Source organism: Dermacentor andersoni, chromosome 11, assembly GCF_023375885.2.
Source record: "Dermacentor andersoni chromosome 11, qqDerAnde1_hic_scaffold, whole genome shotgun sequence".
In the NCBI taxonomy this organism is placed as follows: Eukaryota; Metazoa; Arthropoda; class Arachnida; order Ixodida; family Ixodidae; genus Dermacentor; species Dermacentor andersoni.
Genome location: NC_092824.1, coordinates 73,012,518 through 73,156,696, shown reverse-complemented (window position 1 = coordinate 73,156,696; position 144,179 = coordinate 73,012,518). Strand labels below are relative to the sequence as shown.

Genomic DNA, 144,179 nt, shown 5'->3' with positions numbered 1-144,179 from the left:
ACCTTATATTTCCCGAGGGATCAGTTATAGCGCGCAAAGAAACTTCACGTCTCCTCATCGATTTCTTAAGAGAGACTGGTTTGATGGACATATGGTGAAACCCTTCAGCGGTATTGTGCGAGACGCTCAGGCGGAGCAATTGCCGGCCTTGTTCGCCAGGCTAAACCCGCCTGTTGCTACAATTCACCACCACCACCACCACCACCATCGATTACTGATAGCGGCGACAGCATTTGTGTAGAGGCGGAATGCACAAAATGTTCATGTACTTATATTTATAGGTTAAAGAGTCAAAGTTTGTTAAGGTAACAGAGTTTGTGAAGTTTCATCCGGATCCCTGCGCCAGTGTGTCGCTCCATCCCCAGTGCTACTTTGGGACTTGTGCCGCTATTTTATAAATTTTTTCTCGCTTGGTTTAGCTATATCTTTCGCGTATTTAGCGACAAATAGTTCTACTTATAGCGACGGGTGGCATGCTTTTGTGAAAAATCAATCGGCGACACTTCAGCGACTTCGAAGTGAAGAAGCTGCAGTGAAGCTGGCCTTCTACAACCGGTTATTACCGGTTTAAACGGTTTGATAGAGCGGGTTAATACGTGTTTCTACTACAGGTTGGACTTTCAATATGTCTCGAGTGCATCGCACTATACAGAAACATTCTTGAGGTTCAAAGAACGCAAAGAGCGGCAGCCCTTTAATCCGAAAGGTTAACCGAATGAGGGTTGCAATCGTTTATATAGCTTACCTGAACTTAAGGCATCTCTCGCTTCGTGCAACAACTCAGTGCCAGGTGACGATGGGGTTATGTATAACATGATTACATACCTACATCCTGAAGCAATGAAAACCCTCCTGTCTGTTTTCAATACCATATGTTCATCCCGATACTTAAACTAGGCAAAGACGCGTCCTTAGCCAGCAGCTACCGGCAAATAGCGCTAACAAGTTGTCTGTGCAAACTCTAAAAAATGATAAAGCGGCACCTAATCAGTTTCTTAGAAAAAAGCAAAGTACTGCACACCTTCCAGTGTGCATTTAGACGAAGTAGGTCGATAACAGGCCACCTTGCTCGCATCGAGGCAAAGCTCAGGGACGCGTTTATGCGTAAGGAGATTTTGCTTTCTGTATTCTTGATTTAGAGAAACATATGACACGACATGGCGCTTCGAGATTCCTCGAGATCTTTCCGCAATGGGAATCCGTCGAAAATTGTTAAACACAGTCGAAACCTACTTGTCTAACCACACGTTTCTTGTCAGAATGGGCAATGCTTTATCTAGAACATTCACCCAGGAGACCACCGTGCCTCAAAGGGGTGTGCATAGTTGCGTATTTTTTGTTGTAACGGTGAACTCCCTATATAAAGTCTTTCAACGCACCAAGTTTTATTCTGTGTATGCAGATGATGTGGAAATATGTTTCCAGTCATATAACATTGCTATCTGCGAACTACAGATGCAGCTTGCATTAAACAAATTGTCTAAATGGGCGGATGTAATTGGGTTGAAAATAAAAGACTAGAAAAGTGCGTGTATACTCTTTTCAAACAAAATGGGCATGACACCAGTGCCAACTCTCACGATAAATCGAGATGAACTATCTGTGAGCAATAAACACAAATTCCTTGGAATAATTCTAGACTCGAAGCTTAACTTAATCCTCCTACCTACAAAAATACGGCAAAATGTCTGAAAATGACGAACCATTAAAAAATTGTGTCGCGCACAACAAGGGGCAGGGATCAAGAAAGCCTCCCGAACTTATACAGGAGCCTTGACCGCTCTCGCCTTGACGAAGAAGCTATAATCTATCATTCCGCGACGCCAAGCGCTCAAAAATCCTACGCTCTGTGCACCATCTAGATATCTGTCTAGCGACAAGTGCGTTCAAGATAAACCTTATAAAAAGCCTCTATGTAGAGCCAAACAAGTGGTCACTGCGTCTACAGAGGTCATATTGCAGCTTCACAAAGTATCCGAAAGTAAACTCGAATCCTTAACATCGTTGTTACACCACTGTAAACAATTTGTCCAGTGCCAAACTTCTTAATAATCGGCCTCCAATCAGGGAGCCCTTCTATTTGCGTGCCAGGAACTTCAGTGAAGAAATGCGCGTCTCACTTCTAGAACACCATCTAATGCTTCCAGAGAAGCTGTCACCGCCGTGGCAGTGGCAGCTCGTGGAAAGTCACGTGTCGTTTGTTGGAGTCAGTAAACGTGCTCCTGAGATGCACATTCGAAGACAATTCCTTGCACTTCGGTCGAAGTACTGTTGCTCAGAGTTTTATTTGGATGCATCAGTCACAAGCCCGCATGTCTTATGCAGCAGTTAGTCCGTCCTTTCCGGAGTCTGGCATTCTGCATGCGCAAACAAGTACCTTTGCGGCAGAAGCCTATGTATTATTACTGGCGGTGATATACATCGAACAAATAAAACTAGAAAATGCAATATTTGCCGATTCTCTAAGTGTTACCAAAGCTTTAGTATGGCTACAAATACCCTCTTGTGCTCTGGTCATGAATTCAATCAACATGTCATAATATGCTGGGTGCCCCGCTCAGAGGAATTGAGGGTAATGGGCTCGCCGACGAAATCGCCACATCCGCAGCAACGAAAGATTTCAACATTTCTATAGCTGTCTCTGCCGTAGATTTTAAACCTTTCATTCGAAAAAAAAAATTAAGAGTCGCAAAATTGCCGAGTGACGTGCCGCTCGGAGCTGTTTGCGTGCATTTGCAGGCTTTTTTCGCGTTCGAAAAAAACACTTTTTTGTAGCATACGTAAAGTAAGAGAAAGTTGTACCCGAAGTTTTGCATGTTGGTCTAATAATTTCTGATTTATGCCTTTAATCTAATTATAGTAATTGAGAAGTTTATAAATAATTAACTAAGGTTAATTATCAAATTAGGCAGATTGAAAAAAGAACTGAGTATTCTCCAAGCGACGGCAAACGACATTATCTTTCTTCTGTTCAGCTACGTGACATTTGCATATTTTTAAACTCTGGCTAAAGTTAGCTGGGACACCCAGTTTACCCTTAAGCAATACGTTAATATATACCGAATAGAAGTAGTTATTCATTTCGTAAATATTTATTATTTTACTTTCTTATGCTTTAACATGACCATCGACTTCATATGCCAATTCAAGTGGCACTTATTCATCGGATAGGGCATATTGTATTGTTGGTAATAATATATTACTTGCGTAGGTAACAGCACCACCGAGGTAGTATTTAGTTAGAACTAAGTGATTTTTTCTAGCTTCAGCAGGTAGTCAAAGATACTAACCATCCCTTTACTACCTCCACTTACTGAAAGGGTAGGGCTTTTTGGAAGCAGTGTTGTGCTAGGATTTGGTTAGGGAATATGACGATCACATTTTTAAGAGTGTTTGCGGCTGTAGCCCAAGTGACCAACGGTTGCCTAGCTGTGACACGTGTCTAAGACTTCGTCCCAAGAAAATGCAAAAATAATGAATCGGTGCCTGCTTCGACTAGGTGAAACACACTTTTTATTGAGGATATCGCTGAAAAAGCAGGACCAAGGCGACTCTTTCACGAACAATCTCGGAACTGTGCTTTTTCCTCCTTTTGTGTAACCAATACCGGCAACAACTCTGCCTCGCCTTCTTGCTTGCGTGACATGGCCACACTATTCACAACCCCTAGAACGGCCGCGCTCCGGCCCTATTTTGCAGTGGTCTCAACGAGACACCAAGAGAGGCGCTTGGCGGTGGTATGCCGCTTTCCAGATTTGCTCAATGATCGAGTCACGACAGGAGCCGTTCGGATGGACCTTTTAAATTAGTCAGCCATTAAAGCGAAGAAACTCCTCCGCCTTATTTCTTGCAGACATTTATTTGGGACCGCCGTTGCACTTCCACAAACTTTTGAGAAGTTGGCACTGAAAAGCGAAAAATCGCAGTAGATGCGCGGAAAAGGTCTTCGTTCTAGTGTTTGCGCCGATTGTCGGCTAAGCCAACGGAAGAATAAATTCCTGAGCTTCGGAGACGAAATCAAGGAATTTGCTAGCGTCACTTGTGACCTATCACAATAGCATTCTTTAGAAGTCTGCGTTACCCGAGTTTAAGTTAGTTCGGCGACCTTTGATTAATTTTAATGTTCTCCACACAGCTGTACGTCTTTGCAAAGGTACTACCGTTAGCCTTTGCGCACGGCAGACTTAAAGGCCAATACGCAGGTTGAGCTCCTGCATCTGAGGAGGAGAGGAGGCGAAATACACGTACTCAGTTCACAGAGGCTTCGCATAGGTGGTGATTACATTTGCTCGATTTATTTTTTATATTAAACACTTTCAAAATCACAAAGAAAGGGTTGCTTGGCTTAACCGTATGTTATGGATGCTTTATTTGTTCTAGGGTGCAATTTTACATGACTGATGGTTCAGAAACGACCATGTTGCAACACCGCAGTAGGCGTCGAGGGGAACCTCCAGTTACTAAATAATGGCAATTTCAAATATTGTTGGCAGAAATCGCGTGGATGTTAGCGTTTGTGTAAACATGGAGTACCATTTTTTTGCTCGTCCTTTCTTGAGTAATTAGCCGAGATAAATTATTAACCTTTTAAATATAGCTTGAAACGTTCAGACCTCAATAGGAAAGTTGTGGAGCTTCACAAATATTCCCCAGCCCAGGTACTTCCAACGAGATAGACTTTAGGTGACCGTTTTTATTGGGGAAAAACGAAAGCTCGCGGAGTTCAGGAAATACCACGTGACAGTACGCTCTGCGCCCGAATGCGCCGCGATTACAGCGTTCTAATCAGTGATTTGTAAAAACGAGAAAAAGCTTCAACCTGTGCTCGGCTCTCACATTACCGGCAGCGGCTGGCGACAGCGCTCCGAAAAAGCGCTTCGTCAGCAGCCGCTCGCGCCTGTCACCGAAGAACACGCTGCCATCATCATCATCATCATCCTGGTTACGCCCACTGCAGGGCAAAAGTCTCTCCCATACTTCGCCAACTACCCCGGTCATGTACTAATTGTGGCCAAGTCGTCCCTGCAAACTTCTTAATCTCATCCGTCCACCTAATTTTCAGCCGCTCCCTGCTACGCTTCCCTTCCTTTGGAATCCACTCCGTAGCCCTAATGACCATCGGTTATCTTCCCTCCTCATTACATGTCCTGCCCATGCCCATTTCTTTTTCTTGATTTCAATTCAGATGTCATTACCTCGCGTTTGTTCCCTCACCCAATCTGCCCTTTTCTTATCGTAACACGCGGTCATCAGCCGTTTATTCCGATATGACGAGAAGAGCAATTTTTTTCCAGCGTTCAAGCCGATGCGGAATAAAAATATTACACACAAAAGATGCATCATGCATCTGGAACATATGCGAGAGAGAGCATCATTGGTTACAATGATGCTATTCTTCCAAGCTGTGCCAGTGGCTGGATGCATGTGAGCTCGACTGTCTGTTACGGTCGTGCCACGCAATCGTTTCGAAGAATTTGTTTGCATAGCCTAAAGCATGCCGCGCTCAAGCGAGCAGAAGGCTAATATGGTCTCACCCTTGGGAGCGGCACGGGCCGACAAGAGGAAAGCTGACAAAATATGCCGAAATTCGCAATGTGGGGGAAGGCTAAGTGCCAACCCAATTGTGAGGAGTGCCTTGACGCTGAAAGAAACAGGAAGCTTCAAGAAGATGCGCCACAGAAAGGGGACCATCAGTGAAGAGGCTGAAGGAGACATTTTGGCTTTCATGACTGCAAACCCTCAATCCAGCGCGCGTAATGTGAGTGGTGAGGTCGGCATTTCAACGTCTTCAGTGTCAAGAGTTTTTAGGAAGGCTGAAATGCATCCGTATCACCTCCAACTGCATCAAAAGCTACAATAAAGAGACTTTTGCGGGGGCTTGATTTCTCACATTGGATCCTTGTCAACAGCGACGAAATACCGGATTTTGTTCACAAAGTGCTCTGGACAGATGACGCAACCTTCTCCAGAAATTCTCAAGTTAACATCCATAATGCGCATTACTGGAGCGTTACGAACCCGCATTGGGTGGCGCAGACCAGACACCAGTACCAATGGTCATTCAGTGTATGGTGGGGTATCTTTAATGGAATAATAATTGGCCCCATATTTTTTACCTCATGCTCACTGCTCAGTGGTACGTGAACGACATGTTGGAAGGCCCAGTCGAAAATTTTCGCTGTGATGGTCCTCTTGAGTTTTTAAAGTGAAATGGGTATCAACATCACGGTGCACCAGCTCACAGCAGCAGCCTTGCCTGAGCGTGGCTTGACGAAGCCTTCAAGTGCCAGTGGGTCGGGTGGCATGGACCAGTGGCATAGCCTGCAAGGTCACAGGACTTGACACCTACTGACTTCTTCTTAAGGGGACATGTAAAAGACCGAGTTTACCGCAAAACCTACAACTACACCAGAAGCACTAAAGGCAGGCATTGCTGAGGCCTGCAACGATACACCATTTTGCGTCATCAAAAAAGCTACATCGGATGGGCTAAAAAGGTGCCAATACTGCATTATCGCAGAGGGCGACTTGTTTGAACACATTCTCTAGACAGATTATGACAGCGAATAAATCTCTACAACCCTCATCCATAAAAAGAGCCATCTGTGTGAAACTTTTGCACGACGTGGAAAAGACACGTAACTAATATGAAATTACAAATTATCTGCCGACAAAGATTGGACAGGAAGTTAAAAAGCAAAGTTCCTTGTCAGTTTACAATTTTTTCTTTTGTGACAAGCAGCGTAATTCACACAACGTTATCAAGTTTCTTATAATGTGGGTTTGCTTGTTGGGGTCTTGTTCCCAAATTCGGACTCCTGAGCTTGTCATTTTTCGTCCGCATGCATTCTGCTAGCGTGAGTCCAACTATCACCGCAGAAACGGAACCCACGCAATATTTCAACTGCCGCCCGAACCGACTGGCGTTTATTTCGGAACCAAGCACAACGCGAAGCTCTGTCGTGGACAGCACGACAGAGCTTCGCGACAGAGCTTCGACAGCACGACAACGTGAAGCGAGCGATGTTTTTTACAAAGCATGGTGGAGACCGCTGTAATCGTGGCGCATTCGGGCGCACAGAGCAGGCTGTCACGTCGTAGTTTCTAATCTGCGCGGGCTTTCGTTCTTCTCGAATACAAACGGCCACGCTTTGTCTATCTCGTTGGAAGTGCCTGGGTTGGGCAATATTTGTGGAGCTGCACAACTCCCGTTTGACGCATGAACGTTTGAAGCTACATTTAAAAAGTGCATTTATCTCGGCTAATCACTCAAAAAAGGACGAGCAATAAATCGTACCTTAAGTTTAGATAAACGCTAACGTCCAGGTGATTTTTTTCCTCAAGAACGCATGCTTTTTTTGCAAAACCTTGGTCTATGTTAGCTGGGACACCCTATATATATATATATATATATATATATATATATATATATATATATATATATATATATATATATATATATATATGAATTGCAAAGTTTCAATGGCATTTTTTTTTGTCATACTTTTTTCACCCTTTTAGATTAATTCGGAAGGAACTGATAATTCTGAAATAACACTACGTTTAATGCTCTACAGAGCGTCAATGAGGAATTACCATAGGCTTTCACCACATGCATTCTAATTTGCCCACACATTATTGCTGGCATGCCTAACATAGAAGAGTCATAAACTTGAGAAGACGTGCGGTGCTCATCTGGGGTCACAGAACGAGTACTGAGACGTCTAATAACAGTATTCGCCGCCATTCGGAGCTGTTTCTAACATTGCTGTTGCTTAGGAAAAGTCAGGACCCATTCCACCCTGTGAGGGTGGTTGGACTGCGAAGGTGTGGGGGGCCACCACATACGATATGACGACTGCATCACATTTATCGTGACCAAGTGCTGGGGTATAAAAAAGCCCCGACATTATTGAGGGGCGGTTATTTATACAGATCGCGCAGGAGAGGGATAGTGCATTTCTCTTTGCATGAGTATCGTATACAGCTTTAGGCGGGTACTGCGCATGTGGCCTGTCGCTGATATGATACATCCTCCCTCTTTTGGAACAAACAATAAAAGCACAACGGTAAATGGAAGTTCCAAGCAAAGAAACATAAATGCACATTCAATACGAAGAAATACATTCAAGAAACATTACATGGAATTTCGAAGTACAAAAACATTATAGCACACGATAACACAAGACAGCTGCTGAAAGTTCGTGTCATATTCCAAACGCCGTGGGGGCACATGTCTTTGCCATCGACGTAACCCCGGAGCGCTAGACATCTCATCATTCAACGTCACTGGTAGTTGATGCGGCGATGGGGCTGTCTTCAAGTGCGGTGTCGCAGTCGTCTCCACTGTCGACCAAAGGCTCAGGCCGAAATGTCTCTTTTGTACGTAGCAAGGGTTTTCGGTTGCGGCGCAGAAGTTTCCCGTCTTCTATGACGACGTTGTAGGACCTGGGCTGCACACAGTGCTGTAGGTCACGTGTCTTTGTTTCCGAGGAACTTTTCTTCACGTGCACTGGGTCTCCTTGACTCAGCGGCAGTAGCAGCTGCCTGTTGTCTCTTGTCTGGTGATGCTTGGCAATGTGTAAGCGGGGACTACCTTGGAAGTCTGGTAGATTTGTTCGTAGTCTCCTTGCGGACCCTGAAGAATCTCTGGTGGTGCAGCAGTGCCTTGCAACGGGGTTGTCCTGTAAGCGAGCAAACCCCACCAAAAATCTTGATCTGTTTCGGCAGTTTTCCTTAATATACGCTTCACCACTTGCACTCCCTTTTCTGCAAGGCCATTTGACTGAATAGCCGGGGCTAGAAGTGATATGCTGGAAATCGTTCTCTCGCGCCAACGCGGCAAACTGTTTGCTTGAGAAGAACGGCCCATTTGTCTGAACAAACCTCCATAGGTATTTCGCACTTTCCGAATATAGCGCTAGTTGTTTCAATGACAGTGCTCGCCATTGCATGTTTTAGTTCCACCACAGGAAAGTTGGACAGCGCGTCGTATACGCAGAGATAAGACCTGGCGCCGTAGTAGAAAATGTCGGTGCCAATTTGGCACCAAACTTGGTCAGGCACTGGGCGCATATTCAATGGCTCAAGTGCCTGAGTGTATGCGTATTTTTTGCAGACTGCGCATTTCTGAACAAAGGCTTCAATATCGGTATTCATTCCCGACCAGAATATCACGCCCCGTGCCCTCGACTTGCATTTGGTTAGGCCCGAGTGGCCTTCACCAATTTTTCCCAACACTTCCCGCTCATACTGGCGGTAAATACAACCTTGCACTCCTTCCACAAAACGCCCTGCACTTGCGACAGCTCGGCAATAAATGGCTTCAGCGGGCCATCGACCGGTTCACCTTTGCTCAGGCTTTTGTTCACCCCGTTTAGATAGCGATCCTTTGTTGTCTGAGCAACCAATCGCGTTAGTCTCCTGGCTAACGCGAGATGAGGTGACACTCACGGCATGTACTTCAGCGTGATCGCTGTCTATGTCGACCTTGCCGCAGTTGATTGAAGCCCGGGATAGCATATCAGCCAGGAAGAGGTGCTTCACTAGAACAAAAATAATTTCCATGTCATAACGGAGAAATCACATGAAGCGCTGCGGCCTTGGCGGCATGTTCCCGATTGCTTTCTTGGGTATAGCAATCAAGGGCGGGTGGTCGGTGTCAACGATAACTTTACGTCCATATGTGAAGTGATTGAATCTTCCGCAGCCCTACACAATAGCCATAATTTCTAGATCGGAGAATATCGCTCCTGGGCTTCCGTAAGCGCTTTAGACGCATATGCAACAGGTTTTCACGTGCTGTCGTGACACTGCAGTAAAGCTGCACCTAATCCGTTGTTTGACGCATCGCACGAGACTTTGGTTTCCTTCTGTGGATCGAAGAACGACAGCAGGGGTTGCGTGCTCATGCAGTGGCGCAGCTGCTTTCAGTCTTTAGCGTTGTTCGCTGTCCATTCAAATATTGTGCCCTGCTTTAGTAAACCTCGAAGTAGTGTTGTCTTCTGTGCCAAAGGCGGCAGAAATTTGCCGAAGTAGTTGACCACGCCGAGCATCCTTTTCACCGCTTACTTGTCCTTAGGATCTGGCATTTGTGCCGTACATTGTATCAACGAGTTACTTGGTCTGACTCCTTCATTGCTGATTACGTAACCAGGAAATATATCTGCTCTACGCCAATCGTGCACTTGGCCGCGTAGAAATTCAGTCCCGCGCGTTCTGCCAAATCTGGCGTTGACCATAGTCAATCATCGTGCTTTTTAGCCGACCTGCCCCAGACTAGCACGTAGTCGACTTATACTATAACACCATTCAGACATTCGAAGATTTCCTCTAGAATATTTTGAAAAACTTCTGATGCTGAGGGAATGCGAAAAAGTAACCTCAAAAAAGCGGTAACATCCGAAAGGCGTTAGAAATGTGCAAATTTTTGAGGTTTCTTCGTCCAAGGGTGTCTGATGGAAGCAAGCGTTTGCATCGAGGGGCGTAAAAAAAACTGCTGCTACCGCTAGTTCTGCCTCTATGTCTGCTCGCATCGGCATCTGTTGATACACCCATTAATCTTCCTAGGGTTCATGCAAACACGAAGTTTTCCATCCTTTTTGCGCACCGTAACCACAGGGCTTACCCAGTGTGTGGGGCCCGTTTCCTTGACGATGATGCCTCCCTGTTCTATGCACTGCAGCTCTTCGCGCAGTGGCTCCGGCAGTGCTAGTTGCACCCGTCGCGCTCTCGGCACCACCGGTACTGCGTCGTCACGGAGAAGTATGTAGTAGTGACGCTGGACGCAAACCTTCCGGCTGAAAATATGGCAGAATTGATCTTTAACTTTTCCTGATGTTCCTTGCGCCACGCTGTGTACTCGTCGGGAAAACCGCTGGAAGCGCTCACACGCCTGTAGGCCCAGCATTGCTTGGCCTTTCCGCACGATGAAAAATTGGAGGACGGCGTTGTGCCCGTTTAGCCGCACTTGTGCTGTTATTGGTGCACTATGTTGGATTTCGCTCCCGCTGGAGGACAGTAGTACTGCGCGGCTGGGCTTCAATGGTGGTTTGGGCATCAGCTTGTTGATCACACTGAGGTGAAGAATATTGACTTGTGAACCGGTGTGGTCTTTCAGGCCGACTGTCGTGTTGACAACTTTTGCTTGTGCAAGCCAGTCACGATCGCTAGCCGTGCTATTCACAGCCACGTCAAGCATATCGAATTCTTCTCCTGCACCGGTGAGCTCGTCGACTTGATTCTTTGCATTAACCAGACATCAAAGTGCTTTCTTCGCTGACATTTGTAACAGGTCCGCCCGTATGCAGGACAGCTCCGTGGTGCGTTCTCCATGGTTCGTGCATTTTTGTTTAGCCATTTTTATTTTCGTGTATTTGAATCTTTTGCATGTGCCGCAAGCTCAGTTTGTGCTTTCATTCTGTCTATGAAAGCAACTTACCAGGCAGAGTCATATGCGTGGCAGTGCCTAGTACAGAGCGGTCATAGTCGTGCAACATTGAAATTTCTGCAATAACTCCACGCTTCTACGCCCTATATATCCTGATGAGCACCTGTATGGTTTGAAAAAATATCCCTGTCGTGGCATAATAAACTGTCTCAAACGCTACCATTCCTGCTCAGATGAAGAAAATAGCTGCCCGGCTACGCCTATCTGAAGCCCGCGCGTGAGTCTAAATTTAGCTCCATTTGAGTCATATGTCAACAGTGCCAACTGCGTATGTGACACTTGCATGATAGATTATTTGTTACTCTTGTCCACGCAACAGTACCAGCGTAAAGAGGATGACATCCATTCACGCATTAGAAAGGGCACTAGAACGCTAAGGAAAGACCTATGGTTTAATTTTGAATTGTGCTCGCTCTCATGTACGTAGTGGACCAGCTATGGTCAAATATTTTATCGCGAATGGGCCTCCCTCCGTCTTGCACGAGTCTCTTCGCGCCGTTTCTGGATTCCGCATGTCGAACGCTGGTCTCCATAGACGAGCAAGCGTGGAATTTCTCCAAAAAGTTGTAGGCTTCATAACTTCTGATAACAACTGCTTCGGGATTAATATTCTAGATATACTGGGGTTGAGTGAGCGCTCGCAAGAGCGGCCACTCCCGCTCAGATTGGGAAATGTACTGCCAAGCTACACCTATCTGCACGCTTAGTAATTTCACTCCTATTGCCGTCATTCGTGAAGTGACAACAACGTCATCTGTGCACGGAACTCACGCATATTTGAGCAATTCTGCCTGAACTCTGAACAACGATAAGAAAACAAGGCACATGGGTAGTCGCGTTGAAATTACATAAGCGGTAATCCGATACCGTCTATTTATTACATGCCGTTAAGCCAAGCACCCCCATCCTAATGATTTCGAAAATTTTTAATCTAAAAAATTCATCCTGGGAATTAATTCACCGCATGCTTGAAGCCTGTGCGAACTGACTACGTGTATTTTGCATTCTCTCTTTCTCCCGTGCATGATTTCAACCGCGGTGTTGGCCTGTGAGTCTGCCGTGTGCAAAGGGCAAGGAGAATAGTTTGCAAAGACGTACAGCTGTGCGGAGGACAACATATCAAAATATCAAAGGTAGAAGTAAGAAATTATACTCAGGCAACACAGAATATCACGGAATGCTACCGTTATAGGTCACAAATGACGCTAGAAAATTCCTTGAACGATTTCGTCTCCGAAGCTCTAGACTTCATCGTTTCGTCGCCTCAGCGGAGAATTAACTCAAATCAATGAATCAATCAACAAATCAATCAACTTTATTTCATATTTGTGCGTCTTACAAAAGCAGAAAAAAAATGTTTGTACAGGCACAAAAAACTACAGCAAACTAGTTTGACGAAGTTCCTGCCCATGTCTTGCATAGAGGATAACAAGCCAATCGCAAATCATACAATGATCCTAATGAATACTGCTGAGCAACGCATATAGAAATGTAGTGATATACATTCCTATAAGGGACATTACATCAAAGGAACACATTCATGATAGATTTATTTCGCATACACAGTATATGAGTACATAGTGAAACGCGTAATAACGTTAAACTTAAATACATTCGTACAAACAATGTATTTAAGGAATTATTTAATAAACGTGTATTACGTGTTTTAGGCTCCAACATATGGGAATATTAGTTGAACAATAGATAAAAATAAGTGCGACATTTCAGATGTAAAACTGGGCATAATGAATTTATGTTCAGAATAAGAAACCACTCAAACTCTTTCCTAGCAATGCTGCACAAATCAATTCCTTGGCCATGCAGCTGTCTTAAATAAATCGGCATACAGTGTTCTAGTCTATTTAATCGATGGCTTGTGCCTGAGAAAGGTATTACCCATTGGTTTTTGTTCCTAATATTATATTGGTATGTCTGAGGTTTTCTGAGATCACATAACATTAGGAAAAGTCTATTGTTACATTTCAAACTGTTCTTATATTTGATAGTAAGGTTAAACTGGAAAATCTGTTGCAGAGGAAGCACGTTCAGCGTGGCAAACAGCTCGGCCGTGTGCACGTCATAAGAAGCATTTACAATGTGGCGAATGGCCTTCATTTGTAATAAAATGAGTTTCTTTATGTTCCTCTTTGATGTGTTTCCCCATACAAGGTTACAATAATATATATAAGGGGCAAACATAGAATTGTAAAGAAGCAATTTAACCTTGGGTGAAAGTACTTGCTGAAGTTTACAAAATATACCACAGGCCTTTGCCAAACATTTTGCCACATGATCGAAATTTGTGCTACTCATGCTGATTAAAAATCACACCAAATGTCTTAACCTCCAGTCCATGTTCAACATTTCCTGATCATAAGTATAGACTGAGGCTACGATTTACTAGGTTTTACACAGGTGTAAACAAAAGGGCTTTAGTATTGAAAGCTTGAATTTCTAAACAATTTATGCTAGTCGATTGTAATAATGTTTGTAATGTAATATTCACTAAGCAAGTTAGTTCGTCAAGGTTAGTTGGAAACAGAGGGCAGTGTCATCTGCATACACGAGGCACTCGGCACGTTTATTGAGCCTGGTTATGTCATTTACGTAAATATTAAATAGGTGAGACCCCAATATGCTTTCCTGTGCAACTTCCGAAGTTGTTTCTAACAAAGAGGAATGATTTCTATCAATTACAACGCATTGCTTTCTATATCTTGAGTACGAGTTTAACAGTTGAATTGAAACAGCACCAAAACCATAATGTTCAAGTTTAACGGCTAATAGACTAATGCTTTTGGGAAATCAGCATATATGCCCAAGGTCACAAGTTTATTTTCGAGACCATTAAAAATAAGGACTGCGATTAACGGACTTAGATGGGTTAGTTATAACCGTGTTCCGTTAACAATAAGTTCTTTCTGAGTTAATAACGTTAGTTCGGTTGACATACTGAGGAGAAAACCAAAGTGCTGTGGAGATAGTAAAAAGCGTTTTTTCAGAAAAACATAAAACTCGTTAGCTTAATTTTTTTTCTGAACCTTTAGGGACGACAGGTAATATAAATATCGGCCTCTACTTTGAAACACGATTCCTGTCAAATTCTAGAGCGAAGCATTTTTTCGCCAATCTACTGCGGTTTTTGATCCTTCAGTGCCAACTTATTAAAAGTTGGCTGACCTATAACGGCGGTCACAAATAAAGGCCTACAAGAAATAAAAAGGAGGAGCTTGTTTTACGCTAACAGCAAACACCGCGTACCATGGGCGTTGTAATCTATATTTGATTAATATTACGCAAGTAGGTGTCTGATTAGATTAGTGAGGCTAATATTTATTTACCTTACATTTTTGATCAGGCATGTATGGAAATATTGTGGAGGTTGTCATGCATAGATCGATAACAGCGCTCGCTGGAACCATGGCCATAAGGGGTTTTGTTTTGTGAGAAAATAAAAAAAGCAACAAGTATGCTTTAAATATAAAATTTAAAATGCGGTAATCCTTCTTGGATTACGTCAATCTCAAAAGTGAACCTCGCGAAATACGGCTATGGCTTCTAGCACTGGGAACGAGTGATCGAGCTGCCTCTCAGCGCATCGGCAGTCTTTGGCACACATCTGTGGTCGTTATCAAAGGTTTTTTGACTTGAAACCTCCTCAAGGTGCATGGTGTATTTGATGAGTAGGTTTACGTTTAATACCACTGAACATCGCAAGACAGCGTACTCGTTTTCAGCCAGTACTTTATCATCATTATTTCACGAGCTCTCTAGCTCTCTTCTTTGTCCGAAGAAATGAACTGCGGTCATTTGTAGACATGATTCAGAAAGCTTTATTTATATATGAGGAAAAGTGTTGAAAATTGTGCACAATAAACAAAATGACGTCACCATTTTAATAATCAAGCCTAGCATGGCCAACGCATATCAGTACGCCCTAGCTGTTATTCGCGTAAATGCCTCCTTGAGTGCTTCATTTAGGTGCAACATTTAGTTTCACCTGCCAGTAGCTATAAATGTTTTATCCGAACCAAATCAAGCGCTCGCCCATGTAATGGGCTTGTTGCACAAGTGTATTCAGTTTAAAGGAAAAATAGTAATCCGCTTCCTTATAGAATAGGTTCTGTTTAACTGATTCCTCGAAAGACGACCTTAATGCCGTCGTGGATATATTCTAGTGCGCTCCTTGTCGCGCTGCTACATTGGCTTTTTTTAAACTTGTTCACGTTGAGGCAAGCTTTAGTTCTTCGAGGGTCCAATTTTACATGCACGGTAGCACAATGTATATATATATATATCAAAACGTTTATTTAAAAGAAAAAAAAATGCAGAAAGCGAGTGGGTGGAGCCCCTAGTCCAGGGCCCCACTGGCTTGAGCGGTCCGCCGTGCCTGGTCGAGGAGCGCCAGTTGCATCTCCCGATCCTCACTGGCGAGCCAAGTCTCCCACTGCTCTCTTCCGGAAAGTTTGCCGGCTATTTTTGGTGTATTAATTTTGGGTGGCTTGTTCTGGCAGTCCCACGTGATGTGGGCCAGAGGTGGCCGGCCTCCGCACCACGGACAGCGAACGCTGTACAGCGTTGGGTGAATGGCATTTTTCAAAGAAAGGTTTGGAAATGTGTGCGTCTGTATTCGGCGCCAGTCATAAGAGTCCTGCCTGGATAGGTCAGGGTGTGGTGGACTGTACTTTCTTCGCTCGCGCCGCTGGTGCTCAAGGATGTCTCGTGGTAAAAAGGGGTTTTCGTCAGAGTGGTCGACCGCTCGGTTGACAAAAGCACGAGCTGCGCCGTCCGCTCTCTCATTGCCCTCGAGTCCTGAGTGACCCGGGCACCAGATGATCATGTGTTTCTGCGTTAAGTTGGATCCTAATAGGTGAGTGGTGCTGTGTGGTAGCCTTCCGGTGAGGAATAGTCTACATGCGACTTGGGAATCTGTAAGAGTTATCGACGATTGTCACAGAGCGTCCTTAGTTTCAATAGCTAGCGCGATGGCTGAAGCTTCTGTGGTATTCGCAGATGCAACTCTAGCCGTGGCGCAAGTCACAAGCCCTTGATTTGCGGCCGCTCCTACCACTGCGAGGGCGTATTTGTAAGCACCAAATCGGGCGACATCTGTGTAGACTGTATCCGGGTTTCCACCGAATTGCTGCATTAACTTTCGAGCTCGAGCACTTCTACGTCCCCGGTGGTATTTTGGACTCATGTTCTTAGGGATTGGGGCTACTATGATACTTTCACGAAGGACTCTGGGCAGAGATTCGAGTTCTTCTATGTAGAATGTCAACTACAAATAGCATTGGCAATGTATATAATTCGGTAGTATTGCAGGCATCTTCCTTTCGGATACTTTTTTTTGGACCTTGCAGAATAATTTGAAAAGAACTGATAATCGTGAAGCCACCGCTGTACTCATTACACTACAGAACTTGAAGGAGCAGTTATCATAACTGCTGCTCGCATACATTTTAATTTTCCGACACATTATCGCTGGCATGCCTAACATAGAAAAGACGTATTCTCAGATAGCTTATAACAGGCACTTGATTGACCTCGGCAAAAATAAAAAGGCCGATCACTGGGACGAAAGTTGGATGATACCAAAGAAACATTAGTAGAATTTAAAGACCACGCAATGACTGTTAAAAAAAAATATGATCCATTCCACTCTATGAAGGTGGGTGACCAACGAAGCGGTTGAAAACAGCCACTACAACTGCTGAGGGTGGTTTGCAGTGCTTTATGCCAGAGTAGTGGTAGTGCTACCACGCTATGCTAGAGTAATGGCAGGAATGGGGGTAATCGTAATTTTGACAGCACGGCGGCAACCAAAGCGGTGCTGCAGTGACATTGGAATCAGTTGCTAGGCTGGTTCTTTAATGCACGAAAGGCTAGGGACGTCACACCCCATGTCGAAAGCCGGCGTCGCCGGGGCAGCTTGCACAACAGTAATCTTTACGTTCGCGGGGGGGGGGGGGGGGGGGGGGAGGAACTAAACACTGCCTGCTACGCATTGCTATCACGAGCGTCCTGTCATCAATTATGTGGTTCGGGCGCGTTTTTTGGAGCTTGTTCTTTGTTAAAACGTATGCTGTTCTATATGTCGTATGCGTGATTTTCTATGTTTCTGTCCCATCCTGCCTGAAGAGTAGGCAGGCGTTGTGCTCCTTTCGGTGGCAGTTGCTACCCTGCTTTTCGCTTCTCTTTTCCTGTAAAGTGTGTACATGTTTTTGAAACGAAACAAGGAACGCATGCACTGTTCGCAGAACTTTGCCAAGTGCATGTAGCTTCTGCCTTACGTGAGTATGAGACATTCCGTTATTTTGTTTGCTTACGGGAGTATCAGCCATTGATGATGACAGTCTTTGTTCATGGAGAACAAAAATATATGGAATCCTAGCGATATACAGCTTGGCTGTAAAAAATTATTGGCGTAATGTTAACGACAAAAAGGCAGCGGTACATAGGAACACGTATATCTCAACTCTAGATAAGATTAAAAACAACAAATGAATAAGAGCGGAGAACGGATAACCTGTGGCGTACTGCACAGGCGCATATAAGAGCCGAACGTTTTTTCACAATTTTGGGTGCGGCCCCCACATGAGTCTGTAAGGTATCAGAGTTGGAGAATAGATACGAAGGAAAAAAAATGTACTCCAGTGCGGCCGAAAATGAGGCGCTTGATTGGGCGCTTAAGCTGTGTAAGCATGCGAATTATATATTTCGAAGACAAGCGACAAGGTCAGCTCTCACAAGTTCGCAGTAAGTAGAATTCACAGCTCTGGTTTTTCGTTTTCTAATAGGCGGTAATTAAAATTACTTCTCGTGATTATGATGTAATAAAAACTTCTATATTCTGTACAATACGAATTACAAACCGCTTTGCATCCATACATTTACGAGCCAGTACTAATTTTGCCACTAAAGTGACAAGAGCATCCCACAATGCCGGTGCTGGAATGCAGATACGGCCTAATCTCCTTTATTACGAATAAAGCGGCATCATTTCCAGTCGTCCCATATACAAAATATTCCGCACAATGCACCTCACGAAGAAATTCGTTATGTTGTATCAGAATGTCTTATCTCTCACTGCAGGTGAGACGATGACAAAACTGCTCTCTCTAAGCTTTCAAGTGATACAGCATCCACCCTATGAGTCCAACATGACTCCGCCTTGTACCATTTTCCCGAATCTAAAAAAAATACCCTGAATGGACCACAATTCACGGGTCTTCTGAAAGCAACAAATGCTTCAAATAAGAGATTACATTAGCATACGAAAAACATTTATTTGCATAGAGTTAAGAAAATGTAGGACAGATTCCGCGGGTGCCTTGTCTTCTTGGGGCAATATTCACGATAACGTATTCGCCCAATTTTAACGCGCACATTTTTTGCATAAAAGGTGTGGTCTAATTTCTGTACGCGTTACCATCGTAAATAATTCTAGTCAAATGGAAAATGAAAAAGGAAACTTATTCTTACTAAAAAAGAAAATAACTCAATGTCTAGTACCTAACCACACTGAACGGGTCGTTCGAAGAAAACGGCGCTTGGAGACATTGCAAGGTGGGCGCGTGTTGCGCAGAATGCCCTACCGCATACGATTGTTGCACTAGCCTTCAAGAAGTGCGCCATTACTAATGCATAAATAGAAATGAAGATGACTGTCTGCGGTGGCAGAGAGCGAAAATGAGGTCTTGCCGTACCCGGATGGTGACCAGCCGCAAAGATTCAGCTATGTGCGTGTCTGGGTACGCTTTTTTTTTGTCCCAAAAATCGTTTCAACATGGTACGACGGGTCGACTCAGGTTTCGTTGCTTGATATACGCGGTAGAATTATCACCAAGTTATATTTTTTATGTGTCGGCAGTAATGTAACTGCGCGTTACAATCGGTGGCGCGCTAGAATTGTGAAAGTACAGGTAGTGTGGCAATTACAGCTTCCGAACTCAGTCGTTTCTCGGTAAAGCTTAATTGTTATGAGCACACCTCTTACAACCCAGTCACCATCAGGCGACTACTGATCACTTGCGCTACACCCTCACATTGAAAGGATTATGCTAAAGCAGTACTCACCGTAACGAGCCGCGGTCACGGAACGTAACCTTTAGAGATGCCTCGATAACCACGCCGCAATTGCACCACCACTCAAACCAGTTGCATTCAGCATCGACAGGAGCCGTAAACACTGTTCAAACAAATCTACATAGATCTTTTAGGCCATTTGTAATCTCTACTTGCAGAAATAGATGATATATTCATGCCTCGGATTGTCCTAATTGACAAGCCAAAGTAGGTACGCCCTAATGAGCAACAGTAATTGAACAGCACCAAGTCTCCACCATCATTAGCGCATGGTACTTCCCCAATATTGCGAAAACACATGCGCACTGTGTTTATGGTTACGCTTCTGGACACCTCTTGCAGGTGAGTGAAACCACTCAACGGAAGATAGCAGCGTACACCAAGAAAAAAGTTAGCTGACCGAACGCCTGAGTAAGACTCTGGCGCACATGGTTAGTATGTGTACGTCGACGTCAGCCACACAAAAAAATGCGACGAGATATTGCCCTATGTTACATTTACGTACCACAAGACTCGCCAAGAGACACAACGCGTGAAACCATTTATCCTCGTTTGCAGCCGGGCAGTTAGAACAATGCGGGACATGATTACGAATGTTATGTTGACGAGAGGGGTACTTATGTGTCTATGCAAGGCGCAAAGGAAACCAAACCACCTTTGAAACTTCCGCATGCAAGGCAGGTCTACAATTCCAGAAGCTAGAATTATCAGCGCAGTCCGATCACGTACAAAGTTGGCGACAAGTAATGCGTAATTCATTAGCGATATGAATTACGAACGTGTTTTAAACTGATGTTACTGCTGGAAATGCGGGTGTCGTCTTCCCACGTTGTAAGATAGCTTAGTAAGAAGCTTCACATTGCCGAATGCCTTTACCTTTGCATGCTTTCTGCACTAATTCGCGAATTTAGAGCTTCTGATGATGTTTTAAAACGGAGGAAGGGAGCAGTGAAGCAATGGAATATTCATATCACCACATGTTATGTGCCAAGGAATGAAGACGAGGATGAAGCCGTTCGGATGTAAATGAACCAGGAGGCGTCCGTCACGTGGTGGTTGGTGTTTCATGAAAAGCGCTTTTATTCGGGCTCCACACCGCTTCTCCGGTTCCTACTTCTATACGACGCGGCAAAATGATATGCCGAGAATTGCAAACAACGCAATAATCTCAAACATGGAGTGGCATCTCGCAAGAAATATTCTATTTTTTACTGCTAAACTGTGGCTCGTGTGGCTCCTCAAAAGCTTCCAACCGTCGCTGTTCTTGTGTTGCCCACCCCTGGCGTAAATATTGCAACTATGGTTTTCAACAAAGATTTCTGTTCACGCTTTAGACATTGACGCTTCCTCGGAATTTTCGGATAAGATGTTTTACATCGGCAAACTTTTGTCATTATGATTACGACATATGTTAAAATTTCATTTTATTTAATTCCCAGGAATTCAAGATGTCGAAATCCACCAATGTTTTTCTATCATGTCTTAATAAAGATTGAAATGTTCTAACTGGGCAGAGACGTTTAGCTATGCACATTGAATGAGCGACTATGAATCACAACTTCTATTTGTACAATATTTACATGTTTACTTGTTCACCTTTCTCTGGTGACCGCTTTTCACCGGCTCAGAAACTTTCAACGTTATCGCTCGACGCAGGACGCGCCTGAATGCATAGGACTTTTCTCGAGTGTTAGCGATATTTCTATCCTTTGGCTGTTGTCACCGTAGCTTTTGGTAATCCGATTGTATGCTCGACGTGAATTGTATAGTACTTTCTGGAAGCCAAGTGGCAACTAGTGATTACACTATAACCTTTGACGAGGTATATATGGCAGCTGACGCGCTTTATCCGCAGATGATTTTCGATTGTCTTCGACGCTGTTCGGCGAAATCCTTGTGCTTTGAGTGCAGCCTGTTTTACAGGGAAACTGTCTGTGACTACACTCCGGAAAAATCGTGGCGGCGAACAGAAAATGATTTGCACCAAAGCCAAAATTCTGGCGAATGCTCTGCAGCTATCAAGTTAATGTAACTATCTCGGAAAAAATCATACTGGAATTGGCCGCTAAGATGACTCTACCATTACGCCAAATTTCATTTACTTGTCATAATTAGTTAGTTCACAGTGACGTTGTAAACGTTACAGAATTCCCGTCTGCTGTCAATACATGCGCATATTCCGAGGGAGTATGGTTACAGAAAACAGCTGTTACTCTTGTTTTGTCGAAGCTATACTGAAACAAATTATGTGACAATTATGTGAAAACAAAAATGTGACGTTAAGATTACGCAGAGTTTCACTTAATTTTCATAATTACATACTTCACAGTGAAGCTGTAAATATTGTGGAATTCGAACCTGGTGGTCAATACGTGGCATTTTAAGGGAGGCAAACGGACAACCTCATGTTTGTACGCTAGAATAAAAGTCTAGTCCTTCGATGGTTCATTCAGCTAGTTAACTAGGGAGCATGCTCAATTGCAGAGAACCAGCAAACGTGTTTTGTTTTGTGCACTCCTTTGGACTGCGCCCCCGTCAACGCACATCGTAGCTCACATCGAGGCTTGGTTTAACGGCCAGCTGCCTCTAAACGCCGCTCCGTCGCAGTTGCGTAGACGACACCTGTGTCTTGAGAGTGGCATCGTAAAAACACTTCGACGGTAGCTCTGCGTGTGTATGACGTAGTGCGTGACGTAGTGCGCATTTATAGTTTTTTTGCATTTCGCTTAAATACAATATACAGGATTATATCATTAGTTACATACTGACAAAACTCCATACCAATATATATAGATTACACAACCATAGCAGCTTCGCTGGTCAACCAGGTTCACCGGGTAGAATGTCTCAATCTCGCCTAATTTTTTTTTTTTGTGGTGAAGTATCTGCCCAATCAAGAGTTAGTTTCGTCAGTTCAGAGCTTCTCTAATGTGCGCTAGACCATGACTACGTCGTAAAAAATACAAAACTTTCTTCTGCGTTCAGAATTCGCGGCAAGCGATAGTTTAGTAGAGGTTGTGCTTAATGTCGCTCTAAAATGTCAACTGTGAAACGTGGGCGCTGCACTCGCTTATAAGGTAACTTCAAGTCAAGAAATCGGCACGGAGCAGTTCAGTGCTAAGGCAGAGAGAGCTTTCAGACTAACCTCATAACGACAAATACACAGTGTGCAATAATAGAAGAGACTCATGCTTAAAGTAAAAATACAAAGACGACTTAGGTAATAGCCCAAGGAATTGGAGCACTCCGTGTGTAAGTACGCATCTTTTTCTTCATTTATTCTGTAGTATATCTTGGGTGCCGTGAATTACATATTCTACAGTAATGCCCTGTAGATACAAAACAGTTTACCAATTCCTGTATCTTTAAGAGAGATAAAAATTATATTAATTATTTTCAAAGGAACTATGGCCCTAGTCCGCACCTGCTGGTAGTTTAAGGCCACCTGCCTAGCAAGTTGTTGCTGAAATGCTATTCTTTGAGCTCTGTCGAACATTTACTTGCCATCTGTTCTTTTCACCAATATATGAGACCAATGACTTACAGACAAAGTAGTCGGAACCGGTCCGCTGTTGCTCACACTGCTGCCGGCGACACAATTTGACCTTAAGCTGCAAGTGTTCTGTTTCTAGCAACTTAAACATATTCTGTGCCTCTTTAGGTGGTATACAAAATGTCTGTTTGAATAACGAGTACTACTTCAGGCACGAAAACATGCCGTCTTCACTGGGTGAGGGACACTTTCAACTACGCACCTAGCCGCATCTCAATCTGAGTTCTCAGAATATGGTAGAATTGAAAATAAAATACGTTTCGTTCGCTTTTTATAAACCCTTTATTTGTTTTTGTTGTTCACCACGTCTTCTTTCAGCGCACATATAAAGCTTCTATGAAATGCTGTAGAAAAGAATACGAATTTTGTATACGTAAATAAACACTAGTGGCATGCGGGACATGACATGGAAATGACAGCGTAACATTGATTAAAATACATGCCCTTTTTCTTCTTCTATAGCATATCAGCGCGAGTAAGATAAATCCATGAAACGAAGAAAAATAAAAAATTACGAGATGGAGACTCAATTACCGCAATCTACGTACGAGAAGAAAAAGAAAGCGAGACAGTTTTATTCTGATACGCGGCTCCCGTCGACGAGATTGTACACAATCTCTATTTCTTTCTTAGATAATTCAAACTCTCATATAACTTAAGCTTGATCCTTACTGTGTCTGAGAAAAAGCAAACTTGAATGAAAGATGGCATTAGACATCAAAGAAAGATTATTAAAAAGCGCGAAACATGAAGAGTGACGCTTGCGCGTTCGCTATTGCCAGGAATGAATGGATGGATGAATCACGGCAGTGGACGGGTGCGTAATCACGTTTAGTATTTGCCTTATAGCAAGCAAAAACAAAATATGAACGCGCTTATAATAGTGAAAGAGTGGATACGACTGTGCCTGATAGTCCCTTTCTTGACGCATGTGGAGGCATTTATTTGAGCATCTTAGATAAACCGATCACTTGTGGAAATAGGTTGGTTGCGTAGGTGCATACCGTTCCGTCATAAAAGTGACTGATTAATAATTTTAAGAGTGGCTGCCAACAAACCCAAGTAGAATATATCCCATTTACAAAGGCGCCTAGCAATTGTTACATCTAATATTACATACATATTGAAGACGAGGTGTTCTTTTCTGACTTTAAGCTAGTTTCGCGTAGCTTGTCACTTTGTAACCTCTTAACAAAAGGTGTTTTTTTGTTGCTAGGAAATATCGGAACCAGTCATAACTATCAAAATGTAAGTGTGAACGAAACAAGACCGGATAAGAAGTCACAGAATAGGGTAAATAAGGGGTACGGACCTGATTGCGCCAATACAGTCGTAAATTAACCATATTGCATCAATGACTACATTGTCTCCGGCATCGGCGCACCTTGCTTCCTTGTCATAAAAGAGAAAAGGCACCTCAATCTAATTCGACGCGCCAGATGACAACGTTGACGAATGTGTGTGAAAAAAAATGCCAATGAAAAAGGCAGACATGAGTGAAGCATATAGATGGATCGGGAAAAACATAATGCCCGAGAATGGAACGAAGAAAATATTGCATATAACGCAAACATGCAATGCAATTGCGCAACATTGCATCAATTTAGGGCTTTCAACTTCCAACTTTCAGCCATTTTTTCCTAATGTGCGGACAGAGACAATAATCTCCGGAATAACTGCTTCAACCCGTGCGCGAAAGAAACAGTAATGCAAATATACGATAGGTACATAGCCCAAGTCACGTTTAAATCGAAGCCATGCAGTGTAGGCCTGATTCACTTCATTTTGCATTATTAAACTACAACGCTCACAATAAACGAGACAGAAGGCAAAGGTTACACACCTTCACTTCGCTTTAGATTGAGAGATGCGTGGACGAGTGCGCGTGACTTAAACGTCTAATATGCGGTGCCCAATGGCTGGTTTTCTTATGCCACGTCTACAGCTCTACAGCCCAGTTACCCATTGAAACACAAGCAGTAGAAAGGGACCACTGTCACAGTGCGTAGTACGTGTTCGTTAACTATACACGCAGGCGCCTCGTCTCCGGTCAAAGGAGGAGCGCTAATAATTTTACTAACAATAATTCAGAGCTCTTCCTGACGATGGTCAGGCCCGGGGAAAAAAAATGTTTTTTTTTCGTGCTGTCGTCTATCCCTTCAGCCCCCTTCTTTTCCTTCATAGAATCTCCATAATTTCGTGGTACCCAGGTTGGCAGGTGTGCATATACCATGTACGTCGATCTTGCCTGTATTCACGTCTGCTCATTCATTTATACATGCCACTTACGAGTAGTTGACTCGACTGCGTGGGGCGTTAGCTACAATAATCGCTTCATGTACGTTTGACATAACGTTTGACAGTAGTCGCATTTTTTAAAAATTATTAGATTATAATTGTTAGTCTTTTGCAGCTTCATACGACTGGGTATTTGATCATCTAAGCGATGAATTTCAAGGCGATCCAAATAACGGCATGGATTTGGTTTTTTGCTTTAGTAACTGCACAGAATAAAGACAGTGGTAAGCTTCCGTCGCCATGCATTACACTCTCGTTTGAATAAGGCCTTCTTTTAGTTTCAAGCAAGACAGGGAAGTAGTATGTTGAGCATTAACCACAATATTATTCACGGTTAAGGTGTTTGTATTGTCTTGAGATGAATCTCAGTCACATACATGTGTTAGCAGTGAAATACAACTCTGCTGTAGCTGCAAGAATGCACCGTGTTTCACATCGTCTTCTTAATGCAACCATACCGAAAATAAGCGTCCGCTATCAGGATGAGGGTTATGGATTAAAGACCTTTTGCACAGACCTGTGAATATGTACATGTAAATAGAAGCGCGTTAATACATTACTTCCTTTTCTGACATGACATAAAATTCATGCACCATCTAATCACAACTTTGTCATTGAAGAATTGAGTGCGGATGCGATTAAGAATGTGTAGTTTTATTGCAAAGCCTCTCTATATTTCGGAGCATCCGCAGCCTTTTACTGAATTTTGTTTGCTACAAGGGAGTCAAACGCATGGCTTCTGTATATTTGCAGCAGCTACCAAGCGCAAAGAAAGAAATAAACCTGATTTATGATTCTGGTTATTTATCGAGAAAGCTTTTGGCGCAATATTATTTCTTGCATTTGGGGCTTTAAAATGATATAGGCTCTGAGATTTATATGAAAGTCAGCGATGATTTTTGGTATGGGGAGTATGGCGTTCATGAAAGGCACGGCAGTGAGCTAAGTTTGTGTGGTGCACCTAGACAACACATATTTCTTGTATTTCCAGAAACTTGGAAAGTATGTGGCTCGCCAGAGTGTATTCAAAGAGGTAACGTATCTTTGCATACTGTACATCACATCACCGTATAAATTATAGATGTTAGTAAGCAACCAACATTATTGCGCCAAAACACTGAGCAAAAGTAAAAACAACAAACTCCGTAACGCAGTCCATTGTATCCTAATGCATGAGCTATTATTTTTCATATATAAATTAAATATGGTGGTTTGACGGAGTATAGCAGACATGCTATTGTGCGCCGCCGTTCACAAACATTAGCCGAATGACTGTCCCAAGACATCCTAGAACCGAAATGAACACCGCGATATTCGACACTTGAAGAGTATGGAATAGAAGAGCAGGCGCAATTATTACACCGAGGTGAATGAAGAAACAAAGGAATGATGACAGGAATGCGTTTCAGGAATGCATTAGTGTCTATTTCAGCCACGGCTTGATCATAACTAGAATGACGGGATACAAGAAGTGTACTAAAGACTCTAAGTATACTGAAAATAAGTGTACTGAAAACACGGAAATGAAGAAGCGTTTGAGCGAGATCGTTAACACATAAGTTAAATAATAGGGGTGCTAAAATCGATGCCTGAGTACCTCCACTCAACAACTGTGTGGGCCTGCTTCTAATATTTCCGACTACTACAACTTGAGTTCGTCCATGCAAATAATAATCAAGGAGAGGTACGAAAGGCACTCGGAAGCTATAGCTATGAAGGGTACGAAGTAAAACATCATTGTTTACCGAATCAAAAGAACTTGACAGGTCCAAAAATAATGCGCAAGCAAATTAGCTATTTCCAAGAGCATTATTTCGGAAATCTGTTAGCTCATCGAACAGTAAGCCCGTTCCACGCCCGAAGGGAAACCCATATTGGTTGGGTGATAGGAGGCACTGTGCCCATTGAGGCTTTCCATTACAGGAAAAACTCGTGTAGTGCGGGATGAGAGCGCGGCTGCAAATCAGCAGAAAGAAGCGAGTGATGCGTCCCTGAAGAACAAGCAACAACTGATTTTATTTTTGTGTTCGTTCAGCCTCTACGGCTCGGTTGCCCATCCTCGCACCACTTCCCTTTCCCGCACACTCCGCCATTTTATTTTATGGAGTCAAAAGGGGAAAGTGTGACTGGCTGCTGCTGTGCGACCGTGAGGCCGCCACATCATTAATGAAAAGACTAGCGCAAATAACAGGGACACAGACAGAGAAGACGACAGGACGAGCGTGTTCTGTCATCTTTGTCTGTGTCCCTGTTATTTGTGCTAGTCTTTTGATTATTGATGACACAACAACTAGCCCAGCTTTCTGCCTTGACCACCACATCACTTGCCCTCCTAGTGAGTTTGCAAACGTTCACAGGACGATTTAAATTGTTCACAAGTCCATACGACGGGGCGCCCTGGAGACTCATGTCCTTTTGACTTGGCGTGGTTGGACGAGTAGAGTCTTGGAGGCTGGTGTCAGAGATGACGGCGCATGTGAAACGGTACCTGCTTCTTCAATGTGCGCTGGCTTCAGCCGATCGAGTGATACTACTTCGTGACGACTGCGCACGTCGATAGTGAACTGCTTCTCACCTCGACGCAGCATTCGAAATGGCCCGTTATACGGTCGTTGGAGCGGCCTATGAACTGCGTCGTGGCGCACAAACACGAGTGTGCACGAAGCGAGTTGTGATGGTACGCACACCGCGCGTGGCGCTGCCCGTCACGGTGGCGTAGTGCGAAGGTTTTACCATTATGTCTCGTAGCCTAAGTGCGTGGGCTGCGGTGGCCGTACAACCGTCTTACGGCCTGCCCGTGAAGAATTCTCCTGGAAGGCGCAATGTCGTTCCGTAGACCAGTTCGGCCGCGCTGCAGCCGATGTCTGTCTTGACAGCTGTCCGGATTCCCAAGAGGATCAGTGGTAGTGCCTCCATCCAGTTGCACTCTTCTGTTGCGGTGAGCGCAGACTGGAGTTGGCGGTGGAACCGCTGCCATGCCGTTGCTAATCGGGTGGTAGGCGGTTGTTCTGATGCGAGAAGCACCAATGAAACGCGTAATGCTGGTGAAAAGTGATGATTGGATCTGCCTTCCACGGTCCGTTGTTTTTATAGATGGTGCAACGAAACGAGCTACCCAATGGTGTAAGAAGGCGCGGGCAACCGTGTCAGCTGTGATATCCGCTATAGGTATACATGGCCTCCACCCAGCGCGTCAATCCGTCAATGCACGTCAGTAAATAGGCATTCTCTTAGCAAGGCGGCAGAGGTCCGGCAATGTCGAGGTGTACGTGGTGGAAATGCGCGTCTGAAGGCGCGAACGCTGCCAACGGGGTCACAGTACGTCGCTGAATTTTGGCACGCTGACACGGTATGCATCCTCTTGCCCAGCAACGCACGTCTCAGTTGATACCTGGCCAGATCAATCTTATTGTGACCAACTTTTGCGTAGCTTTGATTCCGGGATGCGATAGCTAGTGAACAGAGAGGAAAATGCGGCGACGTAGATTGGCAGGGACGAAGGGGCGTGGGTTGCCCGTGGAGGTGTCGCAGCAAATCTGGTCGCCTGATCCCGTAATCTGCGCCCACTGTAGCTTGAGGGCGCTTTTTCCTGTTAGGAGGCTTTTCAGCTCTTCGTCTTCTCTTTGGGATGCCGCCAACGCGGCGAAGTAAGTCCTTCTGGAGCGTTGACGACGTTTATAGCGCTCCGCGACAGGGCGTCGGAAACTGCGCTGTAGCTCCCTTCTACGTGGCCGATGTCGATCGTAAACACGGAGATGTATGCCAGTTGCCAAAGTTCACAGGCCGTGTGCGTGCCACCGTCCGAATGCATAGAGCGGAGAGCATAGGTCAGCGGCTTATGGTCAGTTAAAATGAAGAACTCGACGCCTTCCAATAAATGCCGGAAGTTGCATATAGCCGAGTAGACGGCCAGCAGATCGCGCCCGAAGGTGCTGTAGCGGCGCTCAGTAGGAGTCAGCTTCCTCGAGAATAATGCGGTTGGGTGCCATGTGCCACCGCTCAGCTGTTGTAACACGGCGCCGATGGCTATGTCTGAGGTATCGACCATTAAACACTGGGGAATTCTTGACTCTTGGTATGCCAGGAGAGCCGCATTTACCAAGGCCTGCTTGCTTTGGTCGAAAACCTTTTTCGCTTTTTCGCACCAAGGCAGGCCATTCGAAGATCCTTGCGTTGCCTTGAGCAATCTGTGAAGCGATTGTATGATATGGGCGGCATTAAGGCACAAAGCGGCGGTAGAAGTTTAGCAATCTGAGAAATTCACGCAGTTGGTGCTTCGTTGTTAGCAGTGGAAAATCTTGTATGGCCTCGACTTTGGATGGGTGTGGCCGTACTCTCGAGCTCGAAATGATGTGGCCCAGAAATAACTCAGGCACGTCGAGTTCACTCTTGGCCGCATTGACGGCAATGCCGTGCTCAGATAGCCGTCGAAAAACAATTCGCACGTGCTCTTCATGTTCTTCTGGGGTGGTGCTCGCGATAAGCAAGTCGTCCAGGTAGGCGTGAGAAAACTTGAGGCCCCGTACAACACCATCGATAAACCTTTGGAGCGTTTGACCCGCGTTGCGAAGGCTGAATGACATGCGCAGGAATTCGAATAGACCAAAGGGTGTAGTGATAGCAGTCTTGGGGACATCTTCCGGTGACATAGGTATTTGGTGGTATGCCCACACGAGATCAATTTTTGAAATAAGTTGGGCCCCATGCAGACCTTCCAGTATGTCGTGAATATGTGGCACGGGGTACCTGTTGGGCGTTGTGACACTGTTCAGCACTCGAGAGCCCCCGCAAGGACGCCAGTCACCCGATGATCGCGGAGGAACCATGTCAAGGGGAGATGTCCAAGGACTGGAAGAAGGTTAGATGATACCAAACTCCAACATATGGTCGAATTCCTGTCGTGCCACCACCAGTTTCTCAGGCAACAATCGACGTGGTCGAGCGTGCACCGGTGGTCCAGCAGTAGTTATATGGTGAAACACGTCGTGTTTTACTAGGGATCCCACTTGGCGCTGGTGTGTCAGGTCAGAAAATTCGCTCAGAATGGAAGTGAACGAACAGAAGTTGCTGGCTTGATCAGTGTAGGGCTGAGGGGCGTATGAATTGAAGGCTTGCCTTTTACATCGCTTTGTAACACAGGGTCCTGTAACCTCCGGTTACACCCGTCGACGAACAGTCCCAAGTGGCGCAGAAAATCTGCCCCGAGAATGGCGAATTTCACGTCCGCTACTATGAAACTCCATCGTAGCGTTCTCGGCAGGCCCAGACTGACGGTTAGGGAACGGTTTCTATACGTGGCGATGGCCCTGTTGTTGACTGCTTGCAAAGGCGATGTGTTCGGCCACTTTCTGTCCGCGGGCGATGCTGGAAGTACGCTCACTTCGGCGCCTGTGTCGACGGAGAAGCGGAAACCGCTGTTGCGGTCGGTTAGGAAAAAGACTGATGAGCGGCGTTCTTGCAAGGCAGAAACGCTGGTTGCCCTCAGCGCCTACCCGGGGCGTTTCCCGAGAGCTCGCAGGGCGGTACGCATTTGCGTGCAGCATTGCCGAACTTGCGATGGTACCAACATAGTTTTTGGCGTTTCATGAGGCGGTATGGAGGGCGGCGATGGATTCCACGAGACGCGAGAATTCATTCTTCATCTCTTGAAGCTGCTCACGTGGAGACGGTTCACTTGTGACGGCCGCCAATGATGTGGGAGCTACCGCGATGAGCTTGTCGGCTAACTCGGTCAGCTTGGATAGATGGTTCTCATTTCAGGCAGCCATGACCATTGCGACGTTTGGGGGGATTTTCTGTAGGAATATTTCTCGGAGCAGCAGGCTGTCAACACCATCCACTTTGCTGCCCCATAACTGCTGCATATGACGAAGCAGCTGGCTTGGCGTCCTGTCACCGAGGTTGGCTTCGTGGAGAAACTGTTGTAGCCGTGGGCTTTCGGGGGGCGTCATCCTGCGAATGAGTGTTGCCTTGAAAGCCTCGTAAAGTTGTCTGCTGGTGGGGAAAGTAGCAGGTCTCTAATTTCGCTAGCAGTTGATGGGGCAGACTGCTCACCACATAATGGTATTTCGTGGAATCTGCTGTGATGCGCCGAACAGCGAATTGGGATTATAGCTGAATGAATCACAATGCAGGGTCCGCCGTCCAAAACGGAGGCAGTTTGACGTCGACGCCGGAGAGTGCCGGAATTTCGGTGCCTTGAGGTGTGTCCATAGCACTTGCTGCTCGTCCGGGTGACCAATGTAGTGGGGGAAGCGAGTGCTGTTAGAAATCAGCAGAAAGAAGCGAGCGATGCGTCCCTGAAGAACAAGCAACAACTGACTTTATTTTTGTGTTTGTTCAGCCTCTACGGCTCGGTTGCACACCCTGCACCACTTCCCTTTCCCGCACACTCTGCGCTAATATTTTATAGAGCCAAAAGGCGAAAGGGTGTCTGGCTGCTGCTGTGCGGCCGTGAGGCCGCCACACCCTCATCAATGCTCTTCGAGTGCTCTTAACTAACATTCGCACTAGGGCTGTTCATCATCATCATCATCATCATCATCATCATCATCATCACTCTATCAGCCTGGTTACGCCCACTGCAGGGCAAAGGCCTCTCCCATACTTCTCCAACTACCCCGGTCATCTACTAATTGTGGCCACGTTGTCCCTGCCAACGTCTTAATCTCATCCGCCCACCTAACTTTCTGCCGCCCCCTGCTACGCTTCCCTTCCCTTGGAATCCAGTCCGTAACCCTGAATGACCATCGGTTATCTTCCCTCCTCATTACATGTCCTTCCCATGCCCATTTCATTTTCTTGATTTCAACTAAGATATCACTAACTCGCGTTTGTTCTCTCACCCAATCTGCTCTTTTCTTATCCCTTAACGTAACACCTATCATTCTTCTTTCCATAGCTCGTTGCGTCGTCCTCAATTTAAGCAGAACCCTTTTCGTAAGCCTCCAGGTTTTGCCCCATATGTGAGTACTGGTAAGACACGGCTGTTATATACTTTTCTCTTGAGGGATAATGGCAACATGCCGTTTATGATCTGAGAATGCCTGCCAAACGCCCCCCAGCCCGTTCTTATTCTTCTGACTAGTTCAGTATCATGATCCAGATCCGCAGTCACTACCTGTCCTAAGTAGATGTATTCCCTTACCACTTCACCACTTCCAGTGCCTCGCTACCTATCGTAAACTGCTGTTCTCTTCCGAGACTGTTAAACATTACTTTAGTTTTCTGCAGATTAATCTTTAGACACACCCTTCGGCTTTGCCTCTCCACGTCAGTGAGCATGCATTGCAGTTGGTCCCCTGAGTTACGAAGCAAGGCAATATCATCAGCGAATTGCAAGTTACTAAGGTATTCTCCATTAACTCTTGCCCTTAATTCTTCCCAATCCAGGTCTCTGATTACCTCCTGTAAACACGCTGTGAATAGAATTGGAGAGATCGTATTTCTCTTCCTGATGCCTTTCTTTATTGGGATTTTGTTGCTTTGTTTATGGAGGACTACGGTGGCTGTGGAGCCGCTATAGATATCTTTCAGTATTTTTACATGCGACTCGTTTACACCCTGATTCCGTAATGCCTCCATGACTGCTGAGGTTTCGACTGAATCAAATGCTTTTTCGTAGTCAATGAAAGCTATATATAAGGGTTTGTTATATTCCGCACATTTCTGTATCACCTGATTGATAGTGTGAATATGGTCTGTTGTTGAGTAGCCTTTACGGAATCCTTCCTGGTCCTTTGGTTGACCGAAGTCTCAGGTGTTCTTGATTCTGTTTGCAATTACCTTAGTAAATTCTTTGTAGGCGACGGACAGTAAGCTGATTGGTCTATAATTTTTCAAGTCTTGGGCGTCCCCTTTCTTATGGATTGGGATTATGTTAGCGTTCACGGTGCACTCCAAATATTGAATGCCAGAAGCTAGGTGCTGTTAAGTCTGGAGAAGCGCCATGCCTCCTCCTCTGCAGCCTTTCTGTAAAGGTTTCAAAGACGGTTCGATTTTTCAATGCTATGCCCGAGGCGTTAAGCCCCGCATTTCGGATATTCGGCCCTTTTTAATTAGGAATAAATTTCCCATTATCACCATTTGGAACCACGCGTCTGCCACCTGGAACGACCACAGTAAGGTCATCATTTATATCAGATGCGAGCTTATCTATATTAAGCTCTAAGTAATACCTGATGATAACAACGAATACGTATACCTGAGAGTAAAACCCAATAACCTCATTTTCATGCTTGCAGGTATGTATATTCCACCTTCAAGCATTTTGACACTGCGAGATTAAGCGTTATAATATCAATGATACCTGGGCCGTGGATCACCACCGGCGATTTCAATGCTCATCACCCACTACGGGGAAACTAGAAGATGAATCGTCGGGGAAGACAAGTTTCCTGCTTTGCGTCAGATCATGAATTGTTTTGTGTAAACTACAGCAGTCCTACGCTCTTACAGGGACTGACATATAGCCGCTGCCTCGACCTAACGTTTGTGTCACGCAACCTAAGTGACAAGGCACAGTGGTTTGCAGACAATGAGACCCATGGAAGTGACAATATTCCCCCCTATATAAAAGTCAAGGGCCTAGGCAAGTCGCGCATCATCGTTTTTTCATGAGTCAACTGGGCAAAGTACAGGTCACTCAAAAGCAAGCGATGTCAGGAAAAGGAAGAACGCTGCATTGAGAACTTAGAGGGCATAATCAAAGCTGCTACTGATAACGGTGCCTGTAATTTTGCACCTTCATCACAGTTTTACGAATATAAAGCGGAATTGGAGCGGCCCAAGCAATCCATCGTTGTGTTGAACGATCGTATAGGTGCCCAAAATTCATCTGAACTTGAGGGACGCGAGACGTCTGCCGAAGATTTAGCGTCGAATCAATGCACTCCAGTCTCTAAGCCGGAAATCTTTATGCGAGTTATTCGATGCACACAAGTCTATATCTCAAATATGGAGAATTGTCCGCGGCCTACCAACAATGGCACAGCAGCATCACCCCTTCAAGTGTCTTGCTATCAAATAAGTTATTCGCGAAATTGAAGTAGCCGAAGACTTCTGCGCGAGGGTTGCCGGTAAGGGGTCCGCGTTCACGGCGAGTAATCTAGGAAGCACGCCGATGTCAAGAAATTTCCGGATGGACAATTTGTTCCCTGCGAATGAGCTTGGCAGCATGCAAGCTTTCCTCATCCCATGGACCTGATAGTGTCACTTACATGGCCCTATGTAACCTCGGTCAAACAGCTCGGCGTGTCCTTCTAACCACATACAACGACAAATACTGTAACGAATTGGTTCCTCCCTCGTGCAAGCCCAGCTGCCTCGTTCCTCTGTTCAAATCAGGCAAACATCCCCTGGACCTGGCCTCCTAGGACCACATCGCACTTGCCAGATGTTTTGAAAATGGGCTGGAGAGAATGATACTGAGTCGCCTAGAGTGGTACCTGGAGCATAACTAGATATACTGTGACGCTATGACCGGCTTTTGGCCAGGACTGTCCTCGATAGATAACGTCATTGACCTTGTCTTATCTGTACAGCAACAAAAAAGTCTCAAGAGAATATCTGCGGCGATGATCTTGCATTTCAAAGGCGCATACGAGAATGTATCACATGGAGCCATTCTGAATACCTTGGGGAACGTTTGATTGGTGGGCCGTGTCTACGAATGGATTTAAAGTTGTCTGACGGGCTAAACTTTATATAAACAGAAGATGGTACAACAAGGCACCGTTGTACTTGTAGTGGTGTGCCTCAAGGGGGAGTGCTGAGCCCCACTCTCTTTGACCTGGCGCTCATCGACCTTGCTGATGTACTTCCGCAGTCCGCGCACCTGTCAACATATAATAATAATAATAATAATAATAATAATAATAATAATAATAATAACTTCTTTATTTCCATCAGTGATGGAGGAGACTGTGGGTAAAAGTCGCTTTAGAGGCAGGCGACTTGACTAGAGCCCGCAGCCTCCTTTACAAGGCAAACAGCGATTCAACAGGAGACACATATATACATAGCAATTGACTATATGTGAAATATATATATAGGCATATGAAGCTGACATCTGCATCTGAGCATCAGGGGTTACGCATCTACACATACGTGCCAGGCTTCAGAGAGTGCTACGCTGACGTCAAACTATCTACAAGGTCGGGGTCTAGAGCTGTCATCTCAGAAGTGCTCGCTGGTTACGTTCACGCGCAATGCGATGGGCCCATACATCATTAAAATCAATGGGCAGGCTCTTAGTTATGAGAAGGTCCACCACTTTCTAGGAATAATTATATATCTCGGCCTTTCTTGGTCTCCTCACGGTGGCTATATGAAAAAGAAACTGGCCATGATCACCCATGTGCTAAGATTTCTTGGGGGAAACTCGTGGGGTGCATATGTGCGAGCAACGCTTCAACCTTATACGGTAAGATTCTCCGGTTCATGCGCTACAACTTACCTGTGCTGGGCAGAACCAAAAGAACAAACGTAGACGTCCTCCAGTCGATGGGAATACGCCTTGGAATTCCAAGATGTGCATCATCAGGAGCAACTGTCGTAAACACGCGTGATCACCCAGTCACAACATATATTTATGTCGATGCCTTAAGAATGCACATCAGGCATTTCGCCCGGATTCCATCACACCACCTCACCTCATTTCCTGCTTCTGCGCCACACTCAGTGTTCAACGATATTATTGCATCGCGTCATTCAGTGCTTCCTTCGAACTTCATGCCTGCAGCGAGATTACCATTACCGTTGTGGTGCCTACATTCCCTCGAACCCCTCCTAACCATTCCTGGTATCCAAAAGAAAAGACAATCGTCAATTGTAGCTCTACAACAAGCCACAATACTGGTACTGCATGAGAAACATAGCGAATGCCTTAACATTTACAAGGATGGTTCAGTATCGTCTGAGGGCTCAGCAGGAGCAGTGGCTATTTCCGCGAAACCGGTCACCATAAAATTCAAGACGTCGCATTTTACATCATCGATAACTGCAGTACACTCCGCGCTCCGTGCTGCTCTAGAATTCGTAAGTGAAGAACCGCCACAGACATGGTCAATCTTCTCCGACTCCAAAGCCGCTCTCCGCTGCATTATGCCGCCATTTCGCCATGGGCCGAATGAACAATAAGTCGCTAAAATAAAAGCTCTTCATAACGAAGGAATAGACAAAAAAATACAACATAGTTTGTCAGTAGATACTGGAACATTGTGGTATCTATGGAAAGTAACGTGCACACGAGGCCGCCCGATCGGCTCATGATGGCCACTACTCTGTAGCCCTACCCTATTCCAAAAAAGACGCAGCTGCAGGGATTCGTTCGGTCGCACTTGAACTTACGCTCGTACAGTGGAACTCGATGGAATTTACCAACGCTCGCCTGCACAACTTCAATCTGAAGCTACGGCTGCATGTTCCGCCAGGGCTCTATTCAGAGCTGAGGAAACGCTTCTGTGCGACCTGTGGCTTGGCGTGGCCTTCCCAATTGCGGATTCGTTACGGATAGGAATGGCCAAGAGCCCTACATACGACGACTGCAGGTCCGAGGAAACAATCACCCACTTTGTGAGTGTCTCCGCTTCAATGTGCCCAGGAAATAACTTTCAAAAGTGTTAGCCTTCACAAACGCCCTTTGTCGGAGGAAAGGGTCCTGGCACACTCGCCGAGACAATTCTCTGCAAAGAAGGCTTTGAAAGCGCTGTTGCGCTTCTTGCGTAAAACTGGTCTTATACGTCGACTTGAAACAGTGCCGTATTTTGTTTCCTTTTCCCCTTTCGTTGTTGCTCTTCTTTCCTGTTTTACAGCGAAGCTGTTAAGGGCTACGTTCCACACTATTGTGTCCACATGTAGAAAAAAATCCCGAATATAGTGCAATGCCCGGCCGACCCGCAGAGGAGGTGACTCAGGCCTTAAGCAGTCGCCATACGTGGGCCCATCCTGAAGATAGAAATATACCGGGTCGACCGGCGGCGGCAGTGAAGCAGGCATTAAACACGCCCCATACGTGAGCTTATCGCAAAGATAGTGCATGCGGGGCCCACCCACCGGATAGGTGAAATAGGCATAAGCAACCCCCCATACGTCAGCCAATACCGAAGGTAGTGCAATAGCGTGCCGACCTGCGTCGGAGGTGAAGCAGGCGTTAAGCTCTCGACCCATATGTTGCCCGACCCCGAAGATTGTGCATGCTGGGCCCAGCCACCGCGGAGGTGAAGCAGGCATAAGCACTCCCCATACGTGAGCCGATCCTTAAGATAGTGCATGCGGGGCCCTCCCGCCGCTGAGGTGAAGCAGACAAAAGCACTCCCCATACGTGAGCCGATATTGAAGCTAGTACAATAGCGGGCGGACCTGCGGCGGAGGTGAAGCAGGCGTTAAGCACTCAACCCATATGTTGCCCGATCCCGAAGATAGCTAAATACTGGGCCGACTCGCGGCGGAAGTGAAGCAGGCATTACCACTCCCCATACCTGAGCCTATCCCAAAGATAGTGCCAGTGGGGCCCACCCGCCGCGGAGGTGAACTGGCATAAGCACTTCCCATACGTGAACCGAATCGAAGATAGTGCAACAGCGGGTCGACCCGCAGTGGAGGTGAAGCAGCCATTAAACACTGCCCATATGGAACCGATCCCGAAGACAGTCCAATAGCGGGCCAACTGGCGGCGGAGGTGAAGCAGGCGTTAAGCGCTCGAGCCATACGTGGCCCGATCCGAAAGATAGTGCAATGCGAGGCCGACTCGCCGGGGAGGTGAAGCAGGCATAAGCCCTCCCCATACGTGAGCCGATCCCAAAGATAGTGCAATAGCGGGCCGACCTGCTGCGGAGGTGAAGCATGCGTTAAGCGCTCGACCCATACGTCAGCCGACCCCGAAGATAGTGCAATGCCGGACCGACTCGCGGCGGAGGTGACGCAGGCGTTAAGCGCCCACCAAACATGGGCCGATCCCGAAGATAGTACAACACCGGGCTGAGCCGCGGCGGAAGTGAAGTAGGCGTTAAACATTCCACATACGTGAGTCGATCCGAAAGATAGTGCAAAGCGGGGTCGACCCGCCGCGGAAGTATAACAGGCATAAGCACTCCCCATACGTGAAGCGATCCCGAACATAGTGCAATAGCGGGCCAACCTGCGGCAGAGGTGAAGCAGTCGTTAAGCACTTGACCCATAAGTGGCTCGATCCCGAAGATTGTGCAATGCCGACCCGACCCGCGGCGGAGGTGCATTTCATCATTAAGGGGCCCACGTACACAGCTTCTCTGGTCATGCTTGTTCACAGCGTGGCAGGGCACTGAGTCATTTCTAACATCATTTTTCTGTTATTCCCCTTACCTGAATGACATATTTTCTGTTAAAACAACAAATATAGAGATAGGTGCCAAAAGCGTTTCCATATTAGGTCACATATCGAGACTGAAACAGCCAACAAGCGTGTTCACGGGCTGAATTTCATACTATGGGACACACCTACATAAGAGAATGAGTCAGAGCGCGTCCGCGTGTTTAGCATTATGATGATTATTTCCACATAATGACACAGACTCACAACGAGGGATTGGACTAAAACTGGGCGGTACATATCGTGATAACAAATAACTTTTGGAGATGATAGCTACGTGTTGACGGTGGTTACGATGTTTATGCTGTGGAAAACACTTGAATCGGCCACGAAGCGTATCCGCGTGTCGATGATGGTGGTCAGAATATCCTCAATATGGCACGTATCCGCGAAGGGCAATCGACCTAATAACAATCGGTGAATGTAGAACGAAAAAGATGTGACGATGCTTACAGCAATACAAAGTTTGCCACATTTTATAGCGCGGATGAGCGGGAGTACATGCGCGCGCTAGCTTCTATGGTACGAAAGACGAAGGTTCGAAATGAACAAGATCATATAGTTTTTTCAACTGCTTCGTGAAAGCAACGCTTCACATGGCTTTTCGTGTTTGCGTTAGGTCTGCATAGATTTTTTTTTAGATTTTAGGTGTGCAATAATTCTGAGAACTATTTAAATGCCTAAATTTGTAAAGACCTTGGGTTGCCCGTACATGTGCTTTGTCAGTCATGTTTACCGCAATTTTTGCGATTGCTTGACATATGTAGAAACCCTGAAACCGGTAACCCATTGCCAACATATATGTGTGCATCTCCTCACCCCATACGGAGATGCTCACCTCTTTGGACAAATAAATTAGAAAAAGATGTAGAGGAACTGAACTCATGTTCTATTTGACCGCAGGATGTGTGGCCATATTGGGTGATAGATATGTGAAAACTGTATCAAGCAGAGAACATCTTCAAAATGTATTTATATGTTCCTTCAAAAGAGAATCAGCACGAGCACTTTGTATGCGTTCGTGTCGTGCAAAATGTTTCCTAAGCATGTACAGACGCCGTTTTGCAGATGCCTTATATACATACATATCGGCCCAAAAACACCATTCGGCTTAAGTCGAAGCAGACATACAACGCTTCAAAAATGCGTCTGTTACACGTCTTTCAAACTGTTCTCGACGGGGGCAAGAAGGCGTTTTGAATGGCTGTATATGTAGCTTATTTGGCTCGTCACAGATGTCTATAAATTTTTTGTGTTCAGTGGGCCAGCAACATTTGTCACTATATCTAGAATGCTATGGAAGAATTTTTGAAGAGTTTGAGTAAATATCTGAATGAATGTTCTTACTTTACAGCCAAACTAATCAATGAATCGCTTAACACCACCATTGATCCTTGTAACGACTTCTATTCATTCGTTTGCAACCGGTGGGAAAGGAATCATCAAGATCCATGTCTTAACGGAAGCTTTGATGTTTTTCAGGAGATTGATAACGATATTCCTGAAAAGCTAAGCTGTAAGTCGTGGTTAATTTTTCAACGTGTGCTAATCGTCGTTGAATACTTGAATCTAGTTTCAAACGCGCTGTACTTATATGAGCAATTTGTGCATTCACTTCGTATGGGTTCTAAAAATAAGTACATTTCATGTGTGTTTGTGGCACACACTGAGACATGAGAATATCATTGAATCAAGGCTCAATGTTGATCAACGAAGAAGGTAGCGCCTTCTAATTTTGGAAATATAAAATATAGATGTGAATCCTTGTAATACATATTCTGCATTTTTGTTTTGGTGTAGTTCGAGAAATGAATACATTGGGTTTAAAAACCTAGAATTATAAATGTATTGCTGCCTTACAATCGTAATTACCATTAGGCCCTTTGTGGTAAACATAATAATGTTTAGCTGCAGTATGTGGCGTGTTGCCTGTGCTTTCTGTCGCTTTCCAGTGTCTTTGGTACCACACTGGATATCACACTAGTGTAAAGCTTCATCTGTTTTACCCTGCTGTGTTTTCCCTAAGGCGCATATTTATATGACCAAGCTTAACTGAAGAAAAGATGCACGCATTAGGATGCCCTCTTGGGTCTCTTGAGTTAAATGTATAAGCTGCTCTTGTTTCGGTGCGCGCGGAAATCTTCTTCAATGTCATATACGTTGAAGTTTTCAAACAGGTTTTACAGCCTATGCTTAATTACTAGCGTATGTTAATGTTTCCGCTGACGATAGTTCCGCACTCATTACCCCACGAAGTATTTGCTTCAGCTGTAACAAGCATTGTTACACGATACCACGTTGATAAGCAGGTGATGTATACTGAAAATCCTAATACACCTCTGCTTACAGATATTCTTGGAAATAGAACTCTGGTTGAGTGTAACCAAACCATAATAGACAAGATGGCAATCATGTATAATGCGTGTTTAGGTAAGTTGGGTTATCATGTGAGAGCGGAGATCATGAATGATTAAAAATGTTCTTTTTCCTCAAGGAATTCACATAAGAAATTGCCCAAAGAATGCACCGCACAAGCCCACTATGCCAGGCAGGCTGCATCGCATCACACTACACCGAAGTCAATGATGTTTATTTGCAATAATGTTATGAACAGCTTCACAAGTGTGCAGTAACATTTATCTAAATTTCCTAACCTGATAGAAGCGTTCAAAAGCACTACTGTAAATCTTACTGACCGATACGCATGTAAAATAACTCTCAGAACAAGCTGCATAACGTATATATCAAGCTCGAAACGTTCGCCGCCACTGTAACCGCTTGCGTGTAGCGTAGGCGACGTTGAGGATTATTTTCGTACAGTCCAGCGGCTACGGCAGGTTCGTGTAGACGCGAAGTTTTTTTTCGACACTGTGGTTTGCTCGTAGGATTGGTGAGCTGGAAGAGCTTTGTCAAGATAAGAAGGATAAGTAAGTCAGTAATATTGCGGAACATTATTATTTTGCATGACTCTATGCGAACGTTGAGGAAAGTTCACTGAAACATGCCTGCCCATTATCGAGCTATGGAGAGCATAGTTTTAAAGGACGCTGAGAAGCAGTAGACGGCACAAGCCTCTTGAAAGTCTATACTCATAGCAGTCTAACAAATAAATAATAAATCTCTTCTCTTTCCGACTGAAGAAATAAAATGCGCATGTAACAAACGCATCGCTAAATACCTTTTTTCTTGCAGGAGGGTTTCGGTACGTCAAATTACCTGATGTTTATAACTATTCTTGCGCATAAACAGGCTTGCTTCATCCATGTTTTACTGTATTAAAGCATTAAAACAGGAATGTTAGCCATCATTTCTGTGGGCAGGGTATGACTTCACACGTATAAATATTGTACGAGGATAATTTGACAACAGAGCATACACGTGCTTTGAAGCTCTAGAGCCAGCTCAACAGCAATATGTGTCGTTTCCCCTGCACAAGCAGTTAAACATGGGCAGAGACATTACTGAATGAAAAAGTAGAATTGGGGCTAGGCCACGTGCATTTCAAGCTTCACTTAGAGACGCTGGTTTACTAAGGACAGCGTTTCCTGTGGGTCCTTCACTAGAGATGCAAGAGGTTGAAAAAAAAAATCAATGAAAATATCGGGAAAACTTTCTTTTAATTTTTTTTTCAACCAGGATAAAATTGAAAACTTAAACCGAGCTTACCCGTTGAATTCTCTTGCGATGCTAGTCTCTTCGACGTAGGCTTTGAAGGTGTGAAGGTTTTATTGAAAAATATTTGGATACAGGAAAATATATGGTACATATTAGTACCTGTTTGCTCAAAAGTTTGCTCAAAGAAGGAGTTTGTACCAAAGTTTGCTCAAGAGAAAGAATTTGGTAGTCTGCTAGCAACTGGATCTATCCACGTGGTGACAAGGACTTTGCTTCAACCAACCCTTGAGCCCCCTCGCCTGTCGCCTAGTGCACATGCGCCCTTCTGCGGCGTGTGACCGAAATTGCTCCAAGTTTTAAAATGTGCCCACCAAGCTACGCAACAGGCTCGCCGAGGAGCGCGTGCAAAAACTTGTGCACGTGCACTCGAACTTCAATATCCAGAAGGCTTTGTCTATTGCACAGCAAGACGTTGACCCGTCAAGCGGAAATGAATTCAAAGCAGTTTCGTGAAAATGTCGGTCTTGATGCCTTGAAGTGAAATCAATGGCTTGACTTGAAATGGTGCCTAGATTTTGAATCTGGAAGGTCTGCTTGGACTTTCGTGATGCAATAATGTAACAATAATGTTGTTTTTAGTGTTAGAGAACTAAGTGTGTCAAATTTTTCACAGCTCCTTGCACCCTCGTCTTGTTTGTCAATTTTTCGTATTTTTCCGAAATAAATTATGAAAGAAATCAGTTTTTGTCACGTCCCTCTGAATTTCATGAAATTTTACATCTGTAGCCTGCACTGCAAGTGTAGTGCACAGAGCAAATCGGATCTGCGCTTGAGTGCAAGTATTGCAAGGTCAGCCCGCCATACCGTCTGTTTTTGAGTGAAGCTATGTACAATCAAACCTTAACGCAGCAATATCATATGCCGAGACAAAATACAAGTTTCTTTCATCAATGAAAACAACAACAGAGTGAACAGTAACGACGAATGGGAGCACTCATCTGAATTTAAACACTCTTTTGCAGAACGAAAATGTAATAGCATTGATAGCAGACAAAGAAGTGGGGTTGTTACCATAACTGACAGGCGGTGACCCAAAACTGCAAGAATAAACCCACTGTGAACTAGTCGACAGGCGGGCTCGATGCTCATCACTATCATCATGAGCCTGGTTACGGCCACTGCAGGGCAAAGGCCTCTCCCATACTTCTCCAAGTACCCCGGTCAAGTGCTAATTATGGCCATGTTGTCCCTGCATACTTCTTAATCTCATCTGTTCACCTGATTTTCTGCCGTAACCTTCTACGCTTCCATTCTCTTGGAATCCAGTCCGTAACCCTTAATGACCTCCGGTTATCTTCACTCCTCATTACATCCCCTGCCCAAGCCCATTTCGTTTTCTTTATTTCAACTAAAATGTCACTAACTCGCGTTTGTTGCCTCACCCAATCTGCTCTCTTCTTATCCCTTAATGTAACAAACATCATTCTTCTTTCCATAGCTTGTTGCGTCGTCGTCAAGGGCTGGATGCTATGATGCAATAACTGGGTGAACAACGAAGAACAGAGAGAAAGTTTAAAAGTGAACAATAGTATTCACGAAACGCGCATCACGCAGCTTCGAAGGATATGAAGTGTGGCAGATTTCCAGAGGAGGCGTTTTGCCTTCGCGTCTTCTAATTTAGTTACCTACCCCTTATTCCAGTGGCAGTGATATGTGACGTTACTAAACCAACTCGTCTTATGCTTAGCCCAATATCGCATCTAGGAGATGCTAGAGCGGAATGATCCCCGTCATATTCTTTTTCAAGGTATAAATTAGTGTGTAGCTGACACTATGCTGATCTTCACTTCTGCACAATCTTCAGCAGGGCTCGCACCAAACGAAGCCATCGTTCTAAGCAAGGTCGTAACGTGCACTGCTCTATTGTGGAACGCTTGAGTTCATGGTTCGAAGGAATTGTTAAAAGTATCGAAAGTCGTATCAGGTTCGACTGGCGTTTGTGACGGATTAACTAATTATTCAGGGATTTCTTTAGAATCCCGTGGGATAAAGCGTGTTCTGGTGAAAATTTCAGGTCTCCACGAGCTACTGCTTCCACAACTTTTTAAAGCTCGCATCAGAAGGAAAACATTTTTAGGAGAAACAAACGGTGTGGATAGCACAGGAAGGCTAACAAAACAAGTGAACGGGAGAAACGTGCGGAAGACGTGAGTCGTCTCTACACGTGTTTCAGCTGTGATTGAGGTGTCTTGTGTGGCAATACATAGTAAACGTTTGCGTGTCGATGAAAATTAAGGATTTAGAAAAAAAATGATGCGGGTCCCATGCCATGTGGGAATCTACGTAACCGAAGTTTTCGGTGGTGTTTCCGTTTGTTGGCGGTAATTTGTGGAGATGCTGAGGACGAATGTTTAAGTTCATCCGTGTTTAGTGCAATAGGAGAGTTTTAATTGGTACTAGGCGTTAACTTGTATGGGCCACTTGTGTTTTTCTACGTAGTACACAGAACACACGGCGAGACGTGTTTGCTTCAGGCGACGTGTTTGCGTGTTTGCGACGTGTTTGCGTGCTTCAGACGTGTTTGCGACACTGTTCGTAGCCTGCGATAGGGTTAGCACTGTCATTGCCTAACATGCGCATCACATAGCACCGGAAGTGTAAAACTTTGCTTAAATAACGGGGATTTACTCGCCAAGCCCCAATCTAATTAGGAGACACGCGGTAGTGTGCAGCTCCGAATTAGGTCTGACCACCCGGGATTACTTAACGTGCACCTAACATTAGTACATGAAAGGGTTGAAGTTTCGCTCGTGTTGAAATGCGTCCGCTGCGGCCGCGATTTATTTCGCGATCTTGACAAACGTCATAGCCACAAAGCTGCCGCAGCGGCCAGAGATGTGTTGCTTTCATGGGAGTCCGCTTCGGTAGGGTCGTCTAAATGCTGCACTGTTTTATGTGGTTCTGTGTCTGCGCGCCTGGCGTAATTCGCTTGCTTGACAAATTTACATGGTGCTTATTGTTCAGGAATCACAGCAACGTGCCGCACTAATGCTTTAATTTTATCCAGTTTGTCCGCAACTGCCGTCCTGTCTTGTAGCACCGTTTCCTTGCTTTGTTACGCCACCTCTTCTCTCTTCCGCGCTCCCCCTAGGCATGCGAGCTGCCACGAGCGAAGAATGCACGGCCTTTATTCACTGCTTTTCTGGCTCCTTCAGCCTCTACCGACCTTCACTCTTTACTCCCTCTATGTCTTTCATGTTAACGCCTCCCCTCTATACTGTATCGCCATATAACATTTCTAAGCGCTGCAGCTTCTGCAATGGTTTTTTTTTGTGTGTGTGTTAGGGGGGTTGCAGATATTTACAATATTCGAGAGCAAGGAGGTGATTTATAAAACTGCCGATGGTGGCAGGCTCTGCAGCCAGCTACGGGTGCGAGTGAAGCCTAGGTGGCTCAATTTCTAGAGGCATAGGCAGCCGCGAAATACGCACTGGATTCTATTGCATTTGGTGTTGCGCAATAAGAACTTGAGAAAAAACGTCTTTAATATGTATATTAGTTCACAATTGACTGTTGCTGCCGAAAACAAAATTCTGTGCATAGCTTTTGTCGCAGGCTTAGAGAAACGCCACTACCTGGGCGCTTTGCCAATAGCACTTCTTTCCTGTGTTAAATTATTAACGGTTTTCTTGTGATGTGATTGAGAAATATTCCACGGCTGATTTCCCGTTAGTTGGCGAGGAACATATTCAGCCACATTTTGTAAAAACCTTGTTGGAAGCCCCTTTAGCGGAGGCAAATAGTACACGTCTTGACAGGTTGAGAACGGAGAGTCAACTGCCTTTATTCAAAAGAAAGAGCAGATTCGCCGTGTTGCTGAAGTGGCGCCTTCAGCAGGCGAGCAGAGGCAATGACCCCACGTCGAGAAACGGTAAGGGGAGCAAAGGGCAATGACCCCCCCGGCGCGGCAAATTGCATTTCCAGGGAGTTGGGACAACGAAGTGACGGGCAGTCGCTACAACCTAATACTTTTTCCACCAGTAACTCCCGACCATATGGCGCGCGACCACCGTCTTCCTTTATTGGTTTGCTGTAGCTCTCGTCAGCGCTAATTCATGACTAGAAATGTGGAGAAACTGCCCATCGAAATTTTTTATCTCCTCCTGGTAGGTCTCAAAAGGTCGTCACGCCTTTGGATACCTTATTTTATTTGCGGTACTCGATTAGGAGTTCTTTACTTTGTTAAAAAACTGCCAAGCTTGTTTTCGTGCTCGGTCTACTCCGCACGTAACGTAAAACCTATACTTGACTTCCGTTCGGGGCATTCAAATGTGGTCAAGAATGCTATCACGGTCTGCTGTTTGAAGTTGCACTTAGGAAGTTATGTCCACATAGCATAGAGGACATCTTTGGAGGAACAGTTCAGCGATACAATTTTAACAATTTACTGAGGATGAGTTGGCCTTCCTGAGAAAATGAGTACTGCAAAAGGTAAAGGCGGAGCGAGCGTGTCGAAGCCTAGCAGGACTCCAAAGAAGAGATGGATTGCCAGCCTTCCGCACTTCGCGGTGTTTCCCGTCATCTAGAAAAGTGGGAGAAACGTAAAGGTGTAACGTAGGCCTCTGAGGCAAATAATAAACTTTGCAAGATATGCGTAGCAGAAGGCAAAGGCATTCATGGGTGCACGTCCAAGCACCGCGGCAGATTGGTCGAGTGCGAAACAGTCTTCATATACCACGTTCCGCTTTATTTCGACAAATGTTATTTCGACGAAACGGGTCGTTGTCTGAGTAACATATTTATTGGCCACAACCCTTCTTTGAGGGGACAGCCGTGTTAATGCTTATTGTAACGATGTAAGGGATCCTGCAGCGCCCGAACATTTTCTAAACCAGGGTTTCGAGATTCAAAGACAAGGTGACAAGAGATATTGATGAGACATTTTTTTAGTAGCAAATCGGGTGAAACATCTGCCTTGAAGCCATCCGCTACGCTACATGCCTCAGATTTAAGCCGGGACCTAAATGTTTCTTTCCAACTTTCCAACCTCCTAGGTCGAGACCGTATTGTAGCGATACCAAGGGAACCAAGAGGGTATTGTCAGGACGTGTCAACAAGGTTCAGACAAGATTTTGGAGTTATCTGTAGCACTCGTTCCATGTAAATACATGCTCTCAACGCCCTCCCCCCCCCTCCCCCCCCCCCCCTATGTGACATGCTGGAAAGCAGCAGCAGCAACAGCAGTAGCGTAATCGAAGGAAGAGGCAAAGAAAGCGTTGCTTGAAAAACCGTGAATGGTTTTACTGGATTTCACTGGAAAAAACGAGCGACAATACTGCTGAATAGGTTCTGAGCAAAAGATAACTTTTCAGCTAAATTATTGTACATTTAACATATCTTACAACAATTAGACCTTTCTGGGCGGCAAAGTGTTACATGCCCTGCGATATAGCAAGGCGCGGAACTTGGCGGTTGGTGCAGGTGACCATAACAGGGCATCTAAATAGTATGGAATGAAACTAGACCCAGCGATGCGGTTAAGGATAGCCCGCTTTTGCATCGCCGTAACCTGTTTGCAAGATACGCGGACTGTTGTGAGCGTAGCTTGAGGCGCCTTCTCATCCGAAGACTGCCGCGTCGGCTGCAACACGACACGTCAATCTTCAAAGTGCCTAGTTTTTGTAGGAGCCTCGATGTTATGTGTACTCTACATGAACGTGCTTTGTTAATCAAGCACCTGTAGCACTACTAAATAAGGACATCTCGGGTGACAATGCGTTTCTAATGAGAGCATGGTAATTTCAGAAATCTCATTGATCTGCATATCTTACCCCAGCAAATTTCCGTCACTGTTGCTCAAGCCAGACCTGTGCTCGGCTTGCGTGCACGTCACGCCCAGTGATATCGCACCGGAAAAGTTGCGAGACGAACTACTCGCGAAGCACTTTACATTTTTGGTTTCGCAAGCCAGAATGTTCGAATAAACTCACCCACTGAATACCAAAAAAATCTGCTTTTGATGTTGATTTTGATGTGCAAATATCAGTCGAGTAATTATATATGGCATAGATTCAATACGCACAAACAAAATTTTAGTTCTATTTTGATGCCAGCAGTATTTGTCTGCTACTTTATTAAACATGCATGCCAGCCGGGATAAAAACTTCGTAACCGTACAAAATGTTCTTTTATATCAAATCCACCACAACAAAATATCACATGTTTTGTCTTAAAGGCGTCATGCGTTAGTGTTGTTGTTTGTTTGCTGTTTGTTGTGCTGCTGTGTTCCGTGTTTTTTGTAGTATAACACAATAAATGGTGAACTTCTTGAAATTGCGAAAGCGTCAGTCTGTAGCATCTTGTACAATTTGCGTTTCACTCGATGTTATCAAAAGTACCTGCATCTGCTACTGGTTAAATGCTCTGCATCAATTAGATCGCAGCTCATTTTCGACTGAGCTTAGTTCATCTTCGTCTAAGATGGGAAACAAAACGCCGAGTGGAAAAGTTGTATACCTGCAGCTTTTATCTAATTGTGTTGAAGAGAAAATTATGGAGACAGCCTAGTTTTATTTTATGCGGAATACAGTCAGTCTTTTGTTGAGACCCGAGCAAGTCGATAATACATTCGTCAGGTTTTGACAGCTATAGTAGCATTGTTCACAGCAGCTCTACAAAGACAATAATTACTACAGTAATTCTACAATAATAAGTGGGAAAAAGCAAATTAGTACAAACAGGTTTCAAAAAGCACATACAGGTTCAAATGGAAAACATGATCACAATATAATGTCTACTATTTAGAACCGACAGAATGACCCAATCACTAGTGTTTAAAACGCGTCATCTAGTTGGGAGAAAAAAAAATGGAAACGAGTCAACGTTAGTAATGGATGCGTCCAGACTGTTCCATTCTCGTGCTACTAGAGTGTTTAAAGGTGTCACAGTGATATGAATGCTCAGTTAGTGTGTACGCGTGCTGGTTCCTTAATGCGCGTTTTTGTGTCAGTTAAACACACTTTGATGAGTCAATCTCAAATGCATTATGAAGTAGCTGATAGATGAATTTCAATAGCACGCGCTTTGCCCTTGTTGATAGTGTTTCATTCCCGGAGATTGCAGCTAGTTCCGTTGGATAGTAAGTTTGTTTATACTTATTGTGAACGAACCTGAGTGCTTTGTGCTTTATGCTCTCGCTCTGTAGGACATATTATGGTTATTGTAATTTCCTTCTGTTTCTGACGATCCACTGAATCATTCTTTTTCAAGCATTTTCAGATACTCGTGATGCTTTAATTAGAGTGCTGAATGAATCCGGCATTAATGCCTGGCCTATTCTCACCGAAAGAAACATCTTCAACTCCAGTAATTGTACGGATTTACTTCGCCATATGAACATTTCTGCAATTTTATACCTGCACATTAAACATGTAAAAAAATATGACCGGATGACGGTGAGTTTTCAGCATTTTTATCAAATTCATAAATGTAACAATAATTTAACATGACTACGAAACATGTAATTTGAAATGTCTTCTCAAGTCCCCAAAAGCTCGATTTGAGAGAAGGAAAATTCAAAAGAATGTTGATTACGGCTGGTTAATACATGCTGGGCTGGTTGATGGAACGTTCTTGTAGTTTTCACGTGGTGTCTCAGGCGTGACCAACCACCCAGCCAAAAAAATCAAAAGGATTCCCCTTTGAAGACATGTCGCATTAAATACAAGATAAATAACCCTTGGCTGACAACTGCCAATATGCACTCATCCAAAGTACGTTTTTTGTTTGTTGTGTAGGCTGGCACAATAATAAGTTAGCTGTTTCGGTATCATACATGTGTATGATGTACTTACGTATGTGCAGAATGTGGAATATACATATACAGTTGCGAATATAGAGGTGTACAGAAATGTATAAATTACACAGAAATAGACACTACCAGCAGTCTTCCAAAGAAAAGGCTCAAATATAACCGTATTCTTCGCGGTGCTGAACTGGTGGTAGCCCGTTTCTTGGCAGCTGCAAACAACGTTCAAACACAGTAGTTCGCTGCGAAAACACCATGGGCGGGCCAGTCAGGGCTGTCACACCTTTAGAGACCACATAGAACCCAGCAGGCACCCATATGACACTAGGCTGAATGCAATCATATTTAGTGTCAGGCTACGGCACCGTGCGTTACCTGGCTGCATTCCACGTCCACCCGTAGTTAACAGATCCCTCTTAGTATTTAATCGTGTAAGAATGACACATATGTATTGAACGCCAACTTGCAATCCGCAGAGAGCGTCATCCGGCACCCTCAAAAGGGAGTGGAGCAACTAATCGACTTGAAGTTAAATATTTCGACAGCATTTCTTTTTGGTTGGCGCCGGGCTTAATAAATCAACATTTTGGTTGGACTCGCGCCTGCAAGACACCAACCAAAATCTTGATTTATTAAACCCAGCGCTTCATAAACAAATCGGCTAATTCTTCAGCAGAATAATGGTGGTTGGGGGGGAGGGGGGTATCAGCTTTTAAAGCTCTTTCATATTAGGGAGAGGAGGGGGACTTGTCTCTGTCTGCAGTATTTAAGTTTTCTATAAAGCAATTTTCCGGTAAGCATCTTCCGATTGTATGTTGCGCTACGTTCATTGGCAAAGCGAAGACTATACACAAAAACCAGGCAACCTAAAAACGACGCCAGTGCCTTTTCTCAGCGCGCTTTGTCACACAAACAGAACAGAATTGAGCTACATAGAAGTGAGAAAGGCGCCATGGAATGCATCCCATTGAAGAGAAAGAAGTGGTGCGAACGAAATAGGACCGCAACGTGCCTTGACAGAGTAAAAATGGGCTCGAGGGGAGTGAAAGTGTCGGTAACAGAAAATTCAAGTTGAGAGCACAGAAGTAAAAAAGGTGCCTATGCGGTGCGCCGTTGTATCGCCTCAATGCTAGTCGCCCTATTGCGTCGACATTCACCGTGAGGTTTTGAGTTCTCCCGATTTTTCCTTGTGTGGGTTGCAGTCCCAGAATGTAACTGTATTTTTTATGGCACTGTCTATGAGCGTCCCACTTGAACAATGCTCATTGCTAATCTCGCATCCGAACAGTACGGCAAGTTCGCTGGCACCGACGTTTGTACCAGAAGCGAACGTATGTGCCTGATGTGTCGTACATAAACCGGGTGCCCCAATTAACTTGAACCAAGATTGTAAAAAAGAAAAGCCTAAGTGCTCAAGAGAAATCATACCGACTGCATAGCAGCAGCAGTCGTGTTTACTTACAGCCAGTATTTTTTTATCACGAAGTATTAATTATTTAATTTTAATTAGTGAAATGAATAATTATTGCTTGATTCACAGACATGTCAATTACACATTTGTAGGGCACCTCAAATAACCTCCGAATCGTGCATTTGTGTCGTACTGAAGTGCGCCTGGTTGTTCTTTTTCTTAAAGAGAAAAAGCACAGCCCACGAAACACGCGAAATACAAAATAGATGCAGCGCCGCTACTCAAGCGCCTGCAAACAACCTTTGAGAGATTCACGTATGCATTCGTTTGTCGCCGCATCGTATAAGGCTTCGTCATGTAGGGTGGCTCGAGAGGTTTCGCGACCTAACTAGTGTGGTGCGATAAGCATCAGCATCTGCCGGCGCAAGAATGTTGTGCTCGATCATGAGGCACTCAGGATAGCTATGTATACCACAGTGACTGGGAATCCACTGAAATGTGATGTGGTGGCCGTTTTCTTGTGCTAAAATGTAGAGTTCGGTAGTTTGAAGAGCCAACACTCTGTAAGCGCTTTCTTTCAACACCACTCTAAGTAGTTCAAGAGCCGATTTTGCGTCGCTGAAGACTGTCCATATTTGAGGAGGCTGTCGCGAAATATATTGAACGGCCTCTCTGATTGCCACTAGTTCCGTAGATGTTGAAGTCGTCTTGTTATGCAGACGAAACCGTCGAATGACTTGATGCGCAGGCACGACGAAAGCCGCACCAGACGCATACGACGATGCCGATCCGTCTGTATACACGCTCACCGAGGAGTCATATTCTTTCGATATATATTCAAGTGTTAAATGTCTGAGGCCGACGGTAGGTATTCGCGATTTTTTAGAAATTCCCGGAATAGATAGACGTACCGGTATTTTGGACATGACCCATGGGGGCATATGTGGAAGGTCAGCCGGGGCAAAGTATGCTGGTATGGCAGATTCTTGCCATTTAACGGCTCTTGAAAAAGTGGAGTCCGGCCGTATATCGGGTAATGTCGATAAGGGATGGCGTCCATGACGACAAAGCAGTCGCAGGAATTCTCGAAGAGGTTCGCATCGTAGATAGACAGGTAAAGGGGTGACGCGAGCCTCCTCAATTGTTCCGTGGGTTGAGGTGCAACGTGTAACACCGAGACATGTTTTCAGTATCTGTGCCTGGGCACTTTCCAGCGTGCGTAAACATGACGGGCTCATACCTGATAAAACTGGCAGGCTATACCTAATGTATTCGACGTAGAGAGCCTGGTACAGCCGGAGTAGCGAACGCTCAGATGGACCCCACTTCATACCGGCCAGAAAGCGAAAAACTTGAGCAAGCCCAGTTAATTTTTTTCTTAACATTGCCACATGTTTCGACCATGAAACACCGCGGTCAATGACAACGCCGAGGTACTTGTGGTGGGTGACATATGGGATGGCATTTCCATTGATCATAATTGGATACCAACACATAAGCTTCCGTGTGAACGCTATCGCAGCGCACTTGTCTGGGGCCAGTTGCAGTCCTTGGCACTGCAGGTACTGAGACGTTAAAGAAACAGCACGCTGCAATCTGGCACGAATTTGCGGTCGCGTGACTGCGGATGCCCATATGCATGTGTCGTCTGCGTATGTACTGATGTGTACTGTATCAGGAATTATTTCCGCAAGGCCAATAAGGGCAACATTGAAAAGAGTCGGGCTGAGAACTCCTCCTTGAGGCACTCCACGGACCACAGCGTGTCTTGTCGTTTCGCCATCATTCGTGGACATGAAGACTGTAGGACCATTTAGGTAATTATCATTCCACATGTAGAGACGGCCGCCGATGCCTAAATTACTGAGGGCATCAAGAATGGCTTCGTGCAGTACATTGTCATAAGCTCCTTTTATGTCTAAGAAAACTGCTCCTACAAGGCGGTGTCGCTTCTTTTCGTGTTCGATCGTGGACACGAGATCAATGACCTCATCTATTGCAGACCGGCCACGTCTAAATCCGGTCATCATTTCAGGATAAAGCTCATTTTTTTCCATGAACCATTCTAATCTAGTGAGCACCATCCGTTCCATCACCTTACCGACACAGCTAGCTAAAGCTACTGGCAGGTAAGATGACATTTCGTAAGGCGATTTTCCTGGCTTTAGGAGGGCGACCAAACGGCTGGTTTTCCACTGCTTCGGGACTGTACTGGATGACCACGTGGCGTTATAGTATGACAGCAGGACTTTCCGACCTTCCATCCCAAGGTGGCACAGAGCAGTATACGAAATACCGTCAGGTCCAGGGGCAGAAGATCGTCTCGACGCAGCAAGTGCAGCTTCCAATTCCGGCATCGTGAAAGGAAGGTCAAGACGATCATCTTTAGGAGGTAGCACGGGTCGATCCAATGTTGGACATGCTGAAGCATCGGTACGGGTGACTCTCTTACAGAAGTCTTCGGCAACCTGCACTTCCGTCAGAGATTGGTGAAGTGCTAGAGCACGGAAAGAATGTTTTTGCTGAGGAGGGGCACGAAGGCTTCGTACTATCTGCCAGATTCTAGAAAGTGGCTTTCGAGGATCTAGAGACGAACAGAAGGTCCTCCACCGTTGTTTTCCCATTTTTTGAAGGTGACGCCGTATTTTTCGTTGAGCTCGTCGACATAAAGCAAGGTCTAATGACGATTGAGTTCGCCTAACCTTCCTTTCCGCTCTCCGACGGATCGCTCGGAGCCGTTCATATTCAATATCAATCGCCGTTCTGGATGTAGGTGCACTGATGAACTTAGTTGTCTTCTGCACTGATGATACAATAATGTCTTCTATATCAGATGATGAAGTGATGTCTCCACAGTACTCTTCGACAGATGTAGTGAATGTGGACCAATCAGTGCAGCGTACAGCAGATGCAGTTGATTGCACAAACCACTTCATCTGCACATATGTTGGTATATGATCGCTCCCATGCGTTTCTATGTCCAAGCACCAGTTGACTAAGGGCAGGAGGCTCTGAGATACAATAGTGAGGTCTAGGCAACTTCCGTAGGTAGTGCCGCGGATGTAAGTTGGAGATCCATCGTTGATGACAGCCAGACCTTCAGTGTCTATGAAGTCCATCAAGTGCCTACCCCGACAGTTCATTGCGGCACTTCCCCAGTAAGGATGATGAGCGTTGAAGTCTCCAATAACAACATGGGGGCCTGGGGAACATTGTAATACAGTGGATAGATAAGAGAGTTCAAGTCTTTGTCTAGGAGGTATGTAGGCGCCGATGATCGAAAACACATGTAGTTTATGTTGTAGTGTCACACACACATATTCATTGCTGTCATGTGGAGCGATCGTGTTCCGCACAAACGTCATGTCACTGCGTATACACATTAACACTTTGCTCTTGTGTCGATCTTCACGTGACCAGAGCTTAACGTATCCGGAAAGGCGAAATTCCGACGTGAGATTTGGCTCGCATATCACGATCACTGGGAAGCGGTATTTGAAGACTCGTTGCCTAAAGTCAGACATGCGGCCGCATAAACCTCGAGCATTCCATTGCTTTATAATAGAATGATGCATCTTTTGTTCCAATGTCCAGTGTTTTATCGTGAGAGCCATGATTAACACCCTTATTTTAGAGCCGCTAATAGCGGCTCCATAGCATCTAACGCCTTCACGACCGATAGTGCAGTTGGCGTTGCCATTCCGGAGAGTAATATACGCATAGTGTTTACTAGCTGTTTGAGCATGTCTATCACCTTTTCATTTCCAAGCCTTTCATTACCCTCCCGGCACTTGGGGAGAGCCGAAGGAGTATCTCCTCCGGAAGCCCTTAGTGGTAGCGAAGGCCACTCAATAGCCGAAGAGGTTGGACGCACGTAGGATGACGCCTCATTCCTTGACGGGCGCGGTGGTACTGGGGGAGGCGCATCTTGTGTGTCCCGGCCGTGCACTCTCTGTGACACGTTTTGCATCCAAGTACTCAAAGGAAGTGCCTCTTTCCCTCCGGGCTTGCTCTGGGAGCGGCGACGCCTTTGCCGCAACCGGCGCCTTTTCTTACGGACGGAATCGGCAGCCTCCTTGTTCGTGGAGTTCTCTCTCACCATTTTTCTCAGGATTTGCCTCTCCTCTGCCATTTTGGGGCAGTCCTTGGATGTCGCTTCATGGGCTCCGGAGCAATTTGCACATTTCATGGCGTCAGTCTCACAGGAGTCTACATGATGAGCACCACCACATCTTCGGCACGACGTAGGATTCTCACACACCGCACTCACGTGGCCCAGTTTGAAGCACTTGTGACACTGTAACGGTCGTGGTACATATGGACGCACTGAGTGCCTCACATAACCTACTTTGACCGATGCTGGCAAAGAGTCTGACTCGAACACCAACTTGATGCACCGGGAGCGGCCGAATCGGTGGATGTCGAGGATTCGCACTGTCGACGATAAAAGAGATCGCAGGTCTTCATCCTTTATGTCAATGTCCACATCTGATATCACACCAGAGCAGGTATCTTTGCCGTACGCTAGGAATGAGCGAACTGGGATGTTACCAACCACTTGAATACCTTTCAAAGCCTCCAATACTGCCTGAGAATTAACGTCCACCGTCAGAATGTTCTTCCGAGCATTAATGCGGATCTCTCTCACATTTCCTGAGGCTATTCGATCGAAGTATTTGGTCAGCGATTGTCTGTTCAACGAATTCATATTCGTACCTTCCGTAGTTGGGGTGTAGCCCACGGAGAAGACCCGTTCGTCACATCTGCTTTTATGAGTAGAATCACTGCCTGCTGACGTCCGGCGAAGCTTGCGCTTCAAGTGGCGCGATTGGACTAGCGTGTAATCACTGCCCGATTCCATCTCTGCCGCTGTTGAGCTGTCAGATGAATCGGGAAGCCTATAGTCGCTGATGTCGCGGTTTCCCACGGACAGGGCTACCGCCGCGGGACTCGCCTTGCCATGAGGGCGCGGAGGTCCTCCGTCCTCCATGCCGGAGGATGACGTCTTCGAGGAAGCTCCTGATATGCAGAAGTCGCACAACTTTGAAGAACCACAGAACAAGGTCTACCGTTCCGCACTTCTTCGTCTTCGTCTTGAAGAAGACGAAGAAACACCCATGCTTGAAAAAAGCGAATATACCTGAACTATATGAATGTGTTGGACGCGCAGTACATAACAAATGTGAAAGGAGAACAGTGTATAGGAAGGCTTAGTTGAAAGATTTGGTAATGGTGGAACAAAAGCCATTTTTTTAACAACACGTAAGCCGACTTGCGGCATTGTAGACATCAGGAAAATGCCGTTTTCTCAAAATTTATTGCCAAACATGGCGCGTCCCCATGCGTTTCTGTGGTCGCAGTATGCGCCTTCCGTAGGGCCGTTCTTTCACCGACACAAATGCCACTGATCTCTGTGGCATCATGCGCTTGACCTCACGCAACACGGACAGACATGCTGTCGATGAGTTGATAAGGCGCGATAAAGGGTTATCTGGGTCTCATCACGATTGATAAGGATTCGACGCGGATGGATAAGGTGTTAAATAGTGAAAAGAGCTTAAATCCACAACCCCACGGGCGTCTAGACAGGTCCCAGGCGGTCGACCTGAGACGGTTGCAGACCGGCACTTTCACAAACCCCTACCACCTGCACCGCCTGTGGCCCGCGCTGCACCCGTCACCCGGCTGCCCGTGGTGCGAGCACGAACGGGCCGATATGGCCCATGTGCTTTGGGAATGCCAACGCCACGTGGAACAAGGACAAAGAGGAAGGGGGAATACAACAGCAGAACCCTCTGAAGCGGGGCGCCTCGCTGAGAGATGGCAAGCCGCCCTCCTCAGCGAGGCACCCGAAGACCAGGAGCGGGCCGTCCAGCGGGCCAGGGCCGTTGCCGAGGATCTCGAAAGATCTTCCTCGGGCGATGGACCCCTGGCAGCCTAGCCCCGGGCACCAACATCAACAACCGTTGGACAAATAAAGTTTATTCCTATCCTATCCTTATAATGGGGGATCAATTCTGGTAAGCACCGGTTAGGATCGGATTAAGATTGATAACGTTGATAAGGACATATATAGTTAAGAATCGGAATCATCGCGATAAGGTTGATACCGAACAATAAGGCCGGATAATGCTCGGATTGGGTCCGACAAGGTTGATAAAGGTCACATTGCTCCGATAAGTTTGATAACTACTGACAAGGGGTTATAAGGGTTGTACTAGTCGAATGAACTTTCATAACATATTAATAATGAGTCTGGGTTGCGTGGAGATGAGCAAATGGCACAATTAGCCGAAGAGACAGCTTGAGTGGTTGGTCTTGATGGATCTTTGAAACTGACTTGTTCAGCACAAGAAACAACACGGACGACCGAGAAGCACACATGGGCAGTAGTGACTCTCAACTGTATAGTTCTTGCAGAGGACGTAAACTGGAATTTAGAATACGTAAGCGCCACAGAAAGCGAGAAAGAACAAAAACTTAAAACAGGAAAGACAATGCGATCGTTTATCCCTTGTGCGTGTTTTAGAAGGCTTTTAGAAATCAGCAGCACTGCTTATGCAGCATTATTCTGTCGAACACGTCGCGGTAGGCTGAGTGTTGAGGCACATGCAGGTGGCCCATGTTGTCTGCTCGGCAACACAGAAGCCCGCACATAACTAGTGGCCGAAGATACTGGACAATTTGGGTTGCTCATAATGATAAATGTGCCTCAACCAGCGAAAGAATGTGACTGTACCACAACAAGTGAAATTGGTTTAAGTAGACGAAGAATGTCTATCGCTTTAATCGAACACTTCGCACCAAAGGTCAAAGCTTCGCAGGACAAAGCCCACTGCATATTCGATGCTATAAAGATACTTGCAGGAAAATGAGTCATTTGGCGTTTAATCTCGTTTCTTCGTAAATTGACGCCGAAGGCGACATTTTGAGGACAATTTAGCATGCCCACATGCCACAGTAGCTACCTGCCGCACATGATTAACAAATAGAACTAATCAATATACAAGCGTCATATCTCTAATAGTTTAACCTTCAGAAACATGTTCACCTCGGCAATTATTTTCCGGTGATCTATAGTCAATTTTGCGTTCCTGTTGCCTTCGACTTACCGGTGAAAAAATGTAGAATCTGTTGGACTAATGAACTGAATATAAAAAAATACCAAGAAAATAAGTACACAACAGCAAAATTGTTATTTAAGAAGAGCATCCGCTCCTTCTTGCTTTCTTTAAAAAAAGTGTTAGCAAGTTTCTAAGTTGCATGATATCTTTACGTACATCCTTCCTACTGTTAAATTTTTCAGATTGACCGCATACCCAGTATGTACAATATAAGAAAGGTGCCGAACCTCACATTATTAATAAACAACACTATAAAATTCTTAACACCCCAAATTGAAAGTTCAACGCTTGAATGTCTAACTAATGAATTGGTGCCTTTCGCAAAGAATGTGAGTATTTACATTTTTACTAATTCAGTAGTCATGCTAACCGCTATGGTTAGCCAAGTGGTTACTGCTGAGCGTTAGAATAAGATAGTGGTATTCTTACGCAGCAAAATGCAAGAACACTCGTACCTACCGGCTTTTGCCCGTGCTAGAAAACTACCGTCTTTGTAGACTCATCCAGCGTTTCCATTATGTCACCTTTCGTCAGTTGCGAGTACCTTTAGGTCGTCACACGCAGAGAAAATCACTCAATCAATGAAACAAACAAAACCACGACATAAGTACGAAGCACGTCGCAGTGGGAGGAGGAGGAAATAACTTTATTGAGTCCTGAGGAACCCCTCCCCACCCACTCTTGGTTTAGTGGTCGGCAGGGGTCGCGGGCCGCACCCACGTTGGGAGGGGAAGCCCATGAGCCTCCGCCCTTTCGTGAGCCCTCTGGACGGCCCGGAGCTTTCTCTGGTGGTCGTCGTTTCGCAGGGCGTCCAGCCAGTCTTCTTCTTTAGTGAACACAGTGCCGCTTAACGCGGAGCATTGCCAGAGCATGTGCGCTAGCGAGCAGTATGGTTCGCCACAATCCGGACATTGCGGCTCTACTTCTGGTGAATAACGGCTCAGTCTGCCTCTCGAGGGGAACGACCCTGTCTGAAGCATTCTGTATATAGATGACTGTGGTCTAGTGAGTTTAGCGTGGGGAAGCGGGAAGGTCCTCCTCGACAGCTGATAGTGCGTTGTTATTTCGTTGAAGGTGAGCAGCGGGTCTCGGTGCTCCCCTCCTTCCCCGCCACTTCGCTCACCACGATCGCCACGGTGCGTGAGTCCTCGCGCGCGTACGTGTGCCAGCTCGTTGGCGTTGGGAAATTCAGGGTGCACGTCGGCCCCCATGTGGGCTGGAAACCATTTGACGATGTGATGACCCGCAGCTCTCTCGCTGCCGAGGACGGCCGCCGCTTCCCGCGATATCCAGCCCGAGGCGAATTCTCTGGCCGCCGATCGCGAATCTGTGTAGACGTAAGGACGTTCGGGGTCCCTCATTGCCATGGCTATTGCCACCTGTTCGGCCACTTCGGACGTTACCCCCTTGACCGATGCTGCGTTAATTATCGTACCATCCCAGCGTATCGAGACGGCCACGTACCGGTCGCTGCGCCCGTACTGGGCCGCGTCTACAAATGCCGCCAGTCCCGGGCAGCTGGCGGTCGATTTTAGCAGTGCTCGGGCCCTCGCCTTTCGGCGCCCCTCGTTGAATTGCGGGTGGACGTATCTCGGAAGCGGTTATACCTTGAAAGTGCCCCTGACCACCGCGCTGAGCGCAACCTTGCGTGCGTTGCACTCTGCCTCGGCATTTATCCCTGCTTCTTCTAGGATGCGTCTGCCGGCCCTGGTGGTCGACAGCCGCACGACCTGTGCCTTGGTCTGCGCTTCAATGATTTCTGATAGTGAATTGTGGACCCCTAACCGATCGAGCCGCTCCGTGCTTGTAGTGATCGGAAGACCTAGCACCCTTTTGATGCTCTTGCGCATCAGTGTCTCTATCTTTGCCGCGTCTCTCTTGGACCATTTTGGCGCCGAGGCTACGTAATTTACGTGACTCATGAGGAAGGCGTGGTAAAGTCTGATGAGATTGCTGTCGCTGAGCCCTCCCCTGCGGTTCGTCACCCTGAGGATCAGCCGGAGCATGTTCTCCGTTTTGGACGTGAGTTTCATGACAATCTGCGTGTTACCGCCTTTAGCCTCAATTAGCAGCCCCAGGATTCTTATAGTGTCCACTATGGGAATCGGCTGGCCGGCAGTCGTGTGTAATTTGACCGGTATTTGATCGATCGGCGTCAAATTCCTCATGCCTTGTTTCGAGGGTCTGCACAGCAACAGTTTGTAGGGTGACAGACGCTGGGTCTGTCACCCAGCAAACTGTTCAAATTTGCTGGGTGACAGACGGAGTCCCGTTTCGTTCAGGTACTCTTCCGTTGTGTCCAGCGCCTCTTGAAGAGCCCGCTCGACTTCTGCGTTGGACCCTCCCGGGCACCACACCGTAATGTCGTCTGCGTACAGGGCGTGATTGACGTTGGTCACTCTCGTCAGCCGGTCCGAGAGCCCTTTCATTGCCAGATTGAATAATAGTGGGAAGAGCACCGCCCCTTGTGGGGTGCCCCTCGCACCCAGCGTGTACCAATCGGATGTGGCCTGTCCTATTTTGATCGTGGCTTTCCTGTCTCTGAGGAAGGAGCCTATGTAAGAGTGGAATTTCTGGCCGAGCCCCATCACCGAGATAGTTTCCATTAGAAATCTGTGTTTGACTGTGTCGAAAGCTTTCGTTAGGTCCAGGGCCAGTATGCCCCTGGTGTCTCTGGTCATGCCGTCAATTATATGCTTCTTGAGTAGGATTACGTCCTGTGTGGAGAGGCCCGGTCTGAAGCCCACCATGTTCTTTGGGAAGAGGCCCTCTCTCTCTATGAACCACGATACTCGGTTATGTATGGCATGTTCGGCCGTCTTGCCTACCCACGAGGTTAGCGATATTGGCCGCATGTTCTCCGCCGCAAATGGTTTACCGGGTTTCGGTATTAGTACGACCGAGGCGTCTTTCCAGACCTCTGGTACTCGTCCCGTTTCCCACGCTCTGTTGAATTCTTCGGTGAGCTTCTCGACCAACTTTCTGTCTAGGTTCCTCAACAGTTTGTTCGAGAACCCGTCCAGGCCTGTAGCGGAGCGTCCGTTAAGGCCTTGTAAGGCATCTCAAATTTCCGATTCCGTGAAGGGCGCGTCGAGTTCTTCGACCTCTGCCCCGGCGTATTGGGGATAGTCACGGTCGCCTGACGGGCCCAGTGGGAAATACGTCTCCGCCAGCTCCTTTAGGAACTCGCTTTCCGTTTTGCCCTGCTCCTTTTGCTTTTGTAAAATCCTATCGATTACCAATCTCTGATTGCCTTTGGATTGCCTGTCATCTAACAGTTGCTTTAGGAGGTTCCATTTGCGCCCGGTTCTCATTTGTCCGTTTACCGATGCGCACACCTCGTTCCACTGTTGCTTGGAAAGCTCGATCGAGTGCGCTTCGATTGCCGCTGCCGCTACTTTCATTCGCAGTCTGCGATTCAGTCTTTGCGTTTTCCACCTGGCCATGATGGAATTCTTTGCCTCTAATAGGTGAGGCAATCTCGCGTCCATCCTTTCCACGTTCAGTTCAGTTTGGACAACCCTCGTCGCGGTGCTAACGTCCTCTTTGAGCCTTCTAAAAAGGCTGTCTAGGTCCGCATATTCGCTTTTGTCTTCCTTCCTTATTTAATAATACCAGTTGGTGACCTTAAATTCTCTCGGTGGTGCCGCCCTGATGGGGATTATGACCGCCAGTATGTAGTGGTCGCTGCCGAGGTTCTCGTGCAGGTTGCGCCACTCGGCCCCTCGCACGTTCTTGACGAAGGTCAGGTCGGGCGTCGTGTCCCGCGCCACCGAAGTGCCTAGTCGAGTCGGATAGCGGGGGTCTGTCACCAGCTCTAGCGAGCACGTAGTGACTGCCTCCAATAGCCGCTCTCCCTTAGGCATTGGCCTTGCGTAACCCCAGGCTCCGTGGGGCGCGTTAAAATCTCCTGCCACTATTAGCGGGGCCCCCCTGGCCATTGAGGCCGCCTTCGTTATCATCGATGTGAACGACTGTCTGTGGTCAGAGGGCGGGCTGTACACGTTCACTACGAATACGCTGTCTTTCAGCCAACTGTTCGGTGTGATTTCGATCACGGTTACCTCCGCTTTCGCGTTGCCTAATTTCAAATCTCGTTCCTGGAAAGAGCATTTGTTCGCGACGAGGGTCACCACTCCGCGCTTACCCTGTTCGAATTTCGGCGAGGTGACCCGGTAGCCAGGCAGGGTCGCCTCGCTACCCAAAGTTTCGTGTAAGATTATGACGTGCGGTTTGTCCGCCTGTGAGGCAACGAACTGTAGCAGCGGAGCCTTGCGCTTTTTGAAGCTAGCGCAATTCCACTGCCACACTACCAGCTCTCTAGTTGAGTTGTTCGCCATGATTGATGACTTGGATTTGTTTAGCACCTGCAGGCGCCATGTGTGCTTCGATATGCGTCACACTTGCCGTGAGCGGTAACCATGCTTTCCGCTAGTTGCTGGAGCATTAGCTGCAAAGAGCTAATCGACTGCTTAATTCCCAATAGGATGCTACTGGACTCGGGTTCCGCCGGGTTTCCCTCCTCCGTCAGGGGAGGGGCCCTGACGGAGAGCGTTGTGCGCATGAAAAATCTTTTGTGTCACGTGTACTCTGAGTGCATGGCATGTGTGCACTTATTCCGCAAGGAAGTAGAGACTGTACTTTGATGCATTACCACTAGGTTATCTTCATTGCAAGAACATCAGGACAAGAACTAATTGGGCTTTACTTCAAAAGGGCCTATTCGTGTGGTGTTAGCTTATCTAAGAATAATTTTTTTTTCATTTGTCACTGCAATCTAATCTCTGACTCATCGGTCAAGTATTTCTACATAAACGGTACTATTAACGGTATGTGTGTTTTGAACTGGAAATAAGGACACCATACTTCACACGCGTTTAATTTTGAGCCAATGAGATGAATATGAAATGTGCCCTTTAATGTAATTGCTAGCTGTTAATTCCACTTGGCAGCTAGGCGAGTTGGCTCGCTGTGCTTGCCCTGTAGGCTTCTGCTACGTGGCAGGTTCGTTTAACTTTCCTGGTCCCTACGGCCACCTGTTCGATGTTGCTGAGAGCTGAGTACCAAAAACTTTAATTGGCTATTTCCACAATTTGGCAGTGTCTGGACTTTATCTGACCAAAGTATCATAACAAAGGTCACGTGTTCTCGGGCGACGGAGTTGTGAGGTGCGTTCTACGCCGTGTGCACACCGATATGCATGAGCTATCGCGTGATAAATTTGGTGTTTATGAAGCTGTGTATGCCCTGGTGGAGTACTCGGCAAGGCAATATTCCACTCCCACCACCACTCTCTCAACCTCTTTCCCAGTGGCGGATGTGGGAGAGAGGTGTGACAGTCGCCTTCCGATCAGGCACTGACTATGCTGAAGAAAATACACGTGTGAGAGTCGGCTTTACTACTGGAGCTCTGCACTACTGCGGAGCTCTTTGTGCCACTGTTCAGATGTGCTAGTTGAATATCCTAACGGCAAATATCCTCACTGCAGCAGGTACGCGTGTTCAAGTGAATATTTCGATTAATAAAGCGAATAGTTATGCAGACGAAAGGGAGTTACTGTTATGTGTTAGCGCTGAGCGCCCCTGAACCTGACAGGACGCTCCATGTCAGAGTAGCAAGATATTTCCCACAGTGGCTCCCACGTTACATGCGCACCTGGGCATTTTCTCGCCATTTTCACCTCCACAAGTATCACTGATCAGCTAATGTCACCGCGCCACACATTTTAAGTTTATACGCGTTTACAAGGGGTATTATTTGCACTCCACGAGTATTTAGTACTCAAGCGACCTTTTTTGTCAAGTGGCATCGAAACATACTTATCAATTTTCTTGTTTTATCTTTAAATACGTATGAAGGGCTTTTAAAACACACCTAATTTTTGAGGTGAGGGACTCGAAAAGGACAGCAGCCCTTTGGTTCTCTCGCCGCCCTCTCATCCATTCTGCCTGTGGTGGCGGTGAAAGAGGAGGATCGCAGTTGCCTTCCACTCCACTGTCGCGCTGCGGAATACAAAACACGTATAACGAATCGCTTTATATGTATAGGCACCCCTGTAATGTCATTACGAATGCGCTGTTTAACGGCACTTTTGTTTGCGGAATTACGCTATGAAACAACAAGGTATGCTTAAAGTTCTCCGCTCCAACAAATATAGGTGTTCAAGCGTATCATTAAAAAAAAAAACATGCTTTTCGGGAAGCATTTGGCTATTCTTTTCCGTTGCAATCAATTTCCGCTCAGTTTCCCTATTATTCCTTCCAAACACAATTTAAATACACTTGTGTTGCTTAAAAATTCTGAAATGAAAAATAAACCATAAGTACTAAGGTATTGAAGCAAATTCTAGATGTGATAAGTTTGTACTTGTGCAATGGCGCGAGAGTGCCAAGTTGTAACCGTAATCGAGCAATTACTTATTAGTAATTGAGTAGTGGGGACAGTGTTACCGATCTTTTGGACAAAGATGATGCCTTCAAAACTGCTTATATTAAAACAACCAGATGCAGATGCCCTGAATAAGTGTATTTGTCCCTTCGCCAGTAACGATTACTTCAGTTGAATGACTTAAACATTCAAATCGTGGTGCATGTGTTTTACAAAATACCGTCATGGCTGTTTATGCTTTTGTCCTATTGAAAGCATCCTTATTATACAACATTTAATGCTTGCAATATTTTTCAGGTGTCGCATTTATTCACCAAATATTATGGTTTTAAAGCCTACAATCTATCTTCGCTGGAAGCAGAATATCCCACCGTGAGTCACGCATTGTAACCAATAATCACTTCAACTATATAAAGAAACAACGATGGTTCGACACCACAACACTCGTTGATGCAACGTTGTAAATGTTTTCTTTCCTTGTTCGATTTTTGCTGATGAAGTACGGAAACAAATTTTTGTTTTTGGATGACTAACTTCAGGAATGCTATAAGTGTTCCGTCCTTGATTGTTGTATTTTTTACCCTTAAACCATCAATGCATAAAAGAACATATTGTGAAGTCAAAATTTCCGCAGTGAATGCTGGTTTCGCATACTTAGCAAAGCATAGCACCGCTACGTATGAACAATCCTTTTGACAATATGAGCTCTGGCCACAAGTTAGGAAAGTCTTGTGACAACTTATTCCCGTCTCTGCATAATTTAATTTTGAGACTGATTAGTTGAAAACGCAAGCATGGGAAGAAAATTGAACATTCAAACACGCCACTAAGATAGCTAAACTCTGAAATTTCAGTATGAGGAAGTTTTATTATTCCGACAGTCAAAATGATTAAAATATTGAAGTGGACTAAGTTTGCTTCTGCTATACTGATTTCCGTTCATTCGTACTTTTTCTGCATTTTTCTTCGCGCTTTTCCTAAGAAACCTGCGTCGTAGAGCGCCGCCGCCGAGGAGCCTGGACGTGGCGTCCAAAATGTATGGCGAACTGGGGAATATGAACGCTGAGAAACTCGTCACGTGGGAACTAGTCTCCACTGGGGTGCTATTTTCGGGACAGGCTGCGCCATCATGTGGCATTGCCGAGAAGCACGCGCCTGGCCTCCGAGACAAGAAGCGTTGGTCGCCGGTGGCATGGGAGGCTTATAATTGTTCCCTCGCATGCCGCACATTCAGTGGCACATACGCAGCGAACAAAGCTGGCGAGCGGGCCATTCAAAAATGGTACATACCCACTGCAATCATGGCGGAGCTTACTAAAGCGTTCACGTGAAAGGTGTTCATTGAAAAGCGACACATACCAGGTGCATTTGTGGTGCAGCCTGCTAATGCGTCGGGCTTCTGTCATTGATCAACCCTTGCGAAGGGTGTGATTCCGCTTAGCATACGAAAAATTTACGGATCATTTCTCGTCATTTTACAGACGGTGCATTTCCAGTGCCACATACCTACCTATCTGAGTTGGCGTCAAAGACGTTCGGTGACACGTTTGTGACCGAAGTTGGCATCAAAGAGGTTCACTGAAGACCAGCCCAGAGCGAGTAGCACATAACCAGTGCTCCAAGTCACCGTGAAAAAGTTTAATTGAACAGCAGTACATACCCAGTGCCCCATCTACTGTCACTTACGTCACTGTGAAGGGATTTGTTGAAGAGAGGTGCATATGTGCACAATGGAGTATAGTCAGTGGCCAAAATCGATGCGTAGGTTAGATTCGAACCCTGTTATCTCAGCACAGCAGCGTGATGCGCTAGCTATTCGACCATGGACGAAAAGTTCGCGAAGAACACAAAGAATCCTAACGCAAAAAAAAACTTCGTGCTTCTATATGCTGCTTCGACGTGGTGTTCCCTACGAACTCGTCACCTACCGAAGAAGGGATTACTTAAGCAATCCCGAAATACAGCTGCACAAGTCACTGCAGAACAGCTGCCTATGACCCGCAGACGAATGGCCTCATGAAGCACCTAAATAAAACCAAACCAGGGATATTTACAATGAACGTCAGCGAGGAACAGAAGACGTGGGATCGGGCCTTTCCTTACGTAACGTTGTCTACAAAATGATGGGGCGATAAAAAATGCCGATAACGGTATTCAAACTCGTTCACGGAAGGAACGCCGCAACCACGCTTGACATCGTGCTACCGAACGTTAGCGAACTTCGACGTCACTGACTACTTCCGGCGCACCATAGAGGCCCAACAACACGTTCGCCTGCGCATCAAGCACCAAAAAAAGATCGACAGCCGACCCTGCAATCTTCGACCAAGCTATGTGAAATACGAGCCCGTTAACCTTGTTTATATTTGCACACCAATACGCCAGCATGAGCTTCGTGAAAAGGTACTCCGACGTTATTCCCGAAAATAAAAGATAATCCGATACATTAGTGCAACGTACTGCATAACGCCCACCTTCATTACGCTACCACAGCGGTGCCGCGTAGTACCTGAATTCGTCACTGTAGTGTGGCTTGAGCCTCTTCGAAAAAGGCAATGAACTGTGGAACTTCATTTCCTGCTTGCTTCTGTGTTTTGATTTTTTACAAATGCATTTTTTCTTTCATGTTCCTAAACAGCATTGCAAAAATTACCAGTGGGAGGGGAACATTGACGCGTGTAATTTATCTTTTCGGCCTCCTTTTCTCAGTCTAAACAGGTCGTGCAAACGTGGTCGTAGACGCGTAACAACGTGATTTCTAGTCCCTAAAATTCAGCTGGAAATGTTTGCGTTCTTCACGCGCACGCAGGTCTGTGAGGCCATAAACATGATCCGCTATCAGCCATTATAATTTCCTGTAGCGAGAAAAGCTTATACTGCATTTTAAAGTATCAGTAAGTGCATTTTGTGGTAGATACAAGCGGGGTTAGTACCTTACAAATTTTTGACGAGGTTACTTGCTTGATGTCACTTTCGATCCACCATCTAGTCTGGAGGCTTCCAGGTGGCAGGCTAAAGCTACTTTATTGAAATATTTACCGCATGACAAAAGCGCCGCCGCTGCTTGCAAGGTATGAGCGACGGCCAAAAAATTTCGGTAGCAATCATAGTGTCGCTACTCATGTTGCGTCAAGCATCGAAGTCAAGCCGGAGTTGTGGCCTGCGAGAAGGATAAGCCGCAAGTAATGTCAACTGAGAAGTAAAAGCAAAGTTTGTAGTCGTCGCTAATTCAATCCCAGAACGCTACTAAGCCCGCCTAATGCAGCTGAATCCTCCAAAGCTTAGTACTCGCGCCTACCTGCAAATATTTACTTGAACCGATAGCCGACGAAACAGTATAAGACCTACTGGCAATATTGTTGTGCAAGCTATTGTATCGGCACCTTTGATTTATGCGTAAAGTTTCCCTTTGCCTTTATTGACACCTAAACTTACCGCTATCGAGTGGCACTGACTACCTCAGGGCAATAGAAACCAAAAGACTCAGTTTAGCATTCCGTTTTCTCAACCTTGTGGCAGCACCTTGTTTAGCGGCGTTTTACAGCAACACGCCGTCGATTCCCCATCACATAAGGCGGCGTGAATGGAGAAAACCTGTGATGAGGAATTGCGCTAGCACTAACAGGGCTAATGTCAGGCCGACGGCCTTCGGAGGGAGCAAGGAACAATGTCAATATTCTAGTTGCATGTACTAGGACTAACACCAAATATATGCTAATTTCCCACATCTTTCTGCTTACAATAATCGTCCGCGTTATGATCACCAGGTTCAGCTTTTGCTAACACTTAGTTTGGTTCACACATCAAATGCACATAATGTGTCAAGCGGAAGCGTAGTGGTACATGCCCCGTCTGTCAAATCAACAAATCTATGGCTGTCGCTTCGAGGCAAGCGAACGCTGGAGGAAGAAGACGCCTGGAGGTAGAGAAGACAATCATCCACCGGGGGAGTACGGAGGAGCGCGCGTCAAAGCAACACCACCTAGAGGAAAGACTAGCTGGCGTTGAGCGCAGAGGGGAATGAGAAAGGAGGCGCAGCGTCACGGAGGGGGATGGTAGGTGGAGACGTTCTGTGTTCGCCGCCTCTAGCAGCTGCTACGAGTTCTGTGTGCGCTATGGACGTACCGCGTTGACTCTCTACAATTGCTATTAGGTACATCTGAGCGGGGCGTTTCTCGCGGCGTTCGACGTTTCTGCGCAGGTGCGAGTAAGAGCGGGTGCGAGAGAGTTTGTTTTCGCTCCGCCGCTAGCGGCCCGCGCGGTGAAGCAGTGGGCACGGACGCCCATTTGGGGATCGCAGTGTCTGAAGGGGCAAAGTTCTGACTGGTGTAGTATATGTTGCGGGTCGCCTTTTTCGTCGCGACGATACCTTGCATTCTTTACAAGCACTGCTCCAGGAGGGCACATGTAACCTAGATACGAGGCCTCAGGAGACCACCTGAGGTTATAATAAAGCAGGCGGTGCAGGATCTCCAGGGCACCCAATGGGTAGCGGGGAGATGCAAGCTGGATGCAGGGCTGCCCGTGGGCTGGGGCCGCGGAAGCCGAAGCGTGCCTGGGCGTGTTCGAATAATAAATTGACATGTGCGCTGTCGCAGACAGCCATTTTTTATGCGAACACCCCTTGGCACGCCCAGGCCTCGGGGAGCCAAAATCCAAGGACCAGTGCGTGTTGTAGCTTTGGTGTCCCCGTTGCCGCTTTGGCGTCCTGGAGGCGCCTCCAATATTGCGAAATAATCACACGTTGTTTCAAATAGTAAAAAAATTGGAGGACGCTTAAGCTTCGCCTTCAAGAGTGGAACGCGAGAGCGTTCCCGTCGACTCCCCAAGGGGTGTAAGACAATGCGCTACGGCGCAGCGATCACTTACGAGGCGCCCCGCATCGGACTTTGCACCCACCAATCAAGCAGTGAGTGCCGATCAACGCAGCGTTCAGCGCGGCAACGAAACGTGCGGCTGAGCAAGCGGAACGAACCAAAGAACCCGGTGTCTCGGAGGGAGAAACGATCTACGCCAGCCAAACGTCGTGATCGGCACGGACAGCCGGGCCGCGACGCACCATGAAGGCCGACGAGATGTTGCGGCTGACGCCTCGATGGGATCATCCTCTATCTCGTTTGGGAGAACCACAATGACGCATGACTCATCGGAAGCAGCTCGGCACACATCGCAGGGGACGCTTTCCCACCAGACGCGCTACGGCACTGCGATCACATCAGAGGCGTCCGGCATCGGACGCTGCACCTAGGAATCGCGCTGTGAGCGGAAAGAGGAGCCGCGTCGCCTAAACACGAGAGTTCGAGTGACGCACGCTGGAAGTTGGAAGGGGAGAGAGCGAGAAAAATTATTAAACGCAAGGGTGGTGGGCATCCTCGCACCGGTCCCCGCACGGCCCGAAGGGGAGAAGTGGGCGAGTGGCACACCACGTGTCGGGGCAGCGCCGCACATTGCGAGGAGGGGGTCTTCTGTGTTTGCCGCAAGATGGCTGTGCGTTTGCGCGGAGCGGAGAAGAAATATAGCGGAAACGTACTTCGATACTCGTGTAACTGCGACTTCTGTAAGTTACACGCCCATAATTACCAATATACACCACAGTATAATTTTCTACGGCACGTTTTCAAGGCAACACCGCATTCACTAGAGGCGCTTTTGTACCGCTTTGAAGCAGCGCACTCGTGGCTGAGTGGTAGCGTCTCCGTCTCATACTGCGGAGACCCTGGTTCGACTCCCACCCAGCCCATCTTGCAAGTTGTCTTTTATTTATGTAGCACCTCCCGGGATTTATCGATCACGGCCAACGCCGCCGACACCGACGACTCCGGTGGCTGCTGCGCATGGCGCGGCAGCACGAATCCTTTCATGAAATCACTGAGCATGTGCTGGTGGGCTAGTTGGTTAAGCTGATTACAAAGACGGCGCCGAATAAAACAACACACGAAGAAGGGAGACACGAGACAAGCACGTAGGCGCACTAACAACTATCATGAAAGTGATCTGTGATGCGGACAGAGCCTAGCTGTCTGGGTGCACCGAGCCCTTATAGCATAGTGTGCGCTATAGCACACATATGCTTGCGCGTCACCCGCGTCCTCGAATGGAGACGTCACCGTAATTTTATAGCGCTGCTCTTAGGTTCCTGCGTTGAACGTAGGAATCCCTCGGCGTCCCTCGGCCTGACTGAGCGAACGAGGACAGCCAAGGATGAAAGAGCAAACGCGGAGCGCAGCTGGAGAAGAAGGACGACGATGGAAACGAGAGCGCGAAGAGGAAAGTGTAGAGGAGGAGGTTATGGCGAAAGAGTGAGGAGAAAAGCGTAGGGACGTGTATGACATGTTTTGCGACAATAATTGCTGCGAGATGGTGCTAGAGTAGCGCGCGTCGTCTGTTCACCGATGACGCCATCAATAAGGCATGAAGTTATATATAGTTATATATAGTTAGTTATATTATATATAGGTATACCGATGTTATATATAGAAACAAGTACTGCATTCGCGGTTGTATGTCTACGGCGGTTACTGTGAGTCGCGCGCGCACATCACCCACATTCTGCCTGTCGCGCTCTCCTAATTAGCAAGGCACTCGCGTCACCTTTCCATTCGTTGTGTCCAACGTGCCGAACGAGACAGATTGTACAGTCTAGCCGAAATATTGCGAAATGTGAGCAAACATAGTGATCCGCTCAAAGTTCGTATTAGGGAGTATAGTAATCGGCGGTGATTTTTTTGTTGTTGAACTTATTAAGTCATTAGATTGTTGCTATCGACATAAATCACTAGCATAGGTTAACGCGTAGAAGAAATAGAAAATGTAACCATGCTATCCTACCGTCATTTCTATGTTAATGCGTTTTCCATTCAACTTTTTCCCTCTGATATTTATTATGATATTGGTTCTATACCTCTGTTTACGCTATTCCGATACCGACACAGTCAGTCGTCTTGTTGTCCAACCTTGTCTGAAAGTTCAAGGGCAGTGTTTGATTAGGGGACCTTTTTTTTGTCCTTCATATTCGTAAAAACATGTAACCACTGAATAAATTATGAAAAAGGCCAAATTGACAAGGCAAGTAAGCATGCGAAAACAGCCTTGTCTTAAGCATTTATTTAATGTTTTTCTTTTAGGACACATTTCTGTCTCAGTACGAAAGTTTCATAAGTTTATGAAGCCTACAAGGGCTCGACAGTGTTCGTGGAAATTTGTATTATTTCACATGGCTCTGAATATAATGCTCCAGTAATCTGTACTTACGTACTTCATTATTTTCTCATGCATGCCTGCACATTCTGACATGAAATTACCTTCTATTATTTGATCGCTAACGATGTAGTCGCCAACGATTTAGTGAGGTTGTTGTTGGAATATAATTTTATTGGGTTATTAGTGAACGGCGTGGACTGTTTGAGAAATAACAAATAATTTTTTGTCTTCCTAGATTCCTATATCTGACTTAGTCAAGAAAGAATTTACAAAGGTTAACATCACATTGCCTGATAATTATACGTTCGAAGTTTTTAACGAATACGACGAATTAAATAAATTTTTAGCCACTGCAAATCCGTAAGCATCAATTTGCATATTGCATTGTCTTTTGTGCACGACTCTAGTAGACATTTTATTTTGCGACATACGCTATACGTATCTGTGATAGGTGATGGGTTAGGCCGTCTGCACGCCAGTCAACTCTGTGTGATATAGTGGTATAGACGCTGATATACAATTGTTTTAGCATACTGTAAGAGCTAGCCTGTGCTGGGCGTAGAATTATTAAGAAATACCGTTAGGATTAGAAGTTGAGAGCGTTACACATCACCCACGCATCACAACATACTGTCGCGCCATCCTACGTGCAACATTTGCCTTAGTTGGTGCCGTCTTTCACAGTCTGAAAACAAAGAACTGATCTCAATATTACCGATAAAATATCTCTAATATTTCATTCTCCTCGGAAGATGCGACAGGACGAGACCTACTTTTCCAATTCGAAGAAAAACGAAGAGCAGCAGAAATACGAAGAGCAGCTATCACAAGTGAAGTCAGATAGAAGCACGCGTTTGTGAGTCTTCCGAAAGCTGCCCTATTGTTATGCAATGACGCTAGTCAGCGATACAAGACCGGCATATGCAACCAGCCTAAAAGCTTCCTTGTCACGCTAGCTAATGCATCATCAGCTTTCCGCTTGTAGTCTTAACTAAAGAAACCGATCCCATTATTCCTGTTGGTAACACAACACTTATCATGAAGAAAAATACACTTTCATTCTGTGAAATACGTAGCATTTGTAAGAGCGTCTAGTGGGTCGACATAATACATTCCTCGTAAAATTGAAATGGAGCCACAATGGAATCATTAGCAAAGCTCACACGAATTAAAATATTTCCTTTAATACAATTAACTTTTTAGCAAAATTTAGGTGGCCGCTTTCTAAGAGTCACTAAAAGTCGAGAGCGTTGGTGAGAACCAATAGTGTCCTTAGAAAATAAGAATAAAGAATAATTTTTCACGAAAACCTCGTCCGGGAGATCTAAAAACAGGTGATTTAAAAATATGGTCAATGCAGAACCAGTTATATCATGGAGCATTTTTATACAAAAAATAATTAATTGGCCAATTCTGTCAAATGCTTTTAAAGGTAAGAAAGATAGATCCTGCGATGTCACCAATATCCTTGAATGATCTAACTTTGCCAAGGAAACATGCAATTACAGTATCAGTGAACAGAACAGCCCTGAAGCTGAACTGACACGCAGAGAGTATGTTAAATTTACTAAAATATTTAGATAGCCATGCTTAGATATTCCAAGATTTTATCGAGGGATGGAAGCACGCATATTAGCATGCGATTATCGCTCTTCAATAGATCATTTTTCTTAAACAACGGGCACAATTTGGACAGCATTAATTTTTCGCGGAAGACAGCAGTTTTAAAACAGCGGTTAAAAATGTGATAGAACAAGGGCAACAAAAGATCTTTGAGCGAACGCTCTCTAAACCAGGTACGCTAGCTTTTAATCCTCAAATAACTGAAGATACTTCGGAGGCACAAGTGGGAAAAAGAAAAAGTGATTGGTGAACGTAGGTGCCTAGCAGAAACAGGGGGAGACGGTGAAAGTAGAAGTGAATGTTAAAAGCATTGCCTTTATCACTGGCCGTGGTGAGGATATTGTTGCTCACACGAACAGATGTCACTTTGCTGCGTGATTTGGTAGAATTGAAAAGTTCGTTTAGGAGTTGCCACTTTCTCTTTGTATCTTTTTTACACAGTTGAGGTTCATGTTCGTAATAATTTTCCTGAGTATGTTTCAGGCCCAAGGATAACTTGTTATAGTACCTATGATAGCGCAATTTTTTTTTCTTTGAATGGTTACCGCTCGATCTATTTACACAAGTTATCTTTCTTGAGAAGCGATCGCATGAGTAAGCTGTACAACCAAGGACGGCGTGTTGAAGAGTAGCGCCTGTTAGATGATTGCAATGTAGTTGAAAGCTCAACTGCTGAATAAATAGCATCATAGAACATAATCAATGCCTCCTCGTATTCATTAGCAGCATATATACGTGACCAGTCTGCATATTCAGCGAGCGGAAAGTATTCATCCGAATTAATAAGACTCCTCTGAAGTAATACTCTGCTCTGAAAGATAGGCCCTTCAAAGTATAATAACACGGGAAAATGACCAGTTATACGCGTCATCGAAGCTCATGAGGAAATAATTAATGACTGTGATCCATGATCGGTACAAAGTGTTGTTACGGATAATAGCGATTGAAACCCATAGCTATACATACAACTCATGTACTCAAGGTTAGTATAGCTAGAGGAATCAAGTAAATTAAAATTCATATCACCCATGATTAATACATTTTTGCTCTCAGCAATAGATTTACGAAGTAGGCGAGTAAGAGCTTTACAAAAAATGGTGGGATCAGAAGGCGAGCGAAAGACAGTAGCAAAAATAATTTGTCGTAGATTCTGACAAAGTGCCTTGCGTATCGATTTTCAGCCAAACAGGTTCGCATATCGCGACATTCAAATTAAATCATTGCGTCTTTTCTACAGAATACTATGCGACGCAAAAGTGATTGAACCACCATGAGGATCACAGATTGGATGACAACATTCACTAGAATAACCAGTGAAACCATACAAGTCACCCTTACCGGTGCAACAAATAACAGAGAACTCGTCATTAGGGGAGCTCATTGGCGGACAGGCCGCCATTGGAATATGAACCTCGCAACGTTTAAAGCTAGAACGTTATCTAGTGAGGCTAGTCTAGCAGTGCTATTGAAGGAATTAGATGGCAGTAAATTGGATATAATAGGGCTCAGTGAAGTTACGAGGACAAAAGAAGCATATACAGAGCATGTCCTGTGCTGCCGGGGCTTAGCGTAGAGACGAGAACTTAGAATCAGATTCCTGATTAATATGAATATAGCTGGTAACATACAGGAATTCTATTCCATTAACGAGAGGGTGGCAGATCTTGTTGTGAAACTTAATAAGAGGTACAAAATGAAGGTTCTACAGGTCTACGCCCCTACATCCAGTCATGATGACCAGGAAGTCGAAAGCTTCTATGAAGACGTGGAATCTGCGATGGGTAGAGTGAAAACAAAATACACTATACTGATGGGCGACTTCAATGCCAAGGTAGGCAAGAAGCAGGCTGGAGACAAGGCAGTATAGGGAAACATGGCATAGGCACTAGGAATAGCAGGGGAGAGTTATTAGTAGAGTTCGCGGAACAGAATAATATGCGGATAATGAATACCTTCTTCCGCAAGCGGGATAGCCGAAAGTGGACGTGGAGGAGCCCGAACGGCAAGACTAGAAAGGAAATGGCTTCATTCTCTGCGCTAACCCTGGCATCATACAACATGTGGGCGTGCTCGGCAAGGTGCGCTGCAGTGACTATAGGATAGTAAGAACTCGAATTAGCCTACACCAGAGGAGGGCACGGTAGAAACTGGTACATAAGAAGCCGGTCAATGAGTTAGCGGTAAGAGGGAAAATGGAGGAATTCCGGATCAAGCTACAGAACAGGTATTCGGCTGTAACTCAGGAGGAGGACCTTAGTGTTGAAGCAATGAACGACAATCTTGTGGGCATCATTAAGGAGCGTGCAATAGGAGTCGGTGGTAACTCCGTTAGACAGGATACCACTAAGCTATCGCAGGAGACGAATGATCTGATCAAGAAATGCCAATGTATGAAAGCCTCTAACCCTACAGCTAGAATAGAACTGGCAGAACTTTCCAAGTTAATCAACAAGCGTAAGACAGCTGACATAAGGAAGTATAATATGGACAGAATTGAACATGCTCTCAGGAATGGAGGAATCCTAAAAGCAGTGAAGAAGAAACTAGGAATAGGCAAGAATCAGATGTATGCGTTAAGAGACAAAGCTGACAATATCATTACTAATATGGATCAGATCGTTCAAGTGGCTGAGGAGTTCTATAGAGATTTATACAGTACCAGGGGCACCCACGACGATAATGGAAGAGAGAATAGTCTAGAGGAATTTGAAATCCCACAAGTAACGCCGGAACAAGTAAAGAAAACCTTGGGAGCTTTGCGAAGGCGGAAGGCAGCTCGGGAGGATCAGGTAACAGCAGATTTGTTGAAGGATGGTGGGCAGATTGTTCTAGAGAAACTGGTCACCCTGTATACGCAATGCCTCATTACTTCGAGTGTACCGGAATCTTGGTAAAACGCTAACATAATCCTAATCCATGAGAAAGGGGACGCCAAAGACTGGAAAAATTATAGACCGATCAGCTTACTGTCCGTTGCCTACAAAGTATTCACTAAGGTAATTGCAAATAGAATCAGGAACAGCTTAGACTTCCGTCAACCAAAGGACCAGGCAGGATTCCGTAACAGCTACTCAACAATAGACCATATTCACACTATAAATCAGGTGATACAGAAATGTGCGGAATATAACCAACCCTTATATGTAGCTTTCATTGATTACGAGAAAGCGTTTGATTCAGTCGAAACCTCAGCAGTCATGGAGGCATTGCGGAATCAGGGTATAGACGAGCCGTATGTAAGTATACTGAAAGATATCTATAGAGGCTCCACAGTCACCGTGGTCCTCCATAAAGAAAGCAACAAAATGGCAATAAAGAAAGGCGTCAGGCAGGGAAATAGGATGTCTCCAATGCTATTCACAGCGTTGGGGATAAGAGAATAAGAATTGGGGATAAGAGTTAACGGAGAATACCTTAGTAACTTGCGATTCGCTGATGATATTGCCTTGCTTAGTAACTCAGTGGACCAACTGCAATGCATGCTCACTGACCTGGAAAGGCAAAGCGGAAGGGTGGGTCTAAATATTAATCTGCAGAAACCTAAAGTAATATTTAAGAGTCTCGGAAGAGAACAGCAGTTTTCGATAGGTAGAGAGGCACTGGAAGTGGTAAGGGAATACATCTACTTAGGACAGGTAGTGACTGCGGATCCGGGTTATGAGACTGAAATAATCAGAAGAATAAGAATGGGCTGGGGTGCGTTTGGCAGGCATTCTCAGATCATGAACAGCAGGTTGCCATTACCCCTGAAGAGAAAAGTATATAACAGCTGTGTCTTACCAGTATTCACGTACAGGGCAGAAACCTGGAGGCTTACGAAAAAGGTTCTACATAAATTGAGGACGACGCAACGAGCTGTGGAAAGAAGAATGATAGGTGTAACTTTAAGGGATAAGAAAGGAGCAGATTGGGTGAGGGAACAAATGCGAGTTACTGATATCTCAGTTGAAATCAAGAAAAATAAATGGACATGGGCAGGACATGTAATGAGGAGGGAAGATAACCGATGGTCATTAAGGGTTACGGGCTGGATTCCAAGGGAAGGGAAGCGTAGCAGAAGGCGGCAGAAAGTTAGGTGGGCGGATGAGATTAAGAAGTGTGCAGGGACAACATGGCCACAATTAGTACATGACCGGGGTAGTTGGAGAAGTATGGGAGAGGCATTTGCCCTGCACTGGGCGTAATCATGCTGCTGCTGCTGATGATGATTAGAGCAGCATTCACATCATGGTTCTTAGTACGGCTACGAGAAATAAAATGTATGAAGGAAACACCGCTACTCTGTGAAGAAAAAATATTAAAGTCACTCGGCAGAAAATAAGCGATTTCTTTATTTTTCCTATTCTATTGCCACACGCAAGCTTAAGCGTTGAAGACGTATAGATGAACGTCACCGGCGATTTGGTGGGCATCACCATGCAGGATTTGTCTTTCCTTGACAACGCAGTTGTCGATCCACAGATTTGTTTTTAAAGGTAAGCGCCTTAGAAAAGAGCAGGTATACTCAGGCGCCAGGGGATCGTTATCGAAAGCACACTTTTCTTGTGCTCCAGAGAACGAGGTAAACGGTCTTTGGACGTGCCTTGAGAGCTTTCTTTAGAAACTTGGTGTGCTTGTGGCGCGAACAGGAATAAACCATAATGTATGCGTTATTTGCGTCACGTGTTGTACTCTGTGCGAAGTGTTAATGCCCTCCAGCTTCACAGAGCAACCAACTTTATTGCCAAGAGGCTAGACAATCTTTCTGCAGCTTTCACCTTGCGTTGTTGGAACTCTTATATATAGATTTTTCAGGCTGTAGTACCGTTGCAACTGACGAATCTTCTCAGCTGTAAGGTTTAGAAGGTCAGCTGCAGGGCTGCTCTTTTCTGAATGTGTTGCTTCAGATTCTTTGCTCATGAAATTCGTGACTTCGTTTGTATCGTCAACCTCAGCTTTCAGCTTATTTACACTCTCGGGATTGCATCCAGTCACTTTAACTTTCACAAATTCGAACGTGTTATTAATGGCAGCTGCTTTTTTTCTCATAAGGCACCTTAAAATCTTCCAAGTCTTTTGAAAGTGATGCAACGGTAGGAGTCATAACAAGAAGAGTGATCAGAGTACAGTGGTCAGGACTGGAATAGCGCTGTCGGCATGAAATACAGATGCGTGTGACTTTTTTTTTTAATTTTTCAGGAACACTCTGTACAACTACGCAGGATTCCTTGCAACGCTTCCTTATATTCCATATGTAAATATGAGCACTAAAGAGGCCATTTCAAATGACCTGACTCAAACTACAACGAGGGGCCGTAACTGGAGTGAATGCGTAGCTTTGTTGGGCGAAAATATGCCTGATATTCTCGACTATTTATATGTTACAAACGACACCAACCATAGTGAGATTAAGAATGAGGTAAGTTGTATGCATTGTATAACGCTGAATCAACTCTTCCACCTGGCTGTAAACCATGGTTTTTGTTCTCCCAAATACAACGTCGCGACAGAAACGACAGCCCAGATAAAATCATCCAGTGCGTTACGCTTTTTCGCAATTAAGGGCAGGAAAATTGGAAGCAGTCCAACCACTTGTTCTTCTGGTCCGTTATTGCCCGGGCAGTCAGACGTTTCAGTTTGATATGCTGCTCGTGACCGATGGATGATGAGAAAGAAATATAATAGATCAATAAGAATCGGTACGTTAAACTGGCCAAGACCTCTAAGTTTACTAGATGGTGCGTTGGTTTGTAAGCGGCAATAAACGATGAAAGTTTCTTATTTTCACATGTGCATGCGCAGATAGCCTGCGTTGTTTGGGCACGTTGATTCTCATAAAAATATCTAGTAGGTGCTTGTACGAAACTGCAGCGCGTGATCAATAGGCTACCACTTTCGGAGGCAGCATGCATGACTAATTCTATTCAAATCCCCAACAACCGCAGGACATTAATTATTCTAGATTAAGAGAGAAGGTTACAATAAAGGCTTATGGCGAGTGCGAGCTCTATCGAGTGAAAGTAAGCACTTACGGCATTTTACAACGTGCGTGATGTACGTCACGGGTAAAATCTTCTTTGACGACTAATGTGGTTCCTTTGCGCTTGGAGCCACATGCCAGCAGACGCTCTTTGCCTTCACTGAAGCACAAGTTCTCAAAGAAAATATTTTTTTTATCCTTGTGGGCGGCACAGCCCATGAGCGCGCAAAATTTCTTGAGTAGAAAAAGCTTGAGATTTCGCTGTAAAAAGGAACTTCATTTTCTTAGAACATTTTCAGGGGATAGTTGGTTCATTCTAACGACTAATTTCTAAGTGCGCGAAATTGGCGAACAGCACACTACGCCAGTATAGATGCACGCGAAGATCGAGCGCGTCGTTTTCCTCTTTGTTATTCGAACTCTAGTTTGCCGAATGAGACACGCTAAATAATAAGTGGTTGTTTTCTCTCGATCTGTTATTTTGAGCGATAGCTTTATCTGAGCCATATCCCGGGAAGTTATGCCAATTGATTGACTTAGTGCTGAAGCATTCATTAACGCTTTATGGTAAGCGCGTCGCCCTCTAGCATATTGACTCTGGTAAGCAAACTAGTGGGAGCCGGCGCGAAGAGGTCGCCGCTGTGGCCACTGTTTATTTCGGCCGACCAGCCATGGTGCCGCCGGATTTCGGGAGTGGCCGATACAGCGTCCCTCATGTCCAGAGAGCTAGCGTTTTCTCTTCTGTCGCTACATGCACGTGGGCCATCTTCTTCACCCACTCTGGAGGCGATAGTCGCGTCGCTACGCACCTTACTACAGGTTGCCCCCGCGGCATCACACGCACCACGTAGTGGTGGTACGTGTGACCTGCTGCGTGTAACCTGCTGTTGGTGCGCCGCTACGCACCAACAGCAGGTTGCCCCCTCGGCAACCTGCTGTTCCCTCATGGCATGTAGCCCTTTTAAAACCTCCATTTGTCAAGTTCAAGTCAACGCCCCTGTCCGTCTTAACAACATGGGAAACATCTTGTATTCTTACGCTATCAGTGACACTATAGCAGACCGACGCTGAATGTGGCCATGCGCAGTACCGGATCTGCTCTCAACGCATTCTGAGAGCAATATTAACAACTTCAGCACTTTGGCGGAGGCAACAAATCGTAGAAAGAAAGCTTTTCCTAATAAAAAACATAGAACCGGGGCACGACATTGAAATAAAACAATATCTAAGATGCGATAGCTAGAAGTGAGTTATAAATAACGTGGCTGTGCAATAATTTCAATAAAATTATGCAGTTTTACGTGCGGGAACCATAGGCTGATTAAGAAGTGCGCCATATTATGGGACTCCCGAATAATTTGGACCCCCTCAGGTTCTTTAACCTGCGTCCTGTACAAGGATGGCCATAAGATTGTGGCCATGATGTAGATTCACGGCAGCCTTTTGACGAGGTCACGCTTAAGTAACCATGCCTACGGGATGATACTACCACATTCGACTATTCCTTCCCGTTTCATGGCACAACGTTTTCTCTTTTCAGCAACTTCGCACATATAGTATGACGTCCGAGGTGTCCTATTCTTTTTTTTTTAATTATGAAGTTTTTTGTGCCAAAACCACGATCCGATTATGAGGCATGCCGTAATGGGGGACTCTGGAAATTCGGACCACGTGGGTTTAACGTGCACCTAAGTACACTGGTATTTTCATATTTCGCCCCCATCGACATGCGGCTGCCGCAGCCGGGATTTGATCCCGCGACCGTCCTTTTGAAAAATTCTACTATGGTCTATCCGATTACCTCGAAAAATTCAGTGCCATTGCACTCTGTGAAGGTGGATGTCTAGCAAAGCTGTGTATGTGGGCCTCTTATGGCGAATTATCCATTGCCGTGCGTCGAGCGCCGTGTGCACATAAATGGAAAGCAAGGTGCGACAAGTCGTTACTCCACTATGTTGAGCCTCGGAAAATCACGTGGCACTGGTATGTATGCAACCAATGTAATGTAGCTGTGCGCGAAACGACACCTTTTACTAACAAATCCCAGCACGTAGAACAGACATGTATTTCACCGCACTCTGAGGGCACACAATGCTTCACCGTAACCAAGGCGATCAAGCGTTGGTCGATGTCTCGCAGTGCAGTAATGGTTGTGAGGTCACCCGAAAACCACAAGCGGTCCCACACAACACAGGATACTGAAAATTGGTTCCCCACAACCTCCCTGTGAAACTTGGCCGTTGCCCTAGTGAAACGTTCCAAGTTTGCCGGATCGGGGACAGATGGACGGTTCGTTCCGCCTCGAGGTCCGTCCGGGCAGCTCGCTTACGGGGCCGCCACCTCGGGAGAGTGGAGAGAAAGGAAAGTAGATACGCAAGCGCTTGTAACGCCAGCAAAAAGAGGGCGGTGCGAACGTAGACATGGCGGACGCATTTCAAAGTGCAGTATTTCTTCTTAGCAGCTGAATATCTGATACAGGTCAAACTCAAACTCAAAGTATTTTATTTAGGCATCAGAATGGTTATGAATGGCATCGACGTGCAACGTCCTTTCTGCCGCTTGTGTCACGAGAACGTGATCTTACATCACGTTCTCGTGACGCCGGCGGCAAAAAGGACGTTCCACGTCCGCCGCCAAGGTCTGTGAGTGGTGGCGCTGGCTAACACTCCCAGGGTTCTACTAGGACACATAAATACTCAAGAAAGTGGATGCGGAAACGGCGCTGCGGTAGCTCAATTGGTAGAGCATCGCACGCGAAATGCGAAGGTTGTGGGTTCGGTTCCCACCTGCGGCAAGTTGTTTTTTCATCCACTTTAATTTCCATTAATTTATCGTTTCTTCATTTCATTTATTAAGCACAAGTAATTTCCCCTGTGTTGTCCTTGGTGTCAGTGTTTGTTGGCTTCTTATGATATGTCTTAGACTATGGCATAGAAGAAAGTTTCTTGTACAATTTATCTACATTACTAGCCCCATGCTTAGCAACTCATCTGGTAACCTCTGCCATATAAGTGCACACGTTTTGTGCCAGAAATGCATTTGATGACAGTACTGTGGCGCATATTTCTCTTAGATCATAGTGTCAAGACTTTGTTAGTTTGCACACGTTTGTTCTATGCTTATCTTTCCATTGTATACTTTGTTTTTGAAAAGAAGGAGCCAATTGAAACTAAAGGATAGTTCTACACTTTAATACTGATGAAATTTTAGAGAATATACTTATGTTTTAAGTATATGGGCGTCATTGTAATTTGAATTTATGTTTGTCGGTATGTTTCTTAAATTATTATTTAGTTTGTCTTGTGACTGATCAATAAAGATTTTGACATTTTAAGAGGGAAAATCTTTCATCTTGAGTAACTCGGTGACTACAGATTGCATCCCATTTTCAAAGCATCCGTGCAGGAGCTGCTTATGAAGGAATAAAATATTCCCCACATGTAACTATTGTGAATCTCTTCTAACGTGACCATGGATATACATCGGGCTTTCACACTATTGGGAAGAGTGCTAGTACTCTTTTCTGAATGAGTACAAACACTCTGTTTGGGAGAGTAGAAACACATGGCTGGGAGGAGTAGAAGTACTTGGTTTGGAGGAGTAGAAGCAATCGGTCTGGGGGAGTACTATTACAGCTGGGAGGATAGTATTAGCACTCTGCGGGAGAGTACTAGTACTCCCTGTGGGGAGAGTATTAGCACTCTGCGGAAGAGTACTAGCACTCCCTTGCGGTGGAGTAACAAAACTCTGTCGGAAGGAGTTGGCCTACTCTCTCTCAAAGAGGGTCGATCTAGTGTCGAAAAGAGTGAAATATGGGACAAGCAGATACGCCCTTAAAGAGAGTGCGCGGAACTCTCTTTGTTTTTGAGTGTTTTATAGTCACGAACATGAAATAAAGAAAGACTGTCAGATAGTGATGTTTGAATTAATTACGAATACCCTTTGTTTCAGGTAACAGAGATTGCCCACAGATTGAAACAGGCATTCGATGAAACACTTCAAAACAACAGCTGGATCGACAACACGACGCGAGTAGCTTTACAGAACAAGGTAAGGGCACCGCCCTAACACCGCTACGCAAAAAATATTGAAAATGTTTCTGTTCATCCAAGTTCTGTTCGGTGGTCATTATTCGAAACCGTCAAGTGCTGTGGGCGTTGTTTACGTTTGTAACTGAAACAGTGCTTGCAACAAAGGGGTCTGACCACACATGATGCGAGAATGTCTAAAACAAAGACAGGCTTGTATGAAGCAGTTCTATGTGTCCATGTTCCTAGCTAAAATCAATGAAGAAACAGAGTAGGATCACTTGGCGCAAAATGGCTGTGATACCTCATTTATCAAAATTACCATAAATATTAGCAGCATCCAAAATGGCAATCGCTCTTTTCGGAAATACTCATGCTTCTGCCAGATAAGTCTAGAAATTCATTGTAAACGTTAAGACAAGGAGCAGCATAATGCATTTTTCGTTCGGGTTTCTCTCCTCCTGCTCGCTTTACGTTTGCTACACCTTTTCGGATATATTCTCTGGCTAATAGCGCCCATGAATATACAGAATGTTTTATAGACCCGAAGACGTTCAGCATGTTGCAGTGCGGCTTATCCTACGACAACTCTCTATATTAAGGCTTTCTTTTTTTTCTGAAAAGCACAAATGACAATGCAAATCTGTAGTGTCACTTTAAGAAAGTTGGACCAAATTGAAGGAATACTGCACTTACTTACTATGCAGTAATGAGAAAATGGGCGGCAAAATAAGTATATTACATACCAGTGGGATAAGATTCAACAAATTTTTAAAAGATAGACAAGAAGTCAAACAAGCGTAATTCATCGCAGTAGAGTGTATACGTTACAAATATGCAGATTATTTACCGCTAGATCAAAAAATTTCGCATTTATAAGCGTAACAATTACACTACTATGACGAGGTTTATTGCACTCGTCGAGCGTCAGCTAGAAACACAGCGGCAGCAACTATCGCTCAGCTGGATCGGCGAATATGGCCGTGGGACACGCGAAGGTGACGGGCCTTTCCAATGCCGTTCTTCTTCCTTACACAATCTTAGATTTGTTGACTATTGTGCTTAGTTCGCTAAAAAAATTTGTAGTTTGAACCCTATCCTCGTCATTAAGTAGCTGAGCAATGACATCTTTTTTAAATAAACGTAATTTTGTGAAAGATATGAAACTAAATATTTCCGTTAGATTAACTAACTAACGTGGTATTATCATTAGTTAGATATAAAACTGAATATAATCTCAACGCATCAATATATTTTAGCTAATAATACCAATGGTAGCGAGATGCCACAGATGGAATCTCCCTCTAAACTCAATGATTACGGTACTAATGCTCGTATATAGAGATTTAGTGTGTAAATTTATTATATCCGTCCATCAAAAAAATAACGTTTCGTTTTGTTTCAGTTAAAAAACGTGACAATGAGAATAGGATACGAGGAGACGCTATTGAACCGGTCAGCACTCTACGAATACGTAAGTGCAAAGCAAAACTCAGCAGATTGCTGGGACACCTAAATAGCAATTTTCGTTTACCTCAGTACGTGTCAACAGAACACATAAATTTTTAACTTCAATACCAGTATCATCGCTCACATCATCTGTCCCTAAGGGAACTTGTTACAGTATCCATGAAGAAACTCAGTTAATTCGGTATTTTCAAATATTCACGTACGCTGTAGTTTTGTTAGATGAATGCAGGAATATATAGCCATAGGGCAGGCTTTTACTATCCTAAATTGTACAAATGCCAATGTCTTAACTATGTTAGTTGAACGTATGAATGGCACCAGCTAAAGAAATAGCACAGTCATGTGTAGCCAGAGTGAAAAGCAAAGTTGTTTTTAGGTTCATACCAAAGATGTCTAAAACAATTGGTGCGTGCCAACTGCTTAATATAAAACAAATGTACGTATGTTCGAAGTGACAAGTGGGAAGTGAATGAATGTCATGATTTGTTGTAGAAGGCCCCTAAATAGTCCTACCTTTGAAATTTTGTCATTTTATTTTAGGATAAATACCGAGTATAGTCTTTTTATGTCGTGTATAGTATAGTATAGTATAGTATAGTATAGTATAGTATAGTAGAGTATAGCATAGTATAGTAGAGTAGAGTATAGTCTTTAAATCGAGAAGCACAGCTTGTGTGAGGAGAGATCGTGCACTGTCGCCAGTTTTCATTAGAGACACAGATTGAAACATGGCAAAAAGGAATATTTTTTACAATTCCTTTGTCTGTATCAATACACCTATGCTCCCAATTTTCCCCTTGTCAAACAATCGACACGGTCTTTTGCCTCGCGGCATTACTGCGTCGACGTCTCAAGGTGTACATGCACATTCATGGCTGTTTGCATGTCCGCCTAAGTTCTTTGGACGTCTGAGCATGGATATAAAATAAATAAAGCGTTACATAATAATTTTTAGCAGTCTGGGTCATGATGAAAACGTTGTATGGGAGTAAATGCTACAAAGCTATAATATAAAAGTCATTTGTATGAAGAGCATTTGGTTTGATAACATTCAAATAATTGCTTCACAATAGATTCACTTCATGTACTAGATTTCATCATGTAATTTCAACCTGCATAACGTTCTTCGAGTGCAAACTACTCAGCAAGACAGCCGCAGCTGAAGCTATTATCAGTCGCAATAACGAAGGTCCAAGAAGGTTCTCAAAGAAAGATTCGCTTAAAGAATACGTGGCCGATGCTGGGATCACATTGTGATCTTCAGCACCACCGCCCGATATGCAATCCACAGGGCCACAGTCCCATAGATACGTCTTTCTTGCCAACGACGTCAAGTGATTTGAAACAATTCGCGCGTTCGTCGCGCCGCCAAACAGTAATATGCATGGAAAAGCGAGAATATGAGCACATAGCAGGTGATTTTGCCCACAGATGCGGGAATGAAAGGCACAAATGATGGTAAACTTTATTACTGTATTACTTGTGCACCAGGCTTTACAGCAGTAAGTTACATAAAAAGCCGACACGCGAATTTTTCGAACTCTTTTGCACAACATGGACAAGCGAAAATACTTCGTTTTATCAATATTGTTTGTAACTTCATTTTGGTGAAACACTTCAAGTATGTCATAAATATACCTTTGGCGCTGAATTACAAGCTACTGTATATATCTCTTTTTGTACCGATATGATGGACGAGAAGCTTGTAGGTGTTTGCGTATAGCGTGGGAGAGTGTATATACCTGCCTATGAAGCATGTATTTCAATGAAATATCGGAAACTGAAATTCTTAAAAATTTTCTTTTTAGAGGACATTTATGTGAGCCAAGAAAACCCACATCGATGTTATCATTATGAGCCTACACGTTTTTCGCGCTAACGTTATCAACATTACATTATCCTTCCAGGTACGACCCTTTCCTTCGAATATTTCGTTCATAGAAGCCTTGTACTTCATTCGAGAAGGCTTCAACAAAATGGAATTGACTAAGTATCGCCATCCAGACGAGGGACAATTAACGTGAGTGATGAGTGGTCTAAAACATAATGTGAGGAGCAGAGTGCCAAGTTTTTTTATCCTTAGACAATTTCTGAATGTAAATCCAGAACTGGTCTTTATGTATTCTCGCAGCGCGGTAGACTGGACAAGAAAAGAATATGAACAACTAAACATGAAACTGCTAATCACCTACCAGCTCGTATTTCTGCGCTAACCAGAACTGACCTAGACTGTCTTTCATTTCATATTCTCAATAAACCAAAACATAATCTAGATATTATGGTGTTGTTTAGCACTGCGCTTGCGGCAATCAGCACCATAAGTACGACGACTATAAGAGAAGTGACAAGTTGCTCTCAGCTTTCGCAAATTATGTTTAGAGACCACAGGAATAAGAAGAGTGAACAAGTGTAATGCCACAGTTTTGAAATCGATCAAGGTGACCTGTTAGGTACTGTAAATGGGTGTTGTAGACTCTAATTTAGATGTGGAGAATGCTACAGAAATAGCTTCTAATGGTGCGGAATAGCACGTCTGAGGCTGATAAAAAATTCTAGTCGTTTGCTTATAGATGAAACTATAAAAGTAAAACATTCTCTACAAATGTTGTCTTAGGGTCACAGTAGGATAGCAAATGTATCTACCAATCGCACTTAAATCCTACTATTGCGCATAAAAAGGCAAAGGTGTACGGTTGGTTAAGGACACAAGATGTCATTCGTTCTGTTTTGCTGAATATCTAGAATTCAGCTGCAAGAGTGCAGGTGCTAGAAATTGTTTGATATTTTCAGTCAGCTCTGCACGACTCGCACAAACTTGTGACGCGTTGTTGAGCGAACATTTGAGGAACATATTTACCGTTGTTACATCGCCCCGAAGCATTGCAAACAACTAGGGCTTGTGGGCAAATCATATGAGTATATTCTCAGTGCAAGCAGCCGTTAATTTTGAACTTCGTAATGCGTAATACTGAAATCTGGTTCAGTGCTTCCGAGTCGTTTTAAAATAGGCTGCAATGGTAGATCGCTGTGTTACATTGATAACGCTTGCTTCATAAGATAATTATAGTTTTCAAATGAACTGCGTGATATTTACAGCAGTTGAGGCTTTCTACACCATTAGTGGTACACGTTTGGTTTTCTGAATAAAGCTGATTCTTCTGTTTTCTTTCTGTTCCACTCGCGGTGATAAATGGTTAGGGCGCAGGTGTAATAAAAAAAGTGCCAATTTCTGTCTTGCTGAGGCACGCCACTTGCAGCATCAACCACTGAGAAATTTGCGCATGCTACCACAAAATGGAACTCAGAATTCAAGGCAGTGTGCCAAGCTTCGTGGGATTCGATTTTTTTCGGAAAACACTTTGTTCCGGAAGCTCCTCACGCAGTTTATACACAGATAGTAGGTGACAAAAACTAGTTTGCAGAACGCTTGTCCATTCACCCTTTCCTGTAATGCACGTCTGTGTATCAGCGTTTATTTTATTAATAATTCACCTGGCATACTCTCGACAGCTCTGATTCGGGATTCATTGGAGGTCTCCCATTGTTTTATGCAATCGAACATTGTTCGTACAAGTCCTGTGGGATTCAAAACATAACGAGTAGCCAGGTGTTTTTATATTTAAGGAAAGAGCCTCTGTATAGTCACAATCGTGCGATATCAGAACTTAGATTCATGATAACATCAGTCACATGGCGGCCACTTTAACACTGAGCTGCTCTTCAGTGCGACAGTGAATTCGAGAAAACAACTGTATTTGATGAAATTTTGGTTACGCGTTCTGGCACACCATCTGGGTTTTTACGCATTAAAGTGTGAATAACAGTGCACGTCCAGCAAAAAAAAAAAAGAGAGAGAGAGAAAGAGAGAACATATCGCTCTTTTGTCCCCTTTGCTGTCCGTGCGCTGTTAGTCAAACTTTAAAGCATGTTTTATCAACAAGCCAAGATCTACACCCTTTTTAATTACATGTTCTTACGGTTTCGGAATGAAGTCTGAGTTCACGCAATCGTTCTACATATTTCTTCTTAAAAAATGACAGACAATATTTTAAAACAAATTTTGGGGAGAGAATGCCCGTTAGAACAAAAATAATTACCAATCCAAATTTCATTAGGAAATGTAAGTGAACACACATGGGAATTGCAAAATACGAGCAATATGCACCACCATTCTAACCAACTTGTGCTTAACAAACCTCTAATCTTATGTGGCAAACTTGTTTTTATGGTGAGCATGAGGAATTATTGAGTTTCTTTTTTAATAGCAGCGAATGGTGCGCGCCATTAAGCGTTACTCAATGGGCAATAAGCGGCTGGGTCCAAACGTTCATGCGCATACTGCTTGTGAAAGCAAGTTAATACATGTACCACATTCACAATTTTTATTCTACAATCCTAAAAGCTTATTTGTGTTGATATTAGTCCACGTCAGTGCTCTTGAAATGTACAGTTTTATACCGCAAGGCGTAACTTTTTAAAAAACCGTGTTGCGCAAACTTATTGGCTGCTTTGTATTTACGGTTTTCTCGTTTCTCCTTGGTTATGGATGTAGGTGGAAGCACAGTGCAAGAGATGCTCGCACGTTTCACGTCAGCCTTTCGGACGTCATTGGTAAGCATCTATATTACAGAAAAAGCAAATTGCTGCGAATAAGAGTGTGAGTTACCGTTTGGCACGTTACCTGCAAGCAGGCCCATTTTACCTTATACAAAAGATAGTTGCAGAAGTATAATTTATCTTCGTAACAACGGCTGAAGTTACCTTGCAATTGATGATCTCGAGCGGTGAACACATATATCATCAACAGTAGACGCTTACCGTCAGCACTTCACCAGTGACAATAAAATTAGAAACGGCTGGCAAACATTTGGGCGGATGCTTAAGGTTAGATTTAAGAGTGTAACGCGGTAGCATTAAAAGATCCCCGACTGCTTCTCACGCTTCCCGGCAACCGCAGCTTATGAAACCATAACGTTTACCGGGAAAAACTGGCGGCGAAAGCTGTGCATGGAGGCGAACTTCCTAGTTCATTTTTTTTTTTTTTGATGATGTTACAAGGAAACGAGCCGGTCGCGCCACTACTACTAGTACAGACCTCAAACGACAGGTGCAGAAGGGGTTTATGTTTGAGTGTCCGCGAAACAAAATTATGTTTTCTCGTTTATTCAAACTACACTCCGGTGCTATCATGCCTGTTGTTGTGTGTGTAAGTTGTACTTCAGAAATTTTCTAAGTCATTTTACTTCGAGAAAGTCAATCTGTTCAGTAACACTTCGGAACCACACGGAGGACCTGCGTGGTTCTGGAGCGTGATTCGCGATTATCTTGTACTTGCGGGCTCCAGCACCCACACCGATGCACGCACTGATGCCGGATTTTCTGTGTCACGGGGCCCTTAACGCCATCACGCTAATATATGACGAACACCCTACCCTAAATGTTAGAGCGCCATCTACTCGGCAATGTCATTTAGTGCATAATCACGTTACTAGGCTGTGACGCTCGAAATAAATGTCGACTGGCAAGTCTACATTCATCGCACTCCTGCTGAGATCGCATTTAAAATATTCAATTCATGTCACCAGAAATAATTGCTGTTGCTTTTTTTAAACGTTCTCGGCTTGATCATTTTGACATGAAAGGCGAATATTTTGCTAAAGTTGCACGACATATCTTTGTGGTACAGGTTGTTTTCTTGCATAGGAATAGCAGGAAATTTCAGCCGAATGTTTGTACCAATTAATTAAACTTTGTACTGAAATATATCTGCAAAGGCAACAAAATTCAAATTAACCGTCGTGTGTGAGAAGGAACCACAATAGAATAGACACAAGACGCCATTAAGTTGGGTCCACGGCACACAGAAAATAAACAAGCTTCCTTTACATACCGAAAGAATTATTACTGTGTACAACTTAATTGAAAAGCTTTGAATTTTTGGCATTATACCGTGTTCTAGAGAATTCGGACTCCTAGCGACAAACTAAACACTACGCGATGTTTCTAAGTCAGCCATTTGCGACTTGACATAGCAATTCAATAGAAAAACCCATAGCAGTTCTTGCTACTACTTATCTATTTGTACCTAAATTTCTTTAGGTCTTACAACTTCAATCACACACTTCATGTATTTATGTCTTCCAGAAATTCCCTACGCACTCCTCGGACCTCCCTTTTTTCAGCAAGGACTTCCACGGTAAGAATTTAAAAAATCGCGTAGTTCCTGTGTGTTTCTTTATCTCTGTTCATGTATCAAATACGTAATTGTAGTGTGCAAGCGCATCAATTGTTTCGAGCATGGTCAATGCAGGATAACCAGTGTGCTAGTGCTGCCGTAATTCATCTGGTGAAGGTGTCTGGGCAATATTGAGATTTTGCGGGTAATAGGCAATTTATCAACAGTTGCCGTTATGCGCGCCGTGGCAACCAAAGGTCAATAGACGCCGTTTCTGGATTACGTCTGGGAAGTCAGAATGGTATTGCACAGATGCAGGTGGATTGAACTTCTTCATGTCTTTAAGTTTGCATACGCTGAAGATGTAAATACAAAGCCAAAAAAGGAAAAAGAAATTCGCACAAGCTTTAAAAACAGATCTTTCGATGCATCTCTAGCACAGCTAAATACAACGAACTTCAAAATGGGTCATTCCACGTAGCGTTTAGCGTTTTGCTTGTTTTGGCATGAAGATGACATTTCATGACACTGTATACAGGATTTCTTCCATCGTTATCATCGACTCATTTAGAAAGTCCGCCCTGTCTTATTTGAAATCAACTCATTTGATCGTTACGTCAGGAAGGCTTATGTGACACCTGATGGACTTGGGCTTTTCGCAGCAGTTTTAGTGGGTCAAGTGCATTTTGATACACAGGCAAGCGTATGTCGCCGCTACGACAACATCATCGCAAGATAAAACATCTTGGTGCAGAAGCACCTTGGAATGGGCTAGTTAGGTCCTGGGAAAAAAAAAATTTCAACCCTAAATAGACAAGGGCTATATAGAGGCACGTGAAAACAGGACCAGCGCTCACTTTCAATTCTAGGTGCCTGTACACGACCAGTAGTTCCATGAAATAACATAGGAAGGAGAAGCCATATCCAGAACATTACAACCAACTAGCAATTGCTCAAATTAGGAACACTAGTGTGTCTGCGTCCCCCTAAATCTAGTGAACCAAAGGAATTTCCTGATGTAACAAAACCCCCAGAGTGGCCACTAACGGTACGGTATAACTGTCCCTCCAGAAATATAGCACATTGCTAAATCGGTCGAATGCTAATCGCATTAGCATCGACGCTCATCGTAAGATGAGTTCTGCAATATTTTTTTTATGCACCGGCCCATGAATCAAGCTCGTTAATTTTATTTCTCTTACGCGTTTTTTCTCAGCTCTAAGACAAAGGATTGAATGTATCACCCATACATTCAATCGTATTTTCTCTGTAATAATCTCTAACGGCCAGTAAAAGAGGGAGATCGTCTTCATGAAAGCCATTAGGGGAGAACCTTGAGAAGAGAAGAAGGTGAATTATTGTTTACTAGTACTGTTATTTATTGTACATTAAGCAAAACATCGTGGTTTGGCCTACTCGCAGAGCTTTGTTCAATGTGGGGGACGTCCAGGATCCACCTATGCAAAGACTGCCACCTGTAGTGTACATCTAGCCCAGTGCACTATAGTTATCGGAAAGAAAAATTGCAATAAAATTCATAACTGACACTTTTAGCGTCAGAGTTGAAGCCTCCAAACGGTAAAGAGCATGTGGCCGTTGTAAATGAGACTCATGACGCTATGAAAATGGGACCATCGGTCTAGACTGACTTTTTCACTGCGGAATTGCGTTTTCTTGGCGTTGGCGAACGCTTCCATATGCAATAAAATTACATCATCGCCAGACACGGTGGAATGACACCTAATGCCGACCAGGCAGCCCTTTTTAGCCATTTGCCCTCCTCAGAGGAAGTGAATTTTTTACGGGGATAAATATTTTTCAGTGTATTTGCCCTTTCTGTTGGATAAGGATGCGTAAAAGAACTGCTGAGAAAGCGTAAAGATTAAGCGATGGCCTGTTGTTGCATTCTTGTAAACGCAGCTTATGGTTACAAGGCTAAGATATTTCCTCTGTCAATCTAATTAAGTAGCATCTATTGCCTAGACGGTAAGCAGCCGACGCGGTGTGAATTAACTCGTATATATGGGCACTTGGCATTCGTATTGGCTAAGGAGTCCTGCAGCTTCACAGCGCGGCAAGGAACTAATCAAATAACTCTTTCAAACGCACCTGATGTCGCGTGAGTCATTTCTAGCATGTGAAGGTTTAGATTGTGTGATAAGAGGTAGCGACGTATTGAGTTTCTCGGCCGCCAAGGCTGGGGGGTTACAGGCCACGTTTGTCGCCGAAATTCGCGGCCCGTCTTTTGTCCAGGTGGGTGGTATTATGTAAGAGTCCACCTAGCGGACTGTCCATTTCAACCGTGGCTGATTGGCTGGGGCCGCTCGTCTCCTCCTCGTTCCCACAGCTCCATCAAACGAGTAGACCACACCATTAAAACCCTTAGGACTACGGTGAAACAGATCTCCCGTATGATCCGTAGAGTAACTTATCACCGAAAATGTTTCAAGGAAACAGAGACGATCCGGCTCGTTCAGGCTTTTGTGCTAAGTCGTCTCACATATAGCCTCCCTTTCCAGGATCCCACGAAAACAGAACTAAAAGCCCTAGATGCGTTGATTAGAATGTCGTACAAAGCGGCTCTCGGCCTACCACAGGGAACCTCTACTGAACGCCTGCTGGCACTCGGTATTCACAATAACTACGAGGAGCTACGGGCAGCGACGCTGATATCTCAACGGGAGCGGCTTAGCTTAACCTCCTCTGGCAGAAAATTAGTTTGCCGCGTGGGTTACCCTACTCGTCCACAGTATGCGCGAGAAGAACTCGAATCTCTGCCCAGAGTCCTTCGTGAAACGATCATAGTAGCCCCAATCCCTGAGAACACTAGTCCGAAATACCACCGGGGACGTAGAAGTGCTCGAGCTCGAAAGTTAATGCAGCAATTCGGTGGAAACCCGGATACAGTCTACACAGATATCGCTCGATGTGGTGCTTACAAATACACCCTCGCAGTGGTAGGAGCGGCCGCAAATCAAGGGCTTGTGACTTGCGCCACGGCTAGAGTTGCATCTGCGAATACCGCAGAAGCTTCAGCCATCGCGCTAGCTATTAAAACTAAGGACGCTCTTGGAGAATCGCCGATAACTCTTACAGATTCCCAAGTCGCATGTAGACTATTCCTCACCGGGAGGCTACCACACAGCACCACTCCCCTATTAGGATCCAACCTAACGCAGAAACACATGATCATCTGGTGCCCGGGTCACGCAGGACTCGAGGGCAATGAGAGAGCGGACGGCGCCGCTCGTGCTACATAATACAGACACACACATTTCCAAACCTTTATTTGAAAAATGTCATTCACCCAACGCTGTACAGCGTTCGCTGTCTTTGGCGCGGAGGCCGGCCAACTCTCGCCCACATTACGTGGGACTAGAACAGGCGACCCAAAATTAATACACCAAAAATAGCCGGCAAACTTTCCGGAAGGCAGCAGTGGGAGACTTGGCTCGCCAGCGAGGATCGGGAGATGCAACTAGCGCTCCTCGACTGGACTAGGGGCTCCACCCACTCGCTTTCTGCATTTTTTTTTCTTTTAAATAAACGTTTCGATATATATATATATATATATATATATATATATATATATATATATATATATATATATATATATATGTGTGTGTGTGTGTGTGTGTGTGTGTGTGTGTGTGTGTGTGTGTGTGTGTGTGTGTGTGTGTGTGTGTGTGTGTAACGGAGTGCCTGAACAAAACAATCGAAGGCATGCTTTCAATGTACATGAATATACAGCACAAAGATTCGCGCGAGATTCTGCTTTATATTACGTTTGCTTATAACACGACTAAACAAGAAACTACATATATAGACTCCATTCAGCCTTGTTCACGGACGGGAAATAAGGACGGCGCTCGATGCCATGCTACCACACGAACCTGACGAGATTTACGTGGTTGCCGATGCGTTTACACAACGTGCAGAAGAAGCGAGGCAGGTCGCAACCGTGCGAATACGCCTGCAGCTTGCTGCAGGTGTGTCACACAGGTCGCTATGATGCCCATAATAGACCTGTAACTTACGAACTCGGTGACCGAGTATGCGTCTGGACGCCCAAACGAAAACGGGGGCCATCCTAGATGCTCCTCAGATTATATTTCGGACCCTAAACGTGCTGCAGCGGCTAAGTGACGTCACATACGAGGTAATTCGAAATAGTCCTTACTGCACAATGCGCCGCCAACATCGCTCTGAATTTGCGAAAACACCCGTGTACTTAGATTTAGGTGCACGTTAAAGAACCCCAGGTGGTCGAAATTTCCGGAGTCCTCCACTACGGCGTGCCTCATAATCAGAAAGTGGTTTTGGCACGTAAAACCCCATAATTTAATTTTTTTTTAACCGCTCTGAATTTGTGCACGCAGTGCGCTTGAAGCCATATGTCAACGAGTGACTGTACTACGGACTTCTCTTTTCCCCAAGTGAACTTTTTTGTTTAGCATTGGGGCCATGCATTTTTAGAGAGAGGGCAAGTGACATGTTCTGTATGTGGACATATAGACGACGATGAGGATAGTGCTTTAACGGACTCCATGTAGTGGGACTGGGGAAATGCCGACGAAGAAGACGTCTTTGTTCTGGTAGTTTTGCAACAAGCTGTTCCGCCGTCTTGCTCTTGCTCAACGTGTTGTCTTCTGTTCACGTTGAACCGCGACAGTGTGTGTGTGTGTGTATATTTATATATATATATATATATATATATATATATATATATATATATATATATATATATATATATATATATATATATATATATATATATATATATATGTGGGGGGGGGGGGTTTCTATGTACGTATGCTGCCAGATATTGACCAACCATATTACAGCTACGAAACCATGGTAGCCTTGGTAAAGAAAGTCTCCCTTCAAGCGTTCAACCCTGTTGTCATCTAGCTCACGAGGGCGACGCTAACCACGGTTTCATCTATTTCAGTTCATTCAACTATGGTGGCATCGGTACTGCAATTGCTCACGAGTTGGGGCACAGCTTGACCTACTCAGGTAAAATCAATATATCTTTTGTCTTGTTATCCTGCAACCAATACGATCCCATTTGATCAATGTTCCACAATGCCAGAGAAGCAGACGCAGTAATAGCCAACGAGCATGACAAAAATGAAGCTTTTTCCTTCTCAAATGCATTATTACGGTTTTCATTTTTCATTTATGCACATCAGGGCCAGTAAATGTGTAGTAATTCCCTAGTCCACAGCCGGGGCCATTATCTACCATGAACGTGCAGTGCTAATTAACTTGACCATGGTCTGAGGTATCGGTGGCAGTACCGCGGCCACCTGCTATTGCGCTTCTGCAACCTCACGCGACGCCCTCATCCTCCCCTATGCTGCCTGCCATTATTGGGGCTCATTGGCTTCCATGACAAGTGGGCAAAATGTTCTTCAGCTGCTTTAGGCGTGAGCTAAGTGATTAATTTTCCCAATTCACCCAAATCTGCGAGACCCCTACTATTACAAACATTCGCGCTTTAAGCTTCCTATCGACTGCGATCTTCCTTAAGTTTGCTACTTAATCAAATCTTTGAATAAACTCGCGTCCTTTACTGTACGTCATCCTATGCATCAGCTGGTCGTGCGACCACCTGGGTTCTGAGTCTTCCTTTGACGCCAACGCTTCGAGATGGTGCCACAGCTACCTTTTCTAGCAGCTTTAGCTGCGCTTTAGGGTTTCTTCAGTAGTTTCAATTGTATTCTAATGCGCGTATTTGCTTTCTGGTTGATGCAAACATAAAATAGGTTACTCGCTGTGTCGCTTAGCTACTTCTATATATTTTGGCGACCAGTAAATATTTTTTCCTTATTTACCACCCATGCTCAGAACCTACGCTACACTGCGATTGCGGTTAATTCCTTATTTAGGCATACAACTTTGGCATGAATTCAATATAGTATTGATGTAAGCTTATTATTGCGAAAACAGTACATGGCTCATGAGACGGTAAATTCGTTGGTGTTGGCGATGGCATGGCCACGCCATGATCCGAAAAGGCTACCAACCCTCGACCTTTGATGGGAGTCGAATTCATTACCTTTGGTGTTAATTAAGGCTTCCGAACCCACGACCTTTGGTGGCGGTCAAACTCTCGATCTTTGGTGAGAGTCGAGTTTAAGACATTTGGTGTTTTTAAGGCGATGTTGATTAGGCCACACATAATTAAGGTAGAGTTAATTACGGCAGTCGAAGCCATATCCTTTGGTGGGAGTCGAACCCTTGATCTTCAAGGGAGTCGAGCCTTAACACTTTGGTGTTAAGGCGCAGTTAAGACACACTAACCTACAACCTTTGGTCGAAGTAGAAGCCATGACTTTTGGTGTTATTTAAGGTGTTGTTAATTAGGGCACAGTTAGTTATGATAGGGTTAAGACATTTTCTGCTGCGATCTTCGTCCCTAAGAGCTGCAAACACCTACGCATTCGGAGCGCCCGGGGAGCCGCTCCGGCAAACCGGAGCAAAACTGTGTGATTCCGTCCTCCACTTCGTGATGTCGTGAACTATATGTTCTCACAATTCTAAATATCCGCAAGGCACTCCAGTAATCTTAGAGAACACGCCGGTGCAGTTGAAGTCGTCACTTCGTGGCTGCGGACGCAGCGGATCGCGAGACTCGCGACAGCGGTGCCCACATTTGCCATCCGTGTTTATATTCTAGTTGATTGTACTCTAGGCAAAGGTGCAGTAGTGCTACGGAAAACCTTAGCGACGCTCAGTGGTGTTTCCGAACGCCGAGAAGGGCAGCTCGGCTTTCCGGTCGTGCCACTACAGTATATTGTAGTTAACTATAATAAGCAGGGAAGAAGCTTGGGCATGTTGGTAATGGGCAAGAGCTGTTTGAGTCAGTAAGCCGTCTCTGGCTTTATCTAAGAAAGAGCTTGACTTCCTGGCCTAGACGGCCCGTGGCAGTTTTTCTTCTCTCTGTCGGTTCTTTGCAGCATTATATATATATGTGTGTGTGTGTGTGCGCGCGTGTGTGTGTGTGTGTGTGTGTGTGTGTGTGTGTGTGTGTGTGTGTGTGTGTGTGTGTGTGTGTGTGTGTGTGTGTGTGTGTGTGTGTGTGTGTGTGTGTTGTTCGGTATACGGTCTTAAACATGGGTGGTGTAATTAAAATAGCTCCCTAGAGTACATAAAAAATCCTCACGTTTATATAAAACGTCCTAGCCACCAATATACATGCACGCATTCAGCTCTACTATAATTGAGTAATACGCTATCAGGAATGGAAGTATTTGTGCTTCTTTTACAATAAAACAATTTCTAAAACACCTTAAAGTAGAGTTATCCGAAACACAGCTTGTTTATTCCGCGAAATTTAATTTTAAGCTTCAATATACCACTGTCTTGCGTACCTTGAGCCAAAGGTTTAAAAATTCAAAGACGATTACGATACTTCCTGATGCGAAGATTTATTGCAGCTGTATACGTGTTTTCATTTCGCGTTATATTTGTAGGCGTGGACAATTTGTCTCGTGCAGCAAGTTGCGAACCGAGCTATGTGTCGCGCCATTGCCCCGCTAATCACAACGCGTATCGCGTTTCACAGCAGCCGCCGCCGACAGACCTCCACTCATGCAGCGCTTCGTTTCCGCAGAGACGACGCGCGCTACTGCGGCGCCATCTCGTAGCTATCGTCGCCGCTAAGCCCGTCATGCTCGGCACTGCACCTTTCTTCTCACGCTTTGCCATACCCTCCTCCTCCGCTTTTCTCCTCGCACTCTCTTCACTGTTGCTATCTTTCAGCCGCGGTCCGCGTTCGGCCGCCTAGCAGCGTCACTCTAAAGTTCGCAAATGCCACGTAGCTAAAGAGATGCAAGGTAACGGTGTTACCATCCCTTGGAGTTGCTCAGATTATTTTTTGCATGCCGCCTAATTACACAATAAGTCTTAACTAATTACCTTCTCAACTGTTATAATTAGATGAAAAATTCCGATGAGAAAACTGCAGAGCAACATGAACAACTCACAATTCAACTTTCTATTGCTCTTTACGTGCTACATAAAAGTGTTTTTGCAACAATGAAACAAGCTCGCGAATACAGGCAAAGTGCCTAGAGCGGCCAGTCGCGTGGCAATATTTCGTGCATTCGCGAACTTCTTTCAGACTTGAGAAAACGCATTTACGTAGCCCGTATTGAGCGACATAAAGTTGTATCGGGAGTGTTTCAAGTTGCTGTAAATTTTCGAATGAAAACTTTCATCTAATTATAATATTATAGAAAGCGAATAAATAATTAAGACTGATTAAGTAACTACGTGGAGCGCAGAAAATAATCTTTGCATGTCCAAGCGACGACAAACATCATTAGCTTGTTTATGCCCAGCTACGTTACATTTCCCTATTTTTACCGTTTGGCTCAAGTTACGAGGCATGCCCTTTATGGCCCTTGCGCCTTAAAACCCCAAATGCCATCCTCATCATCAACACCCTACATGTATAAACGTGGAAATCAATGTATTCATGTATAGCTCACCTTAGAATCTATTTTTTGCTCTAGGTATCAGCACAAGCCTAACCAGGGAATTCGAAGAGCTCATAAAATGTTCATTGGCATCGTTTAAGAACAAAACTTCTTGCTTCGAGAAACAATACAAACCGGTTAACAAAAGACTGCTTCTGGTGAGAACCGCACGGTATTCTTGTTGGATAAACTGCAGCATTGTCGAATATGTGTATTACTAATTCCAAATATTTTAGTAACGATAAATATTTCTGTGCATCTTACATTAAAAGTAATGTGCCTTTTGGTGATTGACGATTCTGCTCGCTAGAAATTATGGGTCTGTGCTGTTGAAATTGCATAGGTTTCTTAAAGTATCCATTAAAAATTATTTAAAGATGTATTTAGCTTGATGTATTCGAATATAGAAATTAATATATAATAGATGTAATATAGTAATGAAATCGCCGTTATTTATAGTATTCATTTTAGGTTGATAATAGGTTTGCTTTCTTTAGAGTGCTATTAAATTAATTTATTAATTAATACGTTAATTATTACATTTACCTGTAGTAGATGTCGCCACTGGAAAGGTGGACGTTGCAGCGCGTTTGTTCTTCACGTCTCATAAGACACCATGTAGTATAACGAATCAGACAAGTTGCCTCGTTATAAAAGTTTATTTTCTTGGTTGAATTAAATTTAGACGCATTTTAAAGTGCTCCCGTTGTATGATATCACGAACATTCGTAATGAAAAACGAACTTGTTTTAGGAACTTGACGAGAATTACAACGAAAGTACGAGTGCTGAAGCAGACGTAAGTATTTACTATTTATGACTTTGACATTATGATATATACACTTATTGAACACTTTGCAAGAAGGCCACAAGAACTATTGCGCAATATTGTAATTACAGGTGCCTACAACGGCAGTTTTCAATTCCGCAGGCATAGCGATATCCTGTATTAAGTAACTCAATGACCAGAGAAAAGGTGTGCGAAGAAAGAAATATTGAATTCTGACGTTTATCATTAGCCAATCGCGAACTATTACGGACATTATAAGGTTGAGCATCATTCATTTCCGGCAAGCAATGAATATTCAGTATACAAACAACATACACTACAGCTTTTACGTGCCGTCCACAGGAATGTGCTCGCTGCTGCCGTGACCTAATGCTAAACAGCAGATCCCTCAGCCACTAAACCACCATGTCGGGAATAACATCTACCCTGTCCCCTTCTCCCCCCTCCCTTACCACCGCCCGTACAACCTGGCTATAAATGTAACCAATATAGATTTCTTAGTCGAAAAAATAATCTCGATGCATAAGGCATGTTTTCATTGCTTCCGTTCTCAATATTCTTAGCTTGCAACACTTCATCTATTGCGCGCTATAACATACATGCTATGATTTAGCTGAGAATGTAACATCAACAGTTCCGTAAGATATCCTGTGTTTCGCATACTATGATCGTGTGCGTATCCTTTATCTAAGCATTATTGTTTTATTGTGATAGCAATTCTGTGGACACTCTAGGTGGATTTCTGCCGTCGTCGTCGGCGTCGACAATAATCTGATTTTTCGCATAAGTACAAAGCGCGATAACATTACGGCAGCGTGCCTTATGCTGGAGGTGCGAGCGAAAGCTTGCGAGGGTGAGCTGCGAAGTGCGGTGCCTTGGTGCGGCGGTGCCTTCTCGCGTTCGCAAGGGAGGAAGGCGGGAAGGGAGGGCGCCGTCTTCTCACGTGCGTAAGGGGAAGGGGGTGATGGGGGTAGGCTTCTGAGCATCTCCTCTTCCACTGCAGCCATAGAATAAAGAACCTGCAGCTATGGAGGCTCCGCGCATCGTATCGGAGTAATCTTCGCTCGAGTCGAAGGCACGAGACGTTCATTTGAGGGATCGCCAGCCGTTTGTGCGCATGCGCGGGTTAGATTGGGCGCGAGAAAAAATCTGAGGGCTTTTGCTCCTTGAATATATGACTCTGCCTAGGCACTACCGAGGAGGTTTCCTAGAGCATGTGTAGGCGTTTGTCCCTAGGCGTGCCGGCATTGCGTAGTGGGGACGAGTTCGTTTACTCTCGGACGCTGGCGGCAAGCGCTGTAAAATAGGTGAAGCGCAGCGGGTACTGAGGCCCGATTTGGCAACCGCTGTATTGGACACACTGTCTCGCACCTGCAGCGCTCGTTAGTCGAGCGCCCTCAGCCAGTCGTGGCGGCTCATGGCTTTCTCGCGCCTTACGGCGATGTACCTTGTAAATGACAGATGTTTTTGTAGGAGCAGTACCGACCGTAGTAGAGCCAGGACCGCATATATTGAAAAAAGTTGCGTGGCCCGGTAGTCCGAACTTTGCGTTACAAGTTGGCGGCTGGACGTAATTATATTTATTCAATCGTGTCTGTTTAATTGTAACAGCGTGTCATTATTTCGCATTATTGACGGCGCCTCCAAGACACCAATGCGGCAACGGGGCACCAAAGCTAGAACCCGAACTGGTCCATGGGTTGGAGCTCGCAGAGGTCTGCGCGTGCCAGGGATGTATAAGATCAGCTGTACGCGATAGCGGACAGCCAGTTCTTTATGCTAACACCTCCTGGTACGCATCGGCCTCCGCGACCCTAACCCACGGATAGCCCTGCTTCGAGCTTTGATCCCACCGCTACCTCTTGGATGTCCTGGAGATCCTGCGCCGCCTGCTTTATTATAACCTCAGGTGCTCTCCTGAGGCCTCCGTTTCCCGGTAACATGTGGCCTCCTTGCGCAATGCTTCTAAAATATTCAATCTATCGGCGCGACGAAAAAATCGACCCGTGACTTATACAACACCAGTCAGTACATTGCCCCTCCAGACACAGCGATCACCAAGGGGCGTCCGCGCCCACTGCCTCAGCGCGCGGTCAGCCGGGCTGAGCGTAAACAAACTCGACCGCACTCCGCAATGCCGGCATGTCTAGGGGACAAACGTATATAACACGCACTAAGAAACCTCCTCCGTGGTGCCTAGGCAGGGTCATATATTCAAAGAGCAAGAGCCCCCAGATTTTCTTTCTCGAGCCCGCTCTTACTCGTGCCTGCGCACAAACGGCTGGCGATCCCTCAAATGAACGGCTAGTGTCCAAGGCTAGCCTGTACACTGACATCTCGCGCGCGCGCTTCGCATTGAAGTGAAGGGCGGCATGAAGGAGGAATTTCCCTTTTTTCGTTCGTCGAACACTGCTGTGACCTTGATTATTGCATTGCTTTTAAAAAACTTGGCTAAGCTGCCTTAACATGTAAAACCGAACTGATTTATTAATCATATTGTTTTGATGCGAAAGCATCAAATGGACCCTTGAGCGAAATAGCCGGTGTCGGTAGTAGCTAAACGGCAGCTAAATTCCCATTGGCTGCGACGTCACGTCACGTGCGTGCCTCGATGGAGTTGAGCCGGCGAACTGGAACACCTGGTGCTGCGTTAGCGTGCATGGTGTTCAGCCAGGGGAGAGGGTATTGCCGTGACACCACGTCAGCAGAGCGCCTCGACGGAGCAGATACGGTGACGTGACCCCGCGGGGCGAGGCGGATTGTCGTCGTCGAGGTAGTCGCGTGACGCACGTGAGCGGGTGCCGCCGTCTCGCTCTCGAAAGCCGGTGCACAGTCGCTATCTCTTTCTGTGTCACCCCTCTCGGTTTAGCTGCTGCGCGCGCCTGCTGGCCTTTGCGCCAGCTCCTACTTCCTCAGTCTGCTGCTGCTAGTTCCCCACAGGAGGTCGGCGACATGCGGCGTCCTTGATTTCTCGGCAATATCCTACGAAAGATTCCGATCTACAGCCAACATGCTAACGTAGGAAGTGTACAAAAAAGATTACCCGCACCAGTTTAATTGCAAGCTCGATGACCTACCTCGTATCAAAACTGGAAAACATTAATCGCAATGCAAAACTTGAAGGACCCCTCAGTGGCATTCAAATGGACATTAATGCTGTCGCATTCTCAATTCATAAGAAGCGCTTCTGTGTCCTCAGAATTATTTCTTTAAAGGCGAGACAGAAGGCGTGTGTTTGTACGAAAGAAGGTATTGCGAACGCATTTGAAGGCCACCTGCGTTTGGGACCGACCGTTAGCGTTGAGCACGGACTCTCAACACGACCGGCATTCACGAGCAAAGGCGCTTAAGAGGACAACCCACTAGAAAGCGCGGGAGAGGACGACCAGCTATATCGTTCCAATCCTTCTCTGCAATTACCCCCAGGAACGAAAAGGGAGCAACCGGGCGACCTAACAGCTTGTCCCAATGAGTAGGTCATAGTAGGTCTTGAGCTGTTTGCGTTGACAATGTCTGGCACACAACAACGCATGCCCGAAGACAGTTCAACGGGTTCGATCACGTAGTTGACCGGAGAAGTGCGTTCGACGACGAGATAGGGGCCTTCATACTTGGGCCGTAGTTTTGACGAGAGCACAGGTGCAGTGGAAGGGACCAAGAACCACACAAGCGCTCCGGAGAGGAAAATGGGCACAAATGTGCTGTCACCGCAAGCGGTCTTCTGGCGCTCCTGGTCGTTTGAAGTAAAGGACCATGCGACATCGCGACTCTTTTCGGCATGTCTGGCTGTGGCAGAAATAGGCGCACACTCATATGCATCTGGCTTGTACGGAAGGATTGTCTCGATTGGATGCGAGGGGGATCGGCCGTACAAAAAGAAGAAGCGTTAGAAGCCAGTGGTGCTCTGAGTGGTTCTATTGTAGGCGTAGGTTGCGAAGCGAAGAATATCATCCCAATTTGTGTGGTCGGAGGCTACGTACATTGCGAGCATGTCGCCAAGCGTATGGTTAAAGCGTTCAGCGAGGCCATTGGTCTGCTGATAGTAAGCAGTAGTTGTGTCGTGCACAACGTGGTACTCTTTGAGGATGGCTTCGACAACTTCCGACAAGATGACACGTCCGCGATAGCTGAGCAATCGCTGTGGTGGACCATCACGCAGTATGAATCGGCGAAGCAGGAAAGAGGCAAAATCACGCGCTATAGCCGCTGGGAGTACGGCAGCTTCAGCGTATCGCGTGAGCTGGTCAACAGCCACGATGTCCCAGTGGTTACCAGTAGATGTCAGGGGAAGTGGCCCATATAAGTTGATGCCGACGCACCCGAGCGGCCGGGTAGGGCAAGGTAACGGTTGCAGACCAGCTGGCATGTGGCGCGGTGAAGATTTCCGGCGCTGACAATCGGGACACGAGCCGAGCCAGTAGTATACACAGCGCGCCAATAGTACCGATGTCCAATGCGCTGGTAAGTTTTGAACACTCCTGAACGTGCACACTGTGAGTCAGAGTAGAATGACGTGCATATTTCAGAATGCAGGCTGTGGGGTACTGCTAGCAACCACTGGCGGCCATCGACGGTGTAATTGCGTCAGTGGGGTAGGTGATCGCGAATAGCGAAGTGGTGGGCTTGCCGAAGTAATGCGCCAGTGGTTGGTTGTGCCGATGGATCAGAGAGAAAGCCTATCAGCGAGGCAATCCAGTGGCGCTTGCGCTGTTCGGAAGCGATGGTGCGAATGTCGATGGAAGCAACGGCAAGCTGGGATACGGAGCAACGGCCATTGTCGTTGGGCAATGGAGAGCGCGAGAGGGCGTCGGCGTCAGCGGGCCAGCGGCCGCTACGGTAAATCACGCGAATATCGTAGTCCTGCACGCGAAGGGCCCAACGGTCAAGACGGCTTGAGGAGTCCTTCAGTGACGACAAACAACAAAGTGCGCTGTGGTCCGTGACGACGTCAAATGGGCGGCCAAACAAATATGGCCGGAACTTATTAAGAGCCCAGATGATAGCCAAACATTCTTTTTCTGTCACGGTGTAGTTACTTTCGGCTTTCGCAAATGTGCGACTTGCATGAGCCACAACGTATTCAGAAAACCCGTATTTGCGCTTTCATGCTGAAGAACGTATTTCATTACATTTTCATGCGGAAGAACGTATGTTGGTCAAGCCGGCAGATGCATCAATGAGAGATTAAAAGAGCATCGATATAACGTCGCTAGGGTAATCTTGGGTTGTTTGGGTATTCACTGCCGAGGTTGTTCCTGCAAGCCCATGTTTGAAAGTACTTCCATTCTGTATAGGGCTCATAGCAGGATGACGAGGGATATTGTGGAGGCCTATGAGATTGCAAAATTAGAGGAAAAGTGCGTAAGCAAGCCTTCGGTATCGCTATCTGAAAAGGGGATACGATTCCTCGGTTTATTTTTGTGACCACTGCAGTACATATTTTCCCCATACCTTGCACACGTGTACGGTTTATCTGAATTCACCATTGAATGTTCTTTTTTGCTGTTAAGTTTGTTTCCGCTCGTACGGTATATATTTATCAATGCGTGAGAAAATAAAATCTATAGTTGAAAGTAAAGTGCTGTGTCTGTGTATCTGTTTCTTCCTACGTCCTCGTACAGTAGCGCTTATACACTCTACCGTGACATCCCACTTGTTGTGCTTACCGATGCGCTCATACGATGTCAGCCAGTCTTCGACGTCGACCTTGCTAGTGACGATAAATATTCCCAGGTGACGTAGCTGGTTTAGGACTTCCTGCGCTGGTGCCTGAGCGGCGGAGGCAGTGTCAGTAGTCATAACAGTGGAACCAAGTTGACGCCCACTGCGAAGATCCAAGGCCGGCTTGTGGCGAGGTTACCCCGTAAATCCACAAAAATGTTTCGGGGAGAAAATGTATGTATTTAGAATGCATACAGTTACAAGGGTGTAGCTCAGTGAGCGGGTTAACACCGTCAACCGATCTTCGAAACGCTTAAATCTCCTCTTCACCTGCCAAGGTCATTTTGTCCACAGCAGCACAAGCTCGTACGTGACAATACTGCGAACGCCTAGTGGCACTCTGACGACCAGGAAGTTAGAGGCCGGCTGTTTACCAGGAGTTTCGTTAAGGGAGGTATGATGGTGGCGAAGTTTCGGATGAATCGTCTAAAGTAGGAACACAGAGATACAAAACTGTCTATGTCTTTGACGGATGTAGGTTCAGGGAATTCGGCAATGACCCGAAGTTTGGCTGGATTGGGGAGAATTCCATGCTTGGAGACGGCGTAGCCTAAACTTGTCAGCTGCCGAGTAGCAAATCGAAACTTCTTAAGGTTTAGTTGAAGCCCTGCGTTCGTTAAACGCGTTAAATCAGACCGTAGCCATTCAAGGTGCGTAGCGAAATCAGGAGCAAAAAAAGGCAACGTCGATTGATAGCACATGCACGTGTGCCACTTGAAGCCGAGCAGAACTGTGTCCATCATGCGCTCAAACGTTGGGGTCGCATTACAAAGTCCAAAAGGCAATACGTTAAATTCGTATAAGCCGTCGGGTGGGACATGTAGTTTCCTCGAGAGCGAACCATTGTCGGTGAGCGGCAAATGCGACAGCGGCGAGAGCTAGATTCCAGTTCGTGCTCACTGAATAACAACATTGTGGCGCGAGAGAAAATCCCAGCCGAGGATAAGGTCATGAGAGCACGACGAAGGGATAGTGTATTCTATGGCATAATGAACGTCGGCGATGACAACACGAGAAGTTCAAGCTGCCAAGGGTTGAACGTGCTGAGCACTGGCTCTGCGGAGGGACAGTCCAGAAAGGGTCGTCAGGACTTTCCGAATTAAGCGGCAAAGCTTAGCGTTCCTAAGACTTGATGGGGCTTGATGGGCTTGAGGGGCTTGATGCTCAGATGACAGCAGAGGTGTTGTGGGAAAGGCACTTAGTCTTTGGCTGCTCTGGGAAAAAAGTGAAGAAGCAAACATTACAGCATGGACACATTGGCGTGTGAATTGCAGTGCATAGCCAGTGCGATATGCTTAGAGAGCTGACGGGAGATAGTAAGGCGCACGTAAAAGCGGTGAGTTAAAAAAGAAAACTTATGAATGAGAGAGGGAATAGCAGGGCCCTTACGAATGGACAAAGGTTATGAGGTGTACTAAATTTTGAAGGCTGAAACGCTGATGGGATGTGAACAAGAAGCATGAATGAGTCTAAGAGTCAAGATTTTCAACGGATTCAAAAGTGTTTATGAGACTTACTTCGCCTGGGTTCCAGATAGTGGATGAGTAGACTAACGTAGACTTGACTAATGATATTAAGCCAGTAGTTTCACATCTTTCGGATTATTTTTTCAAGTCGTTTTTCAACCGGCAGTTTTTATGTTATGACATGACATTATGAACGCGCGCGTTGCCGGACACATCGTTACATGAGGTCACTCCTGGACATTATTACGTAGTTAACAGTTCACCAGTTCTGCGACCAATATTGCAAAGAAAGTGGGATATGACGACAAGTAAATGACATAGGTTTGGATTTATTAGGGTTCAGGGACATAAGCCCGCCATCGAACCGTTATAGGTTATGGTCACGGTCTTGCTGTAGTATTATTTCGCTGGATGGGCTAGTAACGGTTCGGTTTTACGCGGTAATCAATAAACATACGGATTTGTGAAGCTACGTACATGCAAGGCTACATAGTTATTGCATAGCCGTAATAAAGAAATGCGAAGGTTGTGGGATCGTTCCCAACTCCGGCAAATTGTTTTATCATCCACTTTCATTTCGATTAATTTATCGTTTCGTTATTTCATTTATTAAGTAAAAGTAATTTCCCCTATGTTGTCCTTGGTGTCAGAATTTGTTGGCTTCTTCTGATTTGACTTATAAAATGATCTGGCCCTTCGGCTAACCCCCTTCCTTCTCGTTTATTGCATGACGAGGGTCTTGAATGCGGCCACATTGACGCCTTCAGGTAGAATGTGTGGGTTTATTGACCGGTTGCCTTCACCCAAAAGAAATCACGTTCTCGTTACGCCTGTAGCAGAAAGGATGTTCTACATCCACCGACAAGGTCTGTGAGTGGTGACGCTGGATAACACTCCCAGGTTTTTACTGGGAAACATGAATACCCTAGAAAGTGGATGGGTAAACTGCACCGCAGTAGCTCAATTGGTAGAGCATCGCACGCGAAATGCGAAGGTTGTGGGATCGTTCCCACCTCCGGCAAATTGTTTTATCATCCACTTTCATTTCGATTAATTTATCGTTTCGTTATTTCATTTATTAAGTACAAGTAATTTCCCCTATGTCGTCCTTGGTGTCAGTGTTTGTTGGATTCTTGTCATATTTCCTATAAATATACATTCATGTAGGTTGCCGGCGACAGTCATTTTATATTATCGCCAACTCTCTTTAGCGGTGTTTGCTCCAGATATGCAGCAACTCGCTCACCTATTCACGTGCTTGTTTACAAGAAGAAATAAAACGTAGCAATACCTTACGATTAGGCAAGTGCCAACTAAACATTTCTTTATATCGGAATACATGTCATGTCTTGTACTGCCATCTATAATAGCACAAAAGGAAAAAAAACATGAGTAGCACTAATGGTGCCAAGTAAAGCCGAGAAAATGAACAAGGCCTCTGATTCTAGAACCATTATCATCACGAACATTGAGAACCACTGTTAAGTCAACGTCCAGGGCTAAAGACACTGCGAACGATGTCATGTTAACAGCGCCTTAGGCCCACAGATCAATTGCACTCATAGTGACCCCCCAGTGCGAAAGGACGAACACTGTTGAACGCGAACAACGTCGTTTTCACCACATCTAACATGCATAAGAATGATTTTTTTGTTTCGTGCAAGAGAAGTTTCCTTTTTAAGAATCAATAATTGGACATCTGCAATGCTCATCACGTGAAACATACGTCATGTTGCGGAGTTACGTGAACGACACACCACTGCCGCTTACCCAACCATCAAGAAAATCCGCCAAATAATTTAGAAGCTTTTCAGCGGACAACTTGAAGTAGAGGTGGACGATGTTTCCTTAGGTGCTGAGACACGAAGTTGGTAGCCTGTAGGATATAGAAATTGGAATCTCTCATATTGAAACTTTTCATTAAAAATGACATAGTGACCCATCATACGTAGTACCTGCCCTTGTGCTTTGAAGGCAGGCGTGCGCAACCTTCAAGGTTCTGTCTAACTGAAATCGAACAATAAAACAACCTCTTGGCGGACAAATCTTGTTGTCTCAACAAGATATGTTGGCAGCGTGCCGTAAGCACTGCGAGAAATGTTCTATTAGAGCCACTCCTGTGAAATTATATTCACTCAAATCGCTTTAAAACTGATCTATCAGAGCCTTTGACTAACCTGTCACCCACAGAAGATTTGTGCTTCTGTACCTTGTAGGATCTGAAGCCCCATAGTACAGTGATGCTACCACATTTACATCATACAATCCCGTTGACTATTCGCAAACATGCTACGTCCTAAAGCGCAGAGTACATCCGTCTGTTGTGCGATGTTTTATATGATGGATTGTGTCCTCTCTACCACACAAAGGTTTGTTCCTGGAAGCCTGAAAAGGAGTCTGTAAAAGGTCACTTTACGACTAAGAAGCTTTTTACATGGCGATGCACAGCGTCAAACCAGCAACCTCGATGAGTTTGCAGACTCGCCGGCTTCACTTTCTTACGCTTCTTAAATTTATGAAAGCCAGACACTTGCTTTCAATAATCGCCGCCGAAAGCAACAAGGAGAAAAATACGCATATTTATCCAAGTCTTTCGTTCTGATACAGTGGTGCAATAAGAATTGCGTAAAGCTGACAACCCTTTGTTGCAGTGAGGCGACGCTGGATTTCGGACGCCATTCCGCGGAACAGAAAAGGCCGTGTTCTAGTAGGCGGCTACGTAATCCTACCACATGCTTGCTTGATTTTCACCATTTCTGAAGCATTCCTCCACTCAAGTTCGACAGGCCCTCTCAGTGCCACAATGCAAGCACCGTGCCCATCTCTGTAGTTCCACCCGCATGGTATACTTATTGTATAATTGAGCAACATTCAATGTGATGTTGAATGCATCCACTTCAGCAGTGAACTGAGCCACTACGTGGCCATGCCGACCACTTACCCGTATTTTACGCTAATTTTAAAGATATGTGCAGCTTAAGCAATGTTTACAGCGCACACATGGCTAGTAATTCATTATTTACACTCATGTGTGACAGCCTTCTCGCAATGAGCTGTGTCACTTGCTAAAGCAATGTAGACGACAGCAGTCACGTTTCTAGAGCCAAGGATATTAAAGGTTACTCTATTATTTTCGAGGACACTTCGACGATGATACCTGGCCATGCGGGATGGCTACACCATGACAGAAGTAAGAATGTCGCATAATGTCACGTTTGGTTGGCTCCCCTCTTTTTTGGGTAGTTTGAAATGATGAAATCGGTAGTGACGCAAGACTGGGGCGAAAGTGCAGGCTGCTGTTCGTAAGGTTTCTCACCGTCGCCGCTCTCGCTTTGTGATAGTCAGCGATGCCTTCGTGGTGCAAGAACGGTAGCAGGGAGCATGCTCACATATTCAATTTATCGCATCTCCGAGAATGCAATTTGTGCTCCTAGGATGATGTTATGCAAGACGCCGTGCACTTGTTCACTGAGGCTTGTACGTACAAAGCAATCTTATTGAGGCCGGTAGTGGAGCGCGTACAGGCCAGCAGCTACCCACAAGCTGTGATGTGCAGGACACTATGAGGTTAATAGGTAACAGGTGTTCCGGGAGGTTTGGGAAAACTTTAATGGTTCCAGGACTTACATTTGAGAACGTGGTTCTTTGCTTCAAGATAGATGTACAACCGAGGCTTCATAGCAACCAAATGTCATTGGGGCGGCTCGCATTAGGTACTCATGGGTAGACTATAAATAAACCCTGCCGGATGGTGTGGGCTGAGCAAGATTTGAAGCGAGGGAAGCTTAGAGTAAAAGAAATTTCGAAGAACTCTTGAGGAACCTGAAATAGAATAAATGGGTTGCGGGAATATTCAACTATTCCTACAAGAAAAATGTCGACTTACAGTGGAGGAAACAAACTAGAAAGCTTACATTAAAGTATGCAGCGGGTATAGTAAGCGACATGGCAGCAAAGAATATTAAACGGGTGTGAATAAAGAAGTAAACAAGCACGCTAAGTCAGATAGGCTGAGATTATGGGTGGCGGCCATCAGCAACAGCTAAGAGCTAAAATGAAATCAGGAACGAAAACATTTATGATAACCCGAAGTGAAGGTCTATACTTTTCGAAATGAGATCAGGATGCCCTAGAACGCGTAGTTACAAAGAGAGTTACATCAAAGAACAAGACGCATGTGCTTGCTGCGGTAAACCTAAGGAAATGATGGAATACGTTTATTAGAATGGGAAGATATCTACCCGATGGTCGATGTAGGCTCCGTTGGCCTCCTTGAAGCCTAGGAAATGAGAGGTAGCGGGGGGAAATAAAAATGTCTAAAATAGAGATCAGTAATAGGCAGTCACGGTTTTTGTGGTAGAGAAGCACAGAGACCACAAACAACGGAGGGGTACAAACCAGAAGTTCCCAATAAGGGCTCATAAAGTTGGATGCTGGGAATTTTGTCTGCAAAAAATAAATAAATAAAATAGAATAGCTCAGAGATTCGGCAAAATAAGAGTAGCTTTGTGGCGCAACTCACCACGCCATTTGTTAGGGTATGCTCATAGCATCCATCCATACATCCATCTGCACATATCATGTGTTTACCTGCATGTCTGCAATATGCACAGGAACGCATCGTGCGCCCAGGGTTGTCGACATTCTGCAGAATGTTTATAGCTATGTCACTATATATGTCTCTGAAAGCGCCTGTAACGTATTTGTTCATACAAAAATGTACGCTAGAGTATGCACAAGGTATAACTTTCAAATATGACTCGCTGCAGCTGTTTTATGGGTTAGTTGAAAGCTCTTTCTTTAACAGTATTCGTTTTCGTTACACATAAAACGCTGTAATAAAACTAAATGTATTCATTTTCGTTATACATAAAACATTGTTAAAAAACTAAAAAGACAACTTTTTTTTTTCAGGCATACCAAGCGTTCTTTAGGAATTTCAGCAACTACGCAAGTATAACTTATATGTCATTAGTACTTGGCAGACCAGAAAAAAATATGCTAACTCACCCCATTGCTTCTTATCTGGAATGCGGATAGACAACCTCGTTTGAACATCGCAGTATCCAAGAGAGAAAATCCTACATAGTTACCCGGAATCTATTTCTATCCAGCACTTAATAATAAGCGGCGGGAACTTTTGAAAGCATTTGCAAGTTAGTTTTTTATTTTGATAATGTATGGCGAGAGCTCTTCACAGAACAAAGTTCCTTAATGAACAGTTATTTTTGTCATTTTTAGAGCTGAAATCAAACACAAGAATACCAGGAACTGTGCAGTGTATAAGCCTCCTGTAATACAATAAACAAAAAATACATGTAGATTGTACCGCTAGGCAGGCAACATTTTATAGATTGCATACTATGCAGCATGCAGTGATTAGTGATTTGTTGTTTTGTATATAGCAGATTTCTTTTTCTCGTGAGAGAACACTTTGGGTGTCAGAATATACAGTCGTACGTACGGGCTGTGTTGTTTCTTGGCGCCATATTTATGAGTGTACAATGAAATAATATGCTAGCTGGCTGACACAAAACGCAGCATAGGGCCTACCGCTTTCCAAGACCTAATGATGTCATCAACATAAAGAATTCGTGATACAGCTTTCTGTCGATTGATACGCGCTACATAGAAGCGTTTTCCGCGCGTAAAAGAAGCCTGCGAATACACGCAGAGTGCCTGGAGCGGCCAATCGAGCTGCAATTTTGCCTGTTATCATCTGTTTCCTAGGTACTCGAACCGACTATAGGCAATTCAAGGAGCAGTTCTCCGTGTCATCACGAGGCTTCCCAATCATACAGCAGCTGCAGAGGAAGTGCATGGATATGAAAAGTTGTCCTCTTTCCGCGCAGCCATTGAAGCACCGAAGGCAGTCAATGAGGGATGTCTTAGCCATACCAGACAAGGCAAGCTACGTGGTAAAGGACACATCAACTTTATCCTCACTGCCATGAAAAATTCCACCGTGGAATCCCATTACGGTCATTGACACCATGTCAGCTGCCCGAAACAGGCGGAATAAATGCGCACGGCCGGGCAGCATTCGCAGAGTGCCATTTCCGGAGACTGGCGGAAGCCCTAGTGAGCCTCTAATTCCTCATGTACAGGTTCCTCAGGTTTCTCTAATTCCTCATGTACATGGTCTCTCCGAAAGATTAGAAAACTCGGAAGAAACTACGGAGTAAAGGTGGGTTTTTTGGCAAAAAACAATATAGGGAGTGTATGTTCAAAGATAAAACAAAAGTTTAGGGCAAGGATGATGTTAAGAACGAGTCTACTGTAAGGTACAGGCATCAGTTTGTTGAATGTATAAAGAATACTGTATATAGAATCCCTATGCCGTGCGGACACGTGTACGTCGGATGTGTTAATGATTAAATGTGTTAAACCAGCAGATGTGTTAAGATTAGGTTAGTTTAAAAGCACGCCCTAGCACATATTTGTGCTTGCATTCTAACGCTTGTAAGCGCACACCCTGCTTTGACAAAACAGCCATCCTATACAATCACTGTAATAAAATCTCGAAGGAAATTGTGGAAGCGTTTCATATTTTACGGCACGACGAATATTGTTTCTATCACGCATCCACTGCTATTTTAGATAAAGAGATGTCGCTGCCTTCGTTGTATATATTAAATTCCAGACATAACAGGTTTTTACTGTATGCGCCCTAGAGCTTTGGGCAGATCTGTATGCTGTTTCGGGATCTGTTTCCGGAAATCAGGACCAGTTGTTGGACGCGCTAGCCTTTGTGTATTTTCTTTGTCCCCTTTCGTTTAGCGCAAAGCTTCACTATGAATCAATTCCAACTAGGCCGGCCAGCCGTTATGCTTCGGAATATGGAGTGGCGTATACCAGCCGCACGTATCAACTGAAGCGGAAACCCATTACAATTTTAGTGAAAAAGAATGGCTAGGCATCTTCTCGGCCCTTACCAAGTTCCGTCCCTGCTCGTACGACTGCAATTTCGACGTTGTCACAGATCAGCACGCTCTTCGTTGGCTCTCAACTTTGCTAAATGTCATCATGGCACCTTACTCGCTGGTCACTTCGCCTTCAAGAGTTCGACATCAACATTCCCTACTGTTTTGGCTATAAACATGCGGACGCCGGTGTTCTCCCATTCCTCCCTGCCCTCAGACGGTACTTGCGTTTCATCCCTTGTCTAATTTCTCTCGCCTCGTGACATTTACAGCATAACTTGACAGCAGTGTCACGACGCACCTTCCTGGACCTCGTCTCCGGCATGCCGACACTTCCGACCTCCTGCGCACTCAACCAGTGAGCTAGTCATTCTGCTACTCGCGACAAACTTCTGAAAATGCTCAACTACGCCACTGATGGCGAGAAATAGCTTCTGCGTACACCACGCAACCTGTGTTCCGAGATCGGCGCGTCTTTCCACGTCCTCCCGCAATGTTCACATGCCGGAGTCTTAGAAACGTATGAAAGCCCTCGGCCGGGCTACTACTGGTGCGGAACGTTCACGTTCGTGGACAAGTTTATTCGTTCGTGTGCGGACTGCCAACGTCTGAAATACCCACCTTACCGTCCATTAAGCGCCTTGGAACCTCTTCCTTATCCCACCCAACTCTGCTACCTCGTGAGCCGTAATCTCTTTGGGTGCCGTCTTCTATCAGCTGCGAGTAACCGCAGGGCCATCGTCGCCATCTTTTTTCTTACACGGTACGCCGTAACCGAAGCTATCCCTACCGCAACGGCATGCATTGTCGCCTCTCTCTTGGTACGTTGTTTTATTCTTCGTCATGGTCCTCCTCGTTTTCCCCTCGGCGAACAGAGGGTGGATCTTTTTGTGTCACTCTGTGGAAGCCCTCCTCGCTAAGTGCCAATTTATTCACCGCACCACCTTGACATTCCACCCTCATATCAAAGGCTTACCGAGTGTTTATTTGTACTCCGGGCGATATGCTTGCCATGTATATTGTTAAATGCGATTCCCGCATTCCAAAGAAAGTGCTCAGCAGGACGATGAAGAGGACGATCGAAAGAGCTCGTTCGTGTTTTCTGGTTATTATGCCATCATGGTTGTGACTTCTCTTTGTATACCTTTTTAATATCCTGTTGCCTAATCTTTATCTACGTCCTATTTTTGGTGGAACTGCGGGGTCAGAACTCGTTATGACGAAGCTCCGCAGTGGACATCGCTTGGATTTTTCCGCAATGGCCGAAGAGGCAGCCTCTTCCTCAGCGGCGGCAATGTCAATGGTTGTCCTTGCGCAGCAAAGAGATCCGAGCACATTTTCCAGAACCGATGACGTCGATATTGACGACTGGTTGGCCCTGTACGAGCGTGTAAAAAAAATACAACCGAATATTATATTTTACTTACAAGGAACAGCAGAGGTCTGGCTCGGGAATCATGACGCTGAAATCGGATGTTGGAATTCCTGCAAGCAAAAGATGCGTGATCTGTTCGGAAAGGCCATTGGTCGTACGGGCATGTCGAATAAGGCGCTTGCGTCACATGCCCAAACACCTACGGAGCCCAGTCTTTTGTGTGTACAGGACATGCTGTCCCTTTGTCACAAGGCGGAAGGTGACATGATGGGGTCAGACAAAGTGGGACATATTTTAAAAGGGATAGCAGATGATGCATTCAATCTGCTCTTTTGCAAGGCCTGCAACATGGTCAACGCCATCATATGGGAGTGAAAGTGTTTCGATAACGTTTAAAGCCGACGCATCGGTCACCAGTTCATGCAACTGCCCAACACGACAACAACATCGCCGTGCGAAAATGTACCTGCACCACAGGTACCGGTTACCGCGCAGCATGTCAAGATTATCCGAAGAAAAATTGAGGTCGTGTTTCCCGTTTCCACGTGCTCCCGCACCGTTGAGTCTCGTACCTCGTTTAGTCACGTGTCGCCGTTATCTCGTGAATCACTTCGTTAAGCTCGCGTAAAATCTTTTAGGGACAGGAGTAGTGGGTAAGAAGTTTCGAAGACAGGCCAACGTAGCGGTAGCCGCTTCAAAGAAGAACCAAGGAGCCTGGCTCGAAGTGAACGGTTCTGTAGTGACTATCGTAAGGGGCATTTTGAGGTAGCTGGAAGGCAGAGAGACGGTCCCGTGCGATGTTACCAGCAGTTTGAGCATAAGCAATAGTGTCGCAACCATATTCTGTAGCAGCGTGGGGAGCTGGTGGAAGTTGGGTCTGAAAGGGCAACGTGGGGTTGCTGCCAAACAAGAGATAAAAGACGGGAAAGCCGGCAGTGTCGTGGCGGGAGGAGTTCTTTGCGAATGTCCCATTGGCAAGCTCTTGTCCCAATCACGGTGATCTGCTAAAACGTACATGAGTATTATTGTGATGAGCGTGCAGTTGAGGCATTCTGTAAGTCCATATTAGTCGGCAAATGGTAGACGGTGGTTATATTGGGACATGTGGAACAAAAGAGATGAATATCGTGGACAGTGTGTGAAAGAAAAGACCGACCCCGATCTGTGAGCAGCTGCCGTGGAATGCCTTGGTGGAGGATGACGTTATGAAGCAGGAAGTCAGCAACGTCCGTGGTGCAATTGGTCGGCAGTGCCCATATGATGGCGTATCGCGTCACGTAGTTAGCAGCTACGGCGGTCCACTTGTTCCCCGAAAGAGAAGTCGGAAATGGCCTAACGAGATCAATGCTGAAGCGCTAGAATGGACTAGTTGGAATGCCTTTAGGCTGAAGTGGGCTAGCAAACTGAAAGGACGAACGCTTGCGACGTTGGCAGGACTCGCAATCAGAAATATACCGGTGCACAGAAAGGTAAAGGCTCGGCCAGAAGAATTGACGCCGCATGTGGGCCTGTGTACCGGACATTCCATTGTGGCCGGTTGTTGTGACATCGTGGAACTGGTGGAGAAGTGTAGGACGGACAGTCATAGGTGCTACGAGCAGAAGCTCAGGATCGTCAGAGTTAGTATTGGGACGGTAGAGAATACAGCCGCGGAGCACGCACAGGTGGAGGGACAGGTCGGAGGGATTATAGTTTAGCTGGTCGCTGACTGACCGCAAGTTTGCATCACTGAGCCGTTGATTGCGTATATTGCTGAAGTCGGCGACGGCCCATGGAATGACGTGATATGCAATCGGCGTCCTGGTGCGAGACGCCACACTGGTAGAGGACATGAAAGCTGTGTTCTTGAAGCTCCCAACCAGCGACTGAGGCGTTGAGTCAGGTCTTTGAGGGACGAGCCAGCACAGCGCATGATGGTCCGTGATTACCGAAAAGGTGGGGCCAAACAAGTACGTGCTAAATTTGGCCACTGCAAAAAATTCGCGTTTAGGGATTGAAAACTTGCGCTTGGAAGGGGAGAGGATGCGACTGGTGTTGGCGATGATGCAGTCTTGCCCTTGTTGCTGCTGTGCGAGGATAGCGCTGGCGTTCGTTCCTACCTGGGTAGGCACAGTGGGGTCGAAATGCGCCAAGATGGGAGAAGTATCAAGAAATCTGTTGAGCGTTTAGAATGCATCGGCTTGTTGACGACCCTGTGAAAATGTACTTTCCTTCTTCAGGAGCTCCGTTAGAGGACGGGCAATGTCGGCGAAGTTGTTGACAAAACGTCAGGAGTAAAAACACAAGCTATCAAAGCTCCTACGTCTTTGGCCGAACGCGGCACAAGGTACTCTTTCAAGACACGAATTTTGTCGGGATCAGGTTGGACGCCGCGAGAACTCACATGGTGACCTAGGACCGTAATTTCACGTTGGCCGATGCTGCACTTCAAAGAGTTCAATTGAAGGCCAGCACATCGGAAAACGCCAAGCAGTGCTTATAGGCGACTGAGGTGGCGCTTGAATGTTAGCGAAAAAACGTCAGACGAAACGCCGCACGTGACCACCACGTTACATCACGGAGGAGCTTTGCACCGATTCTCACTCTATTGCATGCGTATTCATGCGAACGCCAATTAAAATTTGCCGTCAGATATCTTGGAGAACAGACACGCTACGAGAATTCTTCGAACTGATACTGTGTAGAAACACGACTGCCTCTAGCTATTCAATGCAAAAATACCCACTTACGGCAGTAAAAAAGGTAATTATTCAATGTAGGTAATTGGGCTTCACAAAGAGATAATTATCATCTCACTTTGTGTCCCCCTGGCCACATAGCCTAGTTGCACAGATTGTATTCGCATGCCCCCCAGTGCCTAATTTTAAGGAAACCATAAAGCTTAATATGAACACCCTCCATAATGAGTAGAATGGATGCGACTGCAGAAGCATCAAGAAAAACACTTAAGAATATATCCGAAGAGATAAAAATTTGCCCAGACATTCGAGTCGTCTTTACCTTTTACAAATGCTTTGCCTGATGCAGAGAATCATTAAGGATGGCTTTGGTATTAAGCATTTAATAAAAGCCCAACTACTTACGAAGCTCACCGCACTTATTACTGACCTCACACTTTGATAACTTTATTTCTAGCCTTTAGGTAATTGTTATTGACGTTGGAAGCTAATCTTTTCCTGATATACTTTTATATAGCGTCGGATTTAAAATCGAGTCGCTTTAGCCTGTGGCAAATGATACGTCGAACAGCCCGCTCGAGCAGGCTGCATACCGTAAACCATTAACTTAAAGAGAACTAGATTGAAAGCAACTTATTTAATAAAGTAGTCCTTTTCTACGCGTAGAAATATTATGTCTCTGTTCCTATATCTCAAGTACTAGACGAAACTTTACCGGAGACTCTCATTGCATAATATAGCGCATTCATCATATATGAAATATACGGAATCGTCTGGTAATACAGATAATTTTTATTAATGGTGTCCCGCTGATTGATGTTCAATATTTCCATTTATGTTTTTTTTTACTGCAATAGAATTTCTGTTACATTTATGCCAGGCTGGAGCGCGCTGAGGTAAGTAGGCTAAGTGTTTTTCTGCTTAAATTCACCATGAGAGAAAAATTTACTGTGCTTACATATACCCATTTACCATGGTAAGTGGTGGAGCATAAGTTACATTGCAGGGTTGGGTTAAGCGGAAAGTAGGAGTTAGATACCATTGAAGAATATCGTACATATTTCGAGCTCACTACTTGAAACAGGATATCGCATTTTCCTTCTTAATTTCAAAAGAACACGTAGCGATCCGCTTGATATGCTACACACGAGGATGAAATTCCAAGACGTCCCGCACCAAGACTTGTTGAAGACTTCATTTTAAAGAATAGGGTTTACTTGTATTAAAATATTTGCATATATCTGTATCATGTTCACCATTACTTTAACTGAAAGTAGAGTGGCTGTTTCTATATTGTACAGCTCAGTATAGAATTGTTCCGCAGCTTTTACTATATCATCGGAATCGCTGATTATATCACCCTGCTTATATTTCAGCGCATACACCTCGCATTGTCCTATGCAAAGTTTTCTTCTCACTCATTTCATGTTGCGTCCATTTTTTACTACTTCCCCTGTTAGAATTTCGAATATCCCTTAGTTTCTTCATAGTGATCAGTTTTGACAGTTCAGGGTACTCTATCTGATCAAGTGAGTTGGATATTTTTATGCTTTGTCGTTTGCTGCCCAGTACAATCATCCTCTCTCTGTCTTTCATAGATTATGAAAAGGTCTTTTATACAGTAGAGATACCAGCAGTCATAGAGGCAAACCGTAGTAAAGGAGTACAGGAGGCGTATGGGAATATATTGGCAACTATTTACAAAGATTCCTCAGCTACTTGGATACTCCACAAGAAAAGTAGAAAGTTACCTATCAAGAAAGGGGTCAGGCAAGGAGACACAGTCCCTCCAATGCTATTCGCTCTATGCTCAGAAGTATTCAAGCCCTTAAAGCGGGAAAGGTTAGGAGCGAGGATCAAGTGCAAATACCTCAGCAACTTTCGGTTTGTGGATGACATTGTCCTGTTCAGCAGCAATGGGGACGAATTACAACTAATAATTGAGGACCACAACCTTAAAATGCAATAGGCGGGTTGCAGATTAATATTCGGAACACCGAGACAATGTTCGACAGTCTGGCTAGAGAATCATAATTCAGGATTGCCAATAAACGTACAAGAGTACGTTTATCTAGGTCGATTGTTCACAGGGGACCTTGGTCCTGAGAAGGAAATTGAAAAAGAATGCCCATAGGTTGGAGTGCATACGGCAGCCATTGCCACATTCTGACTGAGAGAATACCTACCACGGCCGTTGAAAAGAAAAGCGTTCTATCATTGCATTCTACCCAGCTAACATGTGGGGCCCAAACTTTGACGTTAACAAAAAAAGATGGAGAACAAGCTAAGGAACGCACAAAGAGCGATGGAAAGAAAGATGTTGGGTGCAACGTTAGGTGACAGGAATAGAGCGTTGTGGATAAGAGCGCAAACCGGGATACCCGATATTCTAACTGATATTAAGATAAATATAGTGGAGCTGGACAGTTCACGTAGTGCGTAGGGTGGATAGCCGGTTGACAATTAGATTTGAAGAATAAGTGCCGAGCGAATGGAAGTGAAGTCGAGGACGTCAGGAAACTAGGTGGCGGGATGAAATCAGGAAATTTGCATGTGGAAATTCGAATCACCTAGCGCAAGACAGGGGTAATTGGAGATCGCAGGGAGAGACGTTCGTCCATCAGTGGACATAATATTAGGCTTATGATGACGATCTTGACGATGATTTGCAAATCTCACGCAGAGATTTGCATTTTTATAAAGGATCAGGAATGCGTGACGCTGTAAAACAACCTAAAACAGTCCGTAATGCTAAAGCGATATATTACCTATAAATGAAGACTGTCCTCAAAATTCGGGCAGCACTGTAAGATACGTTATTTCACAGCTTTTCAGATATATCACTGTGTTCACCTACAATGTACTCCCTATTAGACAATACATAGTGGTTCCGCCTATTCTGACATTGCTAAAAGCATTCTTGCAAGCCGCTTTATCTTAATTTGTTGGAATAGCGCTCGTACTGTTCGTGTGTGTGTGTATATTTTACTGTCTCGTCCTCAGCGCGCTATTCATTGCTATTAAAATCATACACCAACAAGGACAAAAAGCTACGCTGCTAAATTGTAACGCTGAAAAAATGACAACTATAGTGACAAGAGTCGAGAAAGAACTCGGCAAATGGCCAAGCAAAGGATGGAAATAGAGTGAAATAGAAATAAAGAATGGAAATATAGTGAGCTTCTAAGTGTAATCACGACAAAAATGTGGAAAGAGAAGCAACACAACAAGGAAAAAAACTGAAAAGCTGGTGGAACAGGGAGATACGAAAAGCAATCGCTGAATAACCGAATCATCACGAGAGCGCAGGCCGGCAAAAAAAGGCAGTTGCCGCAGGATGAAGAAACCAGAAAATGGGAAATATGCCGGGAGAAAAGAAATATATGGTTCAATTATTGTTTGAAGCAAAGAGAAAAGGTGAAAGTGAACGTTGGTGGTCAGAAATACGTGAGGAATAGAAGGCGGCCCCCAGGATATATTAGAATCACGTAAACTTATTAGGCAGGAAGTCTGGAACAATACAAAACATAACATAGTCGAACAATGGAAATAAGCTCGCAGGGCACGCTGCATTAGATTACAACGGAAAAATAACATTTTACTGGAACGTTCTTGAGGACTAGTTGCTTCATACTTGAAGGAAGGTTAAAAGTGCCCGAAGAAAACAAAGAAAACTGTATATAATATTATACTTATAACACACGCGCCTGTGAAAGCAACGCCAAGGCCCTTTTCTGTCACCATTCGGATTGAAATTTTTCACGTTTCAATACTAATAAAAATACCTCGCAAACAAGCAATGCTTCTCTATAAAATGCAACTCCAACCATGCAACTTGCAAAATGCAACTTGCAACCATGCAACGTAAGACTTTTATGTTTTAGTAAGCTCCAAAGAATAGCATACTTTTGAGGAGCTGGCATACTTTTGAGGCTTTGGTGTCATACAGGCCAAGCGTACGTCAGAAACTACACGGTGGCAACGTTTGAAATATTAAATTGCGATCCAATAAATTTTCGTAGTGCAGTTAGACTGTGATAACACCCATAGCTACCAAAACGAATTAACTCTTGTTCGTAGTCCTATCATGGGACTTAATGAGTTAATGTAGGCCGGACTGTTAGGCAACACGCTTGGTGTAGCCCCACGCTTGACCATGCACTTCTTCATAAAGTGAGGAATATCGGTTTACAGGAAATGGAGGCTGCAAGAGGCCGACTAACTTCAAGTCCGGTTCAGCTCCCTGTCTTTTCGTTCAATAGCTCAACGTCATCATTCAGGCCGCTCTGTGTTTTCGGGTACCAAATGACACTCGTCGTACTTTCTTTCGGCAGCTAGAGGAACAAAACGGCACCCAAGAGCACAACATGCTGGCCTGTAGAATGGCAGGAGATATCGATGTTGCTTTGACTAGACGGAACTTGAACTAGCGCTACAAGCAGCATAATTAAAGGTTAAACATGTCGTCTCCAATTTCGTTGAGGAGAGACTACGCCTGTTTCTAAGTATAAAATAAAAATTGAGTTTGGGGTTAAACGTATCGAAACTGCACAGTGCTTAAAGGAGCAGAGCGTATTGGAGGCTACCTGATTACTTCTGACCACACGGAGCTACTAACGCGCAGCTATATAAAATGCACAAGAGCATTTGCTTTTTAAACACAAGAAATTGCAGGCGTAGCTGCGTGGAAGCGAACCTGCTGTCTTATGCTCAGCAACATAGTGCCATAGCACATAGCCAATCTTACAGTACCGTGGCGAATTGGAATCAAATGGAATCGAACCGTGGGAATGAAATATTGACGCCAGGTTACCCCTCTCAAACGTAGGTGTGCTTTGTTTTCTTGTCTTTCTGAGCGAGAACATGTGTTTCAACTTTATTGTCACCAGTTTTCCCTTCGCAATTTCTTCAGGCATCCTAAATTAAATAAAATTTCTTCTAGGAACAAGCACGTAATAAATCTGGCAAAAGCGAACAAGAGGTAAGTGTGAAGCGTGTTTTGTTTTCTCACTATTGTTTGTCAATTTTTACAAGCAACTAAGAACTTTGTCAATAACAGAGCCAAACGTACACTCTCAGTTGCGACATAGGAAGAAGGCTAATCATTTTTGCCAAGCAACATGGGACATATATCGTGAAAATTATGTTACTACCTTTAAAATAAAAAAAAATACTCCAAATTCCTGAGGTGAAGCTTCTTTTTTTGCTCTTCCAGCCATTTGTGGCTGCTCTCTGTTGCTGTCTTTTGCAATATTCGGCATCCTTACATAGTGCAAACTAGCACTGGGATATAATGCTAACCAACGCGGCACGTCGCAAGGTTTGCTATGTCCGGGAGAGTTCGCCATCAAAATTTCGCTTTAAAATTGACAGTTCACCTAAGAAGCATGGCACCAATGCATGGCTGTCTCCGTCCGCACGTTGTTCCCTTACTTTGAAGGCCTCCGAATCCTAGCACGCGGTGGTTTCCCTCGTTCGTAATAATTGTGTGAACCAAGAAACTGGTTAAACGGAGACTCAGCGCTCTCTTTAGTCTGGCATTCACTTTTGCAAGATACGGCACTGTTGCCATGCAAGCCAGTTTTCTTAAACAATCAGCGAAGCCATGCTTGGTTTTGGAAGCTGCCTAGAGATATTTTTGCAAAATGTAAAGGGCGCCCAATAGAATGAGCAGTTTTAGACAAAGAGCTAGAGTTCGAATAAGTGCTTCATGGGTATACTTGGTTAAGTGAAAAAAGACGGGACAAGATTAAACAACATCAGCACTCGGTGACAAGATTACAAAACTCAAGCGCAAACAATGAAGCGTTTATATCGTGTACTCATGCCCGCTCTTATTGCACTCTGCCCAAGTTTTCTAGAAGTAGCATATCAAGAAGCACACTATGCCTCATGGTCAGAGAGCAGAAATGTGCCTGGTCGAGAAACGCTAAATTGTATCAAAAAGTTAATCAAAATACGACGCACACTAATTACTGGTGGTGCTAGGTCAGTTCAGTTATTGAGTTAGCAGGCTTAAACTTGAATAAATAAGTCTAACAGCACTTTGTATAGTTTAAGCTTTCTTGATAATAACGTTATGAAAGGGTCCCCCATAACACAAAAACATTCTAACTTGGGTTTTAAATGCTCAAAGTAAGTAAAAAGTGTAAGGCTTGGCAAAATAATATGTTTTCGCTTTAGGAAGAACAACTGATGTAAGGAAATAGAAAATGTAGTGTTAATTTGCAGTTTCGAAGGAATTTCAATAGTTGTAGTTGCTCATATCTATTTGTGATCATTTACCTCTTTTAGTGTTAATAGACCCAGTTTTTGCGTATATTTGAATGATGGCATTATGTGAGGTATTCGGAGATGGACACTTTTTTTCTCTATTTGCGACCATCCCAGGTTTATTACACCATTTAAATATATTATCCGGACTTCAGCACAAGTTAATTTGATCACCCGTACAAGTAACTTAAGGAATAGTACAGGGTCATCGGCAAATACCAGTGTCACCATGCTGCAAAAAAGCTGAAACAACATAAAACCCAATGCGATGCCCTGGGTCACACCTGATGCGAGAGAAAGGGAGCACGAGTAAATTCCTTCCACTGAAAGTAACTTACGAACTTCAGTCTAGTAATCATTATTTGACCAAAAATACATAAAGCAGAACGTCATTTTTAGGTATTAGAGTCAGTTTCTGATGAGAATATTTTTCTAACGCCGTGTTAAACTCCAAGAATATGTTGTCGATCTCAACATTTGTATGCAGCATTCGTGCTACGGTGTTAACTGCTGTAACGGTAAATCCACGCTGAGATTTCGGAATATAGCACTTTGTTCAAAGAATTGCACGATGCGTTTACCGAATACATAATCAAGGAATTAACAAAGTGATGACAATAATATAATAGGACTATAATTTATTAATAAATGCTTGCTTTGAGTAGGGACGGAGCACGAATCATCTTTAAATCGTTCGCACTTTTGCAGTTGATGGTGAACACTTGAACAACACAATTAGACGTTTAGCGGCAACGTCTGCATAACGCACCAGAAATACATTAGATGTGCCGTCCTGAAAGGAGCTTTGTTGAGTTCGAGCGCAAATGTCCGGAACACACACCAAGAATATCGCGCATATTCCATCGGTGAAAAAACAGTGCGAAATAAGCACGGACAAGAAACACAGGACAAGGACTGACTGCCAACCACTTGGGTTTATTGAGCTCATAGACAAATATACGGTTGAAAAGGGATTCGTGGGGAGGATAAGCTATCATCCACTTTATCTGCGCAAGCGCCAAGTGATAAAAAGTGGACTATTAAGAAGTAAATTGAAGTGGGCAGCTAGATTAGTGGCGGATATATATGAACTCGTTGTCGTTTAGAGCAATTGAAGGAGCACTAACGCATTGGCTTCATATTGGCGCATCATCGCAAACGCTTCAAAACCTCGCATGCTGTTTGGTCTCTATACGGAGGCTGAACGCGTGTTTCTTGAAGACTGGATAACGGCCACAATCTGCACAGTGGATGGCCAGATTATTCCTGCTTTTCGTCAGCACGTTAGTAGCGTGCTCGCACAGGCGGTCGCTGAGGCAACGATACGATTGTCCTATACAGGGTGTCTCATGTAACTTTAGCCAAATATTAAGAATATGCAAAACCACATAGCTGCACAGAACCAAGGTAATGTTGTTTGTCGTCACTCGGAGATGCTAAGATTACTTTTTTGATTCCGCCTAGTTACATAATAAGTCTTAAATAATAATCTAATTCTCGTATATTATATTCAGATGAAAAGCACCAATGAGATACTCGTAGAGCAACATGGAATCCTCCCGACAGAGATTTATGTTGCACAATGTGTGCTGCATAAAAGTTTTTTCGAGCGTGAAGGAAGCCCGCGAATACAGGCAAAATTGCCATGTGACTGGCCACTCGAGGCATTTAAGAGTATTCTTTGATTGCACCATGTCATGGGGAACATCAAGTTGACAATTTAATCAGTAATATTACGAAATGTGCACTTGCAAGAACGCGTTCCTTTCTACCAGTTTCTGTTCAGATAACACTTTAGTGCAGCTTGCATTTGTCGCATGTCAATTATTGTTTCTTGCTAAAGGGAAGCACAACGACAACTAAATTAATAATATATACAGACTTCGAAAGAAAGCGTTGAGGCATATAGCTAACATCGATTGTTATGAACACAACGGTGAATGATTTAAGATATAAACAATTGATGTTCAATAACGATCGCGCCTTCTAAGATATCTTTGGACTGGAAACACGTGTTATTTCATACTGTTCTCGTTACGAACAACATTGGATGATTACATTCTTTAGAACACACTTTAGGCGACAAATACTACGGTTCACTTTTCCTGTGTTGTTAAATTGGTCCTTAAAGATAACAATTCAACAATGCAGTCCGCATGATATTAGGGAAGCCCCTTCTTTTGTGAAAAGAGGTGCACCAATAATTTAAGCGTTAAGAAAACTGTCGAAGTGTATTGTAGATTTTGTGTATAGCATTGGTGTCCAATTTACTTGTATTTTTAAAACATGTGCATGCTTCGTTACGCTCAATGAACTCGCCCTTACATCCTCGTTGTTTTCCATGTGGTAAGGAAGCTCGTGTTCTGCTCGAGTGACTGACATCACTTTTCTCCAGAACCTACACTTATCTTTGAGATGAAAATAAATTTGAATTTGAAAGAATCATAAATGCATATTATGTTATAGTCATTCACGCACACGAATGATAAGGTTATATAATACCACCTGCTGCAATGCATATCTGTCATGTGAATAAGAAGGGGGGGGCGAGCAATACAGGAAGAGAAAGCTTCGCTCTCTAGTGGTTCACCTCCGTAGTAGCTCGTACTAACCATCGTGAGAAAATCTACTAACTACGTGGTGAATTCATCTAATCAAGTCAACAAAACTTGGTGTCAGTTAGAGTGACTCTAAAGAAACACGCTAAATTCTCCTAAAGTAACGAAATATTTATGAGGCACGTTATTTTAATTGATTTTGCAATAATACCGTGATTATGGCAAGTGAAATTGCAGATCAGAATTGCAGTTTGGTATATTTGCACCGAAACAGCAAAGCCGATACATCACATTGATGTGATGGATTTCGAAGATATTTTTTGTTTGTTCGGGCTGCTGTGTCTCGGAGAAAGTCCATGAAGCTTTCCAAGTCCAGTGTTCGGCTGTTTCAGAGCACGATGTTGTCCATTTTTATTATTTTGCTTGGGCCCGAGAGGTGACACCGTCTCAATGCTTGAGGTCACGGCGAGATGGGTCGGGAACTTGAAGGCGGCCAAACGACTTTCGTTGCTGCGAGTTTCCCAGCTTACCGAGAACCTTGTCGCATTAAATTGGCTTTTTTTGGTGGAGAAGGGCAACACTAATATACGCCTCAAGCAGTTCTTTTTTCTACATAGCGTCCGTTCAATGTAACTGTTTTTGCTTACTCATACAAATAAGAATTTCTTATTTCTTCTGCGTTTCTCTCTGAAAAGTGGAAAGAATGTTTGGACTACTGGAAGACATACAGGGAGGTGAGTGGATTATTTGTTTGTTCTTCGTGAAGAGCCGTCGCGCGCGCAAAATTTACTCTGTGAAATGTGTAAGCATTTTTTATGCTTACCCAGTGAGAAAAGCATCCGTCCGTCATGTAAGATGATCGCCTTCAAGATAGAGCCCACAGCAGCGAGTGACTTTACCTTCGTGCTGCCTGTCGCTTCCACGTGAACGAAGCCCCCGCCGTGGTTGCCTAGTGGCTATGGCGTTAGGCTCCTAAGCCCGAGGTCCCAGGATCAAATCCCGGCCGCGACGGCCGAATTTCGATGGGGGCGAAATGCGAAAACATCCGTGTATTTAGATTTAGGTGCACGTAAAAAATACGCAGGTGGTCTAAATTTCTGAAGTCTCCCACTACGGCATGCCTCATAATCAGAAAGTGGTTTTGGCACGTAAAACCCCATAATTTAATTTTTTAACGCAAACGAAGCGGCGAGACCACAGCGCTCACGGATCTCTCAGCACACACCATACTCTGCGCCTTTCGCAGATCGCTTTCAAAATACGGGCCCGCGCGTCTTTCTTTAACCCTAAGTACGCGACCAGAACACAGCGCGTTAAGCTCGCAGCATTCGGCGCCCTCCGTCCGCATCGCAGATAACTTTCAAGACGCGGTCCGCATGGCCGTGCCATGTGCAGCCGGTACAGTGCGTTTGGTAACGGATGGTTAAAGCGCTAACGAGCGATAACGGCTTATAACGATCAGAACGTCATCAGTGCAGCTGGCGCCGCCGTCCGCATCGGTTCGTGTCGACGCGGTGCTGTAGTTTGTACTGGCCGGATCAAGCTTAATAACACTGATAATGACACCGGGCTGCGTGGAGATGAGCAAGTGGCACAATGCTTGCGCAAACTTACACCTCCCAGAGGAGGTTATGCATGAATTTTTTTTCATGTTGCCATGTCACATACAAATACCCATACAAACATCCTCTGAGGTGTCTGCGTCTTTGTCTGTATAGCTTAAAATTCGGTTTAGCTCGTAGTGAAGTTGAGTGAGAGGATCAGACCTTATGGATTCTGTGTAACGTCTCGGCTGAACATGACTATTCTGAATTAACAAAAAATCGGGGTATACTACGCTTTATATTTGGCATATACATGGTAAAATTCAGCCAATGCTACACAAAGATAAATTATTCAAAGTTCGCGCAAATACATTGCCCACTTCCTATCGATAAACAGTTCTACCGTGTACCTCACTTGAATTTTAATGGTTTAGATAGAAATATGTTGTGTGAAATTGAATAATAAATATGTTTTGTAAAGGAGGCGAAAACGGCGGGGCACTTTCAGAGTGTCTTCAAAAGGCGTACTTGTTTCCACACTAGCTTTAGTGCAGAAATTACTTTCTTTGTTGCGAAACCAGTATACATTTTATTCAAGCGCTCTCGACGCTGTGGCTGACATCCGAGCACAGCTGGCAAAAACAAGGAGGGCCATAGAGTTGAAAAGGAATGTTATAGCTGAAGGAGTGACAGAAAGTAGGTCAAGCTGTGAAGAAGATGTGCGTGCAGGCTACTACGACTGAGCCACGTAACAGTGCGACATGATGCTGCTTGCTCACTTGGTTCTACAGATCCCGTTTCTGTATGCATCACGCTTGCAAGACAGCATTCATGCACAAAGTCAGGCCGTTAATACTGCTACAAGCCGGTGGCTTGAACGGGCAGAGGTAATCCAGAAAGCTCGAGTCCCAGAACCACATGAAGCAGACCATTTCGCTTAGTAGTCGCTAGGCTGTCGAATAGGCGCCGTGAGAAAAAGCCGACCACGAAAGAAAGAAAGGATCGTCATAATGCATAAGCACAGGCTGAGAGAGAGGGCGATGTTAACGTGAGACTTCGGACATAGAGAAAAACATTCAACAAGAGGGGACACTCGGCAAAAACTGGCAACAAGAAACACGTCACGCCTAATGTTAATACCATCCGCTAGTTGCCGCGAGCATCGGCAAAAAAAGAATGCGAAATAAACTTGGAGACAACGTTTTATTTTTGTTTTTATTCTTTCTCGCTAAACTAAAACATTTTCCGTATAAATGAACCTATACTTATACTTACACCTAGCAATAAGCTAACGGCACGCCAGGCGCTACAGATGCATGCGTCATGCTCGAGACAGGCCACCAACGCCAGCTAGACCGGGTGCGCATGTGAAGTTCGCCTGTTCAGCGACCTGTTTCTCTATTTTTTTTTTATATAGCAGGTTTGTTGGGCTCTCGGCGTATTCTTGAGTTCCTTCAGCACTTCGGTCGACTACGGCAAGTTAAGAAATTTGTTTGTCAGTCTGCGACGCATTTCCTGCAATTTTGTCTTTTACGGCACGGAACCCAGACTAGCGACACAGTCAGTGAAAAAAAGTTCGGCCGTCCCGGCGTACGTTAATTTGAGTTAATGACTCGTACTGCAAGATATTTGCGACGCTTTCTATGAGCCTAAACTATAATACAACTTATTTCGCTTAGTTCTAGGGCGCGCTCGCCGCACCCGTCTTTGTGACGCAGTTAGCGAAAAGCACCTCGGCCCTACGCTGCAGTTAGTCTCGCGTGTACTGAATCTTGCTGGGACAAGTTCGTGACGCATTCTCTGATCCCCAAAATTATTGTAGTTAATTACGTTACTTTTTGGGATACTTTTGAGGCACGCTCGGCGCGCCTGGGGTTATGGCGCAGGTAGAAAAAAAGCAAGCCGCCCGTAGTGACTGTTTGGCGTGTACTGAATCTTAGTACACCTTCTTTCGGTTCTAACGCTTGTCGAAGACGCGACGAGCAATTTCCTAGAGTGATAATACTGGAGTGTGTTGCTTGCGGCAGCAGAACACGCAAAAGATAACGGCGAAGAGTTTAAAAAGGAACAACAGGAAAATTTATATCGTCTGTACGACTGAAAACAGGCTTTTCACCCACGAAGTTCTCTTTAGTGCGAGTAAAAGGCATTCTACCAGCGTGTAGCATGGTCTTGCTTAGAGCCTGTGTTGTGGCCACCTCTGTACATGTGGTGTGCTATCGCGTCGGCTGAGGCCAAGTAGTTTTGAAAACGCGCCGTCGGTCGTGCATTTGTGCTCCTAAAGTGCAGGAAATATTGCCCGGGAATGGTGGAATGCAAGGATGTCAGATGGTTCGTTCATAAATTATAGTACCGCTTCGAATAAGCCATGTATTTTCGACGCCATGTACGTAAAAGCCAATTTGTTTTGCTTGTAATGTCGCCCATTCCCCACTTTCTCTCGTTTGCCCTCTACGCGCAGCATTCCTAGAAGTTCTAAATACCAAAATGACACATGCTTGTAATTTATTCAGCTGATGCCATCCGGTGGAGTTTCGTTAGGGAATTACTGCTGCTTACGAAGTGCCACCACGTTGGATGAATGCGCAAAAAACTAGCATTTATATAGAGCGAAATTAATTTTCCTCATTTGTAAAGGGTTTCGCGTCTGGCTTATAAATTGCACGTGGCACAGAGCCGATGGTGTCTTGTAAAGATCATTCGCAATCATTTCAATTAAGTAAACAACTCCGCACCAGGATTGGTTAATTTGGGTTTCAAGGCACAAAGGCAACTAAGGCCATGCCATTGAGCAGCAGAGGCAACAAAGAAAGAAATGTGTCGAGTAGCGCAGCCGACGTAGCGCGTCCCAGCGAGCGTTCCCAGTACAGAAACTGGAAAGAGTTAATGCCATCCGCTTGGTGCGCTACAGTCAATTCGGCCGCTGGGCTCTCTGGGAGTGTCCGCTCTTGTTGAATGTCTTTCCGTATGCTTCGGAGCTGAATAGTCTGGCTTTAATGCGCTACGGCGACAATGCGAAAATACGGCAAAATGAAGAACAAGCAAACAGCAGCTCCCCTCCACGGCGAATTAATTCAACCATCCGCTAGTGAAATGTTTTACAGCCTGTATTTATCACAAGCACACAGAAAGGTACTATAAAAAAGTGCTATCAGGAAAATATGCTCTGAATAAAATCGTAAGAATATTTTCTCACGAAATGTCCCGCTAAGTGTTCGCAGAAAATAAGGGTTTATTCAGTGACATTGTCTGCTGAGAGATACTTGCTTCAAAGAATCCTCACCCTAAATATCGTTTTTTATACCTTTCAAGCAAAAACCTGAGAAGACCGCTTTTTTTTTTTTTTTGAGTGAACGCCTAGATTGGGAAAGCCTAGATTGACAGTGAGCGGCAGGTAAGCATAGACTAACATAAATAAATTAGTTATTTTGGCACATTTTTTTTTCCGTGATATATTTGCCTGCACAATCCCAGTGCATTCATTCTGAGAAAATAGATGACGCACATCTCTGGACCGAATAAATCACTCACTCACGCGCATATGTGCACACAAAAGTTGGGCCTAGTGGATGGCTAAATCGAATGCTCTCAGTAAAATGTTTAATTCGGAGACCTGCGTAGCATTCAGAAATTACACCCCACTGAGCCAGGGCCCGTAATTTGTAGCGATTCGCTTTGGAGCCTGTTCGCCATGTCTGTTACGTCAGGACTACGTCACTCGGAGAAAGAGTTGAACGCGGCGGCGCGAGGGAGACCAATCAGTGAGCGGTGATCTGCCACAAGATCACGTTATCATTTTTGTTTATGTTTTGAGGATGATATAGTAATTGAAAAATGTTACTAGTTTGATAAAATAAATATTAGTTTGTATCGAACATTTGCACATTTAGTTCCAGTAATAATAAGAGCTTGCGACCCAAACAGCCACTAGTGTTTTGATTTTACTTGAGTTGTTTTTCTTTTTTAGCTGATAGGTCGTGTCCCATACGATAAGTTATCAAGGAGGTTATCTGCGTCAAGGCTGCGGCTCTAAGAGGATTTCGTTTCGCCGGAGCTGAGCTTCTGAGGGCGGACGATTGCGGACGAGAGTTCTGTCCACACATCCCACAACTTTGAGAATATTGCAGCGGTCAAGGAAGTGTTCCTTGACTGTACCTTTCTCCTGCACCGTGGAGGGACACCTCACCCACACTGTTTATTTGCCCTCAACCGTATTGGTCCTGGCGACTGCGGTAATGATGCGACTGACTGACGGTTGAGATGACGCTATCGCTACTTCATTCCAAACGCACTGCTGCTAAAAACCTAAGGCAAAAAAAAATAAAGCAATCTAGCCGCTCAGAGCGCTTTCGTCGCAATGTCGACGCCACTTAATCTTGCGGTCTGAGATATTCTAGCTCATCGCAAATCCATCGCACTGTGTTTTCAGAGAGGTTAAAATATCTGCAAAACTCTTCTTCGCTCATGTCAAACGCGTCACACCAATGCCTCTCGACACCGTTGTCTATCGCCAACGCTCACCAGCAACACACCAAAAGAGGGCCATGGATGTCTCTACCTCGTCTCGCAAGCTGGCGTGAGACTAGCAGACGGCCATTGTTGCCCTAGCAACCCACTATCATGCTCGCGGCCGCGGGCGACCCTCGGGCGAACCACATTTGCGCGATTCCGCTCTTAGCAGACGATAGGTTCATTTTCAAGACTATTGTAATCCTGTGCGACGACAACAAAATGTGTAGCAATACCCTACAGGGACGACGACAACGAAGTGCCGGCCAATAGCGTTCGTAAGAGTGAACCAGTTCCAAAGAGAACTGTTACAGAATACAGCCCCAGATAATCTTTGAACACCGACTATTTTATGAGTTAGTGATTCTTGGATTGGCTACAGCCATTATACAGAGTCTAACGGAAACTCATATGATTCCCCCTTGACATCGCATATTACGTTGTGAAAAGCTACATCGGGCTTTTCCTACGCGCTACAAGAAGCGTCATTGCGTGAAATAGTCTATTTTAGTTAGCTACTCGACATTGTTTTGGTTTAAACAATGTGGTGCAAATGAACCGGCGGGTTTGTTTCAAGTGACTATTTGTAGTATGGCTCCTAATAGTTGTGTCTGTATTTTTTCTTGGATACTACTAGTGTAAACCAATTTCTTACGGTCCATTTAGGGACAGTAGATTATCGAATGGAGTTGCCAAATTAAATGCTCATGCTCTTTTATTCTTTACGAAAAGTGCGCTTAATTCCGAAACTATGATAAACCTTTTGTACAGACACAGTTCGGACCAACAACGCGACAAAACGAGCGGAAGAACATAAGCCCCCCGAATGATTACGATACTCCGCAACGCGAAATTTGACCGCAGCTGTATGTGTGTTTTCATTTCGGGATATATTGTCTGGCGCGGAAATTCTGTCTCGTGCGGCACATTGCAAACAGAGTGAAGTGTGGGCCGAGCGCCTAGCTAATCGTGACGCGTGGGCGCGATTCGCTGTAGCCGCCGCAAACAGACCTCCGCTCATGCAGCGCTTTGCTTCCATCTTCTCACGATTTCGCCATACCCTCCTCCTTCGCTTTCCTCCTCATGGTTCCGGTGCACCTTCCTCCTGCGCTTTCCTTCTGGCGCTCCCTTCACTATCCTTGTATTTCATTTCACCCTGTGCTCCCTTTTCACCCACACCTTTCACCGTGCTCATTTGATCGGTTACGAGGTATGACCCCGAAGCTCGCCGCAGGAACGGGAACCTAAGAGCTCCGCTCTAAAGTATGGTATTACCTCAAGCACTCGTTTACAAGATGTAATGTTGATACACTCTGACGCAATTACCAGAATTATGGCGCAGCAAACAACCAAGGTCTAGAAATGCAACGTTGACAGGCGCCGTTATGTTTCAAACACAGGTCTATGTTCCTTCTGTCATCCCTCGTCTTTTGAGGCACCACAATCACGCAGTAACTAGACTATCAACGTGTTTCGTTGACGCATTGAGCCTACCACACTCCACTAGCACTATCGACTGTAGGTTTAACGCAGAACTTCAATTGGAGAGTCGTGATTGTTATGGGTCAAGACAACTCCGTGTGTGCTGGAGGATTAATACATAACTTCTATTGCAGAAAAATGACTATTATAAGTCAAAAGGACTTCGCGTCCACTGGAACAGAACTTTGAACGAAGACCTTGCTGACAACACTGGCTTGCATACAGCTTTCAAAGTGAGTTTCAGAAATGCCTCGCGGGAATAACCCCGCCATATATGTATTCGACTTGTGAAAAGCGTAACGATCTATAAGTAATAACTAACATTCGTACGCGAATAAAACATAACATCAAACTACAGCACCTGTTCATTTTATACAGAAGTGCTTTTGGTGCACGATATTGTTCTATTCACAAAGCAGTTTTTATGCACTATAGAATTTTGGAAACCTGCTTCATTTGGCTTTAACTAGGGTACAGCAGCTCCGGATAAGGCTATTTCCTCCTCTCCAGATATTTGGGAAGAAACGACGAATAAGTATTCAGTTTAACAAAGTGGTCCATTATAACTAATAATACATTGCAAGTATAGGCTGTACTAAAGAAATTGACTCACCATCCGGGCCCTGCGAAAGTGGATGTCCAGCGAAGCTGATGAAAACCACCACTACAATTGCGGAGGGGGGTATGCAATGCTATAATATTTTAGACTAATCGCATTGATGGCAGTTTAGAGTAATGGTACTAACGGGAGCAATGCTATGTTTGACAACACGCCTCCGCACATAGTGGTGCTACAGCAACGTTGAAATCAGTTGCTAGGCAGGTTATTTTATATTCGAAAGATTAGTGACGTCACTCTCCACATCGTCGGGGCCACGGCTTTCACACCAGTAATCTTTGCCCGAAAACGTATACGGGCAGCGCTGCGTCATATCCATTATGTGGTTCGGATGATTGTTTTGGGCTTGTTCGTTATTGACACGTATGCCGGTCTGTATGTTGTCTGCGCGATTCCAAAGGTTGTATGCACTGTTCACTTCACTTTTCTGACTGCTTAAAGCCTCTGCCCTACTTGGGTACTAGACACTGCTCCTGGCCCTGCACTACCGCCTGGATTCACCCAACATTTTTGCCTCCGGACGCGGACACGAAAAACGCCGACCAACAAGAGGCTAACAGCTTCGCTGTAAAATGAAAAGCAATGTTACAAAAATAAAATTTAGCATTTCAGTTCGTGAGCTGAGATCAGTTCCATTTATTAACTCTCCCAAATGGCTCTAAGATCTTTAAGCTTCGTGTTTTGTCATTATTTAACCACTAAGTGAGCAAAGTCATGTAGTTTGCACATGCAAAGTGAAAGGCTTGCAACGTCAAAATGCGAATGGCATTGCACTTGCAGTTTGAGGATATTTAAATGCGACCTTTAAATTTTAGGCCTAATACATGAGAATTCAGAAACCTATTTTGAAAAATTGAAACTCGCAATGTACAAGACGATACCTATATAAGTTCTCAGAAAAAAAAATATGTCTACGCGAGTGGGAAATAGTGAGCCATACGTAGTTATGTGTAAAGAGAGCTCTTCATTATTGGTCAATTGCGGTTATCGAGAAATGCACACAGTTGATGTATTCTAACCTCGACAGTTCTTGTTTTCGCTTTAAAAAAAATTATCTGACAAGAAACCACGTGATTGTTAATGCCACCTGTTTTTGAAAGGCTACCGCTAATTAACATCAATCCCTTTAACCACATTCGCGTCGCCTTGATGTTTTTCTACGAAGAGTCATTAAGCTAGATTCTTTAAAAGTGTGCAAAGAAGCCGAAACAAAGCACGAAAGCATAAGTGCAGTTGCACAAGATTTTCAAGTAATCAGCAAAACTGCACAAGGAAGCTAACCCTTAATGCTGGCACAGGGAACTATGAAAATGGCCGTACATTACGGCTATGCTTTTATAAATATCCTGACACATTTTATGCAATGTTTTTAATTTTTGCCACCAGCTACCACTGTAGGTAAAGATTGTTTATTCTTTAGGCTGCATAAAGTGAACTAAAGTCGAAGCATACTACTGCTACATTACTTAGAGGTGGACTTAAAGGGCACGCTTTTGGTGAAAGGCCTAATTACACCATTTTCGTTTTTTTTATTTCCAGGCATATAACAACGTACTTGAAGAAGAATGTGCAGGAGAAGACACTCATCTAACAGGACTAGAAAAATTCAGCGGAATGCAGCTGTTCTTCATTTCGCGTGCTAGGGTAGGCAGTTTGCCTTTGGACAAACAAATAATATTTTACATGAGCAAAAACTTCTACATTACTTTTGTGATGCCTGCTATTGCTTTTGCATTATTTCCACAGACTATGTGCAGTGTAGCAGACAAGTATACGCTCATCAAAGAGATAAGGAAGGTAACATTCAGCTCTCCGCAAAACAGGTAAGATGAAAATTTATCTAGTCAGAAAAGGTTTAGGTATGGTTCACAGGTTTTATTGCCTTTCTTTCACAAGATTTGCAATGAAAAGAAAATGAGAGCGAAGGCATTACCTTTCTCGAGACACCTTGCATAGTGCGAATTATTAACAGCAGTACTTCATCACATGAAATTGTTGTAGCGTATATGACCTAAATTTTAGCGTTTCCTTTCATTAGGGTACCACGCATGTTAGAAAGAGTCTGCAAATTGTCAGAAAAATGTATTTCTTCAAAACTTTGGCCACCACAGAGCACCACACTGAATACAAAAAGCGTTTAACAATCCATCCTATTCATCCACTGCAGCGTGTAACAGTTAACTTGGTTTATTTTGCCATTATTTAGAAATAAGCGTTGCAGCTAAGAAACTAGTCGACCTACCTCCCCGAAATGCCTTCCTGTCTAAACATTCATTGTTTTCCCATTTTCTGTTCCTTGGTTTTATTTCGGCATAATTAGTGCGTTACAAAACGTGTTTGAACTTTTCGGCCACATATATCGATCACGATGGCCGCCGCCTCTGGGTCGTGATCGATATATGTGGCCGAAAAGTTCAAACACGTTTTGTAACGCACTAATTATGCCGAAATTGGAAACCGGCGTCCGAAAGCGAAATACGGCTTTTCACTGGTGACGGGTCTCCGGTGCAAAGAGTCGACTCGCTCCGAATATTGGGGATGTATATCGAGTCTAACGGTGCCAATGGAACCGCACTCAGAAAGATCAGCGCCAAGACGGAGAGTGCTCTCGGCCTCATTCGGAGGATCGCCAACAGGCACCGGGGAATCAAGGAAGACAACCTCATCCGCATTATACATGCTTTTGTTCTCTGCCACCTTTCATACTCGGCGGCGATGCATAATTGGCATGTTGCAGAGAGGAACAAGCTCAATTCACTCATCAGAAAGGTCTTTAAGCTCGCCCTCGGCTTACCTGCAAGCACCCAAACCGAAAACCTGTTGAAGCTCGGAGTCCACAACACGCTCGAAGAAATTATCGAGGCACAAGAGCACTCACAGCTGCTCAGGCTATCCGGCACCCCGACGGGCCGCAAGTTACTCGGCGAGATGGGCCTCAATCCTGTCGACCAGTGCCCCGAGGCCGTGCAGATTCCCAGCGACATCAGGTCTCACCTGCACATCGCGCCCCTTCCCCGCAATATGCACCCCGCAAACAACGTCGGCAGACGTCGGGCCAGGGGTACAGCTCTACTCGAGCATGTCCGCAATAACCACATTGAAGCAAGCTTCGTGGATGCCGCGGCATATGTCCAACAAGAGGCATTCGCCGTCTCCATCGTAGACTCCAATTCAAGGCTCACTTGCTGCGCTACGGTACGCACTTCGAGGCCCGTGGTAGCCGAACAGGTTGCAATCGCGCTGGCTGTGCTCGATGGTCGCAGAGAGGCAATATATAGTGATTCAAAGGCAGCCATTAAGGCCTACCAAACCGGTATGGTCTCCTCCCAGGCCCTCCGCATTCTCCAAAGCGCCAAAAGTATCTCTCCGCATTCTCTCATTTGGTTTCCCGCTCACTTGGGGTCGATTGAGGGTTCTCCCTCAAACCCTAACGAGGGCGCACACGAGGCCGCGCGAGGACTCACTGACCGCGCCGCCTCAGCAGTCCCTCAGCCCCGCGGGGAACCCTTGCTTACGTTTAATGAGATCACCAAGCACTACTATCTGTCAAGACGGGTCTTCCCCCTCCCGCACCCCGCCTTATGCAGCGCGCGGGCGGTTACCCTTCGACTTCTACAAGCCCGTTCGTACCCTAACCTCGCGGTTCTTCATGCCATATACCCTGAAAGATATCCCAGTGCGGACTGCCCTGCCTGTGGACTGAGGGCAACATTGGACCATGTGTTGTGGGAGTGTGAAGCCATCGGCTCCTCCTTCAGCGAGGATAGGTGGGCTGCGCTCTTGGGCAGCCCCGAACTCAACGACCAAACCCTGGCCGTCCAGAGTGCCCGCGATCGGGCCGTCAAGCTCGGCTTGGCGGTCCCTACGTAGGACTAGCCGGGTGGCGCGGGGTCTTCCTTGCGTCTTCTCTGGACCGAAATAAAGTTAGTTCACTCACTCACTCACATATATCGATCGGTTCTTTCAAGGCAATATTGGCCAAAATCTTCGTTTTGGCTTCAGTTGTCTTCAGACACTCTCGTTCACTATGTCACCGCCGGACAGTTGGCATCAACGCATGTTTGCCATTTACCTGGATTTCGCCATCTCCATTTGCGAGGCGTGTTGTTGAAGCACAGCAGGGTGTAGCTGGGTTACCGGTGTTATATAAGGTGTATAGTTTCATTGTGAACAAATGGCAGCCCATAAATGTTTTTACGAGCAGTATAACAAGCCTTAGGACAATGATGCGCGGTACCCGTCAATTAGAAACTTACTCCACCTACAGCTATCCGTATAAAGTTATGAGATAATCTGATGCTCTTCCCGATCACCGTTTCTCATTAGTATCTCCCGTTTCGTTGCTAGTCAACGGCATTAAGAGATGTCATAATTGTGTAGGAGCTACCCGAACACCCAGGTGCCACTTATTCGGCCAATGACGTGTTACTGTTCATTCCTGACCTCATCTGAATTGGCGTGCCTCCTTTCATTATTACAAAAAACGAAGATATGATTTTGAAGCTCTAAATGACTGAATTAGTGCAACTGCCGATATTTCGTTTTACATATTGCGAAGGCGAATTTCTGGCGCATGGTATGCGTGCAAATTATTTGAATTTTGTACAAATGTGATGCAGTGTCATAGGCTAAATTTCTAGCAGCAGATTGGCACAAATGACGCGTTGATTTCGTTCCCACTTGCCCCGTAAACTCATGATAGCTGCAGAGGCCAAGTGATCTGAACAATTTGAAACACGCTCAGTGTGGTTATGTGGTCACAGAAACAAAATTGCCCGATATGTGCCAGTATAACGCAAACAATAATTTACAGAAGGATATGTGTCTCCACAGGTTAGTATGAGTAATAGACTTTCATTTGTCTACAAGAAAAACTCATATTTTTTCACTGCTGAGTCGGAAGTGACGACAGCATTGCTTCATTGTCTGTGCGGGCTGGCAATGTAAAGATGTATAAACTGGGCAACTTACAGACATTACTTCCATTTTTCATGAAAGTTTCCAAGTAACATACAAAATGAGAAATGCTTTCGCTGGTACCAAAAAAAAGCGGTAATTTTTTCTTTAGTAGAGCGATGTTACACGATAATGAAGTCTGAACGCTTACAATTTATTTGCTATAAATATGCTGGCTCTCATCAGTATAACTAAGCCAGTTAACTAAGAAAATATGGCAGCCGAGGTAGTCTCTCCTGGCGTTATCTCCTAAGCGACGCACAAGTAAGCATAAAATTACAGTTGTACAAGATTATATCAAGAAAGTTCTATTCGGAGAAATTCACTAAGGCACTAATGACATGTACAGCAGTGTGATTACATTTTCATTAAACTGTTCTGTACAGAAAGTGATATCGTGTGTAAAAAAGCCGATCCCTTGTCTTTGCTTAAAAAGTTATGACACTTATCTGTTATTTATTTTTAGGGTCAACGTGCCCTTGAAAAATTTGGAGGCATTTGCTAAAGCGTTCAACTGTTCACTTGGCTCCCCAATGCACCCGTACAAAAATGAAACCTGCTCTTTATGGTGAAGGGGAATTGTACAACAACAGCATGAATAATCCCTGGCGTAAAAAGCGCAAAACGTAGACGGGATACGAGACAAGAAGACGACACCACAAGCACTCATGAATAATCGGTTTTCTTAGGTAAATAAATAAACACTATGAATACGCAAGGCTTATAACTTAATGGGTTATTGCACCTTCTTGGTACCAATTAACTAGAATCACAAATATTGCAACAATTTTAGGGACACCATGCCTTCGTACGACGCTCCTTCAAGCATATAGGCGCCTTCGTGCTTACTTCAATTCTTCATATCTGCAGCTTACTGATAGGACATGTGGCGTTGTAGGCTATTTTATGACAAAATAACTCGAACGCCCAATTCGTTGCCCAATACTTTTATATACTGCAAGATTCTTAAGTCGTCAGCGAGGTATTAGCTAAATTCTGTACTATATATAGGTATTTCACCTAGCGTACGGACCACCTGTGACATTACCTTTTGTGTATAGTATCTAGCCCGTACTATAATTTTGAATTGTGATAAAACGTGCGTGCTTGTGTTTTTGCGTGCCTGTGTGTGTTTGAGTGTGCGTACGTGGGTGCGTACGTGGGTGCGTGCGTGAACAATAGATACAATCTGTGCACAAAAAAATAACATGGATCATCTAATTTTTGTACGTCTGTTCGCACTGAACAATATTAGGAACATGATGAGGCAAAGGTGCTTGGATAAGTCGCACTAAACAATCTTAAAGGACCCCTCGCCAAGTTTAGTCATTTCAAACAGACAAGCGCAACGTATACATCACGCACTGACGATCGCGTCTGCGAAGTATTACCCCGCTGCACACTGCCCCCCGAAACGAGATAAAATTTCTAACCAAACGCCGTGCGCCTTCCCTCTTGAATAAGCTTCGATCGCAGCAAGCGAGAGTCAAGGTCACATGCACAAGAACGTCTACATAAAATGAGCGGTTAGCAATGTCACTCACTATGACACTTCAATAAATCATTCAAGGTGTTTTGTTCATTCGTTATTGTTACGCTGTTTTTCGTCTGATCCGTTGCTTCCCATGCCATTTAATGTTTAAAGAATTACTAAACTCTATAAACCGAATCCCTCCGAGTCTTTGTTTCATTGCACGCCGTAGTAAAATGTTACGAACTTCCGTTTCCTCTGTTCATTCCCGCATCGTACCATCGGCCGCGCAGAAAAAGAAACCATCAGCAATTTTCTGCCAGGTTCCAGCGCACAATCCACACTCTTAAACATAATTACGCCCTTTGGGTCGTGTCTTGCCACACAAGAATAATCGTCATCCGCCTTGCTTGCGTTTCCCTTCTTGAAAACGCTGTGCCCGCTACTTTCGTGTCGAGAATCCTCTGTCATGCTGATAATGCTCATGGCGTTCGTGACTTGCAGGTACCGGACTCGTAGAGTTAAAGAAAGGAAATGTGGACAAGACAGATGACGATTATCGTTGTGTGGCAAGATACGCCCCAAAGGGAGTAATTTTGCTTAAGAGCACACCTGTTTGATCGTCTGGTGTCTGCCACGGCGCTAACGCAGTACTGACTTATCAAAGCGCCAGTCTGGTACTGGTAAAGATGTCGCTGCAGCTTCCATGCTCATAAGCCCGCTGAATAAAATTAAAGGTAGAGATATTCTTTCATCTTGCCACCCGAGCCGTCGAGCGAGTGCAGACGAGGAGGCCCGGAGCTAATAGCACTCGCCCCGTTTACGAAACAAGTGCGCGAGCGTCAGCGCGCTAGCGTCAGTACCTTTTGTTTTCATGGTTTTCTGTTTTGACTTGCACCAGTGCCGTGAGAATTGCTCTTGATCGGCGTGCACAGCCTCCCGATCTCGACGATAGCAGCGATTGTACCAAGATTATCGGCGTACTGGGCAGCGCTATCACCGCGTTGAAAAAGAGTGTGAGGGTGAGCGGCGATGATACCAGGGGAAGAAGGCGCAATGGAAGAATGAATGTCGCTGTTTTTGGTTTATTCGCGGGACTTGCATGCTCTATTGCCGGTTGCAAGCCAGCGTCTCGGGCATATTCGACACGGACGGCTTCTGGATGAAATGTTGGCCGCACTACAATGTAATGGCCTTCCGGCCACAAAGAATTTCGCACTGGTTTGTGCTCGGCACATCGGGCTGAAGGATTATATCCACGGCCAACTGATGGAACAGGAAATTCATGTGCAGTGTGAAAAGACAGGCGTCACGCCTGGGAGTGCTTCCAATGGTCTTCATTACGAAAACTCTGGTAAGATGACTGATTTCGTGTTCGCTTTGGCATATACGTCCGCTACATTTTTGAATACGCTGAATCGCGAAGCGGTGTACCGCGATAGAGTTCCACCAGCCGGCTAGTCTCTCTAAATGGCGCTCACTCAGAGATAAATTTCAAGGCAGTCCATAAGCAGCCAAAGAAGTGCCCTGAGATTCTCGTGATCAGCGCAGAAAAAAGCAGCAACGTGAAAATCACAGCAGCTCCCGCGCAATATCTTCACCGAAAGTGCGCCGTGAAGTAAAAAAAAAACTCTGTGCCCTTCCACTCTGTGAAGAAGGATGATCAGCGAAGCTGCGTATGTGGGCCCCTTAATGGCAAACTGCACCTTCACTGAGGGTCGGCCCGGTATTGCACTATGTTCGCGATCGGCTCAAGTATGGGGACTTCTTAACGCTTGCTTCACCTGCGC

General features: G+C 45.0%; 1 protein-coding gene and 3 long non-coding RNA genes across 4 annotated transcripts; all 4 read left to right on the top strand.

The window, feature by feature from the left end:
- The first annotated feature begins 25,499 nt into the window (after positions 1-25,499).
- On the top strand, positions 25,500-41,166 carry LOC140214048 (uncharacterized). The gene is made up of 4 exons (XR_011890965.1): positions 25,500-25,612; positions 26,380-26,421; positions 40,091-40,252; positions 41,086-41,166. It is a non-coding gene; the product is annotated as an uncharacterized lncRNA (long non-coding RNA).
- An 8,458-nt stretch (positions 41,167-49,624) lies between these two features.
- On the top strand, positions 49,625-96,611 carry LOC126519819 (membrane metallo-endopeptidase-like 1). Its single transcript, XM_072285212.1, has 11 exons — positions 49,625-49,805; positions 58,876-59,022; positions 65,379-65,453; positions 72,517-72,641; positions 79,083-79,302; positions 83,815-83,913; positions 85,297-85,365; positions 87,269-87,381; positions 89,914-89,972; positions 91,506-91,557; positions 96,488-96,611. Exons 1-11 carry the CDS (start codon positions 49,743-49,745, stop codon positions 96,609-96,611), a joined length of 1,146 nt encoding a protein of 381 aa, XP_072141313.1. The 5' UTR covers positions 49,625-49,742.
- A 3,454-nt stretch (positions 96,612-100,065) lies between these two features.
- On the top strand, positions 100,066-112,951 carry LOC129382069 (uncharacterized). Its single transcript, XR_008610143.1, has 3 exons — positions 100,066-100,183; positions 100,779-100,823; positions 112,916-112,951. It is a non-coding gene; the product is annotated as an uncharacterized lncRNA (long non-coding RNA).
- Positions 112,952-135,452: 22,501 nt separating this feature from the next.
- On the top strand, positions 135,453-141,631 carry LOC140214110 (uncharacterized). The gene is made up of 4 exons (XR_011891041.1): positions 135,453-135,576; positions 137,502-137,606; positions 137,709-137,785; positions 141,385-141,631. It is a non-coding gene; the product is annotated as an uncharacterized lncRNA (long non-coding RNA).
- Positions 141,632-144,179: the final 2,548 nt, after the last annotated feature.

Excerpts from the sequence above, each read along its gene's own strand:
- LOC126519819 (XM_072285212.1), top strand. The coding sequence starts at position 49,743 with ATGAACATTTCTGCAATTTTATACCTGCACATTAAACATGTAAAAAAA. Across the intron at positions 89,973-91,505 it reads CAGCCTTTCGGACGTCATTG|AAATTCCCTACGCACTCCTC; the intron begins GTAAGCATCTAT and ends TATGTCTTCCAG. Across the intron at positions 91,558-96,487 it reads TTTCAGCAAGGACTTCCACG|TTCATTCAACTATGGTGGCA; the intron begins GTAAGAATTTAA and ends CATCTATTTCAG.